Genomic DNA, 110,207 nt, shown 5'->3' with positions numbered 1-110,207 from the left:
AGTCACCGAGGGTGGGTGGTCCAAGCTAAGGCAATCCGCAGAGAAAGAGGCGAATCCAGAGGTGGGGCGGCCTGAATGCAGGCTTTTAAGCTAGCTCCTCAGATCGAGAGCAGCAAAAGGGAAGGACTGCATAAGCTATGCATTTCTCGGAGCTCTCTGAATTAAGATTTTTGCATTTCGCACCATGTAAATTTCACCCCATTTAAAAAGCTACAACTGTGAACAAACACGGAACTTGTTGAAGGGCTGGGTGAAATGCGCTGATTTTTGCAATTCACTTTTAAATGAATCAAGAGATTAGGGGCGCGTGGGTGGCTCAGTCGGTTAAGCATCTGCTTTCGGCTCAGGTCATGATCTCAGGGTCCTGGGATCGAGCCGGAAGTGGGGCTCCCTGCTCAGCAGAGAGTCCGTCTCCCTCTGCTTCTCCCTCTCCCTCTGTGCGTGCTTTCTCTCTCTCTCTCAAATAAAATAAATGAAATCTTAAAAAAAAAATAAAATCAACCAATCGAAAGATTAGATGCATGCGGTGAGTTGTGGTTTATCACAAGAAATACATATGGGGCTCCTGGCTGGCTCAGTCGGAAGAGCATGCGATTCTTGATCTCGGGGTTGTGAGTTCGAGCCCCACATCGGGTGCAGAGATCACTTAAAATAAATATTAAACTTAAAAAAAAAGAAATATGTATTTGGTCACTGTTCCTGGTACGAAGCTCCTAAAACCCTTGGAATTTCCTGAGCGATAGCACCCTGAAGGTGTTTTGATCCCCAAAATAAAACCGCTTTCAACCACATCTGAGCGTGTGATAATGAAGTGACTATTGGAAGGGACCTAGGGATGCGGATGGTTGCCTGGAGGTGAGAGGAACTTTCATCCCACTCCGTCACCTCTGGGGAGGCGAGAGGGGCTGGAGGTGGAATCAATTGATGGTGGCCAATGAGTTAATCGCACCTATATAATAAAGCCTCCACGAAGCCCCAGAAGTTGGTGACCCCATGGAGACTGGGGAGAGAGTGTAGCCTGGAGAGAGCATGGAATCCGGCTCTGCGCCCTGTCCCTCTGCCCGGCCCTACGCATCTCTTCCGTCTGCTGTTCCTGAGTTACAGACTTTTATACTAAACTGGTAATGTAGTAAGTAACACGTTTCTCTGTGTTCTGCGAGCTGCTCTAGCGAATGAATCCCAACTAAGGAGGAGTCATTAGAACCTCTGGTCAGGGGCGCCTGGGTGGCACAGCGGTTAAGCGTCTGCCTTTGGCTTAGGGCGTGATCCCGGCGTTATGGGATTTAGCCCCACATCAGGCTCCTCTGCTAGGAGCCTGCTTCTTCCTCTCCCACTCCCCCTGCTTGTGTTCCCTCTCTCACTGGCTGTCTCTATCTCTGTCAAATAAATAAATAAAATCTTAAAAAAAATGAAATTGGAATTGGTGTCCGAATATTATATACCCACTAGAACAGCTACAATTTAAAAGACCAAGTGCTGGGGCGCTGGGGCGCCTGGCTGGCTCCGTTGGTGGAGCGTGCGACTCTTGATCTCAGGGTTGTGAGTTTGAGCCCCACGTGAGGTGTGGAGATAACTCAAAAATAAAAAAAATAAAAAAATAAAAAAGGGGCGCCTGGATGGCACAGCGGTTGAGCGTCTGCCTTTGGCTCAGGGCGTGATCCTGGCGTTATGGGATCGAGCCCCACATCAGGCTCCTCTGCTATGAGTCTGCTTCTTCCTCTCCCACTCCTCCTGCTTGTGTTCCCTCTCTCGCTGGCTGTCTCTATCTCTGTCGAATAAATAAATAAAATCTTAAAAAAAAAAAAAAAGACCAAGTGCTGGCAAGAATGTGGAGCCGATTGGAGCTCTCCTATACTGCGGAAGGGATACAAAATGATCCGGCCACGTGGGAAGACAGTTTGTTGATCTCTTAACGAGGCAAACATAGACCGATGTGACCCTACGTCACAGTCCTGGTATTTACCCAAGAGAAGTGAAAACACGTGTCCATCACAAGACTTGGACCCGAACGTTCACAGCCGCTTTGCTATAACCAAACTCTGGAAACAATGTAAACATCCGTGGACGGGCAGATGGGTCAGCAAACTGGCCCATCCAGGCCGGGGAACACGGCTCCACTGTGAGAAGGAATGAACTGAGACATGGGACAATGTTGGACAAATCTCAAAATAATCCTGTTGAGCAAAAGAAGCCAGAGAAAAAATAGAACGTTCCATATGATTCCATTTATATAAAAGTCTAGAAAATGCAGACTGATCTACAGTGACAGAAAGCAGGTGGGTGGGTGCCTGGGGACAGGGATTGGGCTGGAAAGGGGAGGAAGGAGGAATTACAAAGGGGCCTAGGACACTTTGGGGGGTTCACTATCTTGCTTGTGGCCGTGGCCTCACTGGGGTACACAGACGTCAAAACTCACCAAACTCTGCACTTTCGAACGTGGACCCTTTATTGCATATTCATGATCTCAGTAAAGGTGTAACTCAATCGATGAAAACCGACTTCAAAAATTGAGCCAGGTTCTTTAAGAGGATGAGTCTTACCGTATGGAATTGTGGGATGGTAGGGGAATTATACACCCATGAACTTGACTTATAAAAATAAGACGGATACGAACTTGCAACCGGTAGATAAGGGAGTCCTGGAGACCCAGCGCCCAGCACGGTGATTACAGACAGCAACGCAGCACCATAAACTTCAAAGTTGCTAAGAGACTACGTCTTTATTGCTCCTACCACAAAAAAGAAATGAAAATAATGGGACGTGACAGAGGTGTTAGCTAACGCTACGGTGGGGATCGTATTGCTTTAAGCTTACACAATGTTACAAGTCAATTGTATCTCCATTAAAAAAAAAAATGGATGTGCAGATAAGCCATAAAGCAAACAGCATGAGACATTCTACACTGAATCTAGGGGCGAGCGTGGGGTATTCAGTGTCTAATCCTTTTGATTGCTGTCCCCCCCCCCCCCCCCCCCGCCGGACCAACCAATTCCCCATCTCTCTGGACACAAGCCAGGTGTCCAACATTTCAATTCAATGCTGACGCTCGCTGCCCGGAGTCACTGTAGACACCACAGATTAAGGGCTCAGGCCCTCAAGACTGGCCCCCACTTCAGATGCCGGTCCTGGGTCCCATGCTTGTCACCTGTCCTTCTGACCCACCTGCTATAAATGGAAGGTTCCCTGCACTGTCTCCTTAGGTTCCGTCATTTGCTAGGGCAGCTCACAGAACTCAGGGAAGCCCTTTTCTTAGGTTTATCGGTTCACTCCGAAGGATTTTATGAAGGATCCAGATGAAAGGGGTCGGACGAAGAGGAGCATGGGGTGAGGTGCAGAGGGTCCAGAGTGTAGGAGTTTCTGTGCTGCAGAGTTGGGGTACGCCACCCTCCCGGGATGTGGATGCATCCCAACCCAGAAGCTCCCCAAATCCCTTAGCTCAGCCTTCCATGGAAGTTCCCGTACGGAGGCAGGATGGGTTAAATCCCTGCCCATGGGTGAGTAACTTCTTTCCAGTCCCTCTTCCGGAGGTCAGAAGTTCCAACCCTCTGATCACAGGGTGGCTCCTCTGGCCACCAGCCCTGCTCCTGAACTCTCGGAAGTCCCCTCATTAGCATAAAGTCAGGTAGGGTTGGAAGGGGCCTGTTAATAATACAAGAGATTCCTCTGACCCCCGACACTCAGGAAATCCTGTGGGTTTTAGGACCTCTTATGCCAGGAAACGAGATGAAGACCAAATATATATTTCTTTTCTTTTTTTTTTTTTTTGAAGATTTTATTTATTTATTTGACACACACAGGAAGACAGTGAGAGAGAGAGAGAGAGAGAGCACGCAAGCAGGGGGAATAGCAGTCAGGAGCAGAGGGAGAAGCAGACTCACGGCTGAGCTGGGACCCGGATGTGGGACTCGATCCCAGGACCCTGAGATCACAACCCAAGCTGAGGGCAGACACTCAACCGACTGAGCCACCCAGATGCCCCCAAATATATATTTCTTATAGCTTTGTCTCACAGCAGGACTGCCCAATGGAGAAGAAACTGAAGAGATCTAACCACCAGATAAAACACGTGACCCTTAGCTAGTTTCCTGGTTCATTTATTTATTTTCTTTCCCTCCCTCCCTCCCTCCCTCCCTCCCTTCCTTCCTTCCTTTTTTTTTTTTTTTTTTAGAAATCTCTATACCCAACATGGGGCTTGAACTCACAACCCTGAGATCAAGTGTTGGACGCTTCACCTACGGTATGGGCCAGGCACCCCTAAGGGTCCTAGTTCAAACAAACCAGCTCAAGAGACCATTGGGGACACTTGAATATGAAGGAGGGACTCAGTGTTAAGGAATTACTCTCCTGTATTGTGGGTGTGGGTGTGTGTGGGGGGCTGACCTTATGTTTTAGGGACACACACCAAATATTGTGGGGTGAGACGTCATGTTGTCTGGGGTTTGCTTCAAAACACTTCAGTGCTCAGGCAAGAACAATGTGGGATTTCCTAAATAATGCTGAGCGGAAGGAGCCAGGTGCAAAAGAGCACACACTGTGATTCCATGTATAGAAAGTTCTAGAAGGAGCAAAAAATGACTCAATGGTATTGGAAGTCAGGTTGGAGGTGTCGGACCTGAAAATACAGAGCCACGGTGAGAGGCGAATAGAGTGTTTCATTGGGATCAAAGAATTGTTTAGGGACGCCTAGGTGACTCAGTCGGTTAAGCGTCTGCCTTCAGCTCAGGTCATGATCCCAGGATCCTGGGATCGAGTCCTGTGTTGGGCTCCCTGCTCAGCGGGGAGCCTGCTTCTCCCTCTCCCTCTGCAGCCCCCCCTGCTTGTGCTCTCTTTCTCTGTCAAATAAATAAGTAAAATCTTAAAAAAAAAAAAAAAAAGAATTGTCATTGGGGGAGCACAGACTCTGACAGTAACCAGAAAAGCGTCTCACCCTCAACGTGGAAGCAAGGGGTTTTTATGAGAAAGATAGAGGCAGCGGGTGGGGGGTGGGGGTGGGGAATTACACAACTCAGGTTAAAAAAAAAGAAGAAGAAAAGAAAAGAAAAATTTCAATTGGTACTAACAGGCTGAGCCGCTTTTTCGTATCAACAAACCAAACTACTCCTAGTATTCACTCATTCACTATTCCGCCTTCAAAAAGTCCACAACCAACATTCTGATGGTCAAGATGCCTGCATCCAGTTTGTGTTACAAGCAATGGCTCCTAAGACAAGCTGTTGTGCCCAGTTCCAAGGTTTGGGCCCCCTTCAAACCAAGGCGGTTAGGTGGTTTCTCTGTGGTGGCCCCTCCCACTCTTCCTGGGGGAGGGGAGAGGGAGAGACAGACTCTTAAGCAGACTCTGCTCCCAGTGTGTGAGCCAGTCTCGGGGCTCGATCCCACCACCCTGAGATCATGACCTGAGCCCACACCAGGACGCTTAACTCACTGAGCCACCCAGGTGCCCCGGGCTCTATTTTTAAATGGCTCCAGTCATGGCCGTTTTTCACTGTGGTTAATTTGGGGGGGGGTTGGTAATGCCCAGGGAGGGAGTATGCACACATGTTACACTTCAGGATAGAGTTCTAAGCAAACACCTGGGGGAAGCTTAGGGTTTGATCGGGAGACAGAAGCAGGTGCAGCGGGAAGACTAAGCCAAAGCCTTTACTGGGGTTTATGCCAGAGGAGTTTAGGATTAGTGAGTTCCTATAATTCTGGTGGGCTTTGGGATATAGGGGTGGTCTCTGGTCACCTGGTACCTTGTCTTGGGTGATTTTAGGCAGGGGAAATAGCGGGCCAGTGTGAGGGTTAGCTAAAGAGAGTGTTTTGAGGGCTATGGGTTCGGGATGAGTTGGTTTGCATCCGGAGGGTATGCTAGTAGGCACATTGTTATCTTTAAGGGTCAGCGAGCCCAGGTGGGGGGCTGTTTTCCCCGGATCTGTAAGGCACCCTCAAATGTCAACATAAAATACAAAAAAATGCTTAAGTGATTAATACGCTTATAAATGCGTGATCTCACATGGCAAGAGGGACTCTGCAGGTGTGACTAAATTAAGGATCTTGAGATGGAGAGACGATCCTGGATGATCACAAGGGTCTCTGTAAGAGGGGGAGTCCCTAGATTTGCACACACAGAAGAGGACAAGGCGGTGTCATGAAAACAGAGGCAGAGATTACCCAAGAAGCCGCAAGAGGCAAGGGAATGGATTCTTCCCTGGATCCTTCGGTGGGAACCAGCCCACCTTGATTTAACACCGGAGGACTCATTTCAGACTTCCGGCCTCCAGGACGCTAAGAGAATAAACGTGTGTGGTTTGAAGTCCCTTGGTTCGCGGCAATGTGTTGCAGCCGCCGTAGGAAACTAACACAGTTGGTCTATTTCAGGGTTGAATGAGGAGTAGGGAACCAGTGATGGGAACATGTCTGGGTTGAAGTAGACCAAGGTTAACTGTGATGCTCCCAGCCTCTGGCATCACCAGCCCTGTGCCCTCACCTACAGCTCCTCTCCCTGCGCGAAGGTCAAGGGACTCTGGTCCTGGAAGCTAAAGAGACACAGCCCCAGTCTTGTCTCCGATTCCCGACACTCTGCGCGGAGTCTCTTACAGAACACAGTCTCTGGCAGGATGGGGGGACCTATATCCCCCTCCTCAGACCTGGGGATGGGAATCCTGAGACCAGACCGGGTCACCCTTAACAGCCAGGGGGCTCCCCAGAGGGGGATATAGGCACTTAGTCCATCAGACCAGGGGTGTCCCAACTTGATTTCCAGAAACTGGGGTGCCGGTGGCATTCTTAGAAATCACCCCTCATTGGGGCGCCTGGGTGGCTCAGCGGTTAAGCATCTGCCTTCGGCTCAGGGCGTGATCCCGGCGTTCTGGGATCGAGCCCCACATCAGGCTCCTCCGCTATGAGCCTGCTTCTTCCTCTCCCACTCCCCCTGCTTGTGTTCCCTCTCTCGCTGGCTGTCTCTATTTCTGTCGAATAAATAAATAAATAAATAATCTTAAAAAAAAAAAAAAAAGAAAAGAAATCACCCCTCATTGTCATGTTCATGAAAACACAGGCCCAGAATGGAACACGTGACAATTATGAAGGAGGAAGAGGGTGCCGGGTTTATGGAGGGCCACATGGGGGGGCGTCTATTAACATTGAAATGTGCGCCCTCTTCCTTCAGAGCGGCTGCTTCTCTGATCTCCCTAGAGAGGCGCGGGAACGTGAACCCACGGCCCGACTTGTGTTTTATATCTTACTGTTCTACACATTTTTTTTAAAACATAATAAGCATTTGCTGTGGTGCTTTAAGCTCTTCATAAACACGACTTTTAATGCCTGCTGCAGAGTCTAGGGTTAGATTATAATTTACTTCCCAATTCCCTGTTCTTGGCCATTTGGTTCATTCCCAGGTTGTTCACGGGGATAACTATGTCTGTGTCCAGCACTGTTTCTGCATTTTGGATTCCTTTCCACGCATCTCCGGACTGCATCCCTGACTGCCCAGAGGAAGTAAACACTCGTTCTGAAGATAATTTCCTTTCTTTGCTCTCACCAAAAACAAAACAAAGCAAAACAAACAAACAAATCAATTGCATCCGCGTTGGTGTAAAGAGTTTGGAAATTCACAAAAGCAAAACACAAACACAGAAACCGTTGGCGATTCTGCCACCATCATTTGCCATAGACTTTTCCAAAAACGTAGAAATTATGAATAATTTCCCTTCTGTTTCTTGCTGAGAGCACATTACACAACACTTCTGCGTCCTGCTTATTTTTGCTTAATATGCCGTAAAAAACATTCTCCCATTTCATTTACCATGATCGCGTGCTATTCCATAACACACTACAGAACCTAGAAACTTTATTATTATAAATCTGTGTTATATCCCAGCCTGTGTGTTTTTTAAACAACAAAACAAAAAACTCTTACGAATCATGCAATAGGGAAAATCGTGCATAAACTTTTGTGCGACTCTTACGTTATTTTCCTAGAACAGAGTCCCAGGAATGGAATACTGAGAAAGAGTGCCAAGTCAGTTTCTAGAAAGGTTAAAATAATCTCCACGCGTTCGCAATAAACGCAGTCTAGCAGGATTTGTGTCCCGCATTTTTGCTATCATTGAATGTTATCGTTTTATTCGCACTTCGCTAATGCGTAAGTGAACAGTTGAATCTCGTTTTCATTTATATAAATATATATATTACATATTCACTCAATGAATAAAAAATCAGTTACCGAGCACCTGCTACGTGGCCAGCAAGGCTCTAGGCTCAGGGGGACAAAATAGACTCATGTTCTAGGGGGTGTGGGGAGGGCGGTTGGACAGCCAACAAATTAAATGGACTAGGTCACCTCAGAGAGCGATACGTACCATTAAGAGAGCTCATAATGAAAATAAATGTGTTCTCACGCACTTGTAACCCATTTTAGCTCTGCCGTGTGACTTATCTGTTCCCGTCCTTTGCCCATTTCATCAGCGTAGCGGTTCTGCATCTTCTGTCCCTTTCTTTCCCTCCCTCCTGCCATGCTCAGCATTTTCTATTTCTTTACACTTTTTAAAAAAGGATTTTTATGTATTTATTTGAGAGAGAGAGCACGCGCACAAGCAGGGGGAGCGGCGAAGGGAGAGGGAGAAGCAGACTCCCCGCTGAGCGGGGAGCCCAACATGGGGCTTGATCCCAGGACCCTGGGATCATGACCTGAGCCGAAGGCAGATGCTTAACCGACTGAGCCACCTAGGCGCCCTTCTATTTCTTTATGCTTTATCCCATCTACGGCAAAAACAACGGAGTATCGTGTATTGAACATCTGCCCTGTGACAACGATTCTTCTCAATGTCTTACCCTCTTTATCTCAGGCAGTTTAGCCAGCTACCTAGGTGTTACCCTCACTTCACAGATACAATTTGAGGTTCAGAGAGGTCGAGCAACTCGCCCAAAGCCACACAGCTTTGGTGGCGCAGCTGGGATTCAAACACAGCCCGTACTCCTCCTCACCAGACAATTCTGTTTCCGAAAAAGCCTGAGACTCTAGTTATCTTATTTAATCCTTTGCTTCCCTGGCAACAATAACATTTTTTTTGAGTGTTTAATTAGGCTACAGTGTACGTATAAAAGAGAATGCAGTTCACTAGTGGACAGCGGGGTGAATTAATTCTAAGTGGACACACCAATTATCCAGCACCCTGATTTAAAAAATGAAAAAAAGGGGTGCCTGGGTAGCGCAGTCGTTAAGCCTCTGCCTTTGGCTCAGGGCGTGATCCCGGCATTCCGGGATCGAGTCCCACATCGGGCTCCTCCGCTGGGCGCCTGCTTCTTCCTCTCCCACTCCCCCTGCTTGTGTTCCCTCTCTCTCTGGCTGTCTCTCTGTCACATAAATAAACAAAATCTTAAAATAAATAAATAAATAAATAAATAAATAAATAAATAAATAATGAGAAAAAATCCTGGCTCTTATGCCCTGCGGTGCCCCCGCCAAGGTAATCGTGCCCATGACTCCTCATATCTGGTAATCATAGTTTAATCGCCAGCTCTGAATTACTAAAAGGCATACTTACAAGATGCTTTGTCCAACCAGGGGAGGACCGTCTGCACTGCTTCTCCTTTTCTCCCTTTACACTAAATGTACAATAAAACCCACACCTTTTTATTCTTGCGTTCAGACTGTAGACTCTTGGTCTCATTTAAATTAATAGCAGATGTGCAAACACGCACTAGCGCGAAGCCAGAAGGTGACCTGGGGATGCCTGGAGGGATGTATAAATGACAGCAAGATCACTGGGAGCAGAGCAGCGTGCCCCCCCCCCCCACTGTCAAGGACGTCATCGGCCAGTGGGGACGATTTCAGCCACAGCTTTGGAAGCTAAAGCGAGTGTCACAGACAAACGGGGCTGAATGATATTCCGTGATTTTAACCGCATGTGATGTGGGTTCCAGATCGCAGCAGGTGACCTCTGAGACACCCCCGATGGCCTCCACCACCCAGCGTTCACAGCTGCATTAAATTTAAATAACTAGGGGACTGGTGGCAGTTGGAGGGCACCAACAAGCCCACTAAGGGTCGCCTGACACTCTAGGTGTGGGCAGGCAGACTCTTACTGTAAAGGGCCGGACGAATATTTGAGGTTTTGCCGTCATAAGATCTCCATTACAACTACTCCACTCTGCTCTTGTAGTGCAGAAACAGCCGTAGACAATGCATGCACGAATGGGCACGGCTGTGTTCCAATAAATCTTTATTTATAATAGCAGGCCGAGGGCCGGGTGTGGCTAGCGGGCCATAATTTGCCAACTCTTACTCTACAACAATATACTTTTCTCCACTATTTGTTATTTTTTAAAAAGATTTATTTATTGGGTGCCTCGGTGGCTCAGTTGTTAAGCATCTGCCTTCAGCTCAGGTCATGATCCCAGGGTCCTGAGATCAAGCCCCGCATCAGGCTCCCTGTTCAGCGGGAAGCCTGCTTCTCCCTCTCCCACTCCCCCTGCTTCTGTTCCCTCTCTCGCTGTGTCTCTCTGTCAAATAAATAAAATCTTAAAAAAAAAGAGATTTATTTATTTATTTATTTATTATTTATTTATTTATTTATTTATTTGAGAAAGAGAGCGCACGTGGGCGCACAGAGGCAGTGGGAGAAGCAGGCTCCCCACCAAGCAGGGAGCCCAACACGGGGCTCCATCCCAGGACCCTGGGATCATGACCTGAGCTGAAGGCAGACACTTGAGCGACTGAGACGCCCCATGACTATTTATTATTGATGAAAAGTCCCCACTCTTTAAAGCTAGATGTCAACTTGTTTTAAATTGATACATTGAAATAATTCTGAGTAGAAGGTCGATCCCAAAAGTTATGGCCCTGAAGGTCGTTGACTGTTTCAGTCCCTAAAACTTCATCATCTCTTCTGGAACTCTCTCTTTCACTGACTGGATATACGTCACTCTCTCGTATCGTCCCTCGAACAACTCTGTCATTCTTCTGGTTCTCCCTTTAACATCGATCTTTGGCGTATGCGTACTACATATTTGTATGAATCGTGTGTTTAACTGTGTTTTGAAAATTACACTTGGACAATACTGTCTGAAATAATGTGAGGTTTTTTTGGTTGTTGTCCAATGTGGGGCTTGAACTCATGACCCGGAGATCAAGAGTCAGTCGCATGTTCTACCGACTGAGCCAGCCAGGTGCCCCTGAAATAATGTTTAAATGCATAAAAAGAAAATGTGTAGGGGGCGCCTGGGTGGCTCAGTCAGTGAAGCGACTGACTTTTGGTTTCAGCTCAGGTCCCGATCTCAGGGTCACGGGCTTGAACCCCATGTCAGTGTCCCTGCTTAGCTTGGAATCTGCTTGAGACTCTTTCTCCCTCTCCCTCTGCCCCTCCCTCTGCTCTCTCTCTCTAAAATAAATACATAAATCTTTTTTTAAAAAAAGATTTTATTTATTTATTTGACAGAGAGAGACAGCCAACGAGAGAGGGAACACAAGCAGGGGGAGTGGGAGAGGAAGAAGCAGGCTCCCAGCGGAGGAGCCTGATGTGGGGCTCGATTCCATAACGCCAGGATCACGCCCCGAGCCGAAGGCAGACGCTTAACGACTGCGCCACCCAGGCGCCCCATTATAAATACATAAATCTTAAAAAAAAATGCGTAGGGTTACAAAAGAAACCAACTAAAACATAGTTACCAAAATATTCAAAAGATGCATTTCTGATATAATGTACCTGCTTCTCTATTAACATAAGAAATAACAAGAACTCGCAGCAAGTGTAGTAACGACTATGATTTCGAAGCGGTGAGGACGGTAAAGAATATTCCAAATATCTGGGGCAGCTGTGCTGTGATTTAGAAATATCTGTGATTTCTCTTGTTAGAATAATGGATCCCAGAATAAACAGAGTTCAGGTATTGCTAGTGCTACTGTGCCTTGTGACCTACATTCGTAAGTGTGTGAGTTATCCGCTGCTGCGTAACAAGCCACTGCGAAACTCAATGGCTTGAAACAGTAGCGATCAAAGAACAAACAACAGCGATCATTTATTTTGCGCTCGAATTTGCAATTTGGGGAGGGCGTGGCTAAGGAGCTAGCTCATCCCTGAACCCCATGGCAACTCCTCCGGGAACTGGGGACCCACTTTCAAGATGGCTCCCTCACGGGGCTGGCAAGTTGGCGCTGGCTGGTGGCTAGCAGCTCAGCTGGGCGTGGGGGTTGGGGGTCCTCAGGTCGTCTCTGTGTGAGCTTCCCCATGGACCCCTGGGCTTCCTCACAGCACAGAGGCTGAACAAGAGAGCAAGGCAGAGTGCCCCACGCCTGTATCATCTGGCCTCAGAAATCGCATGGCATTGCTTCCTTCCAGCCCTGTCGCTGAGGTAGTCACCCATGTTCAAGGGTAGGACACAGAGCTCATCTCCCAGTGGGGAAGGGGAAGAAGAAAGGTCTGGAAAGGCATGTGAAGTGGGAGGTACCACTGAGGTCATCTTTGGGAAATACAATCTGCCACAAAAATGGGGCAAAATGCTAGATTTCAGTGGGAGGGTCCTGAGGGGAAGGATGTGATTCTTTTTTCTTGTTGAACTCATGGACTCTGTGAATTTGATCTATAAACCTTTTATGGGTCTCTGGACCCCACACTAAGAACCCTTGAGCCAGAGGTAGGTGAGTTCAAGCATGAAAACTTCTAGGAGGCATGGACGAGGCGTTTTCTTATGAACAACAGTTCTAGGATATGTCACTCATTTGTTCAACAAATAGTTATTGAGCTAGCTTCTGGGGATATGATAATAGTCAAAACCAGTGCAGCTCCTGCTTGCCTGGTGCATACAGTGGATGGAGGTGGGAGATATTTATACTTACACGACAAGATGCTTTGAAAGAAAGGAGCCAGCTTGTATGAGAGCATATAACAAAGGAAATAACCTAGATTGTGGGGTCCAGGATGGCTGACTTGGGGTTTGGATGTCATACCTTACTCCAAAGCCTCCCATGACTCCCTTTTTGCCCAGAGAATAGAGTCCAAGCAATTGCACCTGGCATTCAAGATCTCTCATTTTCGGCCTCACTTTAAATACAGAGGCTTTATATTGTTACCAATGTCAATTCTCTCCTTCCTTAGTCATAGAACCCCAATTTTATTTGAGGCAGAAATATGAATTACCCAGCCTTTCTTGCAACTGGTGGGCAATGAGAATTAAGGGAAAGTTGTAGGGTGGAATTTTAGGAAAGCTCCTTAAGAAGGACACTGACAGCTGGCATGTTCCCCTTTGCCCTGCTCTCTCCCAACACCACCACTTCCTTCCTACTGCCTGGAACATAGGCATGAAGGTTGGAGCTGCAGCAGCCATCTTGGACCATGAGGCAAACTTGGTGATGGCAGCCACATATATAAGATGGTAGAGCAGAAAGATAGAGGAAGTTGGTCCTGATGGCTCTGTGGACTCCCCATATCATCTCCAGACTGCTGACATCCAGACTTCTTTAATGGGAGTGCTAAATAAGCATCCTTCTTGCTTAAGCCACTGCTATTTCTGGGCTACCAGTAGCTACACAATTTCTAAATAATGCACCTGTGGCTCTGTCTCATTTCCTCCCTCACTCCATATCATGCACACACACGCACCTGCATCTTACACTCCAGGTGCTCCAAACTGCTCCCTGACCTCTCACACCTCCTTGCCTTCATACCTTTGAGCCCTTATTCTGGAAAGCCTTCCCATCCGTCTTCTTATCCATCGGGCAAATTCCTGGCCCCTCGAAGCCCAAGTGTCATCTCCTTTGTTTCCCTTAATGAGGCACAACTCCTGTCTAGTAGAAACATCTGCTCCCACCTCTGTTTGCCCACAACACTGGTGCAAACATTTATTTGCATCCTTAGCATTATCTAAGTTTTTAAATTGACAATCAAAAATATGGAGAAACACAGTGTGTATGAACACTTTCTTCTTTTTCTTTTTTTCAAAATTTTATTTATTTATTTGACAGAGAAAGAGAGAGCCAAGCACAAGCAGGGGGAGTGGCAGGGGGAGAGGGAGAAGCAGGCTCCCTGCTGAGCAGGAAGCCCAATGTAGGGCTCGATCCCAGAACCCTGGGATGGTGACCTGAGCTGAAGAGGCTTAACAGACTGAGCCACGCAGGCTCCCTTGAACACTTTCTTCTTTAAGATGTTCCAGAGATTTCTTGCACAATATGGTGCCTATAGTTAATAATACGGTGTTGTGTACTCAAAACTTTAATAAAAGTGTAGATCTTTTAAGTATCCTTACCACAAAAACAAAAACAAAAACAGAAACAAACAAACACAAACCACACACACAAAGGGACCCGAGGAAACTCTTGCAGGTGATGGTATTATTATCTGGATTGTGGTGATGGTAACACGAGTGTATATGTAGGTTCAAACTCACCAAATCATACACCTTATGTGAAGTTTTGGTATACCAGTTATACCTCAATAAAGCTGGAGAAAACTTAAGTGGGTTACATACACCAGAACAGAAGACAAAATTCAAATGATACAGACCCCACATTTCATGCCCACCCCCAAATGTTTTATAATTATGTTTTTTATACTTGAATACTTTTTCTGAGCATGTATATGTATGTGCCTCAAAAAGTAGCTTTGGATTATTGTTGCTTTCTACTCTTTTCTTTTGTACATAGTATCACACTGCACTAAATGTTCTGTAACTTGGGTTTTTCAGTTGACAATACATCTTAGAACTCTTTCTCCGTCAGTCCATGGCCCCTTCCATTTTTAATTGTTTTAAAGGTTTATTCATTTATTTGAGAGAGAGAGAGAGAGTAGGGGGAGGGGCAGAGGGAAAGAATCTTCAAGCAGACTCCCCACTGAGCACGGAGCCCGATGATGCAGGGCTCGATCCCATGACCCATGAGATCATGACCTGAGCTGAAACCAAGAGTTGGATGCCCAACCAACTGAGCCACCCAGGGGCTCTTTGTTCTCAGTGTTTAAAAGGTTGTATAATATTTCATAGGATGGATGCACCCCCTTTTATGAACCCACTCCCCACTGATGAGCATTGAGGTACCTTCCAATTTTTGTGGCTTTTACATTAATGATGATCAAAGACAAATACACGACAGACAGAGAGGGCCTGGGAGGTGAAGGTGTTGCCTCAGATTTTATGGACAAACCCACACAAATGTCTCTCTCCCTCACTAGATAAAATCCAGCTGGCTGATCTGGACTTGGTGGCGTAGCCTTTGGGCACCTCGCCTTCAAGTCTAAGGTCAAGCCCCAGCCCTGTCTCTTCCTAACAGTTTATGGCCATGGGCCAGGATCATGAGCTCTCTGAACCTCCGTTTTCTCTTCTGTAAAATGGGCTGATAACAATACCTGCCTCTGAGGACCTGTTAGGATGACATCGGAGGCCCGGTGAGTGTTCAGCGTGGTATAAACACTCGAGCCGCTACTTTTCTTTTCTTTTTTTTTAAGATTTTATTTATTTATTTGACAGAGACAGCCAGCAAGAGAGGGAACACAAGCAGGAGGAGTAGGAGAGGGAGAAGCAGGCTCATAGCGGAGGAGCTTGATGTGGGGTTCGATCCCAGGACTCCGGGATCACACCCTGAGCCGAAGGCAGACGCTTAACCGCTGTGCCACCCAGGCGCCCCTCGAGCCGCTACTTTTCTTATCAAGCTAAACATACCCCCCACCCTCTGACCCAGCCGTCCTGCCCCTAGGTATCTACCCAAGTCATGACAACACAGATCCTTGTCGAGACCCATACACAGCTTTGTTCATCATTGCCCCAAACTGAAAAAGACCCAACAGAAGACAGATGGACAGACTGTGGTCCGTCCATACAATGAAATACTCCTCAGCAATAAAAAAAGAACAAAGTCTTTTTTTTTTATTTTTTCTTTTCTAATTTATTTATTCGACAGAGATAGAGACAACCAGCGAGAGAGGGAACACAAGCAGGGGGAGTGGGAGAGGAAGAAGCAGGCTCACAGCAGAGGAGCCTGATGTGGGGCTCGATCCCATAACACCAGAATCACGCCCTGAGCCGAAGGCAGACGCCCAACCGCTGTGCCATCCAGGCACCCCAAAAAAGAACAAAGTCTTGACACATCTAACGACAGGGATGCACCTCCAAATCGTTGTTCTGGGCAAACGGAGGCCGACTCTAAAGATACGAACTGTAGGACTCCATCATGTGAGTGTCTGTGAAATTGACGTATAATGAAGACAGGCAGAGTGGTGGTCCCGGGGGGTGGGGGGCTGACTGGGAAGGGGTGCAAGGAGACTTTCTACGGAACGGGCATGTTCTATACCTTCTTCGGGGTGGTGCTTGCATACATGTTTGCATTTGTGAAGACTTATCCAACTGCTCTCATAAGATCTGTGGGTGTGACTGTATGTAAATTACACCTCGAGAAAAATCAAGTAAAGGGCGCGCCTGGGTGGCTCAGTCGGTTAAGTGGCTGCTTTTGGCTCAGGTCGTCGTGATCCCTGGGGGTCCTGGGATCGAGTCCTACATCGGGCTCCCTGCTCAGCGGGGAGCCTGCTTCTCCCTCTGCCTCTGGCCCTTCCCCTTGTTCTCACTCTCTATCGCTCTCTTAAAGAAATAAATAAAATCTTTTTTTAAAAAATGAAGAAAAATAGCGGCATTAACCTGCTTTCCTTGCTGCTTCTTTCCTTGCGACCCTGCCACCTGGCTTGCTGGGATGGAGGCCTGTAGTTACCGAATGAGTGAATGGATGAGGGAAGGAGGGAGTGAATTAGGTTTGAGGCAGCATAGTGACTCATGGCATATCCCTCGCTGAGCCCCTCACGCCCCTGTGGCCCTTTGATTCTAAAAAGGAGGAGGCAGCTGCGCGCCCCGATTCTGGTCATCCTGGGCAAGGGCCCCACCCCCCAGCCCCAGAGATGCTCAGCAACTTGGCTCAGCAGACAAGACGTTCTGGCAATCTCACCCCTGCCCCCCTGCCTGGGCTCTTCTCCCCTGGCACCCCAGGCTAACCCCTCTAATCACTAGACACACAATTCCTGAGCGCCTCCTTTGCACAGGCACCAGGGAGAGAGCTGGAAACAAGATAAGCAACGATCCTGCCTTAATGGGCTCCACAAACAAGTGTGCAGCCTGACCTCAGGCAGAGCTAAACACAGTGAAAAACCGGGCTAAGGGCCCAGAGAAGGCCAAAATTGGGGCTGCAGCTTTGGTGGCTGGGGAGGGCCCCTGTGGGAAGGTCACATGTGGGCAGAGAGCTCTGACTGAAACAAGGAGGTCAGCCAGGTGGAGATCTAGGGAAAGGGCATTCCCTTGAGAAAAAGAGCCAGTGCAAAGGCCCTGGGGACAGTTTCCTATTTACACTGTGTGATTCAAGGAACAGGAATGAGGCCTGTGTGGCTGGAGGCGGGTGAGGGAGGGGGGTCAGGGCAAGAGAACCAGACATGAGGAAAGAGAAATATTGAGGGGCAGACCATTTAGGGCCTCATGGGCCATGGGTAAAGAGCCAAAGGGCTTTTACTCTGAGTGGGATGGGAGCTGCAGGAGAGTTGGGAGCAGAGGAGGATGTGAGCTGACTTGGGTGCTAGCAGGCTTTCCTGGCTGCCATGGCAAGAAGAGACTGTGTGTGTATGTGTGCGGGGCCAAGGGAGGGAGGTCCCTGGAGAGGGTACTGCGATAGTCCGAGCAAACTGTGACGGTAGGAGCAGAGGTGGTGAGAGGTGGTCAGGTTCTGGGAATATTTTGAAAGCAGAGCCAGCTGACGGATTGGGTGTGGGGGTGTGAGAAAAGGCAGGATTTGACAATGACTGTGAGGTTTTGGGTGCGAGCCACTGAGCTGGGGGAGGCAGTGGGTGGGGCGGGTGGAAGTCTCCTAAATGTTTCAAGCTGTCTCACACCCCCAGACCTTTGTGCACTCCATCCCCCCGGCCTGGAATGTCCTCCCCTCTCCACGTCCCACCCCCGTCCTGAGCCTCGCCCCTGCTCCTGTTACAGCTGAGCCCAAATACCACCCTTTCCTGAAGCTTCTCTTTCATCGACCCTGGCTCGGTGCCGAGTGGGTGACTCTGGAGTGGCTGGGCAGGGGCCACGGTTTTAATTCAGCAGCAAATGCGTCAACAGGAAATGACCTCGAATTCTTTTCTTCATTCAGCAGATATTTACTGTGTCAGAAACTCTCCAGGAGCTGGGAAAACAGCAGGGAACAGGAGAGACAGGTCCCCTGCCCTCATGGGGCTCTACTGGGAGAGACGACAGCAACCAAAGCAAAGAAGTAAAAGATCTAGCGTGTCACATGGTGAGGGAGAAAAAAGAGGGATTCCATACGTGAGATGAGGGGGAGGATGCAGTTACTAATAAGGTGATCAGGGAGTGCTTCACTGAAGAGGTGACATTTGAGCATAAACCGAAACGAGGTGAAGAAGGAGACAAGTGGATATCAAGGAAGCGAAAACAGCAAGTGCAAAGGCCCTGGGGCAGGACTGAGCTTAGAATATGGGAGGAACCTGGAAGTTCATCTGGCCAGAGCACACGAGGAGGGGGGCAGAGAGAGTAGGAGCTGAGGTTCAGAGGGCATGGAGGGACTTGGGACAATCTTTAGGGCCTTGAGGGCCACTGTGAAGACTTTGCTTCTACTCTGAGTGAGTGGGAGCCATAGAAGGGTTCCGAGCAGAGGAGGGACGGGATCTGATTCAAGTTTCAACAGGATCACCATAGTTGCAGCAAGAATAACTGACATTTGTTGAGCACGTCCTGCTAACCAGGAAAGGTGTGAAGTGCTTTGTACAAATGATGTTGGCAGGAGGCCCTTCCGTCTATCCAGTTGTCTAAGCAACCTTGCTGAGCAATCTAGACACTTCCTTCTCCCTCGGTCCCGTGCCCAAACCACCACCGAGACTGGTCCAGCTTCCTGCCCAAATTCAACAGCTTAGAATTCACACGCCACGCGACTTGCCCCCTTAAATTGTACATTTCAGTGGTCTTTAGTGTATTCACCGAGTGGTGCAACTATCCCCACCATCCGTTTTAGCGCGCGCTCACCATCCCCAGGGAGAAATCCCTTAGCTCCCCCCATCCCAAGGCAACCACTAAGTTCCTTTCTATCTGATTACCCTATTCTAGACATTTCCTACAAATGGAACCCTACTAGACGCGGCCATTGGGGGCTGGCTTCTTTCACTCAGCACAGAGGGGTCGATGTTCATTCCTGCTGCCGCGCCCACCACGAATTCACTCCCTTTTGTGGCTGAATGATGCTCGTTTCTGCATCTACCCTGCTCCGTCTGCCCTCTGCCCAGCCCATGGGCACTGGGGCTGTTCTGATTCATGCTGCTGGGAACACGCATGTAGAGGTGTTCGTGTGGACACGTGCTGTCACTCCTCGTGGGTAGACACCTCGCAGCTCGGGTGCTGGACGGCGGAGGAATTCTGTGTTTAATGCCCGAGGCGCCGTCAGACCGTCTTCTAAAGCAACTGCACGGTTTCCACCAGCTCCGATATCTCCACATCCTCGAGGACGCCTGTGTTTGTCCTGAAGCCACCTGCTCCTCTCTGCTCCCACTGCCAGTAGTGTCCTGGGTCTGCCACTGGCTCTCACCTGCACCGGGCAGTGGCCCCAGCCCTCGGCTCCCCGTTTCCACCCTGTCTTTCCTCGCACCATCAGCAGAGGGAGCCCGTTAGCCCCGAGGTCAGATCCTGCCCCTCCTCCCCTCAGGACTCTTCCGTAACCTCATTGGCTGAGAATAAACCCGAGGTCCTCACCCTCTGACCCAGTGAACCGGCTCCTGCTCGCCTCTCTGACATTACTCCTGTCCCCACCCCCTACCCATTCAGACCCAGCCGCGCCAGCCTCCTATGCACTTTTTGATACCCCAAGCCTCATAGCCATCCCCCCGCCCCCGTGCTATTCCCTCTGCCCCAGTACTCTTTGCCCTGCTCTCTTCCCAACTCTTTCCTTCCCCTCTCAGATCTGGGCTTTACTGTCACCTTCCTAGAAAAGCCTCTCCTGACTCCTCCCCAGCCTAAGTCACCCCCCCCCCCCCGCCCCCGTCCTCTCCCTCAATGCATTTGGCACGGTTTAAAGTTGCATGTCTGAGTGACCTTTTGCCCAGTGGTTACCTCCACCCTAGGTGGGTTTCCATGAAGATGGGCGAGCATCAGTGCCTGGCCCACGAAGAAAGCAAATTAAACTTTTTGTTCTCACTTCACCCCACTCAACAACCTCCTCCTACCTTCCCCTTTGCATGTGCAGTTCCCTCTGCCCAAACACACTGTTCCCTGTCCTTTTCTCTGGCTGACTCCCACGGGGTCTCAGTTTCATGTCACTTTCTCTTGACGATATTTCAGGTTTTACTGTGACACAGTGAATGACTGACTGAATGAATTTCTTATGACTGGCACATACTAGACACAGAGCAGCGGCTCTCAAGCCTTTGCACTCTTAAAATTATGAAGGACTCCAAAGGGCTATTATTTATGGGGGTTCTGTCTATCGATATTTACCACGCTAGAAATTAAAACTGATATATGTTCGCAATGTTTATTATCGCGTTTAAAAAACATAATAAACCCTGATGCAGTTAACATATAAACCTGTCAATACAAATAATGAGTTTTACAAACAAACAAACAAACAAACAAACAAACAAACAAAATGAGTGATGGGGTGCCTGGCTCGCGCAGTCAAAAGAGCATGTGACTCTTGATCTCAGGGCCATGAGTTTGAGCCCCACGTGGGGGGTAGAGATTACTTAAATAAATAAAACTTTAAAAATTTTTTTTAAATAATAAAAAAAGAATTGGGGCGCCAGGATGGCTCAGTCGGTGAAGCGTCTGCCTTAGGTTCAGGTCATGATCTCAGGGTCCTGGAATCCAGCCCCACCTGCGGGGGGGGGGGGTTGATCTCTGCTCAGCGCGGGGGGGGGGGGGGGGTGTCTGCTTCTCCCTCTCACTCTCCTTCTGTGTTCTCCCCCAATCTCTCTCTCAAATACATAAAAAAAATCTTTTTAATAATAATAATAATAAAAATAGTAAGAGAGTGGCATTGTTTTTACCGTTTTGCAGCTGTATCTGTAACGTCTGGCTCAACGGAAGATTTGTTCCTTGTACCTGCTTGTGTTTCCTCACGATAGTGCACCCGTGCGGCTCCTAAAACAGTGTAAGCTCATGAGAGAATGAGTGAGAAACGCATGTAACGCGTCAGTGTTAGTATGAAAATAATTTTGCGGCTGCCTGGCTGGTTCAAGTCGATAGAGCGCATGACTCTCGATCCCGGAGTCATGAGTTTGAGCCCCATGCTGGGTGTAGAGATTACTAAAAAAAATAAACAAACTTAAAAAAAAAAAAAAAACAAAGGAAAAGAATTTTGACCTCTCGGATTCCCTGACAGGGTCTGGGGGACCCCCAGGGGACCCTGAACCACACTTTGAGACCGGTTGACCTGTCCATGGTTTTGAAATCAATAAAGGTCCCAAACCAGAAAGTTTGATCGTCACTTTGGAGGCAGAATTTGACCTAAACAGATAAAGAATCTTAATTTTATTTCTCCCCCTTAGCGGGGCTGTCCATAGATCTCACCACAGAGGTATGAAAACGACGGCAGCCCTGCCGCAGACCACACAGGGGCCGTTGAGAACGCACAGCGTGAATTCCTAGGGTCTCAAAATTCTCACATCCGGAGCACACCTGGCCGCCGGGTTTCGGATAAGGGACCTGTCAGAAATCCAAGTTCCATGCAGGGATATTTCCCCCACGCGATCAGGCACTCTGCTATGTTCTAGCTTATTCTATTTTATTTCCCAACAAAACTCTGGTCACGAGCCACAAGCTTGATGTCACACCTCAGTAATGGCCCACAGCTCACAGTCTGAAACACTCCGGCGGAGGACTCTCGGTAAACCCCTGGGACGACCCCGCCCCTGAAGGGCAGGGAACCGGTTTGACTCCTTCCTTGCTGCAAGCCCCGATTCTGGCATCGGGCCTGCCTCTGTACATAGCACGCATTGAATAAGAGTTTGTGGAGTGAATAAATGAAGAGTGAGCCAGGGACAGAGTTAGGACTGCAACCCCGTCTGCGCCGTTCTCTAGGACTCAAAAATTCTGTCCACACTGTTTTCCAAAGACCCAGGTTGCCGGCCGCCGGCTCCTGCTCCGGCTTCCCTCCGGTAGGCGATGAACCCGAGCCTCCCTTCGGGCTGAACCAGAACTACATTTCCCACAAGTCTCAGGGCTGGGACTACACTTCCCATGAGCCTCTGCTCTCGCCAGGTTCTGTGCCCTTCAGCCACCGGGGCAGTTGATTGCATCTTCAGAGCTTCCCCCACTCCCAGCTCTCAATTTCGTTCCCTCTACCCGCCTCCTAGTCAGTTCACCTGCCAGCCATGGTCTCGGCGCCCTCTAACCCCCACCCCTCCTCGCGCGATGAACCTGCCTCAGTTTCCCCAAGTGAGACCCCGAGAGGCGGCCCCTCCCTCTCCCCGGGGCCCCCGATGGGGAGGGCTGTGAGCCGCGGGGTGCTTGAGCCGCGCGTCCCTGCTGCGCCCGCGGCGGGGGGGGGGGTGTCTTGGACTCCCCCCGCTGGGGGCGGGGCGGGAGCGCAGGGAAGGGGGGGCCTGGGTCGCCGCCGCGGTGCGTCGTGAGGCTGCGTCCGGGCTGCGCAGCTCCAGCCCGGCCTCACGCGGGAGGGACGCATCGCAGGTGCTCACGGATGGCGGGGACGTCCCGCGCAGGGTGCGAGTCCGTGCTTCCGGTGTGTCTGCAGCTTGGGGTGCTGTGGGGTGGGGTGTGAACCCCCCGACGGCGGCGGCCTGGCACGTGACGTGGGCGTCCTTGTCTGTTTTGTCTGTGTCCCTGTCGCACCGACTTCCAGTCCCCAACTCTGCCACTTCCCGGCTGACTCAGTTTCCTCATCTGTACGATGGGGCTGATGAAAGTACCTGTCTCAAAGGGCTGTTGGGTAACGTGCTGAGAACACTGCCTGGCGCAGAGTAAATGCTCAGAAGAATAAATAAATAAAATAAACCATGATTGTGTATCTTTTGTATGAAGCAAGGGTCTCTGGCTATGTCATGGCTGCGTAACCTCGTAGGAAGTGTGGGTATTTGCGGTGTGTGCGTTTTTGTAAGCGTAGTGCGTGTCTGCGTCTTGGTATGTGGTATGTGTCCTTGTGTGTATTTGCGTATGTGAGGTGTGGAGACGATGGGTAATGTGTCTTTGTGACTTTGTCTGAAATGTGTGCATATCTGTAATGTGTCTGTCCCTGTGTTTAGGCCTGTGATGTGTCTTTGTGTCTATGTATCTGATGTGTGTGTCTGTGTGTTTATGTAGAATGCGTATGGCTGAGTGTATTTAGAAATGATGTGTGTCTGTACGTGTGGGTGTGTGGTGTATTTATGTGTGTTTTCGCATGTGATTTGTGTAGCTGTGTACGCATGTGTAATTCTTTGTGTTGTGTCTCTATCCATGTATGTGTTGTGAGTGTCGATGTGTATCTGGGTATGTGACATGTGTCTGTGTGTTCGGGGGAGTCAAGGGTGGGTTTGTGTGAGGGATGCGTATCTTTTATGTACCTGTGAATATGTGTGTTGTGTGTGTGTTCGGGTTTGTGACATACGTGTCTCTCATGCATCTGCTGTGTGTCTGTGTATATTCGTGCATGTGACACGTGCATCTATGGGAGAGTATGTCGTGTGTCTGTGTGTCTGTGTGTGATGCGAGTGTCTGTGTGTCCGTGTATGTGATGCTGGTACCGAGGAGTGTTCTCTGTCGCCCGTTTGTGGAATGTCTGTGTGTTGTGACTGTGTGTGCCTCGGCATGTCGCCGGGGTGTCCGCGTGGATCTTTGTGTGTGGTGTGGCTGTCTGTGTATTCGGGGCTTTACTTTGTGGCATGTGTGGGTCTTTGTGATGCTTTGCTGTTCCTGTGTGACGGGGTGCATCTGTGCCGGGGGCCGGCCTGCCTGTGCGTACCCAGTGCAGCCCGTCGTCCCTGCGTCTTTGTGTGTGACGTGTACGTGTCCCCGTCTGCCGATGGCTGTCCACCTTTGTATGTGATGTGCTTGTCTGTGAGGGTCTCTGCGACGTGTGTCAGGCATGTGCGGGCTGCGTGTGCCTGCCTGACATCTGCATCTCGGCGTGGAGCACACGTGTCCATGCTGGTGGCGTGTCACAGCAGTGTCCGGGCCAGGCACTGTGGGCCCTGCGCCCCCCACAAGGGTCTGCTGGTCCCTGTCTGTCCCTCCTCCTCCCCTCCCTCCTGGCAGCCAATGCTACTGGGGAGCCAGTTGCCATGACGACGCTCCATCCTCCCTCCATCCTCCCTCCTCCCACCCTTCCTCTGACAGGCTCTCTGCTCCCCCAATCCTGGCTGCCCTCGGGGGCGGGGCCCTCATTCTCCCCCCCCATTCTACCCTCTCCCCCCCACCCCAGCAACCCCGGCTCCCCAGCTCCTCTCCTCTGTCCGCCTCTCCATCCCTTCATCTGTCTGTCCCTTCAAAGAGGGGGAGGGGGGTACCTGAGCCAGTAAGCAGCCCCTCCCTCCCCCTGTCCTGCGTCTCCTGCCCCTCTCCTGGGCCGGGGGGAGGCCAGGGTCGCGCGGGTCCCCATGGCTGGGGGCTGAGGGCCCGCCCCCCCCTCCTCCCCAGCCGCCACCACCTCCACCTCCCTTCCATCCTCGACAAGATGCCTGCCCCCGGCGCCCTCATCCTCCTCGCGGCCGTCTCCGCCTCCGGCTGCCTGGCGTCCCCGGCCCACCCCGGTGAGTGTGTCCGGCCATCCGGCTGTCCGGCGGCCCCCACCCCCACCCCGGGCCTGCCCTGGGGTCGGTCCGCGGCGCTCCGGCTCCGTCACCTGCGTGCGCGTCTCCCCGCAGCCGAGCCGGGGCCTGGGGAGCCGCGGGGACGGTGCCTCTGTCAGCAGGGCCTGTGGGAGGAAGGCTGGGGGCTGGGTGGGGAGGGGGTCCGTTTGGGCAACATGTGTGTGTGCACACGCATGTGTGTGTGCAGGTGTGTGCAGGGAGCTGGGAAGGACGGGGCCTCTGGGAGAATTGGGGGCAGAGGGAGGAATACTATTTCTAAGGGGGACACAGCATAGGAGGCTGCCTTTAGCTTTGGGGGAGACCCAGGGCTTGCGGAGTTCCCTTCTCAGGGGCTTGCGCTGGGGACAGAGGACATGTGTGTGCTCTACGAGTCCCTAAAAGAGACAGGCCTCAACCCCCGTAACTAGGGGGTTCCAGCGTGGGGCAAGAATCTTCTCCCCGCCTGCAGTTGGGGGGCTCATCCTCTTGCCCAAATAGGGGGAAATGAGACTGTCCGTTGGAGCGTATTTTAAATTCTGAGAGCTCCAGGCTCCACTATTACACTTCCTTCCCTCAATCCTCACTGGAATTCATCCAAGCCTGCGGTGATGTGATGGGGGGGGGGGGGTCCCAGATTGGGGCGAGAGGAGGGACCCCACCCCCAACCCAACCACCTGAGAAGGCCTCAAACTACAACTCCCACAATGCCCTAGGCCATCCGGCTCCTCTGCCAAGGAGCCCCTGGTTGCAGAGCATTATGGGAGTTGTAGTCAATCTTGGCCAGGATGGGAGGGGCATGGAGTCTGGGGAGTTGAGGGCTTGCAGCCAGGACCCCAGCCCAGTCTTGTGCCCACAGATGGATTCGCCCTGGGCCGGGCCCCTCTGGCTCCTCCCTACGCCGTGGTCCTCATTTCCTGCTCCGGCCTGCTGGCCTTCATCTTTCTCCTCCTCACCTGTCTGTGTTGCAAACGGGGTGATGTCGGCTTCAAGGTGAGGTGCATGCGGGGAGTCAAGTGGGGAGGAAGACTCCAGCGAGGCCTTTAGCCCCCCAACCCAGGTAGTTGGTGGGGGAGAGGGGCAGTAAGTCTGAGAGCACCTTCTGGCCTGAAGTTCTGGCAAGAGGCGGAGTCTTGGGCTGAATATCGGGGGACAGCTATAAGAAAGACGGGGACACACACCGTCGAGAAGGGTGATGGCGTGCTCAGCCCTGTGTTCTCCCACCCCTCACCTCTCCCGGCCCCAGGAGTTTGAGAACCCTGAAGGGGAGGATTGCTCCGGGGAGTATACTCCCCCCGCGGAGGAGACTTCCTCCTCACAGTCGCTGCCTGATGTCTACATTCTCCCGCTGGCTGAGGTCTCCCTGCCGATGCCTGCCCCGCAGCCTTCACACTCAGGTACTCTCCACACCTTGACTAGGATCCCACGGTCCCACGGGACAGGGTGGAAAGCCCTGAGAGTCCTCCCTCAGGGGCCAGGGAGCTGAGGTCCCCCGCAGCCAAGGGGAAACACGGGGGAGGTGGGAGCCACAGAATCCTGGAAGCGGCCTATAGGGAGTCAGAGATCATCGTGGTGGAAGCCGTCGGTTAATCCAAAACCAGATTTGGTGATTCTTGTGGGGCAATCAGTGGTGAGGTCAGCTTCGAGCTCAATCTCAGTGGCAGCCAATGGCAGGCTGAAGTCAAGTCACAGGCTCTTGAAACGCCAAAGGGAAGGATGGATTGGATGCTGGGAACTTACGGGCAGCCAATGAGGAGTCTGAGATCCATCAGGGAATGCTGGGATGGCCAATGAAAAGAGATTGGTATCTGCTTTGACCCCAGTCCGCACTGAGTTGGGGGTAGCGTGGTCAGTGGCATTTGGAAGGGGAGAGAGGCTAAGGGGCCTCCCCCTTTTTGCCCCCCCCCCAGACATGACCACCCCCCTGGGCCTTAGCCGCCAGCACCTCAGCTACTTACAAGAGATTGGGAGTGGCTGGTTTGGGAAGGTGAGTGGGTCTGGGGGTGGGGAGGGAGGGGGGTCCATACAATCCAGGGCTGTGCTCCTGTTCTGTGTCCTTCCCCCCTCCCCCGCTCCCACCACTTCTCATCTGTCCCCTGCCCCTCAGCCCACCCAGCGCCCTCACCTCTGTCCACCTCTCACCTGCTCCCGCCTACCCCATCCCCCCACATCTGTCAGTTAGCGCCTCCCTCCTCACTCCATTGACCACTCTGCCTCGCCACCTGGCTCTCCACGCGTCCGTCTGTCCATCCTTCCATCCGTCCCTGCATCCATCGGACTCTGGGCCCGTGAGTCTCTCACTCTGCATCTGTTGGGGGGGACAAGGGTGATGGGATCTGAAGGGAGAGGCTGGAAAGAAGGGGGAAGCTGGAGCCATGCAGTGGGGTGGAGGTGGCCCTGGGGCTGGGGCTGGGGAGACTGCAGGCACTGACTCCCCGGTCCCCCTTGACCAGGTGATCCTGGGAGAGATTTTCTCCGACTACACCCCAGCCCAGGTGGTGGTGAAGGAGCTGCGAGCCAGCGCGGGGCCCCTGGAGCAGCGAAAGTTCATCTCGGAAGCACAGCCCTACAGGTACCGGGCACGTCTCAGCGGACGTGGGCCCTGGAGGCCCCAAGATACGGGTTCCCAGCTCAGGGAGGTGACCTTAGGGAGCGGGAGGAGTCAAGCGTCAGGTCAAACGTGGTTTGAATCCTGGATCTACTTCTTCCTGGCTGTGCGACTTGATGGACAGAATTTGCCTCTCTGAACCTCAGAATCTTCATCTAGGAAGTGAGTCTGGGAAGCCCATGGAGAGGGCGGCTGAGAGGATGTGAGATTTTGCGTGAAGCCCTGGGTTCATAGTGGTTGTTCCCTTCCTCAGGCCCCTGCTTGCGGGTGAGGAAGGCATCACGGACCGGGGCCCAGAGCTGGCATGCAAAGCGGCCCTGAGTTCGTCACCTCACTTCCCACCCCTACTGGGAAGGCAGGACCCTGTCCCTCCTCTGCTTGGTCTCCCCTCCACTCTAAGGGCTTCTGGTCAAGCACTAGACAAACATTTGCTACGTAAATGCCTATCGAGATAGTAATTGGCCTGTCATGGAAAGGATATTATACAGAGAACCTTTTTCAAAAATTGTAAAAATGGGGTCTACCCTGAGAGATACAGACACTGGACTTTATCACCATCATGCTCCATAGCCTCCCATGGCTCCCTATTGCCTGCAGGACAAAGTCCCACGCCTCTGTACAGCCCACACACCCTGCGAGACCTGCCTCTGTTCCCTTCCTGCCACTGGGCCTCTTGGCCCAGGCATTCCGGCCTCTTCATGGATCCTTTCCCATAACAGTCTCTTTCCTGCCTCAGGACCTTTGTCCTTGCTGTTCCCTCTGTCTAGAATATCATTCCTGGCTCACTCACCCCCAGCTCCAGATAGTGGGCTGCCTTCCCCTCCTCCGGTGTCTGGCCAGAAAGGCCTGCCCTTACACACACACACACACACACACACACACACACACACGCACTCCCACGCAAGGAGGGCCCTGGGATGCTTCATCACACCAATTCGTGTGCTTTCTTCCTAACATGTACTTCATCGGCTTACTTGCTTATTTGCCTGCCTCTCCCGAGGCCCGTGCTGGCAACCGCTAGCCACATATGGCTATTTAAATTTATGTTAACTAAGACGAAATCAAATGAAAAATTCATTTCTTCAGCTACACGCAGCACATTTCAAGTGTTCAGTAGCCACATATGGCCAGTGGCTCCCATGTGAGACAGCTCAGCTCCAGAACATTTCCACCTTCACAGAAGGTTCTGTTGGAGAGCGCGGGACGACACTGGCAGCTCAGGGCGGCGGGGGTGGGCTGCAGGGGGGGGGGGGTCCGTCTGCCCTTTGTAGACGTTTGCTGAGCGAGCCAGCAACCTGGGATCAAGTCCGCACGTTGCCACTGTTACCAGCTGTGTGACCTTGGACCAATCGCTTTACCTCTCTGAGCCTCTATTTCCTCTGGATTTAGGGGGAAACGTCATCTTGCCCAGCGGGGTGGCTGGGAGGGTTGGAGAGCAGAAGTGGCCGGCCTTGGCTCAGAATAGTAGGTGTGCAATACAGCCAAGCATGTTTCCACATCTGCCAACCTAAATCCCACCTTCAGAGCTCCAGCCGTTTGTCAATCCCCAGGACACACTGGGTGCTTTATGACTACTTGGTCTTGTGATTCTTGGGCCAGGCAGGGGTTCGAGGCACAGTTCTCCCAGGTGGAGAAGTGAGCCTGGGCACTGGCCCCACGGCACACCAGTAGCCCCTGCCCCCGGCCAGACGCCAGTGGGACAGTTACTGGCTGGGCTGCAAGCCTGGCGTGTTTTCACCTTCCTACAGACCCCCAGGCTGAGTATCCGGGTAAAATCCTTCATTATGCCCATTTTTATTGAGCCCCTGTCTAGGCACTGGGGACATGACCACCTGAACAGAAAGCCCCAAATTCTTGTCCTAGTGGGGCTCCCCCCCTAGTGGAGGAGATATGTCATAAACAAACGAAGAAGGAAATTGTAAGAAGCAAATGTCAGAGACTGACCCGTGCCAGGAGGCAACAAGGCAGCACGTGACAGAGAGGGGAGCTGTGGAATCCTGGGGGAGGTGGGGCTGGCTGGGAGGGATCGGCCACACAGGTGTGGTGGGAAGCCTGTTCCAGGCAGAGGGGACAGCAGCTGCAAAGGTGGGACGGCAGGAGAGTGTGGGGCAATATGAAAATCAAGCAATATGTTGGCCTGGGAACATAAAAGCAGTAATAATAGCGAGGATCTTCCACTGTGTGGAGGCTCCTCTCTGGTCTCAGTCACTTCCTCTCCACAACCGTCTGAGGGAGTTACTATGACTGTGCCCATTTTACAGCTGGGGAAAATCGAGGCGGGAAGAGGTGAAGTGATTTCTCTGGGGTTACACACCTGCCGAAGGGGGACTTGGGCGGCATGCGGCTGGCTCAGTGGGTGGAGCATGAGACTCTTTTTTTTTTTTTCCTTAAGATTTATTTATTAGAGAGAGAGAGCGAGAGAGAGCATATGAGCGAGGAGGGACAGAGGGAGAGGGAGAGAGAGAGAGAGAATCCCAAGCAGGCTCCATGCACAGCACAGAGCCTTGATGCGAGGCTCCAGCCCGTGACCCTGAGATCTCCACCTGAGCTGAAATCAAGAGTCGGTCGGCTTAACCCACCGAGCCACCCAGGCGCCCCAGAGCATGCGACGCTTGATCTCGGGGTCCTGAGTTCGAGCCCCACTTTGGAGGTAGAGATGATTTAAAAAAAAAAAAGGTGGACTCAGGATTCAACCCTCTGGCCCACCCCCCAGCCTGACTCTTACCCACAGTGTGAGGATAAAGGAGGGGGCTTGAGGGCAGTGAGGTTTCTTGGGGAAATGATGTTGAAGCTGAGGCCTGAGGGATGGGGAGGACTCCGCTGAGTGGAGGGCTCGTTACAGAGTGAAGTGTAAGTGCAAAGGCCTGGCACCTATTCGGGCCCCTGTGAGTCTGGGGAGACACACAGGGCGGGGTGGGGAGAAGCGATGTTGAGAAAGGGCAGGAAAGACCCAGGAGTGAGACTTGCTTTGTCCCCGGGTGCGGGGGAGCCACGGAGGGCTGTGAGCAGGCGCGTGGCATGTCAGAGACAGACTGCAAGGGAGAGACCGGAGGCAGGGAGGCCGGGTGGAGGCTGAGAAGAGAGTCCAGGAGGTGAGGAAGAGGCTCCAGCCAGGCTGTGGGGAGGGAAGGGGCTGAGCTGGGGTGAGGTGAAGAGGAAGGAGGGCAAGGAGGCACCTTCCCCTTGCCAGGGGTCTGACCTGGGAACTGGCAGATAGTCCTGAGATGGGGACCTGGGGAAGGAGGGTGTGTATGGAAGGGGCATGAATGTGGGGGTGTGGCCGGGAGTCAGGAGGTGGAAAAGACCTAGACCAAACGGGTGGAAGCGACATTCTGGTGTGGCGGGGAGGCTGGGGTGGGACAGAGGTCTGCGGCGGTGGGATGGAAGCTCGAGGTTCCTAACCCTGCCGCCTCCCCACCCCCACCCCAGGAGCCTGCAGCACCCCAACGTCCTCCAGTGCCTGGGCGTCTGTGTGGAGACACTTCCCTTCCTGCTGATTATGGAGTTCTGTCAACTGGTGAGGCTCTGCGGAGGGAGGGCAGGGTGGCGGGCTGGACAGGCGGGGGGCTGGGAAGCCTAGGGTCCTGGGAATCTTGGGCAATAGCACGTGCGACGTGCGCTGAAGTTCCTCGAGCGCTTTACTGTAGATGGGCGCTCGCTCAGATGCGCTCAGTGAACTAGCCTGCGAGGTGGGTTCTGTGGTTATGCCCTTCCAAGCGGCAGAGGAAACTGAGGCTCGGAGGGACTGCCCGCCGAGTGCAGAGGCCGCCCGCATCCTCGTCTCGGACAGGCTGGATGGTGGGTCCCTGGAAGAGGGTGGTACTGACCCACCCACCCCTCCCTCCCAGGGGGACCTTAAACGTTACCTCCGGGCCCAGAGGCCCCCTGAGGGCCTGTCCCCTGAGCTGCCCCCTCGAGACCTGCGGACGCTGCAGAGGATGGGCCTGGAGATCGCCCGCGGGCTGGCTCACCTCCACTCCCACAACTACGTGCACAGGTGGCTGCCGGGGGCCGCGGGGAAGAGTGTGTAGGGGGTACTACCTAGGGGAGGGAGGCGAGGCTATGGGGGTGGGAGGTAGGGCCACAGGGAGGGGGCTCAACCAGGGGAGAAAGCCCGAAAGTGGCAGAGTCCGGAGGGGAGGAGTCAGAAGACAGGGAGGAGTCAGGAGAGGGGGAGGAATCGGGAGGGGAGGGGTCACAGAGGAAAGGGGGAGGAGCCGTGGGCTGGGAGGGGTCAGAAGGAGAGGGGGCGGAGTCAGGAGTGGAGGCGGGCGAATCAGGGCAGGGGAAGAGGAGTAACGCAAAGAGAGAAGGGGCGGAGCCTGCACGGTGGGCGGAGTGTAGGCAAGGCGGGCCGTCTGTCCCAGACTGTCCCCTTCTCACCTCACGTCCTTGCCCCGCCCCCAGTGACCTGGCTCTGCGCAACTGCCTGCTGACCTCCGACCTCACCGTGCGCATCGGAGACTATGGGCTAGCCCACAGCAACTATAAGGTGGGGGCTGCCCTCCATCAGGGCGGGGGGCGGGGGAGGACCCCGACCCGCCTGACCGCGCTCGGGCCCGCCCCCCAGGAGGACTACTACCTGACCCCCGAGCGCCTCTGGATCCCGCTGCGCTGGGCGGCGCCCGAGCTCCTTGGGGAGCTGCATGGGACCTTCATGGTGGTGGACCAGAGCCGCGAGAGCAACATCTGGTGAGTCCCCCCCGGGGCCGCGCGGAGCCGAGGGCTGCAAGGAAGCTCCAAGGGTCCCGGGTTCTATGGCCGTGGCAACGGAGGCTGGAGGGGAGGCCCCCAGGCGAAGCAGGGCAGGGCTCTGACCTCTCTCCGCCCTCTGCTCCCCGCAGGTCCCTGGGGGTGACCCTGTGGGAGCTCTTTGAGTTTGGGGCACAGCCCTACCGCCACCTCTCAGACGAGGAGGTCCTCGCCTTCGTGGTCCGCCAGCAGCACGTCAAGCTGGCCCGGCCGAGGCTCAAGCTGCCCTATGCGGACTACTGGTGAGGGCAGGGCCTGACCCCCCCGCTCCGACCCCTGACCTTCCCATCCCACCCCAGGATGTCCCAGAGCCCCTCACCTCTCCGCACAGTACCCGCAATCTCACTCAGCACTCGCCACAACCCCTGGAGTGGAGCGCGGACGGCCCCACACCTTTTGCTGCTTGAAAGCGTCTGCTGCTTGGAAGGGGTGACGCTGAGGCGGGGAGTGGCAGACCTGGTACTTGAACCCTAGTTTCTCCGCTCCTATAAGACCCCCGCTGCTTGCTTGTTTCTGATTCCGGAGCTCACAGCCCAAACAGGAAGGCCACCTAACCATCATTTCCTCACATCTGCCTTGCTGTCTCCCCTCTTCTAGGTCTGCCCCCCCCCCCCCGCCTGCCACCCCATCTCTGTCACACACACACCCCGGGGCTCTGTCCCCTCTCTCTAGATCTCCATCCTCTTCTCTCTCTGAGTCTCTCCCCGCCCTGCCCCCTCCACACACACACTGGGACTCACCTGCCCCTCCTCCCTCTCCCCCAGGTACGATATCCTGCAGTCCTGCTGGCGGCCACCTGCCCAGCGCCCTTCGGCTTCTGATCTCCAACTGCAGCTCACCTACCTGCTCTCTGAGCGTCCCCCTCGGCCCCCGCCCCCGCCCCCCCCCACCCCGAGACGGTCCCTTCCCTTGGCCCTGGCCCCCGCAGCACAGCGCGCCCCGCCCAGGGACCCTGTCCTCACCATTCCCCCTTCTGGATGGCTTCCCTGGGGCTGACCCCGACGATGTGCTCACGGTCACTGAGAGCAGCCGTGGCCTCAACCTTGAGTGCCTGTGGGAGAAGGCGCGGCGGGGGGCTGGCCGCGGTGGGGGGGCGCCCCCTTGGCAGCCGGCGTCCGCGCCCCCAGCCCCCCATGCCAACCCCTCCAACCCTTTCTATGAGGCGCTGTCCACGCCCAGCGTGCTGCCGGTCATCAGCGCCCGCAGCCCCTCAGTGAGCAGCGAGTACTACATCCGTCTCGAGGAGCATGGCTCCCCACCTGAGCCCCTCTTCCCCAATGACTGGGACCCCCTGGACCCAGGAGTGCCTGCCCCCCAGGCCTCCCAGGCGCCATCCGAGGTCCCCCAGCTGGTGTCCGAGACCTGGGCCTCCCCCCTCTTCCCTGCCGCTCGGCCCTTCCCAGCCCAGTCCTCGGCATCAGGCAGCTTCCTCCTGAGCGGCTGGGACCCCGAGGGCCGAGGTGCCGGGGAGACCCTGGCGGGAGACCCTGCCGAGGTGCTGGGGGAGCGGGGGTACCGCCCCGTGGGCAGAAGAGGAGGAGGAGGAGGAGGAGGGCAGCTCCCCGGGGGAGGACAGCAGCAGCCTTGGGGGTGGCCCCAGCCGCCGGGGCCCCCTGCCCTGTCCCCTGTGCAGCCGAGAGGGGGCCTGCTCCTGCCTGCCCCTGGAGCGGGGGGAAGCTGTTGCTGGCTGGGGGGGCCACCCTGCTCTTGGCTGCCCCCATCCCCCAGAGGACGACTCGTCCCTGCGGGCAGAGCGGGGCTCTCTAGCCGACTTGCCCCTGGCCCCCCCCGCCTCGGCCCCCCCCGAGTTTCTGGACCCCCTTATGGGGGCGGCGGCGCCCCAGTACCCCGGGCGGGGGCCACCTCCCGCTCCCCCCCCCCCCGCCGCCACCTCCCCGGGCCCCCGCGGACCCAGCCGTTTCCCCCGACCCTCCCTCGGCCGTGGCCAGTCCCGGTTCAGGCCTGTCGTCTCCGGGCCCCAAGCCGGGGGACAGCGGCTACGAGACCGAGACCCCTTTTTCCCCCGAGGGAGCCTTCCCAGGCGGGGGGGCAGCCGAGGAGGAAGGGGTCCCTCGACCACGGGCTCCCCCCGAGCCCCCCGACCCGGGAGCGCCCCGGCCACCCCCAGACCCGGGTCCCCACCCACTGCCGGGGACTCGGGAGAAGCCAACCTTCGTAGTTCAAGTGAGCACAGAGCAGCTGCTGATGTCCCTGCGGGAGGACGTGACAAGGAACCTCCTGGGGGAGAAGGGGGCAAACCCCCGAGAGACGGGACCCAGGAAGGTGGGGAGAGGCCCCGGGAGCAGAGAGAAAGCCCAGGGCCCGAGCAGGGACCCCACAGTCCTGGGCAGCGGGAAGAAAGCCCCAAGCCCGAACGAGGACCCGAGCCTCCCCATGAACGGGGTGACAGTGTTGGAGAACGGGGGACAGAGAGCCCTGGGCATCGAGGAGAAGGTGGCGGAGAATGGGGGCCCAGGGACCCCAGAGAGAGAAGAGAAAGTGCTGGAGAAAGTGCTGGAGAATGGGGAGGTGACACCCCCAAGGAGGGAGGAGAAAGTGTTGGAGAATGGGGAGCTGAGGTCCCCCGAGAGAGAAGAGAAAGTGCTGGCGAATGGGGGACTGACACCCTCAAAGATCGAGGAGAAGGTGTCAGAGAATGGGGGCCTGAGACTCCCCAGGAACACGGAGAGGCTGCCAGAGACTGGGCCTTGGAAAGCCCCAGGGCCCTGGGAGAAGGCGCCCGAGAGTGGGGTGCCAGCCCCAGAGACCTCGCTGGAGAGAGCCCCCGAGCCCGGCGCAGTGGCCTTGTCCCGGAACGGCGGGGAGACAGCCCCTGGCCCCACTGGCCCAGCCCCCAGGAGCGGGGTGCTGGAACCCGGGACCGAGAGGAGAGCCCCCGAGACTGGGGGGGCACCGAGAGCCCCCGGGGTTGGGAGGCTGGACCTCGGGAGTGGGGGCCGAGCCCCAGTGGGCATGGGGATGGCCCCCGGCGGCGGCCTCGGAAGCGGCGTGGACGCAAAGGCCGGATGGGTAGACAGCACGAGGCCACAGCCGCCCCCACCGCCGCCGTCGGAAGCACAGCCGAGGAGGCCGGAGCCAGCGCCGCAGAGAGCCAGACCGGAGGCGGCCTCCTCCGAGGGAGAGCCCGGGGCCCCAGACAGCAGGGCCGGCGGAGACACAGCACCCAGCACAGACGGGGACCCCCCCAAGCCCGAGAGGAAGGGCCCCGAGATGCCACGACTGTTCCTGGACTTGGGGCCTCCTCAGGGGAACAGCGAGCAGATCAAAGGTGAGCAGATTGCTGGGAGCGGGGCCGCGAGGGTGGGGGCCGAGGCCTGGCTCCTTCCAGGATGTACAGGTGAGCTGAGGATCTCAGGCTCCCAGGGAGCAGACAGGTCAGGCTGGCCGTAATGAGGGCAGACCCCGGGGCCGCACCGCCTGGGCTCAGATCCTGGCTCTGCCCCCTCTCTAGCTCTGTGGCCCCTGACAAATGACCTTACTTCTCTGTGCCTCAGTTTCCCACCAAAAATGGATGATGAGGATAGCACCTATAGGGCCAAGAGGCTTCAGAATGTTAGGACCTCTGAAGATTCTAGCCCAGCCTGGTACGCTGAGCGCCTGCTTTCATTGCAATTCCCTTAGGCCCAGGGTCTCCAACTCAGATGCCCCCGGGGGGCCAGACAGTATTGGGAAATGAAGGAAGCCCTCTGGGAGAGGAGTGGGGTGGGGGGAGCTGGGGAAGGAAATGCGGCCACTTTTCAGCTCCCGTCGGGAATGCCCACCTGGCGTTGCCAGGTGTGCTGCTTTTCCCTTTTAAGCCAGAGTTCTGCGTGTTTTAATATTTGGAGCCGATTCACACGAACCTTCTGTGTGTGCCGGGCCCCGAGGTGCCCAAAGCCGGGACCCAGGGAGCTCCAGACTCTGCCCTGCACCCCCCCCCCATGGTATTGGTGATTGATTTAAAAGAAGGATGAATGGCCCTGTTTAGAGCTGGGCATAGGGACTGTGGCTCCACCCGAATCACCCAGAGGCCTGATTTCCTTAAATAGTGCTATGAAAGTTCTAAATGGGCCCTGGTTTATATTAGCAATCTCACAGCCACCCTGGGGGAAAGGTATCATCTGTTTACTAGAGGAGCCTGCGGCTCAGGAGGGAAAGGTCAGGAAGAGGGCTGGGCACAGAACAGTATCACTTCCTTGCGATTGTTGTGGGGAATTCACAACCAGCTGTGTCAGGAAAGGCCCCAGACAGCATGAATATGTCAGGGGTGGAGCCTCTAAGATGCCTCAGAGGATTGGCGGTGAGGGGGTAGCAGGGAGGGTGTTGCTGGGTGGGAAGATGCTGGGAATAGCCTGCTTTAAAAAAAAAAAGTGCACGAACTCCTACTCATCCTTCAAGACCCCACTCAAATTTCCCCTTCCCTGGGAAGCCTTCCTGATTTCCAAAGGCTCTCACCCTGTCCTCCCTGAGAGCTCCCCCACAGCCCCCAACCCCATTGCCCTGAGATGGATGGCTAAGGAAGGCCTCAAGGAGGTGACTTTTGAGCAGATGTGAAGGAAGTAAGCTGGGTGGACATCTGGGGGAAGGATGTTTCGGGTGGAGGGCACTGAGATGGGCACTAACTTGGCATGCTCGGGGAAAAGCAGGCCAGTGAAGCTGGAATGGAGTGAACGAAGGGAGGAGAGTGACCCAGTCTACATCCAATCTTTCTCCCTGCTCTGCACTGACTCTCCTGTTCTCCCCACGATTGCCCCCCACAGGGCCCGTCACACCATTTACTTATGTACTAATGGAGGGATGAGTGGCTTCTGTTCATTTCCTAGAGGGGAGACAGAGGCTCAGAGAAGTGGCTCTGCTTGCCCCAGGGCACACAGCAAGCCCACAGGGTAGGCTTGGGATTTGAAGCCAGGTTTCCTCCTCCAGGGACCTGGAGTCCTTACGTTCCAGCAGGCTGAGATCAGGGAGTCTTAGGGCAGGGGAAAGAACCTGGAGATGGTTAGACACCCCAATTGTGTCTGGCAATTGAGGGCCAGGGAGGGAAAGTATCTTGGACAACATCAGATAGCAGGGAACGTTCATTCAATAATCCCACCAATATTGCCTGAGCACTTCTGTGAGATGGGGATGCAGCCAAAATGAGCCCAAGTCAAGTCTGTTCTGTGGCAAGGCAAACATGAATCACATGACCACAGAAATACAGTTACATGCTGAGCTCATCTGCTTGGAGGGAGCGGTGCTTGGTGCTATGGGGTGTAGAGCGGGTGGCCTTGCCTGACCTTATGGGAGAACTCTGAAGGCTTGAAAGCCCAGATCAGAGGTAAGGGATGAATAGGACTTGAATTAGAAAAGGAACTTCCAGGCAGAAGGAACAGCCTATGCAAAGGCTCAGAGGTGGGAGGAATAGGGAGGTGGCCCAAGTGGCTGGCTGGAGGTCAAGTTGGAGTGAGGTGAGGAACAGAGCCCTGGGAGGTCAGCAGGGCCAGGGCACTTGGATGGCGGAGAGAAGTTGGGGCTTTGTGATGTGGACACTGGGGAGTCGTGGAGAGGGTTAACCTCTGGAGTAGGGGGAAGATCTCTCCTACTCTGCGTGGAGAAAGGCCCCAGAGCAGCCCTTTGGTTCACAAGAGGGGAAACTGAGGAGGCCCACATTGTGGCCTGAGATTACCTGAGGACACACAGCGGGGCAGGAGGGTTTGCCTCAGTTTCCCCGGAAGCAGGGGCTCACCGGGTCTCTCCCCTCGCAGCCAAGCTCTCGCGGCTCTCTCTGGCGCTGCCGCCGCTCACGCTCACGCCATTCCCGGGGCCGGGCCCGCGGCGACCCCCGTGGGAGGGCGCGGACGCCGGGGCGGCTGGCGGGGAGGCCGGCGGGGCGGGGGCGCCGGGGCCGGCGGAGGAGGACGGGGAGGACGAGGACGAGGACGAGGAGGAGGACGAGGAGGCGGCGGCGGCGGGCGCGGCGGCGGGGCCGCGGGGCCCCGGGAGGGCGCGGGCAGCCCCGGTGCCCGTCGTGGTGAGCAGCGCCGACGCGGACGCGGCCCGCCCATTGCGGGGGCTGCTCAAGTCTCCGCGCGGGGCCGACGAGCCCGAGGACAGCGAGCTGGAGAGGAAGCGCAAGATGGTCTCCTTCCACGGGGACGTGACCGTCTACCTCTTCGACCAGGTGCGCGGCCCGGGGTGGGGCGGGGCCCGGGGAGGGAGGGGCCAGCCGGTGGGGGCGGGGCTGGGGAGAGCGTGGTCGGGGGAACAGGGCAGGGCCTGGAGGCCTTGTGTGGGGGCGGTGTCTGGGAATGGGGCGGGGCCTGGAGTGAGGGGTAGGGTGAGGCCTGTGGAAGGGCTCTGGAGGGCCAGGGTTGTGGGGCTGGAGGGTGGGAATGGATCTGGAAGGACGGCGGGGAAGATACCTGGTAGTCAGGGAGGAGCTCGGAGAGGCTAGGGGGAGAGTGCTGAGAAGATTGGGGCGTGGCCTAGATGGCGGGGGCGGGGCCGGGGCCAAGTGAAGTTTGGGGCGGGGTCTGTCGACCAGCGCTGTGGTGGTAGAGGCTAAGGGGCCGGCTCAGGATGAAGCGGATTTTACCCACTAGGGGCGGGCCCTGGCGAGGCTGCAGGTACGGTTTAAGAGATGCGGCTTGTAGTGTTAAGATACTAAGTGCAGGAGCGGGTTCAGAGACAGACAGAGCTAATGGACTGCGGCGGGGTTTAGACAGATGAGTCGAGGATTGTGTGAAGAGTAACTAGGGCTGAGAGGATAGTGTTGAAAAGGAAAAGGAAGGGCGGGATGATGCTTGTGGACTGGGGCCTAGATGGGTGTGGATGGGTCTAGATGAAGCTGGAACGGGGCACACCGGGCTGAGGTCCTGAGATGAGAGTCGTGAACAGGGGGGCCTGGGCCACTGAAGCAAAGGCGGGGTTTGGAGGGCTGGGGCGGGTCCACTTCAGAGGGCGGAGTTTAGGGGCTGGAGGAGGGTCGGGATGCGCAGGATGGGGTAGGGGTTTGGAGGACCAGACAGGAGTAGGTAGTTCTGCGCCCCGAACTTGGACGCCTGCGGCCGAGATATCGGAAGGAATTAGGGGTTATGGAGACAAGGCGGGATTTATGGAGATGGTATTGGGTTAAGGGGCTCCCAAAGAAGCGTCGCGTTAAGCAGCAAGGAGAGAATTCCTGCTGTGGGGGTCTTAGCTGTGGGCGGGACTCCGCGGTCGGGGGAGGAGCCTCGGGCGGGGTGGGGTTAAGGCTGACCTGAGGTTTCGAAGGGAGATCAGGGGCTCCAGCCACCTTTCAGAGACTGCGATTGTAAATTGGGATACCTGAAACCCCAGAAGTGTTAGCGGGCTTTGTTGCTCGTTGGGAATACAGTGGGTGGGATGTGACGGTTCGCCCCCTAATCCACCTCCACAGGAGACGCCAACCAACGAGCTGAGCGTCCAGGGCCCCCCCGAGGGGGACACGGACCCGTCAACGCCCCCAGCGCCCCCGACGCCTCCCCACCCCGCCACCCCCGGAGATGGGTTTCCCAGCAACGACAGCGGCTTTGGTGAGGGGCTGGACGGGGCCTGGAGCGGGACAGAGCTGAGGCGGGGTCTGGAGGGGGACAGAGCTGACGCGGGACCTGGAAGCTGGACGGAGCTGGAGCTGGGGTCTGGAGGCGGGACAGAGCTAGGGCGGGACCTGGAAGTGGGGCGGAGCTGGGGCGGGGTCTGGAGGCGGGGTCTGGAGGCGGGGTCTGGAGGCGGGGCAGAGTTGAGGCGGGGCCCACGGTGTAGACAGCTGGAGACAGGCGCCTGCGAAGGGGCGGGGTTGGACCGCTGGAGCTGAAGGTAAGCGGCTCCAGAAGTGTCTGGAGGGTCTGACCGCGACCTCTCCTTCCTCACTGCCCCCTCCCCTCCACTAGGAGGCAGTTTCGAATGGGCGGAGGATTTCCCCCTCCTCCCCCCGCCAGGCCCCCCCCTGTGCTTCTCCCGCTTCTCCGTCTCGCCTGCGCTGGAGACCCCGGGGCCCCCCGCCCGGGCCCCCGACGCCCGACCCGCAGGTACAGTGCTTCAGACCCTCGGGCCTGCCCCCACTTCTGCCTGTTTCTCTGTCCCCATCTGTGTCCCCACTTTCTTGTCCCCATCCTTGAATTTCCCTGCCTCTCCTCAGTCTCTCCCCCTTCCCTTCTCAGTCGACCCTGGCTGCTTGGCATTGAAACCCCACCCAACTCTGGAACCAGCTCAGACCAGACAGTGTCCGACAGATAGACCAGGGCAGTCACGCCCCTTCCCTGGGCCTCAGTTTCCCCTTCTGTAAGGATTCTCTCAGAGTCTTGCCCATTTTTGCCCCGTCTCTGGCCTGGCACTTGTCAGGTCCTTATCCCACATCCGTTTGGGGGCACAGGCTGATCAGAGGCCGACAAGGGTTGAGAAAACCAGTGAGCTCAGAGCTGTTTAGTTGAACCAGAGCAGAGAGAACATGGTCAGGGAGTCCACAGCAAAAACAACAACGGCATGACTAGTAATAGTAACAGTCACTTACAGAGGGCCCTACATTGTGCTTGCCCATCTGAACCCCGAGAATCCTGCTGCGACTCGGGCTCTCTGCTGCCTCCTGCTGCCGCTCCAGAGAATACCCCTGGATGCGGAGCTTGAGCGGGGCTGGGCGGGCACAGGTGTTCCCAGAGGATAGAGCTGAGAAGGTGGAAGGTTCCATGCGCCCCTTTCAGGGAGGGTTGCATTCCTGCCCCCCCCAAATCGTGTCCGAGTCCAGTTGTTGGCCCTGCCCCTCCTCGGCTCTGTGACCTAGAGCAAGACACTTTCCCTCTCTGTGCCCCAGTGTCCTCATCTGTAGAATGGGGATGATCACAGGATCTAACTTATAAATGATTCTTGAGGGGATTGAATAGTTTCACCCTGCGCACGCGCACACGCGCACACACACACACGCAGCCTGGTCAGGCGCAGTGGACTCTAACTGGTAGCTCTTACGGCGCTTGATGAAATAGGTATTCAGTGAGCACTGGCTAAGTGCAGGTGCTGTGCTGGGCACGGGCGATTCTGTGCTAAGCAAGATCCATGAGCCCCAGCCCACCCTGTCCCCCCCACAGACACTGACCCACAGTCTCGCAGTAAGTAGGTGCAAACCCAGGGCTGCTGGAGAAGCAGATGCCGAGGGGAAAGGGCTTCGTCTGTTTGGCAGTGCCACTTCATCAGGTACTTGAAGGGCTGGTCGTGAACTAGGTGAAGGGGACGGGGACGGGGACGGCGTGCTAGCAGACGGGAACAGCTTGCACAAGCCCTGAGGCAGGAGAGAACTTGGCCTGTTCAGGGAACAGAAGGGAGGCGGGTGCGTCTGGGGGTTACTTGAGGAGTGGGGGGGATGGAGGGGGGAAGGGGGTGGACCATGTAGGGCTTGAGGGTGAAGAGAGGGACTTTGTCCTGGGGACACTAGGGAGCCGTGGGCCAGCTGTGACCAGGGGAAGGGCAGCAGCCACTGCTGGTGTAGGAGTCCGACTGGAGGCTGGGAGGCTGGACGGGAGGCTGGCGCCAGCATCCAGGACGGAGAGGAGAGTACAGACGGGGTTCGGGGCAGGAAGGACAGGGCCGAGGGCAGACTCTTCACTTGGCTCTGTCCTCAGATTCCACTTCAAATGTCATTTCCTCCCAGAGGTCTTCTCTGAGGCCCGCGTGAGGACAGGGAGGGGTGGGTTCCAGGGCATGGGGATGCTGCCAAGTGGTGAGTCAGGGCCGAGGCCAGCAGGGCCAGCTTGCCAAGATGACTTCACCTGCAATCACTAGGAGAGGAGAGGGAGGGCCCCATCGTGCAAAACCCCAAATCCCTTCACTCCGCGGCAGACTCCTGCTACAGCCGGGCAGGGAAGCTGGTGAGCCTTTCTGTCTCCCACGACCCTGGCGCCCACTGTGTGGCCCACGGTGAGATCCTCCAGCCCACAGACCTTGGTTTTCTGGATCTGTGGAATGGGTGGGGGCTTCTCTTCCACTGGGATAGGAGGGGTCATGGGGCAGTTTGGTGGGAGGGCGCTTTGTGCCAGGCCCTGTGCTGGACGCTGGGGATGCAGCAGTGACCAAACACAGTCCTGTCCTCCCTGAGCTTACGTTCTAGAGAGGCAAGTGGACAGGAAGCTGGCAGACGGTGACTGGGATTGTCCCAGGGAAGAAGCATGAAGAAGAGCCATAGTGCAATGAGACAGAATGACTGGGACTGGGAGTGGGAGCGTGAGGGGGTGACTCCTTGACTGAGAAGGGCCGGGGAAGGCCTCTGACGAGGGGGGCTGCCTTACACGGGAAGGACTAAGGAAAGGGCTTTCCAGGTGGTTGGAATCGCCATGCAAAGGCCCTGGGGTAGGACTGTGCTAGGAACCAAGGAGGAATAGCAAGGAGGCCAGTGTGGCCAGAGGGGAAGGAGTGAGGGGGATGGGGGCAGGTGAGCACAGAAATGGGACAGAGCAGATCATGTGGGCCCCTGTGGGCCCCGGTGAGGGCTTTGCTTTCACTCCGAGAGAGACAGAAGCCATGAGCCTGTCTGCCCAGTAATTCACTTCCTCTGTCCTCAGGCCCCGTGGAGAACTGACTCCCAGACGACCCCACCCCCCTGCACCCCTAGAAGAGGGGTTGAGAGTAGAATCCTCTGTGGACGACGGAGCCACTGCCACCACCACAGACACCGCCTCTGGGGAGGCTCCTGAGGCTGGGCCCTCCCCCTCCCCCACCATGTGCCAAACGGGAGGCCCTGGCCCCCCACCCCCTAGCCCCCCGGAAGGCTCCCCTGAGCCCCCCGACCCCCTCGGTGCCAAATGAGGCAGGAAGCCCCTCATCCCTCCCTGGAGAGCCGCCTTTCTTGGAACTGAACTGAACTCTTTCGGGCCTGGAGCCCCTCGGCACAGCGGAGGCCCCTCCTCACCCACTCCTGGCCCCAGAGAGGGGCTGCAGGCTTCGGGGACCTGGACCCCCCATCTCGCGTCTCCCCTCCCCGCCCCAGCCCGGCCCCTGGAGGGGCCTCTGGTTCAAACCTTCGCGTGGCATTTTCACATTATTTAAATAAGACAAAAACAACTTTTTGGAGGAATGCGGGGCTTGTGTATGTTTCGGGGCAAAGAGGGGAGGGTCCGGAAGAAGTCGCCGTCCCCCGCCCACTTCACAGATGGGAACATCGAGGCTCAGGAAGGCGGAAGCGCCGCGCAGTGGTGAGGCCACAGCGTTGCTTCTCTGGCTGCCCGCTCCGTCGGCGCTGGCAGCACTGACTTGGGCTGAGGCCGCAGGGCATGGCCAGGGGAGTCGGAAGAGCCGTGTTTCCCCAAGGCGGCTGCGGGGGTGGCCAGAGGCCGTTGGAGGGCCAGGGCTGGGGACCGGGTGCTCAGGAATGACCTCCCAGCACCCTCGTGGCTTCTGGCCACATCCCACACTCCTCAGAACAGCGCTGTCCTGAGCCTCCACGGCCGGCCGCCACCTCCCTGCCCACCTGGCTGAACCTCAGTTTCCCTGTGTCTGCATGTGAGTGCCCACCTCCCAGGAGATTCTCATCCCTCCACCCCTCCACCTGGCCTGAATTCTGGGACCCTCTTCCTAATTCTATTTCTTTGAGTTTCTCCATCTGTACGTTTCTCCTCTGTGCCTGACACCTGCCTGGGTGTGTCTTTCTGCCTTTGTTTGTCCTGATTTCTTTTTCTCCATTTCTCCGGGGCTCCTGACTGATTCGGCCTCCCTTTTTCCTCTGTGTCATGTGTCTGATCTCCTGGCTTCAACCTGTCCCCCCATCCCCTTGGTACCACATTCCTTTGCATATTTGCAGGACTCACTTTGGATGAGAGCGGAGGGAAGGGGCTGGGAGTGGGGCCCCAACTGGGATGCTGTGGACTCCTGGCTTAAGAATTAAGGGGATGAAGGCATTAGGGTCACTTGTTAAGTCCGGGGGATGGAGAAAGGGAGAGTGAGGATTAGATTGTGCCTCTTCTCAGAGGCACTGTGGGTAGGCAGGGTGGTGCCTGAGCTGATCTTAGGACACACCTGCCCAGGCTGGGTGCTGATGGAACCAAGACTGGCAGGGTAGTGAGAGCCAGGACTTCAGGGTGTAACTGAGGAGGGGCTGGGGGCAGGACTCCTGGGTCTGAGGGAGGAGGGGCTGGGGGCAGGACTCCCGGTCTGAGGGAGGAGGGTTGTATTATTAGTTCACTAGGGCTGCTGTGAACAAAGTACGACAAATCGGTGGCTTGAACCACAGACAGCCCCTCAGCGCTGGAGCCTAGTATCCAAGATCAAGGTGTCCACGGGACGGGTTCCTTCTAGGCTGCGTGGGAGAATCCGCTAGATGACTCGCCTAGCTTCCGGTGGTCGGCTGGCCATCTTTGCTGCTCCTTGGTGTGTAGAAGCATCGCCCCAATCTCCACCTTCGCCTTCACAAGATTTCTCCCCGTGTGTGTGTGTCTGTGGGTCCAAAATTTCTCTTTGTATAAGGACACCAGTCATATTGGATTAGCACCCACATTAATGACCTCATCTTACCTGATTGTAGCTGCAATGATCCGATTTCTAAATAAGACCACATTCTGAGGAACCGGGGCTTAGGACTTCAACGTCCTGATTTCAGGCCCGTACAATTCAACGTGTAACAAGGAGGCTGGGGATTTGGGGTCCTGGGAAAGGTGGGTGCTGGCAGCTAAAATCCTCAGTCTTTGGGGAGGAGATAGACTTGGCTCCTCTTCCCCGGGCCCACTTCTCTCCACCGCCTCAGCCCCAGGGTAAAACTGCACAGCGTCCTAAGTCACCTCCCCGCTGCTGCCCCCACTCATTTCCAAATTATTCTCTTGCATCAGCCAGAGGCCCCTCCTACAGCTTCAATCCAAATACGTCATTCGCCTTCTCCACACCCTTGGATGGCTTCCATTAACTAAAAATACATCCAAAGTCCCTACCATGGCAGATTAGGCTCCAAATGATTAGGCCTATGAGTCCCCTCCGACTCCCACCTCTTACCAACTTCCCTCCTCAATCCCACTGTACAGGGGCACAAGCCTGCTGTCCGATACTCAACACACCATGCCTTTTCCTGCCTCTGCTTATGCTGTTCCCTGTGCCTGCAATGCCCTTCCAGGGCATCTCTTCCAAGCCAACTACTCCCCCCACTAGTGGGCACTCAGTACCTATGGGTTCACTCCCTGGAGGAGAGCAGAATAGGGTGAGGTAGTGGTGGGACCCTCTATTGACCCAGAGACCTTATTTCTCCTTGGGCGGATGACTCCCATTTCCCCGGAACCTTTGGAATTGGGAAGCCCATCTCCTCATTTGGGAACTCCATTTCCCATCATTCCCTGGGGGATGAAGTGGCCAGGGCCTCTTTTTTCAACCTGCACACAAGGGTAGGAGACCAGGCTAAGGTTAACCCCACATTGGAGGCTTTGGGAAACTACAACTCCCCGGAGGCCTTGAGACCAGTTCTCCTGCTGGCGGGTTAGCCAGTGCTGCATAGCTCACTGGGAATTGTAGTCCAAGGGTCTTAGCGGGAGGGCGGGTGGGGAGAAGGTCTCCACCTTGGAGGATGACAGTTGCCATAGCGCTGTGGGAGATGGGGCAGTGGGCTTGGAGCAGGCCAATGCCTGTGGCCGAGGGCAGAGCCAGGCCCAAGGCCCAAGATTCCCACACCACCAGGAGCACTCAATGAGGGGTTTGACCCTTTGCAGACACAGCATGTAGGAGGAAGAAATGCAACGGGGCACCCCTGCGGGGGCAGGCTTCCAGTTCAAACTGATCTGGTCTGGTCCTGGGGCCGGGCCAAAGTTGTGGTTTCTCGCACTCAAGTCTCCACTGCAGATTTGGGCACAGGAGAGTGACACGGGGTCTCCCGCCCTGCCAATCCACCCCCAAGACCTCTGTGCTTTGTGCTTTGGGGACGCCAAGCATATGCCAGGCTGGAGGGCCAAGGGGAACAGGCCTGCACCTGGGGCTCAGGGATACCCCACCCCTCTCCACCACTCCCACCCAACCCACGTCTGACACCAGCAACCTCTTGCTGAGCCCTGGGGACAGCCCATCAGCAGGGCCTTCCTCCTCTTTTCCCGCTCGTCCGCCCCACGTGCTCCCAGAGTAGGTCCCCCCACAGCTCGACCAGCTCTCTAGTTTTCCCTCTCAAAGCACCGGCCCTCCCCACAGCCCCATCAGATACTACCTGCCGCCCCTCCCAGACCACAGGCCGGGTGACAGCGACAGAGAGGACCAGCACCTGCCCCGCTCCTGCTTGTTGAGTCTGGAATAAACGCTAGGCCAGAACCCCTGCCCGCCTGCACCCTCGACACCATGCAATTCTCCACGCCAAGTGCTGCCACCTCAAACTTCTCCCTTATTCCAGCCCCGCAGGCTCGGGGTGAAACCAGAAAGGACGGACACGGGAGGCCCCCACTCGGCCTGTGCCAGCATCCGTCCCTCACGCACCGGCGTTCCTGGCCCTGCTCATGCATGGGCTGCCCGGCTGGCTACACCAAGCACCTTAGCCCTGCCAACCCCGAGAAAGGAGGGGTCCCAGGCCGCGAGTGGTTAAATAATTAATACGATTACCAACAGTGTGTTAATTACAAATAATGAGAGAGGAGCTAGAGGTGGTGAATTTTCCAAACAGAGAACCAGGATTGGAGAACCAGGATCCGCAGCCCCGGGGCCCAGGGGTCCGGCCACCCGGGTGGGGCAGCTCCGTAATAAATAATGGGGGTGGGGGTCAGGGGGTCAGGGCTGCTCCTGCTTCTTCTTGACAGAAATCCGCTTCTTCCTTGCGGCCAGCATCTCATAGAAGGGGTCCACACTCACAGCTGCCCTGCAGAAGGGGAGGGTCCCAGGGTGAGGGCCAAGGAGCCCAGCCCAACCTATCCCCCGCCCGAGGACCCCAGAGCCCGGGCTCACTGGATGGACTTGATCCACTCCTCCTTCTCCTCCTGGGTCGGGGCCGAGATCCGGTACACCATGTGGTTCCCCTCAACCACCCGGCCGTCCGCCTCCGTTTTACACGCTTTGATGAGCTGCCCCTTGTTGTTGGGGATGTAAAGCTCAAAGCAGTTCTGGGGAGACACGAGAGAACAGAGGGTAGGAGCGGCCCTGGGACCGGAGCAGGCCCCCACTGCGGCAGGCAAGGGTAAGAGGGGGTCTTACTGGTTTTCGGGGGTCATCTACTTCTCGGATGCTCAGATTCTCCAGGGGGATAATTCCACGGGGTTCCTTGTCCTGAAGAAGCAAGTGGGACAGAACTCAGACGTCCCAGTCCTTGTCCAGCCCCTCCTCCAGAACCCCAGCAATGTCTGTGGTTTGAGCCACAGCAGCTCTAGTGCACTGATACAGCCCTCTTCCCTCAGACCCGGGAGTCCGAGCCCCCAGCCCCCTCCTCCCTCAGACCCGGGAGTCCGAGCCCCCAGCCCCCTCCTCCCTCAGACCCGGGAGTCCGAGCCCCCAGCCCCCTCCTCCCTCAGACCCGGGAGTCCTGCCCCCAGCCCCCTCCTCCCTCAGACTCGGGAGTCCGAGCCCCCAGCGCCTCCTCCCACACCCCAGAGCGAAGCCCAGCTCTGCCCTCACCGTGGTGTACTCAAAATAGTAGAGGCAGTTGTCTGTGAGGATAAACCAGCGCCGCTTCCACGTCTTCACCCGGCCCCCTGAAAGGGAAGGGGTGGGAGGGGGCCTGGGCTCAACAGGGGGACAGGGCCTCTGGGAGGGCAGGGAGGGGACTGAAAGGCAGAGTGAGCGCAGGGAAGGCGGGGCTGGCGGGGCCTGGGACAAAGCGATGCGTGGGAAGAGAGACAAGCAGGGACAGGCGGTTTTTTGGGCCCCAGGATCCCGCCCACCCCCAGCGTGGGGCTGCACACTTTCTAAGCCTGTCTGTCTGTCAGCCTGGGGCCCCCGGAGTCCAAGTCCCCAGCCCCCTCCCCTGATGTCAGGTCGGGGAGCAAGGACGGGCAGCGTACCTACCTCCTGGGGCAGACAGCGAGAAAGCAGGCAGGACCAGGCGAGGAGAAGGGAAGGCAGAAGAATGGGGTGCCCCCAAGAGCCGCAGGCAACAGAAACAGGGTGGGCAAGGGCAGGAAAGCACAGGGGGTGGGACAGACACGGAAAGAGCAGAGAGGAACACGCAGAGATGGAGGGAGGGAGGGAGGGGGAAAGAGAGGGAAGAAAACCAGTTACATCGACATGACCCTCCCTCCCGGGGAGGCCGAAGATCAGTGCCCGGCTCCAGCCCGCCCCCCAGGACAGGTCCTCGGCCAGGAGGGCCCTCCACAGCCACAGTGAAGAGCTCTCTCCCCTGCACGTCACCCCAAAGGGAGAAGACCAAACCTCCCGTTGCTTGGCCTGAGGTGGCTGTGTGACCTTAGGACCACCTCTTGCCCTCCCTGGACTCCAGTCCCCAGACCCACTTGCGCCCACACCTTCCTGCGTCAAGACGACCTGCTTTGGGGTTCCTTGTGGTCCCCGAGGGATTAGACCGTAAGGGCAAGAACGGCTTTCATTAAGCATTTTTGCGGACGCGGCCACCAACCACCCTCTGCTACCCTTCCGCTGTCTCCCTGACCGCGCCGACTGGGAAGCTACACTCCGGTCGCAGATCTGGGAGCAGGGCCACGCCTGCCCTGTGCCTACAGCACAGTGACTGAGCCTCAGTGATCTCCTCCGGGAAATGGGAAGCAGCCCTGCGGATGGAAAGGTCTGCCCGGGGACTAGTTTCTGGGCCCGCCTGCCTCTTTCCTGTCTTCGCCCGGCTCGGGGCACCAGAGGCCTCTAAAGAATCTAAGTGTCCCCCAACCCGTCTGCCTCCCCTGGAACTGATGCCGGACTCCGTCCCCCCCACTGTCGGCTAGAAAGGAGCAGTTAGCTCTTTTTATGTCTATCAGGACACCTCCGCACCCAGTCAGGGCCCTGCTTGCTGCTGGAGAAGCGAGGTCTTGGCCAAAGAGCACAATTCCATGGTGGGGGGAGCAGAACCCTGCCTGGGCCCCCGGTGCTGGGCCCTCCCGCTGCCCCAGCAGCCTCCACGGCCCGCGCGGGGCTATGGTTCCCCCTAGGCCGCCCAGCACCTACCATTCCTGCGCATGGCTCCCAGCCAGCAGCTCGAAGCCTGGCCTCTGCCTTGGAAGGCGGCTGGGGAGCTTTCAACATGACCGACAGCCCATCCTGCCCCAGAAATCCTGGCTTCATGAGTCTGTGGCTTGGCCGTCCGGGTTTTAAGAGCTCCCAGGTGAATTTCCCGTGAGGCCGCAGATGGGAACCCCTCCAATCCTCAGATCACCCCCACGAAGGGGGCACGTGCTTGACCCCTGCTAACTTCTCCAGAATTTGCTGGCGCCCCGTGTTTCCGGGTGGACTGGCCTCACCCCACCCATTCCATCCCAGCCGGGGATGCTGTATTCGTAAGCACAGAGCCTAGCATTTCTTCAGTGCTCCCTAACACCTACCCTATACCCACAAATATTTATGGGGCCCCTCCTCTGTGCCCGTGCTCGGGCCCAGCACACAGGCCCAATCTTGTTTTCAGCCTCATTTTGCTGATGTGACAACTTGAGGTTCAGAGAGGTCAAATCATTTGCCCAAGATCGCACAGCAGGTGCACATGGCAGCCAAGTCCAGAGCCCGGGCCCCCTAACACCCCCTGCAGAGGCGGCCAGCGGGGTCAGGAGGGGACGTACCCAGCTTAAGGAGCCAGCCCTCCCGATCCGGGTTGAAGAAGGTGTGGGTCAGGTCATTCCCATCATCCTCAGGAATCTTGAAGGGCTCGTTTCGGATGCTGTCGTAAAGGTTCTGAGGGGCGAAGGTGCAGTCAGCAACTCCGGGCCCCGGGGTCCCTCCCGGGGTTACCTGGCCACGGTCGGGGGGCTCTGACAGCCAGGGAGGTGATGGGACCATGGGAGGAGTGGCCCGGGGAGGAAGCAGAAGGATGGAGGGAGCCCCGGGGAGCAGAGGGAGGAGGAGAGGAAGGAAAGACGCAGAGTTGCAGCGGCTTGCAAAGTTCTCGAGAGAGAGACAGACGGACAATCAGACAGACCAAGAGCCCAAAAGAGCCAGAGGACCAGAGAGAGAGACAGAAAAGAGAAACAGAGAGACCAAAACTGAGGCAGGCCCGGGAGACGGGAAGAGAAAAGAAACAGACAGGTTGGCACGATCACGCTGGCCAGCTCGGCCACCGGGAGACCCACGGGGAGGAGCAGGGACAGGGACGGCACTGGGGGGCTGAGGGGAGGGGAAGAGGGGGCCTGACCCTGAGCAGCTCCTCGGGCAGGTCCCCACCCTCGTTGATGCCCCGGTTCATGGCCACGAAGCGCTCCAGGCCCGGCTTGTCGCGGACGTTGGGGTTGTGAAGGCTGGTGTTCAGCATGATCACGGCGAAGGACAGCACGTAGCACGTGTCTGCACCAGACAGGCAGGGAGTGACGACACAGGTAGGTGGGCCCCCGGCCCCTCCTTCCCAGGCCCCCGGAGTCCGGGCCCCCACCTGTGGACTGGAAGACCCCGGGATTGCACAGGCAGTATCGCTGGGCAAAGGCTTCCATCATCCGGTCGATCTTCTGGGCCTCTCCGGGGAGGCGGAAGCTCCAGAGAAATTGCCTGGGTTAGAGAGGAACCGGTGTGGACGCGAGCGGCCAGGGTGGATGCCAGGAGTGGCAGAACCCCCTCCCCGCCCTCGGTCCTTGCGTCAGGAGCCAGCCAGTAACAGCCTTGTGGCCTCCGCAGCTGTCTCGGGTATGGCTCCAAGCTGACCCAGCAGCACTGGCCCTGGGACTTTTGGTGGATTTACATGAGAAAAAAATCCCTCTTTCTTTCTGCTAAGTCTGCTAAGCAAGTCCGCCAGGGGCTTCTGTCGCCACGTGAGAGGAGAGTCCACAGACAGCAATGCCAACACAGAGGCAGGCACAACCCAAAGAGAGAGAAAAACGACCTTCTGACACCAACTGAGCACCTGGATACGGCTATGCCTGAAGGAGGCCCTACCATGGACTTCTGTGTTCCCTGAGACAAACTGAGTCCCTAATTTTTGTTCCTGTTTTTCTTCTGAGCAGGGTTCATCCGTTGTAAAGAGAGCCCGCACAGGTAACACTCCTGCCCTTCCAACCCCATCCCTCTCACCTGAGGGCCTGCACCAGATTGAGGTCCGTGAACTCGTGCAGATCCACAAAGGCGTGCAGCACTGCCAGGTTCAGCTCTTCCCTGGGGGGGGCGGACAGAGGCAGAGTCATGCACAGGAAGGGGTCTGGGGAGGCTGGCGGGGGGAGCGGACAGGAAGCCAACGCCGGGGAGTCTGTGCCACCTCTTCTGTGGAGTGGCTGCCTCTGGAGCGGGTGGAAATTTGAGCCTGGCCCCATCACAGGCCTGGCCCCAGGACAGGAACACTCAGAACACGCTCTTGGGAAGACCATCTGCTGCAAGACATCCCTGGCCTGGCTGAGCCTCCACAGTCAAGAGCAGCGCAGCGAACCTGTGCTCCACCTGCTATCACCTCTCTGCTGACCCCCAGGTTCTGCACGTGTCCCGAAATGGTCCCCATGCGCCCCAGCTGTCCGCAAAACAAGCCCCACAACACCAGCTGTCCCCAGATGGCCCCTGGACATCTCCAGAGGGCTACCACCTCCCCCCAATGCCCAGACAGTCCCCACCCCCCCCAGAGGCTCCTGAAACAATCCCCCTGCACCCCAGATGTCCACAGAGGGTCCCCAGACATCTCCAGATGTCCATACGATCCCCATAATCCCCAGACAACCAGACAGTCCTGATACAAGCCAAATGTCCAGAAAGTTCCACACATCCCAGATGGCCACATAATCCCTAAGCAACCCAGACATCCTGATGGTCCTGTGCACCTCGGATGTTCAGATCACCCCCGATATCCACGCATCCCTAGGTACCTCAAACGTCCACAGACGCTCCTCATGCCCCACATGTCCATGGGTCCCCATGCTTGCTGACGGTCCCCATACTCCCTAGCTGTCCGTGTAGTTCCCATGCATGTCAGTTGTCTACACGATTCCCACACCCCCCCAACGCTCACAGCTGTTCCGCACTTTCCCCAGACCTAAACGGACGGTCCTTGCCTTTCTAGGTGTCCACAGGAGATCCCATGCCCCCCCAGATGCTCACAGACAGCCCCAGGTTCCCCCAGACAGTCCCAGGAGTCCACCGACCCCTCCATTGGTCCATTCTTTCACAATCCAGTCAGAAGGCTGGTCTATCAGGTTCTCTCCTCAGGAGAGGAAGTCAGCAGTAAGGGAAGGAGCTGGGCGCAGGGGACTATGGGAGCTGGGCGGGGTCTCACCTCTCCCCCAAGTAGTCCCCGATGGCCGTCTTGTTCAGGCCCTCGCCCTTGTACAGGAAGCGGGCGATCTCCTCGGGTGTGTTCTGCAGAAGTTCATTCTCCACCAAGAACTGGATCCCCTGGTGGGTGGGGGCCGGGTCTCAGCCCTGACAGCCAGAAAGCCCCGCCTCCCCCCACCTCCCCAGGGACCTCAGCCCCCACCCCCACCCCTGCCCTCAACAGATCTGGGCCAGGCTCTGTTTTCAGACTTCACCCAGGTCCTTAAATACCAGGTCCTTAAATACCATCCCTCCCACCTCAGAGCCTTTGCACCTACTGTTCCCTCTGCCCTTGCCTGGTTAGTCAAGCACCAAGAGCAGGGTCCTGCAAGGAGCCCAATGAGTTTGTTGAATGTCTGACAAACTACAGCTGCTTTGAGCCAGGAGAATAACATCAGAAACTGACAGCAGACAGCAGCACGTCGAAGGCTGTGAGGGCCAAGCCGCAGGCTGGTTAGGGCCTTCTCCGGCTCACCGTGTGTCATGGAAGCTACGTGACTCTGGAGTGTGGTATCCATGTCTAGGGGCTCGCAGAGGGCAAGGTAAGGTCAACTCCTCTCTGGGGCTCCAGCATTGCCTAGCACAGGGGCAAGCCTAAGGGGGCCTCAGAGAAGGGGAATGACCGAATGAACAAACAACTTTCTCCACCTGGGGAACACGGACTCGTCCTTCAAACTGGACCTGACTGTCCTCTCTTCAAGGAAGCCCTCCCTAACTTTACGAGGCTTCCCCCCCCCCCCCCGTGACGGTCCACAGCCCTGGTCCCTCTCTGAAGTGGCCCTGGTCAACTCTCCTTTGTGTGTGTCACGGTCCGTATTTCCCACCAGACTCCAGCTCCTCCTGAGACTCTAGGTGGCACCACAAGAGGGTCCAGAAATATGAACAGAAAGGGGAAGAGAGCTTCCCAGGCAGAGGACACAGCACGTGCAAAGGTCAGCAGGCTGGAATGCCTGGTTAGTGTTCCGAGAACAAATGGACAGCCAATATCTGAATCTGGGGATTAGGACCACATCTGTCCATCTTAAGTAGATCTTTAAACCAGCACACTTCTGGAACCTAAAAGTGCCAGAATCCCCTGCCTGGATGTTTGCCTGGAGGATCCCAGCCCTGTGGCCCAAGCACCTTCTTGGGATCCATGTTGAACTTCTTCCTGCCCATTGCCATCTTCCGGTTCCGTTGCAAGGTCTTACTGCAGGAGAGAGCAGGGGATGGAGGCTCAATGCCTGGGCTTCCCTGACCTGGCCCCATGACCCCCAAGTTCCCCACTCCAGCCCTCACCTGCCCTCATTGGCCTCCAGACCCTCCACCTCGCTCATGGCTTCACTGAGCTCCTCCCGAAGGCGCTGGATCTCCACCAGCAGCTCCTGCTTCCGCCGCCGGATGTTCTCCAGCTCCATCCGCTCCTCCGGAGTCAGGTCTGGGGGCTCTGAGGGTAGGGTCAGGGGTTGGAGGTCAGTTCTGGGACTGGGAGCCTGGATTCCTGCAATCTGGGGGAGGACAGGGCTGGGGCGGGCAGGGCTAGCTTGCCGGGGAAAATGAGGATGAGGGTAGGACCTCCACTATCTGCTGGAAGGAGAGGCTGCGGGGTTTAGATTCCTCAGCCCAGGGGAGGAAGGGTTGCGGATCTAGACTCTGAAGTCCTGGGGGAGGATGGGGGAGGCTAGAGGTCAGGACTCCTGAGTCTGAGGGAGAAGGCTGGGAGCCCGAACTGCTGGGTCCATTACTTGGAAGGAGGCTGAGGCCTTGGTTTTCTGCCTCCATTCCTGGCGAGGTAACTGGGAGCTTGGGTGTCCGTACTCCTGGGTGCATGAAAAGTAACTACGGCTGGGAAAGCTGTTGACAGCTTGTAAGAGTTGGGGTAGGGGGCGGGGCATCGAAGGCCCCCGCCCCCGCCTTAGCGGGATCTCTGCAGCCCCCAAGATTTCTCCCCACCCAAGCGCCCCAGAAGCCCCCCTCCCGGCTCCCAGCAAGCACTGGGCTCGCCCGGCCCTTCCAGCGGGAATGGTTCCGCCCCGGCCTCGCCTCCGCCGCTCCATCCCGCCCCCTCCCGCCGCCACCGGAAACAGGCTCGGCCCAAACAATGGCCTGGAACGCCCTGCTCTCGGGCCCCGCCGGAAGCCCGTCCCGCGCCCCACAAAAGCTGGGCGACGACGGGACCCAAAGGCTCCGCGCGGCGCGCGCCGGGGAATGTTCGCAGCGGAACATTCGGGTGGAAACGCTCCATCCGCTCCCAGCCGGCCCCGCCCCTCCCTGACCTACCATAGACACCGTCCTCCATGGCGGCTAGGAAGGCCCGCGGGGAGTCCGGAGCGGTCCCGCCGGTCGGGCCTGGATCCGCGTTGGCCCGCGGGCTCGGATGAGCCCGCTCAAACGCCCCGGGAGCCACCGCCGCCTCCTCAGCGCCAGTGCTCAGCGCTGAAAAGACTCTCCCTTCGCCTCCCAACCGCCCCGCCAATAGGGACCGCCCCTCGTTTCGACACCGTCCAATCCGCGGAGGGCCCTCTCGTCTGCTCCGCCTTCGACCCCGTAGGATCGTCCTCCAGGGCCAATAGGCACACAATGAGCAGACGTAGCACTGTCCGGCCGGAGGAAGACGGTCTGTGGGGCCAATCGGAGTGCGGCCAGGGAGCCGGGCCCCGCCTCCGAAACAAAAGAAGGCATTAGGCTGGTGTGCCCGCCAATGAGAAGGCTCGGACAGCAGTTGCATGGAGGTGGGACTATGAGCGAGCAGAGAGGACTGCGCCTGCGCAAGGGCTCTGGGAGGATGCTAGTCCAATCGAGGCCCGCCTCTAGTAATAGGTTGCTGGGGAGAGGTACTTCGTTAGTCTCGTTGCCAGGGGGCGGCGCCACAACTGTCTGCTGTTTCCGGGAGCCACACCTCCTTGGCGGGCCAGGCAGGCTTTTGACCGCAGCTGTTGCCAGGCAACTGGGAGCAGCTTTGGCCGGTCTTTTGGCCTCTGTCTTCCCGGTACTGGCGCCTCTGATCTCCAGATCCTTTCCCTAAGCCCTCTCAGGACTTTCCCATCCAGTTCAGCCTCTTGAAAGTCAAGGAGCGGTGAAACAAAAGACTTATTCTTTCTGCGCTATTGGGTGTTTGTCTTGGAGAATGGGACATTAGGGGAAGACCAAATATAGTGAAGTCTCCGCCTCCGGGGCGCCTTCCGCCTCTCAGGCTCCTCCCCCTCTCCCTCAAACTCCTCCCCTGGTTTGTTGTCCTCTCCCCAAAACAACTCCCTTTTCCTCAACATTCTCCCACCTCTCTGGTTCCTTCCTCGCTCTCAAAGTCCTTTCCCTCCTTTGTGACTCCCCTCACTTCAGGTCCCCCCTCTTCTTCTTTTTTTTTTTTTTTAAGATTTTATTTATTTATTTGACAGAGAGATAGCCATCGAGAGCGGGAACACAAGCAGGGGAAGTGGGAGAGGAAGAAGCAGGCTCCCAGCAGAGGAGCCTGATGCGGGGCTTGATCCCAGAACTCTGGGATCACGGCCTGAGCCGAAGGCAGATGCTTAACGACTGAGCCACCCAGGCGCCCCAAGGTCCCCCTCTTCTTAAACTCCTCCCTCCTCTGGAAGTCCCCCCACATGATGCCCTTCTCTCCCCTCCCCGCTCCTCCCCAGCCTCTCATTTCCATTCACAAGTGCAGGCAACTGGCTGGGATGGAGTACCTGGGCGTCCCTATCATGGGTGGGTCCCTAACTGGGTCTCAGGTGGTGTCTGGGCCTTGTCCTCATTTGCCGTCCCTGGGCTAGGCAGGTGGGGACAGATTCGAGGCCAGGACCTGGTTAAGCTGACAGATTAGACACGGAGCCTCTTAATCCCCTCCCTGACCTTTATGAGTGGCCCAGGCCTTGTCCTTCCCAGTGGAAAGCTAGGCTGTGCCCAGCTTTGCCCCACTCTCTTTCCTTCCAAACAGAACCCTCTTCCTGTCCCTTCAACCCCAATTTAACATCCTTCTCCATGCCTGTGTTTCCATTACCCCTGTCCCTACCCCAGACACCTGCACTAGGAGAACAGCTAGCTAATTAATCCCATCCGGTTATCAAGTGGGGATTTTGAAGGATAAAGGGAGGTGGGGAAGCCAGATGCGGGGACCTGGGTTGCTGCAGCACTCAGGCAAGCTAATGGGCAATGACATGGCTGCCCACAGTCCTGGGACACAGGTGGGAATGTGTCCTCCTCCCTGGCACTGGCTCTTTCTGCAGTTGGCTTCCAGCCTGCGGGGCACTTAGTTAGATAGCAGTATGGTGGGGGTTGGAGGATAGGCGTGATGAACCATGCCCCAGAAGCACATTCATAGACACACCACCCAGGGCTCCCAGTGATCTAATCTGGGGCACAATTCTCCCCCTGAACTCATACTTTCTCCTGGCATTCAGAGCTACCTTCTCCCTTCCCTGCCCCCTAAGCTGGACAGAGGGGAGGAGATTCTGGCCCTTAGCCACAGTCCACACTACCGTTTGCCTGCCGTGTTGTTCCCACATCCAAGTTCAGAGCTGGCCTCCCAAGAGCATCTCCCGTCCCGGTTGCCCCTGGAAGGCCATGCGTTCCAGCACCAGGGAGAGCTGGGAAATCTATAGGACCTTCACCCCCACCAACCCCCAGCTGTCCCCTTCAGTGAAGCGAGGAATCATTCTGGTGGAAAGGTCCTTGGAGAACTTCAAGTTCCAGGGCCCCATTTTTACAGATGGGGAAATTGAGGCATAAAGGAGGGGAATGATTTGCCCAAAACCACGCCGTAAGTTGAGGCAGAGTTGGGATTTAGAGCAAAGCTTCCTGGATCCTTGTAAAGGACTCCATTCCAATTAGCTCAAGCTCAGTTTCTAACCCTTTTGTATGAACCACAGGAAAATATAGATATCTGTATTTATATTATATATATATAATACACATATATATAACGTCTTTAAGAAATAGACACACATCGCTAGGTGTAGGATTCCAGAGTATCGTAGACTCATCAGCCTTGGGCCTCTCCTTCCCTTGCCCGACGACCAGCCCTGTTATCCACAGGGTCTTGCTTGGGCCCGCCCTTTCTAGGTCAGCCCAGAAATGCTGCCGATCAAGTCCCGGGTCCACCTCCCAGAACTGCCGAGTTCTAGGAGCCGATTAGACCTTCCGGGTTTTAATAATGGACAACCCTGGATCCCTGGAGCCTTGATTCCTTTTGGCATTACAGACCCACAAAGAATCATCAAGATTCCCAACTCCATTGGGCAAACTGGAACCGGCAAATCTCAGCCATCTAGCATCATCATCGTTCCTTGACTCTGTGATCAATCTAGAGCCACAGAATCTGGATTCCTTTGGACAATCTAGAATGGCACTTAAAAAAAAACGCACAACAATCCCCTTGGTTTGCTGTTCTACGGCCAGTGGTCTGGAGTTACCTAATATCGAGACCTCCCAAGCTGTCACTGTAGCCCTTCCAGACCCACAGACACTCTGTTGTTTTGTGCATTCTAGAAACATGACTCTTTAGTTTCCTCAGTAGCTCAACATTCTCGCTTCAACGTGTTCTAGAACCACCAGTGCTCGTCTCTGTGGTCAATCTAGATTCACAGAATCTTAACTCTTGGGCCCTCTGGAACCACAAGGTCTTTTCTTGACCTGCAGTCAATAATCTTTGTCATCGGTTAAAAAAGATAGTCTTGAATTCTTGGGGTATTTTCCGTAACCCTCCCTCCTTGCATGGTCTAGAAAAAAATGATTTGCTACTTGGTTAGCTGAGTGGAGAAGCAACAGTCCCTTGAATCTTAGGTCAACCCAGACCTACAAACTCTTACTCTCTGTTGCTGTCCCCGGAGGCAGTATATATCACTGGTTCCTGACCCTGCTCAACAACCCAACCCAGCCATATAGAGGAATCTAGAACCACCAGTCCTTGCCTCTTGGGTGGTCCAGAATCCTGGGTCCCTCAGCTCTGGGAAGACTCAGGAATCAGGCTGATAAAGGGGTCTCGGGAGGGAGCATGGACCGCAGAGGAATTAAGATCCAGTATGTCTGTGGTGGGTCCACTAGGCATGGCAGAACTTCACCAGCTAATAATTTACCCAGTAGGCCTGTCAGTCTTGGGAAACACTTGCCCCCATCCCAGGAGAGGGCCCTAACTCTCCATCTTGCTATCTCTGGGAAGGGGGTACAAATAGGGAGCCACCAGCTGGCATCACGGGGGCAGGGTCAGTGCCAGTGTTGGTGTGAGTACTTGGGGGCTGGCAGTCCCATCTTCTGCCTCCACCCCATCCCCCTCGTTGGCCTCCTCGTCCTCCTCTTCCTCCTGGCAGCAGCTCAGTGCGAGTTCATTCTCATAACAAAATGCAGCCAGAGAGCCAGGGAAACTAGACTTGGGGCTGTGGGAAGCCCGCTCTGCCTGTTCATCCAGCTCCTTGGCGCTGCAGACTGGTGTCCCTGGGACCTCATAAGTGCGGTGGAAGTGACGATAGTCAACCTCGTACTGGGAGCCACGCTGGAAGAGGACCGGCTCAAAACGATGGCCCCAGAGCAGCTCACCAGGGAGGTAGGAGGAGCGACACTGTGTGGTCATGGCCGTGGCCTCAACCATGCCCTCAAGAATGACCACCAGCTCAAAGTCAGCCCGGGCCAGCTCGGCACGTCCTAGTTCATACAGAGGGCTGGCAGAGTCGATCTCGTGCACGATGGTGATGGGAGACACAAGGAAGATTCGATCGGTGCCACCATCAAAGCCCACATCCACATCTTGGTGATCCAGTGGTATGTACTCACCCTCCGGGGTCACACGAGGCTGCAGCAAGAGGGGAGGGGACAAAGACAGCCGGCAGGGAGCACAGAGATGAATGGAGACAGAGGCGATGAGATAAAGGAATGGAGATGCCAAGGAAGAGGAGAGCAGAAACAGGCAGGGGTGGTGGGGTGAGAACATGGACCCAGAGAGAGGGGAATGGAGGCCCAGAGAGGGGAGGATGGAGGCCCAGAGAAAGGGAGGGACAGAACCAGAGATAAAGAGCGAGGGACAGACACTCAAAGGGTTTGGGGATAGAAACGCAAGAGAGAAAAAGAGGGGACAGAGGGGCAGAATGATATTGGCATTGAGTCACAGAAATCAGCAAGGCAGAGACGAAGTTAAAGAGACAACAGAAGGGCAGAGTCATGTCCAAGCAGCATTGGAGAAGGAGGAGAGGGATAGAAAAATGGTTTTTAATATATGCATAGAGGGATAAATAAGGATGACAACCTAGGTCCCACACTTCGTATTCTACCACTGCCTCAGGCTAGCCTCTGGGTTATCTACAAGCCCCTCTGTCCCATTGTGTGTGTGTGTGTGTGTGTGTGTGTGTGTGTGTGTGTGTGTGTATGTAGGGGACAATGCAGTCCTCAGGCCATGTATTGGTAGTTTCCCCTCACCTCTCCCCATTGGTTCCATACCCAACCTCCCAAGCCATGTCAGCGCCCCACAGACTTCTGGGGGAGAGAGGCTCTCTCCTACTCATGAATCCTAGTCATGAATCAAGACCCCCCCCCCCAGATGCTGCTGGGAGTTGTAGTTCCCACCACCATTCTGTCCTCCTCTCACCAAAGTCCAGCCTCACCCCAGGGTTCGTAAGTGACAAAGCCTTTACTTTGTCAAGGACAACAACTGCTCTAGAATTTGGGCAGTTTGACCACAATTCTAAAGAAACACTAAGGCGCCTTCTTCAGGTCACTGGAGGGAGCCGCTACCCCAGGAGCCAAAGGAGGTCATAGTTGCTTTGTTTGTTTTGGTGATAAGGTACAGTTCAGGGCTCTTTTCCAGCACTGTTCTCCTCTGAGCAGGAGGCTGGTGGGGCCGACTGGGCCACTGAGTTGGGGAATGAAGTCTCCCACAAACGCTATAGGACCCCATGCCCAGAGGCCACGGAGAATTGCGTTCCACAGCTCTTCTGCAGGTATGAACTGCACGGCGTTCTTGGGCCTACATCTCCCACAATCCCACAGGGGCCTAGCCTCAAGTCACGGGCCGCTCTCGGTACCACTGTGTGGGCTGGTAATTGTAAACCTCAGCCATGGTTTACACCACCCACAAAACTACGACCTCTGCTCAGACCATCCCTTCGGGGCACGGTCCCCGCCCACAGAGGCTTCTGGGAATTGTAGTTCAGCGCCTTCACAGGCCAGATGCGGCCTTCTCAGGTCTAGATATCCCACACCCCATTGGGGGCCCATCCTCAAGCCACGGGAAGCTCTTTATGTCTCAAGATCTGTTTCAAGCCTAGGGCTCCAGTTAGCACTGGTCACAGACCTCCCTCTTGGGTTTCCATCTCCTGCAAGTGATCCGGGAAGGAGCCTCAGTCCACAAGGCGGGGGACGGGGCGGAGGTGGGGACGGGGGACGGGGGGGGGGGGGGGGGGGGGGGGGAGGGGGGACGGGGGGTGGTGGTGCGGCGGCAGGGTTCCTGCCCGCGAGACTGCTGGGAATTGTAGTCCACGCGCCCTCCAGGCCCGCCACTCACCTCACCCTCAGGCCTACATCTCTCACAGTTCCCCAGGACGGGTCCCTCCCTCTTGCCCCGCCTGTCCCTTCCACCCCCGCGGGGCGGCGCGCACCTGCAGCAGCTGGGCCCGCACGTGGGCCTCGACCAGGTGGCTGCGGCGGAGGTTGCCGACGCGCCACATGAGGCAGAGGCGGCGGTCGCGCAGCGCCACGACGGCGTTCTCGCTGAACACTAGCGTCTCGTTGCGCTTCTTGGGCTTGGCCATCTTGGCCATGACGGCGCCCACGACGAAGGCGTCGAGTACGCAGCCGGCGATGCACTGCAGCACCACGGCGGCCACGGCGGCCGGGCACTCCTCGGTGACGCTGCGCACGCCGTAGCCGATGGACGTCTGCGTCTCCAGCGCGAAGAGGAAGGCGGCCAGGAAGCTGGCCACCTGGGAGAAGCAGGGCGCCGGCGGCGGCGGGGCGGCCAGGTCGCCGTGCAGCGAGGCGATGAGCCAGAAGGCCAGGCCGAAGAGCAGCCAGGAGGCGAGGAAGGAGCAGGAGAAGAGCAGGCACATCCAGCGCCAGCGCACGTCCACGCACGTGGTGAACAGGTCGCTCAGGTAGCGCGCGCCCTGGCCACCCAGGTTCACGAAGCGCACGTTGCAATGCCCGTCCTTCTTGACAAAGCGCCCGCGGCGCCGCCCCGCCGGCGACGGCGCCCACCCATTGCGGCACAGCCCCGGCCCGGCCTCCTCCTCATCGCCGGCGCGGCCCTCCCCTGGCTCCAGGGCGCCGCTAAGGCGGCGCAGGGCCCTGGCCAGGCCCATTGGGCGGGGGCACCCCCTCCACTTGTCCTAGTGGGGGGCGGGCGCCCCGAACCTGCGGAGACAAGAAACGGGCAGCAGTGTCAGGGGTGCCAGGAAGGGGGGGGGTCTCTGCGGCCAGGCATGCTCCCTGGGCCCTGGTGGCCTCATCTGGCAGACGGGTGGCACGTTACTCACCCTGAAAGTCGGAACAGTACAGCATCGAGGACAATATTATAGGGGACGCTTGTATAGTAACAACAGCAACAAAGTCATAGCAAAGTCAATAGTACAACAAAGACAATAGTACAGCAAGCAAGTACACACAGTAATTAGAGCAAACATCTCTCCGTACAGCGCCGGACACTGTTGTGAGCACTTTACATGAATTTACATATTTGAGCCTAACACCAACGTAGACGTTATTATCCCCATCTTATAGATGAGAAAACGGAGGCACAAATCGTTTAACTTGCCCACGGTCAGAGCTGAGTAAACTAGGACTTGAGGGTCACCAATCAGGAGGCCACAGAGTGGTGACCGTTCCCAACATGGAATCTGCATGGAGAGATAAGCCAAGGCTCTAGGTCACCTATGGCTCAAAAACAGGCTTAGAAAGCAGAAGCAACAAAAGCAAAAATGGTGGATGGATTGAACTTCATCGAAATTAAGAACTTTCAAGGGGCTCCTGGCTGGCTCAGTCTGTGGATCGTGCCATTCTTGATCTTGGGGTTGTGAATTCAAGCCCCACATAAGGTACAGAGATTGCTTAAAAATAAAATCGTTAAAAGAAAAACACAAACTTTTGTGCTTCAAAGGACATTATCAAGAAAGTGAAGACAACCCACCAACAGGAAAAAATAGTTGATATGTAAAAAGTTTTTATCTAAAATATCTAAACAGGGGCGCCTGGGTGGCTCAGTTGGTTAAGCATCTGCCTTCAGCTCTGGTCATGATCTGGGGGTCCTGGGATCGAGGCCCAATTCAGGCTCCCTGCTCAGTGGGGTGTCTCCTCCCTCTCCCTCTGCTCCCACTCGTGCTCGCTTCCTCTCTCAAATAAACTGTTTAAAATCTTAAAATAAATATCTAAACACCCCTTACAAATCAATAATAAAAAGACACAATTTAAAAATAGGCAAACGAGGGACGCTTGGGTGGCTCAGTTGGTTAAGCACCAACTCTTGGTTTCTGCTCAGGTTGTGATCTCAGGGGTCTTGAGATCGAGCCCTGTGTCGGGCTCCACGCTCAGCGTGGAGCCTGCTTAAGACTCCCTCTCCCTCCGTCCCTCCCCCCTGTGCTCTGTGTCTCTCTCTCAAATTAAAAAATAAATACATAAAATGAATCTTTAAAAAAATAGGCAAAGTATCCAAAGGGACATTTCTCTAAGAAAAAAAAATCGAATAGTCCATAAGATAAGCTCATACAGCACCTAAAAAGATGCTTAACGTCATTAGCCATCAGGGAAATGCAAATCAAAACCATGAGACGCCATTTTCCGTCCACTGGGTAAGATAACCCGTGTTGACGAGGATGTGCAGAAATTGGCATCCTTGTACACTACTGGTGGAATGGTGCAGCTGCTGAGAGAAACAGTCTGGCAGTTCCCTAAATGGTTCAACACGGCTCCCCTAGGACCCAACAATTCCACTTCTGGGTGTCCACTCAGGACAAAACCAACATCCGCACAAACCACTTGCACACAGACATTCCTGACCGTGTTGAGATAGCCCACAGATGGAAACAACCCACATAGCCATCAACTGACGAACGGATAACTGGATGTGATGGGTCCACACAACGACGTGCTTCTCAGCAGGAAAACAAAGCACCGACATGCGACAACATGGCTGAACCTTGAAAACATCGTGCCAAGTGAAGGAAGCCAGATACCGAAGACCACATATTGGGGCACCTGGGTGAGTCAGCCGGTTAAGCGTCTGACTCTTGGTTTTGGCTCAGGTCTGATCTCAAGGGTCGTGAGAGTGAGTCCCACATCGGGCTCCGCTCTGAGCACGGCGTCTGCTTCAGACTCTCTCTCCCTCTCCCCCATGTCTCTCAAATAAATAAATCTTAAAAAAAAAAAAAAAAAGACCACATATTGTATACTTTCATCTGTATGTCCAGATGGGCAAATCTGTACATTGAGAAAGGAGACTAGTGGTACCTAGGGCTGGGGAGATGGGGGGTGGGGAGTGACAGCCAGAGGAAACAGGTTTTCCTGTTGGGGTGATGAAAATATTCGAAAATTGATTGTGGTGATGGTGGCACAACTACGTGAAAATACTAAAAAACACTGAACTGTACACTTTAGTGTGGGGGTTGTATTTTACTGAATTATGTATTTTTTTTTCAAATTTTAAGTTATCTCTACACCCAATGTGGGGCTCGAACTCATGACCTCAGGATCAAGAGTCACATGTTCCACGCACTGAGCTAGCCAGGTGCCTCTTTTTCTAACTTCTATTTTAATGAAATGTTACCAAAAACAACAAAAACAAAAAACACAAACCCAAGCCCAGTCCTGACCGTCTGATCTTGGGTAAATCTAAGCATTTCTTTAACTGCAAAATGGGGAAACTGGACTCCTTCAAGGTCAGGAAGGGTCTCCCAGTCATCTAAATCAAGGGCGCAGTCCTGGCTCGGTTGCTGACCCACTACATGCCTTGGGACCACTGATTTCCTCTTCTGGAGCCTCGTCTGTGGAAAGAGCCTGCGTTTTTGAGTCAGGCGGTTCTAGGCTGAATCCGAGCTCTGTCCCTTACTCGCTATAGGGCTGGAGGCAAGTCACATCCCAGCCTGGGCTCAGCTCCCTCATCTGGGAAGTGGGATCTCAGCTGCTCAACAGGGTGGAGGGGAGAGGAGGGAAAGCGCGGGGCATGGACCTGGGGACTTCACACCCGCCACCCCAGCAGCTGTGGAGGAGGCTAGAGGTTAGATACTTGGCAGGCAGTCCCATCAATGCCTACTAAACACCTATGTACCGTGTGGCCCCTGCACCAAGCTCTGCGAACCTCATGGGCTTCTTGGCAGGGCCAGGGGTGCTCAAACCGAGAGGGCTGTTAGTCGATGGCAAGTTCAACCCCTGTGGGTCCCTGCACTACCCTCCACCCCCCTCACTGAGCTCTGCCATTGTTGCATTCTAAGGACGCAGAGTTGCAGCTCAGGTCAGAGTGGACTGGGCCTGGCTGTGTCGACGACATACCCCAACCTTGACTCTTTTCTCACCCTCAACAACTTTGGGAGTTGGGAGATCGTTCTTCCAAAACGGGGTTAACTGAGGCTAATGGCTGAAGGCGCCAGGTTTGAATCCAGGCTCTGACCTCTGCATTTGCAGCCCTTTCCTGCCCAGAAGTCCCCACTATGTGCTGGTCCCATCGGGAGCTGCTGACAGGGTAGGGGAGGTGGGCCCCAGGCCGGGCCCTCCCACACCGGCTGACCCATCTCTAACTACAACCCTCGGATCGGGGCGGGGGGGCCTTCGTTTTTTCACAGTAAAGCACACTGAGGCACCGAGGTCTGTCGTCTCAGGCTCCCATCCAGGCTTCTCAGCCTCAAAGCCTGAGCGACGAACCATGGATATCAGGGGCGCTCTTGTTTTCTGAGTCCTGGGCCTTGTATGAGCTCAGGGGATGCCCGCGGCCCGCCCGCTGGACTCCGCCAGACCCCACTGCTCACCTCACCTCCACTGTCCAGGATGCCAGGAGGTCAAGATCACTGCCCCACTTCCCGGGTTGGGGAGTAGGCTCGGGGACCCGGCCAGACCCACGCAGTGCTGAGGGTGGGGTGCTGGTTTGGGTCCTGAGCCTTTCCAAGGCAGGCGTCTGCCTCGTAAATCCCCCCTCAGCCCTGTGAGGTGAAAGTGACCGTGTCCGTTTCACAAAGTCGATGGGGACCTTCGCCTCCAGAGGGCCCTGTTGGCATCCAACATGGCCCGCTCACAGAGGGTGGATGGGACACAGGTTCAAGCCCCCCCCCCCCCCCCCCCCCCCCGTGAAGGCAGGACAGGAGGGAAAGGGATCCGGAGCCTCAAGTCCTCCCCCATCCTCCCCCTGACCTGCCAGAGCAGCTTAATGTTTCCATATAAAGGAGACATGGGGCTTAAGGTGTGTCAACTTGGTGTCAAAGTCACTGTCTAATCTGAGGCCAAGAAGCTCCGCCCCCCAGGCCCCAACCTCCCTCCCCCTCAAAAAGCAGCACTTTCACACTTCCGGAGACCCTGGGTGTCACCCCCACCCCCTGCTTTTCCCCCACCTACCAACAGGGTCTGAACAGCAGGTTGGAGGGCAGAGATTGACGGGGTGGGGGCTGGGGTGTGAGGGGACACAGACTGAGCAAAGACAGAGGCTCAGAGTGGACAGGAAGGGTGCTGAGAGACGGAGCCTAGAAAGAGGGAAAGACAGACCCTGCATGGGGTACAGGGACCCAGAGGGAGGGGGACAGAGACCAGGCGGTGGTGGGGTACACAGAGACCTCGGGGGGTTGTCAGAGACCTAGAGAATGGAGACAGAGACATGGTGGGAGGGGACAGGAGAGACAGGCAGACCAGGAGCAGTTGGGAAGGGGAGAGGATGTGTCCAGAAATGGAAAGCCGGGGAGCTGGAGTTGTGGACAGAGAAGGGCGACAGAAGCTCGTGATGACAGGGATGAGGGGGCAGTAAGCAGATGGAGATGGGGTCAGAGACGGAGGCAACCGACCAGGGGGGGAGAGGTTGTTCTGGGGCTGGAACTGGTCACCAAGGGTGAGGAAGGACCTTCCTGGGGGAACAGCGAGGACAAGGAATGTGGGGCAGAAGGGCCGAAGCAAGGAGGGTGCAGGGGGGTCGTGGGGGAAGGTGGGATAGTTTCAGCCCAGGACTGCCCCCCGCCCCGGGATCTCTGTATGGAGGCACATACCTGGTGGGGCAGCCCACCCCCATGCCCTCCGCTGGGGGATCCTCTGCTAGGGCCGCGGGGAGGTCTCTGTGGGCGCTGAGGGGGCAGCGATGTGTCCGGGGCCCCGGGGGCCTTGTGCCGGGTGCCCGACCCGTGTGTCCACAGGCGGATCAGAGGCCCGGCCGAGGGGGGGCAGGGGGTGGGGCCAGCTCAGAGCCGCAGAGGGGGAGCCAGGGAGGACGGCCAGGCAGGGCGGCTGGGCCGCAGCCCAAGCAGGCTGGAGAGGAGACGTGGTGGCAGACACAGAAGGGGGAGGGGGCAGGGAGGCACAGGGAGGTGGGGACACAGATGAGGGAACAAAGAGAGATAAAGGGGACAGTGGTGGAAGGACAGAGAAATGGGGGGCTGCCTGGTTCTGAGATGAAGCCTTAAGGAGTCAGGGGACACAGGTGAGGTACCCTTCCAGAGACCTGGACTGAGCTCCACATGGATACAATTTAGGGCAGGTGGATCTGAACAGCACCCGATGGGGGGCTGAGCGATCACACGAAGCAGGGATTCCCAGTGGCCTCTCCCAGCTCGGTGGCCTCTGGACAGCTGGGGGCCCGGTTCCCGCGGCCTCCTCCCGTTTCTTCACAGGGAAGCAGCCTGCAGATGAGTCCCACACACATCAGACCCCGTTCTCGTCCTTTACTGCCTCAGGAACCCCTGACCTTCCTCCCTGCACAGCGCCTGGCTTGGATGCGGGCGGGAGGGGAAGAAGACCCACACAACCCCCCACTGGGAAGTCCGGGCCAAACCCTGTTTGGCAGGAAGACAAAGGGCAACACCGGATTCTGCTGGAGGAACCCACGCCCCAACTTCGGTCCACCCACTGTAAAGTCCTCGAGTTCCCTGGGGGAGACCAGTGGCCACAACCGGGTCCCGGGACAGGGAGGTCAAAGGGTCAAGCCAGGTGCCAGAGCTCACAAAATATCCACAGCGACACCGGCCACACCAGGCCCACCTGGGAAACGGGCCAGCAGGTCCTCGCACAGGTGGGGGACGGGGCGGGGGGGGCAGCCTGGGCCAAACCAAGTCTTTCCACGGGAGGGGTCCCCGGCGTCAAACAGAGCCCTGTGGTTGGAAGGCTCCCTGGACCAAACCAAACAGTTGTACAGTCATGGGTCAAACCAGATCCTTTGGCAAGAGGGGTTCGTGACACCAAACAAAACATCAAACAGAATCCGTCGTGGCAGCTACGGGCCAAGCTAAGTCCTTCTATGGGAGGAGGGCTGGTCAGCAGAGCCGAAGGAGTCCCTAGCGGCGGAAGCAGCGTCGAGCTCGGTGGCTGAGGGAACGGCCAGGCCAGACCGGGGGGCGGCGGGCCTCCTCAGACGCTGATGGTGCGGAAGACGGTGAAGCCCGACAGCGCGGTGCTGACCAGGAGCCCGGGGCACTGCGGGTGCCAGTGCAGCTCCTTCAGGTCCGTCTCGCCCTGGTGCACAAACAGCAGCTGCTGGGGCAGGTCCGCCAGCCCGGGGTCGGCGGTCTCCGCGTCGCCCGCCTCGGGGTCGCGCTCCACGGCCAGGTCCCACTGTGTGATCTGGTTGTCTGCACCCGAGGCCGCGAAGACCCCGCTGTCCTGGGGGTGCCACTCGACCGAGGTCACGGGGGCCACGTGCTGCTTGAAGGTGGCCACTGGGGAGCCAGACTGCGGGAAGAAGGGAGGCCGGGGCTCTGAGCACCTCAGCCCGACTCCCCGGGGTGACCCAGGCCGAGCCCTCACCGCTCTCCGGCTGCAGGGTTCCACCAGGGCGCCACCTCTGGGGCCCCCACAGGCCCACGTTCTCAGAAAGGGACGGAGGGCCAAGTACAACTGGTGACAGGGGCCTAATATCCTAGGAGCTGCTGGGAACTGTGGTTTCACCTGCAAAGAAGCCCCTTCCAGCTCTAGATCATAAAATCCCCGCCGCTAGTCCCGCCTGGGCATGCCTCACTTTCCCTTCCTATAAGAAGGGGTGGTTCTCAGGGCCCCAGGGTGGCTCAGTTGGTTGAGTGCTGACTCTTGGTTTCAGCTCAGGTCATGATCTCAGGGTTATGGGATTGAGCCCTGCATGGGCGGGGCGGGGGGGGGGGTCCACGCTCAGCAGGGAGTCGGCTCGAGATTCTCTCCCCCCCTCCCTCTGCCCCTCCTCTCGCCCACGCGTGCACTCTCTCTCTCTCTCTAAATAAATAAATCTTAAAAAAAGGAGGGGATGGTTCTCAAACCTGCTGATTCTATGAACGCCTTAAAGAGGGCAGAAGCACAGCTCCCAGGCTCCAGAGGCAGCCGAGGAAAAGAAAAACAGCACTTTTACTACAGCGAAGGTGCTGCTGGGGACCGGAGTGTCTCTAAATTGGACAAGTGGTTCCAAAGTTCCAATCAACTTGGCCACGGAACCTAGCCATATACCTGTCTTGGGGGCTGGAACCCGTTTCTAGAAGCTTCCTCAGAGCTGACGCTAGAGAACTCATCATATCGGAGGGGAGAAAAGATTACATCATGGGGGTCCCGGGAAGGCACAGAGCCGTATTTAGTGATGGCTTTGGCCGGAGGGACGCCAGAGTTGCAATCCTCCTGCCCAGAGCCCTGCTCGGCTCTATGAAGTCAATTCTTAGCTGGGTGGTGACGTCACAGCTGCTCCTGTCCTTTCTGTACCTGTTTCCTCTCCTGTAATGAACGACGTGGGTTCCCACTCTCAGCTGATTCCACAAAGTTCGCTAACAAGAAGTCTACAACTCCAAGGTGCCTGAAGCACCGGCTGCAAAGCCAGCTGCCCGGCTCGCCAGCAGGCAGATGGGAGTTGGGAGTCTCAGCTGTCACTCGGCCTCTTGTCTGTCTCCTGCCACCTCTCCAGCTGGGGGAGCAAGCGACCCCACACCAGTCACAGCCTTCCTCCCGCTCGGCCCGCTTCCTCACCTGCACCCCGGCAGGGCTGGACCCCAACTCGCCGGGCCTTCCCAGCTCTGGCACAGACAAGCACCGGAGGAGGGAACCCGGTAAACCCCGGCGGCTGCTGGGGCAACGTCCGGCTGGGAAGATACCTTGAACTGCCGCAGGTCCCAAATCTTGAGGGCGCCGTCGTCCCCGCCGCTGAGCAGGAAGGGTTCCCGGCGGCTCCAGCTGATGACGTTGACATCGCCGTCGTGGGCGGCGGCGGTGGTGAGCATGCAGGCCTTGCTGGGGGCGGCCCGGATGTCCCAGATGCGAACGGAGGCATCCGCTGAGCAGGAGGCGAACACCTGGACGAGGCGGCGTCTGAGTGACCCCGGGGTGCCTGCCACCCCAACCCGGAGACCAGGGACGAGTGGTGGGCTGCCCTCTTCTTTAGTGTCCCCCTCTCTGGGACCCAGCCCCAGTCCCCGTCCCCCCCAAGACCCAGGAGCCCGGCGCCCCAGCCCGCCCTCACTGTGTCCTCCGTCGGGGACCACTGCAGGTCCTCCACAGAGCGCGTGTGGCCCACAAAGGGCCGCTGGTCCACGTGCCAGGAGCCGCCGTCCGTGGGCGTCCACAGGTGGATGTTCTTCTGACAGTCACCGGTCAGCAGGCGCCCTGGGAACGGGAGTCACGAAACCACCGGGCCCAGCTGGCCACAGCTCCCTCCTCTCCCTGCACTCTTAGCCCCCGCTCTTCCTACAGACCCTGCTCCCTCTCGCCCCCCACGACCTAGCGTGCACCCCCGGGACTCACCAGACACACGGGGGGACCAGTCAAGTGCAAAGCCCTCGCCCATGTGGCCAGCGAAGGCGAAGATGGGCTTCACACGGGCCTGCTCGTCCCGGAGGAAGGTCGCCAATGCCTGGGGGTCATCCACCGCCTGCAGAAGCCGCCGCAGCGCGAACACCTCCACCTGGCCCTTCTCTGACCATACGCCAGCCACCGGCTCCTCGCCCAGCCACGACACCTGCAGGGGGACGGAGAACGGAGAGGGACGTGGGAGGGACAGGAGGCTCAGGGTGGTGACCACCGCTCCCAGCATCGCTGAGAACCAGAACTGCAGTTTCTCAGGACTCCTACCGCCCCAGGGCTGGGACTCCGGCTCCCAGAAGCCTTTGTAGGGACGGAATCACAGCCTGTAAGACCAGCATGGTACCTGGGACAACCTTCCACACTGTGTAGGGGAAGCGATGTGAGACGGAAAACGCCTTCCAGACCCCCAGGAACGGAGGCTGTAACTCCACTAACCCTTGGGAGGGGGTTCAGACTACCAGTGTCTGCGACCCTCTAAATGTTGGTGGGTCACAGGCCTCCGTCCTTTGGTCCCTCTGCCCTTAACGACTGTTCGCCAGGAGATCCCATTCGGCCTCAAGGTTTCCAGTAGCCCCTAGCCCTGACCTCTCTCCTCAACTCGACTCCTATGACACCGAGTGTTCAAACACGACCAAAGCCAGGCTCCTACTTGCCATCAGCAACTTCCTCCTCCCTGGGGCTCCCCGCCTCAGGCCCCAAACTGTGGGACACATGGACTTGTCTTTTCCTCCTCACACCCACCCTGAGCTGGCTACACTCAAAACACACCACTTCCAACTCTTCTCAACCTCTACCGTCAGCATTCCCGCTACCCCTGTCATCCTCGCCCTTGAATTATGGCCTCCCTGCAGTCTGTTCTCAATACAGCGGACAGAGGAATCTCTTTAAAACACAAGTCAGATTCTGGGGCGCCTGAGTGGCTCAGTCGCTTGAGCGTCTGACTGTTGATTTCGGCGCAGGTCATGATCTCAGGGTCCTGGGATCAAGCCCTATGTTGGACTCCATGCTGGGCGTGGAGCCTGCTTAAGAGTCTCTCTCTCCCTCTCTCAAAAACAAAAAAAAACAACAAAAAAACAAACCCCACAAGTCAGATCCCATTTGCCCTCTGCTCTAAACCCTCCAATGGAAACCCTCCAATTTCTCCCCAGGTAAAAGCCAAGTCAGCCTACAAGCCCCACATAATCCATCACCTCCCACCCCCTAAATGCTGTCACTCTCTCCTTCGTCCATCTCCTCTAGTAAATGCATTGGTCTCTCTGCCTTCCCCTGAACCTCCTCAGACATGCCACGTTTGTCCCAGGGCCTTTGCACTTGCCTTTCCTCTGCCTATCAACCCTTTCCCAACAGAGATCTTTGGCTCATTCCCTGTGGCTGTCTGTTCAAATGGCACCTCATCATAATACTTCCCCGACGGTACTATTTAAAATAGCAAATCCACTCTAGGAACATCCTAATTCCCTTCCCTTACTTTGACTCTTCTCCACAACACCCGGCCCCTCTGGATCCACGCACATTTACCCAGTTCTTGCTTGTTCCCTTCCCCGCTAGCACGTAAGTTTCACAAAACCAGAAACCTGTTGCTCTCTGTTAAATCTCCAAGGCACAGAACAGTGCCTGAAACATGGCAACCCCTGCATGGGAACACACAGCAAGGGCTGTGGGCCAAGCACTGCCCTGAATGCTGTTCACACATCATCTCATTTTAATCCACACATCAGCCTGCTCTGAAGGCGCTATAAACTCAGCAGCGCAAAAGTGACCCCACAGCCCAGGACGGTTCTTGAGCAGTAACAGAAAACACACATCGCTACACTACAACCAAGTGCTGTCTCTAGACACCCAAAATAACTGCACGTTATTCCACTTCACTCTCCTGTCAGCTCCTCTGGCAAGCTTTGCAATTTTCACCAAGAGGAAAGAACGCAAAAAACAGCCCCCTATTGCTTCTAGCACACTGTGACAATGATGACAATAGCTAAGACATGTGTAAACGAATATATAAAAATCATGTGCCAGGTAGTTTTCTAAAAGCTGAAAGGCACTGACAAGGGGGTTGTGGGGGGAGGTCAGAGAATGTAGAGAAGGCTCCTGGGACTGTATCTACCCGGACTCGGTTGATGCCACCATAGTGGGGCACCATAGCCAGCTCCAGCTGAGGCTTCCGCTCTTCTTCATCCTCTTCATCTTCCTCCTCTTCCTCCTCCTCACTGCCCTCCGATGGCGGGGGCTTTGTCCCATGCAGATTATGCATCCGAAGCATCATCAGTCTGGGGGAAAGTGTGGGGTGAGTGAGGCACTGGATGCCAGGATCCTTAGGAAGGAGGGAGGAGAGAAGCTGGAAACCCTGACTTCTAGGTCCTGGTGCGGGTGGGGGGGGGGGGCTGGGGGCTCAGATTCCTGGTCTTGGATAAAACCTCAGGTCTCACTCACCTGTTGCTCTGGGCGCTCTCGGCTTGGGTCCCAGCACACAGGTAAAGTGTAAGAGGAAGCTCTGTCCGGTTGTCTCCCAGGTGATCCCGGACTATGTCGAAGCTAAGACAGGGGGCTCCTGAGGATAGAAGAAGGGGTTGGAAAATTAGGATGGGACAGAGATCTCAGCCCCCTCGCGTGTGATGTTTTCACCCATCTTAGACACCAGTCTTCTCTCTCAGAGTGCCTCGTAAGTTAAAGACTCAGGACTAGCCCCTATCAGGACTCAGGATTCCTGTCCCCTCCTAACTCAGGACCCAGGAGTCCTGGTGCCCAGCCCTACCAGTCTGCGCTCGGTGGTACAGCACGTAGGCCTCCTCGTCCATGACCAGCTCCTCTCCTTCGCGCAGCGGCGGTCCGCGGCCGGGCAGGTAGACCTGGGCCCGGCCTTCGGTCCCTGCGTCGCTGGACTCGGCCTCCATGGGTTCCCCGGTTTCACACGTGCGCCGCCTTCCCTTGCGCGCCGCCATCTTCGAACCCTCTCACCGCGGGCGCGATGTAAGGACGTCACTTCCGGGTTGCGTTTTCCTCCTTCGGAGATCCGCCCGGCTGGACGGTTGCCTTGGAAACCTCCCAGCTCACCAATTTGAGAGGGCGGTGGGGAGAGGGTGAAGGAGAGCTCAGGTAACGGCGTCCCAGCCTAGCGACCGAGGCCTGCGGGTACGGAGAAACTACACCCTTCGCGTGACTTTGCGGCGCTTTTCCGCAGAGCAGCGGCAAGGCCTCCTGGGAGTTGTAGTTCTGTACAAGGCCAGTTTTCTCCTTCTACTGGAGGAGTCCCGACTCCATCTTCCACCTTTGACTCTTATTGCTTCCTTTCCGCTACATTATTCATTTATGCAAATAAGAGTTCTTACTGCAAGTAGACTGGGTTTTTGCTCCCTGAGGACCCATAAAGCCCGTTTCCTTTTTCCTCCTTGTTATGATGGCTATAATTCACTTCAAAATGCTTTAGTGTAGACAGGATGATATGTGTAAGTTAGTCGGTCGAATCAACCCTCTTGGGGCAGTCAATTGCCTAACCAGGCGTTCACATTGCAGCTATGGTCAGCGAGCACTTAATCAGAAAGTCAGCCCCCTGGAGACCACTATTACAAGTGCTTCGGCTCTCTTTATCGCTCATCAGCACCAGAGGTTTGGCTAATTGGTATAATGAAATGCTGGAAATAGATTCTCACTGGTGAGATTAACGGCATTCAAGATAGGTGCATTGGCTAGGATATACTAGACTCTTCCCTCGCTTGCAAGAACAGGATATGAAGAATCTAGCAAACCGCTTGCTTGCAGCCATAGGAATGGGACTCTAGACTTAATCCTAAAATGTTTTGATCCTGGATCTTTGTTGAGTTCGCTGTTCCTCCTTCTTTCTAGGTCTCTGTCCGCCCTCACTCCTTCTCATTCCTTCTCTTCTTAGGATCTTTTCTCACAGCTTCCTTCTGGGTCTTTGTCTCCCACCTCCCTCCAGGGTCAGTGTTCTCAATATCATTTTTCTTTCTGCCCTCTCTTCCTCTGTGGGACTTTTCTGTTTCTGTTTCCTCCAGAGAAGTTTGAGGGTGGCTGAGACAAGCACGGATCTCACACTTGGACTGAGGAGGCATAAAAACATGGTTTATTCCAAACACTGCAATGTGTAACAGGAGAGTGGGAGGGGAGGTTGGTGGTGGGTGTGGAGTCCCAGACTGTCCCCTCCACAACCCAGCTCCAGACCCGGCTGGAGATCTAGGAAGAAGAGGCTTTGGGGGGGGGGGTCTGCAGGTCATCATGGGAGGGTCACAAATAAGGGCTGGATTTGGTGAGGCTGTGGTTGGTGGGACATGGGGCTGGTAGTGAGGTGCGACAGGGTGGGAAGTTGTGGCCCAACGTTGGTTGGGATCAACGCTGGGGCAGCGGGAGGCCGGGCTTCCGTTGGGAGTGTCCTAGGTCAAAATAAGGAAAAGCGACAGAGGGTGGAAAAGGAGGAGGGCGTGTCAAGGTTTGACGTCAAGGGTCACAGTCTGGTCGGGGTACAGTCTGGGATTCGGGTCACAGTTTGGGGTCGGGGGTCACAGTCTGGGGTCGGATGACCATTTTTAGGGGTCGGAAGTCACAGTCTGGGGTCAGGGGTTTCTGTGTGGCGGGGCCAAGGTCTGGGGTCACAGTTTGGCGAACGCGTCTCACAGTTTTGAGTCCCAATGGATGAAAGGTTAAAAACGGGCTTCCCCGGAGGCGTGGCTGGGGCCGGGGAGCTGCACAGTGATGAGGGGGCCACGGCCCCGGGCGTGGGGGTGGGATGCGGGCGTGGCGTGACTCCCCACCTCCCGCCCCATCTGGTGACGTTAAAAAGCCCTTGTCGGGTTAAAAAAAAAACAAAACAAAACTCCAGTGGGCTCCGAGACCCCCACCTTTCAGGCTGGGTGAGATTTGGGGGGACCGAATCCCTTTCGGCTCGCGGTGCCCCCAAAGCGAGGGGGCGCAGGACGCTGCTCCAGGCGGGGTCCGGCCAGGTCCATTTTTTTCCTTCCCAACCCACGCGGGTCCTGTTCATTGCGCGTGCCCCCTCGGGCCGTGGCCTGCGCTGACCGAGGGGGCGCTGGGGCCCCCGGGGCCGCGTCATACCTCCGACTCGAGGCTGGAAAAGTGCGCCGAGCCCCTGCGGGTACCCAGGTCCCCGCCCCGGTGTCTCCGGTGGGGCGCGGCGGGCAGCGGCGGCCCCCAGTGCGCGGCGTGCGGGCACCGGCGCGCGTGGCGGGAGGGCCCGGTGAGCCTGCGCGTGGGGGCGGCGCGGGGGCACGAGCTGAGGTCCTCGAGCGAGCGCGAGGTGGGCGCCGGCGGCGGGAGGTCCCAGCCCCCCGCAGCGCGCCGGTGCCGGTGGTGGTGCGGTGCGGCGGCGGCGGGCGCGCGGTGCGAGGCCCGCGGGCGGTGAGGATGCGGCCGCGGACACCCGCAGCGGGCTCGGCGCCGGGGCGGGGGTCCCGCGGCCCAGGGCGGGGGCGGCGGCGCCCACCAGCCGCCGTCCAGGCCGTCGTGCGAGCAGCTGAGATGGCGCGGCGGCGGCAGCAGCTCCAGGCTGGCGCAGTGACGGCAGTGCCAGGCGGCCGGACCGCTGCGCGGGGGCAGGTAGTCCCAGCTGCCGGCGCGCCAGCCCCCGAGCTTGTCGACCGACCAGTAGCGGCCGGGCGGCGGCCCGAGGCGCTCAGCGTACGGGTAGGGGAAGTCGGCGAACCACCAGGGCTCCAGGCCGCCCAGCGACGCGCCGCCCAGGCTCTCCGAGTCCTCCGAGTCAGACGGCGACGGCTCGAGGTCCAGGTAGGGGCATGGTGGCGGCGCGGCGCGGCACGGGGGAGGCGGGGCCTGTGCCCCGCCGCCTGCGCCCCCGGGGCCCCCCGCGCCGCCGGCGCCGGGCCCCAGCAGGGGCTGGCTCTCGGGGTCGGAGCGCGGCCAGCGCGCGGGCGCCGGCGGGCTCTCGTCCTCGAAGGCCAGGCGGCAGAGCGGCGGCCCGACGGCTGTGGCAGCGGCGGCGGGGGGTGCGGGCGGCGACGGGAAGCCGGGGAAGGCGCCAGAAGGGGGCTCGGCCGGCTCCTTGTCGCGCACGATGGCGAAGTAAGAGGGCGGCGGCTTCTGCGGCGGCTGCGCGGCCGGCGGGGACAGCGGACGCCCGGCTGCGCCTCGGGGCGCTGCGCGCGCTTCGCCCACGCCCAGGCCCTGCGGCTCGATGGGGCCGTAGTAGCGGTGGAAGCCGTCGGCCAGGCCCGCGGCCCCCGGGGGCCCCGCACCTTTGGCGCGACGCCAGCGGTCCACCGCTGCGCGCTCGCGGGGCACGAAAGGCGCGGGGCCGGGCGCGGGCCGCGCCGCCGGGTACGCGGGGCTGGGCAGTGGCTGCGGCGGCGGCGGGGGCTTGGCCGGCGGCGGGGCGGCCTCCGCGCTGCAGCAGCTGTACATGCCCTGCAGGGGCCGCGAGAGAAGCAGGGTCAGCGCGCGGTGCCCGGGACCGCCGGCCTTGCCTCCGTCCCTCCCACCTCTTGCGCACCTCGACCCAAGTCTCTTGCACTTGTAGGCATCCCCGCCGGCCTTCCCCCATTTCCGCCCTTCTGCCTCCCTGTCTCCCCCCTACCCTGGAGAAGGCCAGGAGGAAGTCCATGCGGTGGGTGGGCCCCAGGCAGTGCCGCAGGCGCCAGTACACCAGGTGCTCCCAGGCGAAGACGAGCAGGGAGAGGCCCATGGCCACCAGGAGCATGTAGAAGACCCCCGCCATGTTGTCGATGTCCAGCTTACTGCTCATCACCTCGATTTTGTCATTGTGGCAGATCCCAGAGAGCCACAGCCGCTCCAGCATCTCGATCTCATCTGGAGAAAGGGGGCGCGGGGCTGTCATAGGTTACCTTCCACAGCACGGTCGGAGGATCATTTTCAATGATTTAGGAGTCTAGCCTCCAGCCCCCTCTTTCCTCAGACCCTAGTGTCCCGATCCTCAGCCCATCCCTCGCCCAGGACCCAGGGCTCTGGTCCCTCACGCCCCACCCCCGAGGCATCCCGATGTGCAGCGCACCATCCCCCAGGAACTGCAGCAGCGCCAGGTCGATGGGCCGCTTCCAGCGGGAGCCCTTGTGCAGGGCGATGCCATAGCCCGTTGTGGCAAAGACCTTGCCTGAGCCGATGGTGACGAGCTTGCAGCCCTCATCCTTGCGGGCCATGTAGTTGAGCACAGCTGCATCATAGATGAAGGCATCCAGCTTCCTGGGGGCAGGGGGGCATGAAAGACAGCGTCAGTCCCACCCAGATGCGCTCATGGCCCAACCCGGAACCCCCCTCACCCCTAACCTCCAGTTGCTCCAAATCCTGACCGGTGGTGAACTCTTGAGCAAGTCACTGAACCTCTTGGTGCCTCGGTTTCGATCTGTAAAGTGGGGATAACAGCAATACCTCCCTTCCGGGTCGTGGCAAAGGTAAGACGGTGCTTGGTGCCAAGAAAGTGCTGGAGACATGTTAGCTGTGATTGGTTAAGTTCACTCTTCGCGGAAGCCCTCCCCAGAAGGTTCTGCATACTCTTCTATTTTACAGGGGAGGACTGAGGCTCAGAAAGGGGACTCATACGCAGGGTAATAATGCTAACGATCACTTATATCGTGCGAGGCGCTGTTCCAGCTACTGTAATAACTCATTCAACCCTCTCAACGTTCCTGTGAGGTAGAAACCGTTATCTCCATCATTCAGATGGGAAATGCAGGCCCAGACATGCATCTTACTGTGCTTGGGTTCTCCCACTAGACCCTAATTTCTAAACCTTGATGGAAAGACAAGCAGGGAGATAGAATGAGTGCTCACAGACGGATACATTGTGGCTCACGCCACGGGTCACTTCCTTCACACCTAGTTCTGTGATTATATGATTAATCTCAGCCTCTCCCATTAGACTGTGAGCTCCACTCGAGCAGGATCCAGCTAGGACACATTCCACACTGTGACCCAGCACACTTCCTGGCGCATGCAAGGTGGTTGTAAATATTTGTGGAATAAGTGAATCAATGAATAAATAAATCCGCGGTGGGGAACACTGGATAACTATTCTATGAGACAAGATACATGCCTATGATCCGACATGATGTCCAGGGTGTATTCATGAGGAAAAAAAAAAAAAAAAGAGTCCCAGAATCCCATATAGAGCATAACTCCACATTAATTTTTTTTAAATGATGCATTTTTGTGGGGTACAATTTTGGTCATCTCAACTGCAGATACCAGACCAGTTCTTAGAGGGAGGTACCCGTCTTGCCCAGCATTGTCCAAAAGAACGCTCTGCAGTGATGGGAGCCCAACATGGCGGCCTCCAATGAGCCCCAGGGATGGAACTTTCAATCTGATTTAATTTTAATTAATTTAAATTTAAATAGCATTGAACAGAGCAGGTCTGAGGAAAACAAGACGGATCAAGCCGTGTGGCTGGACACTGGGTCGTGGAGAAGGCAAAGGAGTTTTGGAGCTGTTTGCCTATCTGTGCATGTAAATGCCTCTGGGACCCCAAATCTTCAGTAAAGCCCTGTCCACGCTCTCACACATGAGGACATAAATGCCTTGTTGCATTTATGCAACATGACTGGTTGCAGAGAAATGAAGGAAAAGGACAGAATTAGTCCATGGTCCCCAAATGGGGAGACAGTCCACACTGAGTGGACTGCAGCCGAAGCAAAAACCTGGGGGGTGGGGCAGAGAATTTGAGGATCTGGAGAAGGAGCAGGACTTGGGGAGGCCAGTCAGCATCCCACAGTTGGAGAATGGGGTTTGAATTAATTTTATGGGGCTCCTACCAGGCCGGGAGATCCCAGCTGACATCTGGAGATTATATCTCTATATCTATCTATCTATCTATCTATCTATCTATCTATGTAGATGAAGAAAAATACCACAACTGCCTTCGGGCACCGCTGCCTTGTAGGCAAACTGTAATTTCTCTCTGGGTTTCTCTTTGTTTGGGAAAATGCCCCTGGGAGAGAAAGGTGACTCTCTTCCCTGGTTTAAGTGGAAAGAGCGGGGGGTTTCCAGAGTCAGGCTGAAGAGGAGGGATGGAGGGGCTGAGGACTAGGATAAAACGGAAGGAGGGTGTCCAAGAGGTCCTTGAGGGGCACGAGGGAGAGGTGTGCGGGGTAGGGGGAGACACCTGGGGGCACTGCAGACAGAGCCAAAAACCAAGGCTTTCCAGTGGTGGGAGGTTTGAGGGGCTTTCAGGAAGAGGGGATCTAAAGAGCCTTCACTTCTAATCCTTTGCTCAGTCCTTATGCAATGTAATGCCTACCTCCCTTCCCCCACCCCTACTCCCTATCTCCTGCCATTGCCCCCAAACCTCTGCTGAGACTCAGCCACGTTCCACAGCCTTTGTTTAGGCTTCGGTTTGGGAAAAATTAAAAACCCCAGCATCTTTGTTGGGAGTCTTTGCTTTCCTGTTTCCTCCTGCCCTGTCGCCACAGGGATCTTAACATTTGAGTCAGCTTCCGGTCCCTCTGCTGCTCATTATCCTCCCCTAGCTCCCAACTTCACTTGGTCACTGGAGTTACCTTGATGACAAGGCCCTACAGCACCAAACACCCCTGGATCCCTCCTACTCCTCTGCCGTCATCTTCCGCCCATACCTTCCTTGCTCACCCTGCTCCGGCCACCCTGGCCCTCATGCGCAGTTCCCGGATGGCTCCAACACCCTCCTGCCTCAGGGCCTTTGCACTGACTGTTCCCTCTGCTGGACCATTCTTCCAGATAGCCACCTGGCTCTGTCCTTCACTTCCTTCAAGTGTTTGCTTAAAAGACAGCTTCCTGAGCACCTTATTTAATACTGCAACCCGTAGCCTCCTCCCCAGGTCTCCCAAATTCACTCACCCGGCCGTATTTTTGTCCATAGCACGTATCCCCTTGTAACTATTATACGTTCTTGATTATTAGGTTTATTGTCCATCTCCTCCCACTGGGATTTAAATTCCGCAAGGGGAACAGGTCTTGTCTGTCTGGTTCACTGCTGTATCCACAGGGTCTAGAACCGCACCTGGCATACAACAAGTGTTTCATAAAGTAGAGCTTGATGAATGAATTCAGGCTTGTGCGAGATGGGCATTCCGCGGGCCAGGCATGGAGCTGGGAGGCAAGACTTCATTCATATGGAAGAGATGCCAAGAGGTTTTTCTCCAGGGAAAAAGCAAGGCGAGAACAACGTGTGCCCTCAGTCAGGAATGCATAAAAAGGTGTGTATGCACACATAGTGTAAGTGATGGGAGAGAAATTTAAAAAAATAATAATAGGGGGCGCCTGGGTGGCGCAGTCGTTAAGCGTCTGCCTTCGGCTCAGGGCGTGATCCTGGCATTCTGGGATCGAGCCCCACATCGGGCTCCTCCACTTGGAGCCTGCTTCTTCCTCTCCCACTCCCCTGCTGTGTTCCCTCTCTTGCTGGCTGTCTCTCTGTCACATAAATAAATAAAATCTTTAAAAAAATAATAATAATAATCCTTACTTTACGGAAAGGGGACTTGAGGTTTCCTCTTTTGCCCTTCCTGTGTGAGTGACAAATTAAACATCTCTCACCAGATGGGCTTCCACAAATGGCTGGGAGGAGAAGCAATGTTTCTGTATTTCTTCTTAAGAGATGTATTTCCTTTCTCTTCTTGTGAGCCTGTTTGCCCTCTGTGGTAGGGTGAGACCACATTTGGGATGTGAGCCAGCCAAAAGCATGCGAGGCTGCCAATTCTCTCGTACCCCTCTGTAAGGATGGAATTTTCTAGTGCTGTCCATGGTGGTAACCACTAGCCACACAGAGCTATTTGAACTTGAATTTTTAATTAAAATTTAGAAATTCAAAAAAATTTAAAAATTCAGTTCGTTAGTCACACCAACCGCATTTCAGACCATCAGGAACTTGTGGCTACCACATTGGACTGCACAGATCTAGAACATTCTCTCATTGCAGAGAGGGCTACTGGAGACCGATGTTCTAGGAACACACATGTGTCTGTCTCCCAGACTGGAATGGACGGTCCAAGAGAGCAAGACTTGGGTTTGTTCACTGCTGTATCCTCAGTGCCTAGCCCAGTGCCTGGTGCAAGAAAATCGTAATAAATACTTATTGGATGAATGAAAGAATGTCTTTTTTTTTTTTTAGGTTTATTTACTTATTTAAGTAATCTACACCTAACATGGGACTCAAACTCATGACCCTGAGATCAAGAGTCAGATGCTCTCTCAACTGAGCCAGCCAGGCGCCCCTGAACGAATGTCTTTTAACTTTCATATCACTAAGGGTTACTTTGTCAGGGGGATCATGATTCAGTATTTGTTTTCCTTGTTCCTCTGTATATTAAAAACATTACATATATAATATATGATACATGTACACATACATGTATAATACATATGTATTATAGACCTATATATGACTAAGATAAAAGACGAAAGATAAGACAAAGATAAAATACAAAAAAATACTGACATTGGGAATTCCACAACAAAAATGGTCCAGACAGATCACCTATGGTGAAGTTCAGTCAACAAGCCTGCACATGTAATCACAGCCCCCCCCCCCCCCACTTCCAGAGTTTTGGACTTCCACTCCCAAACATGAAGAGACTACTGAGGATTTCTAGACCTCAGTAAAGTCTCAGTAAGAAAGATAGAAACGAAACCAACAAATGGGAAGAGGGGGCTTGGAGGAAACAGATTATGCAGAGAGGAAAAAGTGCAAAAAACCCTACAACTACCAATATCATCAGAGAAACAAGACAAGGTATTCAACTTTGAACTCTGAATAGCATATCAGGATATATATAGGATATAGGATACTATCAAATAATACCATAACATTTACAAAATACTATGAAAATTCAGAGATCAGAAAAAGAGTTCTTAGCAGGGTGCCTGGCCGGCTCAGTCGGAAGAACATGTGACTCTTGATCTCAGGGTCGTGAGTTCAAGTCCTGTGTTGGGTGTAAAGATTACTTAAAAAAAAAAACCTTAAAAAAAAAAAGAGTTCTTAGAAATTGAAAATATACTAGCAGAAATGAAAAGCTTAAGAAAAGAGTGGAAGATAAGGTTAAGAAAAACTCTCAGGGGCGCCTGGGTGGCACAGCGCCTGCCTTCGGCTCAGGGCGTGATCCCGGCGTTCTGGGATCGGGCCCCACATCAGGCTCCTCTGCTGGGAGCCTGCTTCTTCCTCTCCCACTCCCCCTGCTTGTGTTCCCTCTCGCTGAGTGTCTCTATCTCTGTCAAATAAATAAATAAAATCTTTAAAAAAAGAAAAAAAAAGAAAAAAGAAAAGCTCTCAGGAAGTAGGGAAGACAGATAAAGAGATGGAAAAATAAGAGAGGATAAAAGAAAGAGCCAGTTCAGGAAGCCCAATATCAAATTAATAAGAGTTCTAAAAAGAAAGGATGAGAGTTACAGAGAGAAATGGAGAGAAGGGGGAAATCATAATTGAAAGAAATCAAGGAAGTTCCCCAGAATGAATGCCGTGAGGGTACAACTGAAAGATCCAGTAATGAAAATAAATGAAGATGTTGCTGAGAAATGTCAGCACACTAAGCACAGGGAAAAGAAAAACAGGTGACACACAGGCTTATGGATCAGAATGACTCTGGAATTTTAAGACTAATACTGGAAATTAGAAGACAACAGAATGAAGCCTTCAAAATTCTAAAGAAAATGATCTCCAGCCCAGAATTTTATACCCATCCAGAAGGCCTATCAAGACTAAAGATGTTTTCAGATACGCAGTGTCTCTAAAATTTTACACTCCCCCCCACCATGTGCTTTTTGTCAGGAGGCTCAAAGGAACACAAGAGAAAAACCCAGGAAGAGTGAGAATTAGGATATGACAGGAACCAAACCAGGGGCAGGTGAAGGGATTGAGATGGTAGCTATTCAGCAGACTGGAGCAGGCCAGAGGCCCAAGAGAAAAACTTCTTCAATATGATGAAAGTAATAGAGTACCTGAGGCGAATGAATATGTGAAGAAACGATTCATATAGTTAACAGCGAATTTTGAATTAACAAAGAAAACTCAGCCGCTAGGCAACTGAAAAAAAAAAAAAAGACAATTATTAACTCCAGGAAAAACAAAGAATCGTGTGGGAGAGGAAAGTAATCACGGTTTACTACTTGTGGCAGCTGTGGGAGCATTTACACAGTCATAACATGTAAACACTGCATATTCATCTAGCCAGAACCACAGTGTGGGAGGCTGGAGTAATTTAAATAAGAGTATGAGTATGTGTCTTCCATAGTAAGCAGTGAATGGAAAATACCTAAAATTGGAAGATCAAGAGGTAGCCACACAAACACGGTATTTAGACACAGGGACACAAATAGCAAGATGATACAATAAATAAGGTAAAAGCAGATTCCTCTGGGGTGGGGGAAATGGAGGGGTAAGCAGATGGAAGACCGTGGGTTTTCATTTAAAAAAAAAAAAAACTTGTATTTGACTTTCCCAACTATGTGGCTGTATAACTCTGATAAAAATAGAACTAAAAGTTAGGGGAAAAAATGTAAAAAGGAATACTGGGGAGAAAAAGAATTCAGCAGAAGCAGAAAATCAGAGCAAGAGGTGACAGTGAGAAAGCATGGTATCCTTTGTGAATCCAAGAGGATGCTGGGGAGGGGCGCAAAGAGGATAATTCTGGAATTTTCACCACCCACCTGAGGCAATATAGTGTAGTGGTTTAGGGGCCCGGCTCAGAATCCGATAGCCAGAGTTCAAATCCCAGCTCTGCCACTCAGTAGCTGTGGGATCTGGCTGTGCCTCAATTTCCTCATCTATAAAATGGGAATGAGAATATTCACCTCTGAAGTATTATGGTTTGAACTGCCTCTCCCAACAATTGTATACTGAGGTCCTACCTTCGTTGGAGATAGGGTCTTTACAGAGGTAATCAAGTTAAAATAAGGTAATTAGGGTGCGCCCTCATCCACTAAGACAGGTGTCCTTACAAAAAGGGGGAATTTGGACACAGAGACGCATAAATGGGAGACAGTGGGGAAGATGCCCATCGCAAGCCAACGAGAGTTCCTTCCCTTGCCCTGAGAAGGAACCCGGAGGACTTCTAGCCTCCAGGTCCATGAGGCAACAAATTTACAGTAGCCCCAGAAAACAAATAATGAACTAATTAAATGAGTTAGAGCAGAACTTGCTATATAATAAACACTAGAGTAAATTAAAAAGATACGGGAATGATCCAAGCCTTGGCAAGGATAGGAGACGCGTGGAACTTTGTACTGCTGGCGTGTAAGTTGGCACGACCGCTTTGGAAGGTGTCTGGCAGCATCTTTTGAAGCCAAGCCTCTATCTCCCTATGATCCTGCCGTTCTGCCCATGGGGATTTACCCAAGAAAAATGAATGTGGACGTCCCCCAAGACTTGTACAAGAATGTTCACAGTAGAGCATTCATAATGGCCAAACACTGGTAACAGTCCACATGTTCACCGACAGGAGAACGGACAGAATTCTGGTATATTCGTAGAGCAGTGTGCTAATGGGGTACAGCGAAGAACGAACCCGGTAAAAGCAGCCAGACACAAAAGCTGCTACCTACACTGTTTGATTCTGTCCACGTGATACTCAGAACCAGGCAACACTGATTTGCGGTGATCATCTGCGGTGACTGGTGGGACAGACGGGAACTGGAGATGGTCCACGCCCGTCCACGTGATACTCAGAACCAGGCAACACTGATTTGCGGCAATCATCTGCGGTGACTGGTGGGACAGAGGGGAACTGGAAATGGTCCACGCCCTAATCTGGTCATACGAACATATCTGCATGTTATATAGACAATCGATGAGCTTCACACTTAAATGTGCATTTACAACAAACAAGACACAGATGAAGCCTCAAGCAATTTTTACTTCCTAAGGGCGGGGGTTGTGGCTGACCTTTGGATGGAAAAAAAAAAAAAACTATCTATCTATCTATCTATCTATCTATCTATCTCCAACGTTCTCTGAAGTCAGGGGCGGGAGAGATTTGAATTCATTATTTGCGATGGGGCTGCTCTCTAAAACTCAGGAACCAAGTGGATTCGGGACATGGGGTCCCCCCGAGTGTCTGAATTTTTGCTCTCTGAAGGTGAGAAAATAGACCGAGAAGGTGACGCACACCTTTGGAAGTACAGAGGAAGACAATTCCCTGCCTCCCAAGGAAGAGCGTGTCCTGCTCGTGTAGTAGGGGTGGGTGGGCAGAGCCTGGGGAAGCTGCCCTGCTTTGCAGAACAGAGGGAGAAGTTCTGGAATTCCCAGGGGCCTTCTTGGAGGGAGGGGCTGAGGACAAACCGGAAGAAGAGGGAAGGGGGAGAGATGAGTCAGCTGGTTGCCTGGGGAGGGTACTCTGGGGGTGAGCAAGCAAGTGAAAAAGTCCCAGGGGGCTGGGGGTGGGGGCCAGGGCTGTTCCTAATGTTCATTAGGAAAATTTGCATATACCTGATGTAGACCCAGCTGCCCAATAGGGTAGCTACACACCACGTGGCTATGCCGAGCACTTGAATGCGGTGAGTCTGAAGAGATGTGCTGAGTGTACAATGCACACCCGACTTCGTACTGGGGGGGGGGTATGTAAAAGGTCTCAACCATTTTTATACTGATTACATGTTGCAATAATATTCTGGATACACTGGGTTAAGTAAAATGCACTGTTAAAATTAATTTCACCCGCTTCTTTTCACGTCTTTTAACGTGGCCACTAAAAAACTTGGGAATCGCGCTGCAGCGTGCGCTGCGTTCCGGCGGACAGCGGCTCCCCAGGCTCACTCCCAGTCCCAGCACTGGGCACTCAGGTCTGAGCCCAGCGGAGAGGCTTTTATGGGGATTAAGGGAGGGGTGGGCTTCGATTCTGGTTAATAGCTGTGGGGCTGGGAAGACACACTGGGGGCCAGTGAGATGCTCCAGAAAGCGAATTAGATGCGGCAAAGAGGAGCCTGAAGCCAGAGTGAGCCTGAGAAGCACAGGGATTTGCAGACTTCTTGGGAGGGGAGTTTGGAGGCAATGTTATAGCGAGCCTCAGGGGCAGGGAGACCCTGTATGACATCTGGGGGTGGGGCAAGCAAAGAAGATCAGGAAGGGGAAGAAGTCCAAGTAAGAGAAGAAGAGGAGGAGGAAGATGATACGAAGGAGGAAACGAAGGGAAAAGAAGGAAGGGAAGAAAAAGGAACAACAAAAGAGCTAAAAAGAGGGGCGCCTGGGTAGCGCAGTCGTTAAGCGTCTGCCTTGGGCTCAGGGCGTGATCCTGGCATTCTGGGATCGAGCCCCACATCAGGCTCCTCTGCTAGGAGCCTGCTTCTTCCTCTCCCACTCCCCCTGCTTGTGTTCCCTCTCTCGCTGGCTGTGTCTATCTCTGTCAAATAAATAAATAAAATCTTAAAAAAAAAAAAAAAAAGAGCTAAAAAGAGGCTCTGGCTGGCTCAGTCGGAAGAGCCGACGACTCTTGATCTGGGGGTTGTGAGTTCCAGCCCCAAGCTGGATGTAAAGATTAAAAATAAATAAATAAACTTTTTTAAAAAAGGAAGTAAAAAGACAGAGTTCTGGATTGACGCTGTCCACAATGGCAGCCACTAGTCAGGTGTGGCTCTTGGGCCCTTGGAGCGGGAGAGTCCAAACTGAGATGTGCTGTGAGTATAACATACTACAAACACAAACAAAAAAACCCCCAAAACCAAAACCAAAACCCCAACTCATTAATTTTTCTATTACATATCGAAATCATATATTGCAGATATTGGGGTAAACACAATATGTCAATAAGATTAATATCACCTGTTTCTTTGAGTGTGGCCAATAGAAAATTTTAAATTACATATATGGCTCCCCAGCTTGCTCTAGGAAAAAAAAAAAAAAAGGCTGGAGGAAACTCCTGGAATCATGAACAACGGATAAGGAGGGTAGGGGTTGAGAGCTTCTCTTTTTACCTTATTATTTTTAACAACAAGGAAGTGTTATGCAAGTAAAACCGCTACAGACAGGTTAAAAGACATTTGCGGGAAGGGAAACTTTGCTCCAGAGGTTTGGGAATGTGAAGGTGAAGGGCGCCAGGCACAGAGAAAGGGGGTGTCCTCCAGGAGGGGTAGCCCTGGGGAGGGGGCAAAGGGGTCCAGGCTGGCAGCTGAAGAAGGCCAGTGGAAGAGGGGTGTTCTGGAAAGGAGCACAAGACTTTGTTTGCCCATCAGTCCCAACAGGTTCATCTTTGAGAACCTGCGTGGTGTAGGGGCGTGGCAGCCCAGAATCCATGTGACCAGGCCCCGCCCCGCCCGCCGCTGATTGGCCCCAGCATGGACACCTCACTCCTGGGGGACCAACTGGATTCTCTCTAGCGGGGATGTGAAATTGAACCCAGGCGTGCCCGAGCTCGAGCTCACACTGGACCCCGGAGCTGAAAGGCTGCAAGGAAGCTGGGGGCCATAGGACATCCCTGGCTATAGCTGAAGCCAAGATAATGTGCACAGAGACAGAGATGACAGCCAGTGGCCCCTGAGAGGAAGAGACAGCGAAGCAAGAAAGGAACGTTGGCTCCTGATGTTTCATTTCCCAGAGCCGCTTTGTAACCCGGTGGGATTGTTGACGCCCTATTGTGCAGGCAAAAATTTAAGTCTCAGAAGCTCAATTCGCTGGCCCAGGGCCCTCAGCAAGAAGTAGCTCCCATCCCAACCCCGGACCATCCAGTTTAAAAATCTGTTGTTAAACACCCCCAGGATTCTGCTGGGAACGCCCGGGCCACGGGGGACACCAGCACCCCCACATTCTATGGGAAGATCTGGACAAGTGGTCTTTAGAGAAAAGAATAGATGGATGGATGGATGGATGGATGGACAATTTAAAAACTGGTTTTTCCTGTTCTGTGCTGTGTCCTAGCACCCCTGCCCAGGATTCTCCAAACTCAGTACCCACCTTGGACCTCTGGCAAGGGAGTGCTGCTCTGGACCCCGTGTTCTTGAGGACTCTCCCCACTCTCCCCCCCATTCCCAGAGGAGTCCCTGGGGCCACGAAGTTGTGCCCACCCAGATTCCAAGCCTGGGTTGGAGATCATGCTCTGGGAACCTGGGGTAGGTAGAATAATGGTTCCCCAAAGATATCCACACCCTAATACCTGGAACCCATGAATATTGTTATCTTACACTGGAAAAGAGACTTTGCAGATGTGAATAAATGAAGGATCTCGAGACGGGGAGATTAGCCTGGATTCTATGGGTGGACCCAATGTCATCACAAGGTCCTTTCAAGAGCAAGGGGGGAGGGTCAGTCAGAGAAGAAGCTTTGACAATACCAGCAGAGTTTCAAGGATCCAGGGCCATGAGCCAAGGAATGCGGGCAGCCTTGAGAAGCTGCGAGAAGCAAGGAGACAGATTCAGGTGGGAGGTCAAGGAATCAGGTGCTCTCATGGAAGGCAGAATTCTGAACTTGAACTCGTTTAGCCTTTCTGTTTGTTAAGGTCTATTCACCGAGGCAGGAGGACCCAATGTAGTGAATGGTCGGCTAGCATGATCAATAACGTTTCAATAGTTCGACATAAGGTATGCGAGCCTCCTTGAGTGCTCTTCTGCAAGCGTTCGCGATCGGGCTGCTCCAAGTCTTGGTTGAAAAAGAAAAGCCTGTGACTCAAAATGCCTCGAGTTCATGGTGCTTTAAGGGGGAGGGTAGAATAGAAAGGGGCAGTTCTCTGCAGGAGGTGAAGTGGGCCAGAGAGAAAAAAAGAGGTGACTAACGAGAAGGGGCCGACGTCCTCAGTATCTGAAATGAGATGTCTGCAGGGAAAGAAGGCACAGAGAGGACACAGGGAGAGACGGAGACGAGAGACCCTGTGACCCCCAGAAGTCGAGAGAGAGGAAGTAGGGCCCTGGGGAAGGGAAAGAGGCAAGAGAGAGGCTGCCTGGTGGAAGTAGAGCCCCGGAGAAGGAAAAGAGGCAAGAGAGAGGCTGCCTGGAAGCTGCCATTGTCTACAACGGAGTCTGGAAGGCTAACACACTCAATTTCCCAGCTTCCTCTGCAACTGGGAGTGACCATCCAACACGCACTGAAATGCCACAAGTTCCTCAGAAAGGCATACTTTCCCCCAATAAAAAGGCAAGGCCTTGCCAGGAGGAAATCCTCCACTGTTTCACTCTTCCTCCTCCTTCTTGCCTGGAACCAAGATATGCCCCACGGCGGGGCAGCAGCCATCTTGTGACCATGAGGCAATCACAATGAGCAAGAAGGTCTATGCGCCAAGGTTAGCAGAACGAATACATGGAAAGAGCTTTGATCATTGATGGTATCTTTGAGCTATCATGCCGGCCTTGGACTTGTTACTGAAAGAGAAAAAGAAACTTCTGTCTAAGTACTCCTTAGGATCCAGGCAACTTACCTCTTTTATTGACTATTGGTATCCAGTGCAGGAACTGTGCCTGGCACAGAGTTGGTGCTCTTTAAAACATTTAAAGAGGAATGAAGGACATTCATGTTCCCACAAAGCCTAGGTTTCTTTTCTGCTACTGGTTCTGAGAGCCTCCCGGGCATCGCGATGCTTACCCAACCATCTTCCTTCCTTACAGGTCGATTGGGTTTCTTTTCTTGCAGCTCAATAATTCCAATCAAGACAGAGGGGTAAAAAGGAGTGGCTACTTGGGGAAGGCGATCCAGAGGACATGAGAGCCTCCACACCGGTCCCACTGATACCTGTCCATCCATTCTCCACTTGGCAGCCAGAGGGGGCATTTGAAAACAGAAATCAGATCACACCCCTCCCCTACTTAAAATCTCCCCTCCTTGTGGCTTCTTACTGCCCTTTGAAGAAAACCCAGCCCTGACCTCAGCCTCAGGGCGCACACCCATGTCCTATTCTCATCTCCCCTCTAACGTCAGCTCTGTGCCCTTCGGCCACATTGGCCTTCTTGCCGTTCCTCCAGTCATCCAGGACCACTCCTACCTCAGGCCGTTTGCACACCCTCTTTCCTCTGCCTGCCAGGCTCTGCCTCCACAAGCCCACGTGGCTAGCTGGCCCTCACCTCCCTCAGGGCTCTGCTCCAGTCACCTCCGAAAGGCCCACCCTGAACACCTTGGTGAATATAGCCCAGCTCAGTCAGGCCCTGGCTCACCGCCACTTTCTGGATCACGGTGATTCTTCCATTTGCACGTTTCTTATTCACGTCCCACCTCTGGACCCTAAGCTCCCTTGAAAGCAGGGACTCTGGTCTGTTTGTTCACTGCCTGGCATAGACTAGGCGCTAAGAAAATAAATGCGTGTTGAGTGATGAAATCAAGGAGGGACAGGGAGAGAGTTCCTGTGCTCAGCTTTGTCCCCCGGTCTGTACTTTGGAGCCGGAACTTCACTTTACCCCCACGATTTGGGAAACTGACGTTAAAAAAAAAAAAAAACAAAACAAAACAAAACACCCCAAACCAAAAAACAACCTCATCCAAGTATCCATTCCAGTGAGTTCAGATCTAATGATCTAATGAAAATAATAGTAGAGCTACAAACACCCACAGCGAGCCAGCACCGCTACACCGAATAATATATATACGAACCAATAATAACAGTTACACTAATTCTTACAACAACCTTATGAGGTGGGTCCTTTTGCTATCTGCATTTTACAGAGGGCGAAACGAAGGCTCAGAGTGGTGGAGTAACTTGCCCAAGGTCACACAGCCACGAAGAGCCAGAGCCAGGATTTGAACCCTGGCAGTCCGGCTCCGGAATCTATAACTCCTGGCTCTCTGAAGACACATCACGAGGACCCTGGGTCTGGAAGGGGGGGGGGGGTTTCCCTCCCACCCGCAATGACCTATGTCTGCCTTCCAAGCCGACCTCCGAGGCTGAGGAGTGGCCCCTGGCTCTCTCCTCCGAGCGTCCGCAGGGCCCCCAGCGGCCCCCCCCCCCCCCCCCAGCCCGAGTCTGCGCTGACCCTGCCTTGAGCTGAGTGAGCGCTTCCTCTACGCGGGGCTGGTTGTAGCGCACCATATAGCTGTGCATGTCGGGGTAGTTGCTGCGGATGTTCTTCTCCGTGGACCCGTTGGGCACCGTCCCAAACTTCAGGGGCGGGTACTGCTCCTGGGGCCGCTGGAACTGGGGCAGAATGGGAAGTTATTAGGGCGCCCCCCTGGGGCCGTCTGGGTCAAGAATAGCCTTGACCCAGATGCTCTGTTCTGGGGGACACCTGCCACCTGGCAGGTGCCCCAGCCCAGAAGCGTTTCTCCGACGTGCTCACCGCGACCCTTTTCTACTCCCCCCTCCCCAGCAGATCCACGTGCAGACAGCCACACCTGTGCGTGCAGACAAGTACACCAGACATACGGACATGCGGTTGGGAGCAACACTGAAATATTTAACACCCGGCAATCAGAAAAGTCACTGGCTATAGCGTTCCAGAAGGGTTGCAGTGGCCGCTGAGGGACCAGGCGTTAACCCTTAACTTGCTGGATCATGGGAGGTCCCAGGTGGGGGCTGGAGGCAATTGCTATTTACCAATCCATTCAGAAATAGTTCACTCTTATTTATTTATTTTTTTTTAAGAGAGAGAGAGAGAGAACTCGTGCACATGCAAGACTGGGGGGTGGGTGTGTGTAGGGGGCAGAGGGAAAGAGAGAATCCTAAACAGCCTCCAGGCTCAGCGTGAGCCCAACGCGGGGCTCGATCTCACAACTCTGAGAACATGACCTGAGCCAAAAACCAAGAGTCAGACGCCCAGGCGCCCCAAAAGTTGACTCTTTTAACAACAGACAGAGCTATACCGGCGTGTGCTGGCTCAATGTCAAGTGTGTATATGATTGAAACAAAGATGCAGACATATTTTCTATTCTATTCCATTTAAAAAAATGCTCATTGGGGCGCCTGGGTGGCACAGCGGTTAAGCGTCTGCCTTCGGCTCAGGGCGTGATCCTGGCGTTCTGGGATCGAGCCCCACATCAGGCTCCTCTGCTATGAGCCTGCTTCTTCCTCTCCCACTCCCCCTGCTTGTGTTCCCTCTCTCGCTGGCTGTCTCTATCTCTGTCGAATAAATGAATAAAATCTTAAAAAAAAAATGCTTGTTGCAGTCCACTGAACTGATTTCTCAACCTTCTAATAGGTCATGATACCCAGTTAACCACTTTAGTCTCGAAGTGTGCTGTGCAAACCACCCGTCCCCAAACAGTGATCTGTGATGAGGTAAGTACAGAAATCGAGAGAATGAGCACTTAGAGCAATTTTTTAAAAAAGATTTTAAAAATTTGTTTATTTTTAAAGTAAACTTTACACCCAATGTGGGACTCGAACTTATGACCCCGAGATCAAGAGTCACATGTTCTACCAACTGAGCCAGCCAGGCGCCGCACATTTGGAGCAATTTGACAGAATAATTTTGTCTGTCGAAACTACATAAAAATCTGGGTTTGAATTGTGCATGTCTTGGTTTTCAATTTTAAGTTTCTTTTCTCGTAATTCATTTCTATTGTATTTTACAAAAGCATTGATCGCCACTGGACAAAATTCAGAGATGAGCCCTTCATCACACTTGAGAGAAGCACTCGTCTAAAATATCCCATTTGGCACTACTGCCCCCCAGGACATTTGGGGTCACTCTCTTTTCCCGGAATATTTAAACAGTTCATTGTGAAACAGAACCTTTCTCTTCCAGAACATTCTATTCTACCATTTTGGAACTCTACCACAGTTCTTTCCCTGGGAAAAGACCCCTGGGAATCCTTTTCTGACCTCCCATGTGCCAATTTCTGGCCTGACCTCCAACCCCAGCCAGCTCCCCACCTCCCCGAACACACACACACACACCTTTCGATCGCTGAGTCCAGACACGGTGTCCACGTACTCCTCCTGGATCATGAAGGCGGCCAGGTTGGCTGTGTAGCTGGCGAGGAAGATGACGGCGAAGAAGGCCCACACCAGCACCATGATTTTGCTGGTGGTCCCCCGGGGGTTCTCCACGGGCACGGAGTTATTGAACACCAGGGCCCAGAGCAGCCAGATGGATTTCCCAATGGTGAAGGTTGAGCCGCCAGGCCCTGCAGGGGGCCAGGAGGGGGACATGGACCCCAAATCCCTTCTACTCCATGAGGGAGCAGAAAGAACTACGATTCCCAGCAGCCCCCAAGGCCTCTGGTGTCTCCAGAGGCCACTGCTCTACCCCAGGGTCTGTTGGGAAATGTAGTTCTATCTGTGGTCCGGGTGCTCTGAGGTGATGGAGGAAGGGGACTCACGCTTGCCCGTGGCCAAGCTGCGGTTGTAGCCGACGGGACTGAGGTACTCGAAGATGAAAACGGTGACGGCGACCACAGTGAGGCACATGACGAACATCATCACCCACACGGCAGGGCTGTAGGGCTCTGGGGGCAAGGGGGTGCGGGGTCACGGCTTGGCCAAGCAAAGGACTGGGGGGGGGGTCACAGGCATGTGAACATGGTGCATCGCGGACTGGACCTTGTCCTACTCTGTCCCCGTCCCAGGCTCCACATCTCAGGAACAGACCCCTGGGAGACAGTCTCTCTCAAAGACAGCCAACTCAACCATTTCTGTGGGTTCAGTCACCAGATATATCCTAAATGTTTCCTGAGCCCCAGACCCGAGTCTCCACCTGGCCACTCACCATGTTCCACACTGAGGCCAGCACCGACGCCCAGGCTCCCCATCCTGAGAGCCCCACCTTCCATCTAATCACAGTTCAACCCCCCCATTTGCCAGCCTCACCCCCTCCTTCCTTCCCTCTCCCTCACCAGCCACAGCCTGTCCCCCCACCCCTGCCCCCCACCTCGGCCTTTCTCCCATTCTCTCAGCCAATGGGCTCAGGCCTCATCCTCTCCCCTGGACCATCGCCACCCCCGCGCTTCTGCACCCAGAGGTGACCTGGCCTCTCCCCTGCTCACAGCCTCCTGTGGCTCCCCAGCGCCTCCATGACAAAGTCACTGCCCTCCGCCTTGCTTCCGCCCTCCTCCCTGGCCTGATCACTCTCTCAACAACCCACTGCTTTAACCAGCCAGAACTCACAGCTCCAGAATGAGCCTCACCCTCTCTGCCTTGTTTCCACCGCTCCCCTACCAGGGGCACCACCCTAACCCATCTACCAGACACACTCGCACCCACGTGTCTCCTCCTCACACTGCCGCCGGGAGTTCACCGACAATACACCCAAGTCACCACTTCCTTGAGATTCGTACCAGGTGATCTGCCCTCCCCGGGCCAAGCGCAAGCGGCCAGGACTGCCCCTGTCACAGCAGGGTCACCAGCCCGGACTGTCACTGCGGCATCTGGGGACACTCCTGTTGCCTCTGCTGGGCAACGTGGTGGGGCATAAGTATGACCTTGTCACTTCCCTGCTGAAGGCAGGGGCCCCATGTGGTGCATCTCAGGGTGCCCTGCAGAGACCTGGGTGCCAAGAGACAGCCACAGAGAAGCGCTCGGTGAAATACACAGAAACCAAATGCAAAGGAAGAGATGCACCTTGTCCCAGCCTTCCCGCTCCCAGGAGCTTTGCCCGGACTTCAGAGAGCAAGAGGGAACTGACATGAACGACTGCCCTTGGCCTGATATGCACTGCTCCTTCTCTTGTCTCCAAGTTCAGTGAGATCCCTACCCAATCCACCTCATGGCCACCAACCCATCGGGGGCCAGCTTCCTAACCATACCCCAAGTCTGGTTACTCGCCTCGTCCTCACTGCCGTCTTCCTATCCCACCCCCACCTCCTCTCTGCACGGACCTCTGCCTTCTCACGGGCCTCCTGCCTCCACTGCCTCCAGTGGGGTATTTTAAAAGCCTGGATCTGATCCTATACCCCCCCCCCCCACCAGCTACAGTTAAAACCTTGGCCATTGCCATAGAGTAAAACCCAGCTTTCCTACCAGACCCACCAAGGCCCTGCACCTTCCCCCCACCCCCCGATTTCCTCTCAGCCCTTGTCTCCCACCCCCTCACGATCACTCACTGCCCCCTCCAGCCATACAGACTTCGGCCATTTCCCAAATACCCCACACACATTCCTGCCTTGGGGTCTTTGCCCTTGCTGTTTCCTCTGCCTAGAACGGTTCTCCGGCCCAATCTCCAAAGGGGCCTTCCTGCCCTCTCCTGGCAGCACCAACCCCATTCCTCTCCACCTCCCACCCCGGCTTAATTTCTCATACTATTGATCACCACCTCAAGTGATCTTGTCCACATATCGCCTTAAGAGATTATTTTCTGTCTTCCCCATGAAGCCAAGAGCTCTTAGAGGAGAGGGGCTTGTGTGCACAGCGCAGAGCGTGGCACATGACAGGCGCTCAGTAAACACTGAGCAGTGAGTGGAGCCCTTACCATGGGCCCCTATCATGCTAATCTCTTTTCCTCAACTCATATACAGGGGAAGACTTGGGGTTTCTGGGGCCTGAAGCTTATACCATGTGGAGGGTTGTCTTTAAGAAAAAAAGACAAAATGATGAATACGAGGACACAAGGTACAGGGCCTTGAAGAGAATGTGCAAGAGAAGGTTCCTGAAGCTTCAGTTTCCTTGGCCTCATGGTAAAATGGCTTCTCCCATTTTACAGACCGGGAAACCTAAGGTCAGGAGTGATGCCACCTCACCAGTCACACCGCGGGGACAGGCAATACCAGGATGGGAACTGGGCACACAGCTGGCCCAGTGTTGCCGTCCCAGGGGCCCGGGCTCACCGAGGAAGGCCGAGGGGGACACGGTGCCGTTGCTGCGCGCCACCATGACGCTGATGCCCGTCTCCACGAAGGGCACAGAAAAGTCCACGATCTCGGACCGCTCCTCGTTGATGGTGAGGGAGCCGATGGCCATGTCCGCGCGCTGGTAGAACACCTAGGGGGAGGGCGAGGAGGGGGTGAAGGAACCTGGCTGGCTCAAGCGCATAGAAGCGGACGGTGGCCAAAGTCCCGAGACCAATGACAGGGTGAGAGGGAAGGCTAGGAGGGTGACGGGGTGGCGGAGGGGCACTCAAGAGTGGGGCAGGAAAGGAGGAGGTGAGAGTCGGGGAGCCAGGGCGGGAAGAGGTATCCCCAGGACCCGTCAAGCTCCCAGAATAAGCTCTCTGGATGTGTGGGCTCCATCCTCTCGGCCCCGCCCCCTTCGTGTAAGAGGGCCACTCTCCTGGCCCCGCCCCCGCCCCAGGTCCCTCCTTGAGCCCCCCCCCCCAGCAAAGGCGGGTCTGGGGGTGGCCCCACCCCTCCAAAGCCCGGGCTTCACTCCTCTTGGCCACGCCCCTCCACCCAGAGAGCTCCAGCGGCGTGGCCCTGCCCCAGCCCCCCTCCATCCCCCCCATCTGGTGGCGGCGCGCCCCACCTCGCCGATCATGCCGTTCCAGACGCCATCGATCTTCTTCCCGTGCTTGCCGTTGGTGACCAGGTAGAGGTCGTAGCTGAAGCCGATGGTCTGCGCCAGCCGCTTCAGAATGTCGATGCAGAAGCCCTTGCAGCACCGCTTTTCCGGGCGGGGGGCGTCCGGAGGAGGGCTGCGGGGAGCGAGCAGGCTTGGGGATGCTGGGGACCCCCCACTTCAGACTCTCCCGTGAGATGAGGGTATGGAGGGAGAGACAAGCAGCAGCTAAAACTATGGCGAGCGCTTTCTGGGGAAACTGAGGCTCAAAGGAGTTCCGTGACTTATCCAAGGTGACTAAGCTGGAAGGCTCTGCGGGTTCTGAGTTCCAAGGGAGAAGGGGGCGGGGGCCAGGACTGCTGGGCTTCAAGGGATTTTGAAGCCGGAACTCCTGGAGCCGGGGCTGTCACCTGTGGGTGCGGTTGAGCTGGCTCCGGCAAGGCACGGAGTCTCGGATGCAAGTGCCGCTGATGGGGTCGGCGGGCTCCACAATGACAAAGGGCCTCTCCTCCAGCGTGGCCACGGTGAGGTGCTGCGTGTCATCCACTGGCTGCAGGAAGCGGCCGTAGCGGGACCACAGCGGGTACTTCAGGCGGAGAGTCTGCTGCTCCCAGCTGCCCACCTTGGCCAAGACAAGGGGCTTCAGGCTCCGGGGCGGGGACTTTGGCCATCGTGGCCCTCCTTCCTCAAAACCCCGGGCTCTCAGCAGCTTCTCCCTTAGATCCAGGAGTCTAGGCCCCATTTCCCTCCTACCCCTAGGAACCCACGGGTCTGGGCCCCCAATTACTTCCCCCAGGACCTAGAAGTCTGGGCTCCTTCCTCCCTCAGAGGCCAGAGTCCAGGGCCTCAACCCTCATCTCTGTCAGGACCCAGGGGTCTGGTCCCCACACCCTCTCCCTCAGCACCCAGGAGTCCAGGCCCTCTCTCGTGCCCAAGGTTGGGGCTGGGACTCACCACCTCCCAAGTCCTGTCTCTGGTGAGGGAGATGACCACCAGAGAGGGGTTCACCAAGAACCCGTCCTCATTGAAGGAATAATCCCGGTTGTCCCAGGTAATATTCATGAAGTACCTGGCCGGGAGGAAGGGAGGGGACATGTGGGTTCCTGGACTGGACCTAAGTGGCTGAAGGCCTTTCTACTGACCAGTCCTGCCCCCTAGCTGGAATCTCTCCCCCAAGATCCTGGACACCCAAATATTCCTCTTCTTTGTTCAGCACTCTCTGCTCACGACCCAGCCCCCCTGAACAAGGTTGCAGACCGTCAGCCTGAGTTTGAGGCCCTCCTGGAGACCCTGTGTGTCCTGGCCCCGCCTGCCTGTGCAGCCCCATCTCTGATCTCTGCCTCCCCTCAAACTCCTTCCACCCCAAGCCCTTTCTGTACCCCACCAACATTGAATGCAAAGTGTCCCCAAAACATATCTAGCGGTTTCCTATCTCTTGACCATTGTACGTGCCTGTACTCTGTGCCTGAAAAATGCTTTTCTGTCCCTTCTCACCCGGATTGATTCTTATGTCTTCAAGATTCAGCTCAAGTGTCCCTTCCTCTGGGAGAAGCCCCAGAAGGTCTCTGGACTCCCAGACAATCTTCCTGATGCAACGGTACCTGTACCGTGAATGCCTGTCCCCAGGCCCTGGTCACTGCACCAGACCCTCAACTGCCATCCTCCCTCCTCACCCCCCCCACCCTCAGTCCCCAAGTGCCACCTTCCTGCCCCCAGGATCTCTCCATGTCATCCCTCCTCCCCATCACCACAGACCCCCTGGACCTTTGCCCCAGCCCCCTGCCTGGCCCCCAACTTCCATTCTCTCTCCTCCAGTCTGTTCTACACTCCACCCCAGAGGGGTCTTTCTGTACGCAAAACTGACTCCACTTCTTTCCTGCTCATAAACCACCCATGGCTCCCCAGTGCTCTACAACAAAATCCAGCCTCTCAGCCTGGCATTCCAGGCCTTTGTGGCCTGGCCCTGTCTACCGCCACCTGCAGCCTCATCACCCCCGATCCCAATTCTCCCACCTTCATCCACCCTGAGCTGTTGTGGTCCCACCAACCTGCCTGAGTTTTCTCCCCTCTGGGCCTTTGTGCGACACTGTTCCCCCTGCCTGGAATACTATTTTTGGAGAACTCCTAACCACTCTTAGAATCAAATCCAAATCCCTTAGCCTGGCCAGAATGCCATACATGAGCTCGGGCCTACATGGGCCTCACTTGTTTCTCCATAATGCCCTGTCCCCAGCCTTGCTCACTAAGCTCCTGCCACAATGGCTTTGTTTCAGGCTCCCAAAAAGGCAATTCCAGCCCGAGCGAGCGCCTCTGCACCTGCTTTCCCCCCTCCCTTCTCTTCATTCACATCTTCCAACACTTGGCTCTTTTTCTTTGTCCTTTTTTTTTTTTTTTTTCTTACCTCCAGATCTCACCTGCTCAGAAAGACCTTTCCAGACGACCTCACCTAACCTAGCACCCTGGGCATTTCTTATCACATTCTACCTGTTTTATCACCTGCTGGTATTTCTGCTTCATCATCTTGTTTGTTCACTGTTTGTCTCCCCTATGAGATTGTCGGCTCTATGAGAGCAGGGACCCTGTTCAACACCATGTACCCCTGGGCCCAAAGCGGTGCTTGGCACATAGCAGACTCTCATAAAGTCTCATTCAATAAATGAATGAATGAGCCATTCATCCGTCAGGTCTCAGCTTAGATGTCTCCTCCTCTTGGAGACCTCCCTGACCCCACAGGCTGATCCGTGACTGAGTAGCCTAGTTTGGAAGGCTGATTGGGGCCAATGAAATTCATCTTTTGGGAAGATGTTGGCTGTGAGAATTGGGTGGTGGTGGTGGTGGTAGACAGGATGCGATGAAATTATGAGTATCAGCAGACAGCAGAAATTCCGGGTAAACAGTGAGTGCTAAGAGAAGAATTGGACAGCCTCTGGGAGGGGCAGGTCAGACAGAGAGAGAGAGAGGGAGAGGCCAGGGCGGAGAGAGTAAGACAGAGACAATCAGAAAGCGATGAAAGAGTAGCTGGTCCCCAGGCTTGGCCTGAATTCCTGGCATCTGGGTTTCTGTGCGTGTTTATCTTCCCAATAAACCCCCTTCTCCCTTAGGAAACTTGAATGAGCCTCTGCTTCTGGCAACCAGAAATGTCCTGGCGCCGACAGTACTCCTGCTGGTGCTCCCACAATGCCCGGGCCACCTCCATGATTGCAAGCATCACACTGTGTTGTCATTATCCCGTCCCTGTCTGCCACCCCTACAGGACCCTGTGTTCTTTGAAGAGAAGTCCTCGGTCTTATTCATCTCCGTGTTCCCAGCGCCCAGCATGAGCCCTAGTTCCTAGCGGGCGCTCAGTAAGTATTTATGAACGAGGGATGCTTTTCTCACCCTCTTGTCCCCAGATCCTGTCCCCCAAGTCCCCGATTCTTTAATTTTCCTCCCCTTGGTTTTCTTCTCCACCCGTCACCTCTTCCCAGGCTCAGCTCGGCCTCATTTCGGACTCAAACGCCTCTCCTTCCACGGTGCCGTCCCCAAATTCATCAATTTCTCACTGCCAACGCTTCCCATGGTGGTGATGCTGTTTCCCACCAAACCCTGTTCTCTTCTAAAACAACAGTGTGTAAGCCGGGCACACACCTGTCCAGCTAGAGTCCTCTCTTCCCAGTCCTCGCTGCAGCTATCCCAGGCCCCACGCAGGTGAAACCTTCACTCTTAACAATTGGCATTGCGCAGGCGCTAGCCAATCAGAATCGACGTCTAACCAATTTGCATCGACGCGCCCGTAAACAACCAATAAGGCAGCCCTGGCCGCCCCGCGTGCGCCTGTAAACGACCAATAAGGCAGCCCTGGCCGCCCCGCGACATCCCCGCTGTCTCACTTGCCCGGAAGGAAACTGCTTGCTCCCCACTTTCTCTCTTTCCCACTTTCCCACGAGCTAGAATTCAGACGTGCGGCCGACCCCGCTTCCACTGCGCAAGAAAGTGGTGGAGCAACAAGGTGGGAGGGTCCTGGGTCCCTGACTGATCACGTGGAGCCACAGAGCCAGCAGATAACCTGGAACACTCATTTCTGGAATTTTTTTTTTTTTTTTTTTAAGATTTTATTTGTAAGTGATCTAGGGGCTCCCTGGGTGGCTCAGTCGGTTAAGCCTCTGCCTTCGGCTCAGGTCATGATCCCGGGGTCGTGGGATTGAGCCCCGCATCGGGCTCCCTGCTCAGCGGGGAGCCTGCTTCTCCCTCTGCCTGCCAGTCCCTCTGCTTGTGCTCTCTCTCCCTCTAATAAATAAAATCTTAAAAAAAAAAAAAAAAAAAAGTGATCTATACACCCCTACGTGGGACACAAACTCACAGTCCCGAGTTGGAGAGTGGTACACTGCACCGACTAAGCCAGCCAGGGGCCCCTATTTCTGGATTGCAAAATGAGGAAGAACAACTTCAATCTCGTTTAGGCCACTCAATTGTTGGGTCGTTTTGTTACTGAAATTCAGCTTATACTCTAGGGAATCTCATCATACCTGAGGTGCCATCAAGTATAGGGTGTATCTCTGGTTTTATGTACCACAAAGAAAGAAAAAAGTGCTGCCAATTAAGCCATGATAAGCCATCAATCGTAAGGTATAGCTTGATTTCAAAGACATTAAACTGTGGGGGAAAAATTCATATTAAAACCAGGAAATATCATAATACACTCACTCTGTCTTGGGTGCTTTTTCCAAATTACCCGATTTAACCCCAGGCAGGAGACCCAGCTATCTCCATTTTACAGAAAAGTAAACTGAGGCTCTGAGAGGGGACGTGACCCATTTGAAGCTGCTCAGTCAGTGAGAATCCCAGGTAGTCAGGCTCTGGAGCCTTCCCACAGCCCTTCTACACCGACCCCACTCACCTGTGTAGACTCTCCCCTCGGTGGGTGCGGTTCTGGGCACGACAGTCATGGCCGAGCTCGGGCAGGAAGCCATAGTCACGCAGCAGAGCCTGGGCACCTCTGGCCACGACGGCCACACCAGCGGCCACACGCCGGGCCAGGTCATCCCGCCAGCCAGCCGAGCGCACTGCAAACAGGCCGGCAGGCAGTGGGGCGCCTCCTGGCAGAAGTGGGGGCTCTCCAGGAGCTCCTGAGCCTCCGCCTCCAGCCAGCTGGGGCCCCACCATGAACCAGACGTAGCCAGGCCCAGTGAGGCCGGCCTCCTCAGCTGCCCGGAACACGGGCTCGGCTTCTTCGCGGGCACAGAAGAGCAGGCGGATCTGTGCGCTGACGCTGCGGAGCTGGGCGCCCAGCACAGCCTCGCCTGCTCCAGGGTCCAGTGTCAGTGCCCCGCGGTGCTCCCAGCCCACCATGCTGCCATCAGTCAGCACCTCGATGTAGGACAGGAAGGCCCGGTGGCCGGGGGCACGCGTGGTCACCGCTACAAAGGATGTCCAGTCGTACTCCTCCAGCACCTCAAAGATGACCTGGAGCTGCTGCTCTGTGGAGGAGCCCAGCTGCAGGAAGGTGGAGCCCTTCTCCTGTGGGGGAGGAGGAGGATGTCAAGCCTCCTGATGTGGAGACCACAGCTCCCAGCAACCAGTAGGAGCCTTCAGTTTCCAGTGGTCAAGCCAGACTTCATCTCCCAGCAACTGATGAGGGCCTCCCAGCTCCCAGTGGCCACCAGTATGTTACGGCTCTCAATATGGCAACTGACCAGCTGTTCACCAAACCCCTCTCCTTTCCCTGCTTGTGCACAGAGCTAGGCCTGGGTTAGGGTTAGCCATGTGACTGAGTTCTAGACTCATCCAGAAAAGCTCTCCCCCATGCACCTTACTCTCTTCCCTGTCTGAGAACAGATGCAGAGGCCCCAGAAGAAAACTCTGAAGTCCTAGGGGATTGCAGAGCCACAAGAGGGAGAAGCCTGAGTCCCTGAGTCAACACGTGGAGGAGAGCCACCTCTAGTCAGGAAGACCTGTTTGGATTTTATAGGAGTGAGAAACAGCCTCCTATTGGGTTGAGCCACTGAGACTTGGGGGTTTATCTGTTACAGCAGCTAACATTGCCCTAGAAACACACAGCATCCAGGGAGGGAACTACAGTCCCCAGCAACCACTGAGAGGGACTACATCTCCCAGAATGCAATGAGGGTGCTGAAGGTACCGCCTCTCCCAGCAGGAAGCGGCTTTGCTGAGTGGATTTGCCCTTCTCTGGTTTTCCTCCTACCTCCCTGACTTCTTCTGTTTCCTTTGTTGGACTCAGTCAGAATTCTAAATGCGGAATCTAGTCTTCTCTTTTCTTCTCTGTCCTCCCTCCTTGGTGATCTCATCTACACCCCTGTGTTTAAATACTGCCTTCTATGCTATCCAATATGGTAGCCAGTAGCCACCCATTTAAATGAATTAAAATTAAATAACATTTAGTTCCCTGGCTGCACTAACCATATGTCAAGTGCTCAAGAGCCACATGTGGCTAGTGGCCATTGTAGTGGACAGAGCAGATATAGACCATCTTCTTCATTGCAGAAAGTTCTATTACCTGGCATTGAGTATGTCGATGGCTCCTCTCCAGTCACGGTACCTCTCTCCTGAACTCCGGACAGACCTATCCCCCTTTCTACTCAACATCTCCTCTTGGAATTCCAAGAGGCATCACAAAATTAGCATGTCAAAAACAGAACTCTTGTCTCCCCCGCCCCCACTCTTCCAGTCGCAAACCTCTTCCTGGTCTTCCTTTCTTTATTCACCCAGCTGCTCAGCTCCCAAAGCTAAATCATCCTTTCCCTCTCTTTCCCTCATGCCCAATCCAGGCCATCTTCTAGTCTTCTCGGCATTCTGTTCAAAACAGAGCCCCATTCTTCACTACAGCACCATCACAACCGACGTTGACCACTATCTTACTTAGACAGCTGTAACAGCTTCCTGACCCCTCTCTGCTAACATTTTTGCATCTTCCAGTCCATTCTCCATGAGCAGCCAGAGTCATCTTTTCAAAATATTAATTGGATCACATCCCTTCTTGGTTGAAAATTTTCCAACACTTCTACCTTAGAGTCAAAGCCAAAGGCCTCACTTTGGCCCACAGGCCCTGCATGAACTGGCCCTTGTTGCCTCTGTGACCTCATCTCCCGCCACCCCCACCTCTCTGTTCTTCCTCAAACACATCAAGTTCCTTCCAGCTTCAGCCCTTAGCTGTTGCCTCTCCCGGGGACACTCTCCCCCAGCTCCTCCATGCGGGACCTACCACTTCTCATTCCTCAGGTCTAGCTCGGTTGTCACCTCCTCAGGGGGGCCTCTCCTGACTGTCCTCCTGCCTTTCCTCCAGGACAGATTTCGTGATCTGTTATTTGCTTTCTGTCTCTCCATTAGAATGCAAGCACCATTAAGAGCAGGGATCTTGTCTTGTCTTTTTTTTTTTTTTTCCTTTTCACAACTGTATTCCCCGGAACCTACAACAGCCCCGGCACGGAGTCAGCCCTCAGTGAGAAGAGAAAGTGGATTTTCTTCCTAGGCGTGTGCCTGTGGTTCTATGTGTAGGAGATAGGGCAGTTGTCCTGAGCGGATGAGGTCTCCCAGCATGCAATGAGAATCCTGGGAGGACCTCATCCTTGGCGAGAGGAGATATGGTGAGGGCATCACTTTCCCAGTATTCAATGGAGGCACGACGGCCCTGTGAGGACACGTCTTTCTTCCATCCAGAGATACTGAAGGGACTACATTTCCCAAAAGGCAACGAGAATACACTGCGGGCCACAGTTCCCAGGTCACAATAAACAGTGATCCACATTTCTCAGCAGCAACGAAGGCAGCAGGAACCACATCTCTGGGTAGGTCATAAAGGTGGCAGCCAGGGAGTGGTAAGTTCACCTCGAAGGTGACCCGCTTGCAAATCTCTGGACAACTCCCGTCCAGAAGAAGAAAGTTGGCCAGAGGCCCTTCCCAGAGTGCTCTGGACAGGAGAGAACTACGAGTCCCAGGATGTAATTATGACCTAGTCACGAAGCCACAGGTCTTCACAGCAGGGAACTGGTGGAGACTTAGGCTCCACCCACTCAGATGGCCCCATTCGCCCCAGTACCGCCTCTGTTACACTGGCTCCACCCCTAAACAGGCCCCGCCCCTTCTCAGACACCTCCTGCTAGCGGATCTCTTCTCAATGCGTACACCAGGCTTGGTCCAGTTCTGTCCTTTCCTACCAGAAGTCCACTCCGGCTGGTCCCCCTGTGCCCTCGGGCGGAAGGCCTCTTTCCAGGCCACAGCCGGCTCCAGCCTCTGCGCCCTCTCTCCTGCAGGCTCCTGGGTTTGACTTCTCATTGGCTGGGTCTGCTTTTCTGGTGGGCCTTCATCCTCCCAGGCCCACCCTCCGGATTCTCACTTCCCACGCCTTACACCTGGGGCATGCCTCTGCCCAAATCCCACTCCCGGGACTATTTCCCACTCTAGATCCCGCCTCTTTAGTCCAGAGCGTAGGCTCTGCCACCCTCCTGGCCTGCCTCCGCGCCACCTCACCGGTTAGCTCTCCCCTTCCCTGACTGCCCTCACCCCCACTTCCTGGGTGCATGGTTCCTACTCTTCCCCAACCCACCCACGACCCCTCCCCTTCTTCCACACCTCCTATCACCGGATGGCTCTGTCCTCCTACCTAGACCTCTAGAGACCTTGCTCAGCTGGCTGAACACCTCCCTGTCCTTCAGTACCCGGACCTCCGCGTACCCTCTTTCTTGGCCCTCTCCCTGCCTTCCTGGCTCCTGCCTTCTCACCAGACCTCACCCCTTCCTGAACCCCATTCCGTCCTCCCTTGCTGACCCCCAGATCCCACTCCACCCTCAGAGCTGGCCCCCTCTGGTGGGTCCCTTTTTGTTCCCAGTCCCCGCCCCTTGCCCAGAGTCCATTCCCTCCCCTGACTCCCTCCTCCCGGAGACCCTCAAGCCTCCGCATATTCTGACCATAACTGGCTTGCACCTCTCTCACCCTGCTCCTAGGTCAGTCCCCCGGCAGGCGCCACTCGTCCTATAGGCCACGCCCCTTCAAGTCAGCCCCACCCCTCACCCAGACCCGACTCTACCCTCGGACCCCACTCCGTCCGCGAGGCCGACCCTCAGGCTTGGCCCCGCCCCCCGCGGCTGGCCCCGCCCCCCGCAGGTCGCGCGCACCTTGGGCGTGAGCACGAGCGCGGCGCCGCCGTGCACGGCCACGATGGGCAGCGAGGTCTGCGCCGACAGGAAGTCGAGGATGGGCGCGACGGCGGGCGCGCGCGAGTCGTCCTCGAACACGACGCCGTGCACGCGCAGCCCCGACAGCAGGTCGCAGAGCTGCAGCACGAGGCTGCGCGGGTCCGAGCCGTTGAGCACCAGCGCCACCGGTCGCACGTCCAGGCCCGGGCTGCGCACGGCCGCCGCCACGGCCGGGCCCAGGCGTGCCGCCTCGGTCGCGTACGCGGGCCCCGAGAACACGAGCGCCACGTTGAGCGGCCGCGCCCCGCCGGGGCCCCCGCCGGGCCCGGCCGCCCCGCCCGGTCCCGGCGCCTCCTCCGGGAACGGGCTGGCGCAGGCGAGCGCCAGCAGCAGCAGCATCTTAGCGGGGCCCCGAGGGCCGCGGGGGCCACCGGCGCCGCGCATCGCCTGCGGGCCCCTCCGGGCGGCCTCTGGCACAGGAGAGCGGGCGCACAGAGCCGGGGCGACCCCGGGAGCGGAGAGGGACACAAATGAGAGGAAGACACGGAGATGGGGAGACAGAGACAGGGGACAAGATTACCGAGAGACACGGAGAGGAGGAGACACACAGAGGAAGAGACCCAGAGATAGGAAGGAGAGGGAAAGGTTCGGGTAATAGAGACAGGGAGCGACAGAGAGAGAGACACACACAGGCAAAGGGAGAGCCAGAGACAGAGAGAGCGAGGCAAAGGGAGAGACACAGAGACAGGGCAAGTGGAGGTGGGTAATGGGGACAGAGAAGATACAGAGATAGGGAGGCAGGAATGGGGAGGACAATGAGACAGGATAGATGGGTCACAGACCCGCAGAGATGGGATCAGAATAGGAGCGGAGAGAGACCGAGGGAGATGAGAAGAGAGATGAACACAGTCACAGAGAGATGGTCGGAGAGACACATGGCCAGGAATAAGGAGAGAGATGGAAGGAGAAACAGAGACCAGGATAGAGATGCTCAGAGTGACAGAGACAGGGAGAGAGGAAGGAGGCAGAGAGAGATAAGACAGAGTGACAGAAATAGGGAGAGAATGATAGGGAGGCAGGGAGAGATGCAGAGATAGACGAGGAACGTGGGAGAGATAAGAGAGACGAGAAAGTTGGACAGAGAGAGGAAGATGGAAAGAAGCCCAGAAAGACGGAGACGGACCCCACGGCCACCAAGAGACATGGACACACAAGAGATGGAGAAACAGGCAGAACAGATTGAGGGAGGAGGCAGGCAGAGCAGACAGAAAACATAGGAAGACAGAAATAGCGAACCAAGGCAAAGATCAAGACCCCCACCAGGGAGGTGCCCGGCACAGACATGAAAGGAAGGCCGGGAAGGCGGGTGGCAGGAGGGATCAAAAATAAAAGGAAGAAACAGTGAGGGGAAAAAATGAGAAAGGGAAAAGGGGTCAGGTGTGTGGGGGGAGAGACAGAAGAGAGAAAAAGAAATGAGCAGGGCATCCCAAGGAGAGAAAACACCCCCAGGACCTTACCCCCGACCTCGACCACAACCCCCAACCTGTTTTTGTCCCCTTACTCTGTCCCTATCCCCCCATTCTCAATGAGAGCTAGAAAGAGAGTCGTGGCCCAGGCTGGGTTGCAGGGTTGGGGGGCACAGCTGTGGAAAGCTGGGGGGCGGGGGTCCCTGGCTCCCAGCCCAGAGCAATTTAGTAAATTAGAGGAAATACAGCATCTCTTCCTGTGTCCCCTGTTGAATACTAGCTGCCTGGGGTGGTCGGGCTGGGAGCCCAGACTCCTGGCTCCCGGGTCTGAAGGAGGAGGGCACTGGGGGCCTGGACTCCTGGTTCCCAGAGAGAGATTAGAGCCTGCACTAGGGGCTTCCTAAAGGGGTGAGGGTCCAGATGGGGAAGAGTTCTTTCTTGGCTGTCAATCAGGCTCCTGTCCGGTTGCCATGGTAGCGCAGGCCTCCTCTACCCCACAGATAGCCAGGGTGGGGGAAAGGCCCACACCCCTTCCCCTGCCTAGAGGCCTTGCTCCCCCCCACCCTACACACACACACACACACACACACACACACACACACACACACACCTGCCTTCCCAGGGATCCTGGGCCACTGTCTCCCCAGGGATGGGGGTGGGGACTCCTAGCTTGCCGGCCCTCCCAAATCCTGGCTCCCCTGGCCCCTCCTCTCCTCTGCCCTTCCCCAAGCAGCTGGCTCAATCAGCGCTTAGAATAGCCCCCCCCCCCGCCCCAAAATAACCCACAGCTGTGGCCTGGCCCCCGCGGGGTTAACACTCACTCTCTCCTCCCTTCCCGTGGCTTCACGTCCCTCAGACCCTCCTCTGCCTCTCTCAGACCCACCCCTGCTTGGCCTCTGTCCTTGGGGACCCCAGGGTCCTGCTCCCTGCTGAGGCCCAGGAGGGCAACTCCAGCCCCACCCTTCTTAGGAAGCTGGATGCCCAGTCCTCTCGTGGGGAGGGCAGTCTCCCACCCCTCCAGAGTCTGAGTAGTGGCACCCCCAGCCGCGGGGGGACTCCAGAGGCCCAATTCCCAGAACCTATGCCCTCAGGGATCGCGTTGCCCAGGCCCCAAATCTCCACCTCATAAGTCTCAGTCGCCAGATCCATTCCCACCTGCCCAAGAGCGGGACCGTCCTCGCCCCCTGCCCTGTCAGAGACTCAGGAGACTGGGCCTCCAGTCCCCTCTTCCCACAAACACAGAAGCTCTAACTTCTCCCATAAAGACTCAAGAATCTTGGCTCTCAGCACCCTTCTCCCCGGGGACCCAGGAGTCCAGGTGCTCAGTTCTGCCTTTTCCCAGGACCCAGGAGTCTTGGCCCCCTCCGGCCCCTAAACTGGGTGCCCAGCTTCCCCTATGCCCAGAAACCAGGAATCCAGGCCCATAGCCCTCTCCTCCCTTAAGAACCCCTTTTTTGCCTCAAACCCCACCAGTCCCAACATCCTGGGAGCCCCCCCATTCCCCGCCAGCTCCAGCCTCCTGTCACCCCACTCAGGTCCTATACACAGCACAGGCTGTCCCCCAGCTAAGAAGGAGGAGGGTGCCAGAGATTCCTGGGGTGTCCCTGTCTCCATCACTCCCCCCCAATCCATCACAGAAGAGAGGAGAGGCCACTTTGATCAACAGCCCGCCCCCCCCTCGCGTCGTGCTGCAGACGGCATCCCGTCCCCCCCCCCCCACTTCCAACACCGTTCTCTCCCCACCCTAATCCTGGTGCTCAGAACAGGCTGGAAGGGTATTCCAGAACCTTGAGGAAGGGGTGGTAGCTTGGGACGAGGGGTGCTTGGGGCCTGGATGCCCTCAAGGTCCTTGGCGGGGGTATTAATAGCAGACTCATAGCTCTGAGAAGGGAGGGGAGAGCGAGAGGAGAGAGGGAGAGGGACGGCCAGCGAAGGGGGGAGACCGATGCGGGCAGGGGGATGCAGAGGAAAGATGGGATGGAGAGATGGGCGATAGAGAGATGGGGTGTCAGGTATGCAGGGCTGGGGAGAGGGTGCAAAGTGACAGAAATGGGGGGTTAGGAGGTCTGAGGAGTAGAGACCCAGGAAAAAGGGGCTCAGAGAGGGAGAAAGAGAGGGGGCGGAGGAGAGTCTCCAGGAGACAGACAAGGGAGCTGGCGAGGGGCGAAGACCCCTGCTCTCCATGCAACCCCCCTCCTTCCCCGAGGCCCCTGGCCAACTTTCCCTGTCCTAGATCTGGGGTCCATGTTCCCACCCCCACCCCTGCATCCCGTACCCCAGCCTTACCTTTTCATGACCCTGTTCTGTGGGGGGTATTGCGGGGGGGCAGGACCGGAACCCAGAGTCCAGCGACCCGAAGATTCCGTGGAGGGCTCAGGGAACCGCTGGGGGGCCAGGCCCTGGGGCGGCGGCGGTGGCGGCGGTGGCGGTGGGGACCTCCTGCCTGGCCCCGGCTCCGGCTCTCCCTCCTCCTCTTCGGTCCTGTCCTGCCCTGTCTGTCCCCCAAGGTTGCGGCCACCCCAACTAGGCGAGGACGCTGCTACACATGTTGCGCTGGAAGTTGGGCCCCGGACATTGCGGAGGCTGTCGGGGTGTCCTCTCGCCGCCCCGACCCCATGGGGATCCCCCCTCCGCCCACCTGGGGTGCCCCCCTCTGCCGCTTCAGCCCCGGCTCCTCCCCCCCGTCCATGTGTCCGGTCCCGCCTCTCCCTGGCTCATTCGCACCCCCACCCTTTGTGCCCTCAGCGCCCCCCCTCCAGCGTCTGTGTCTGTCTGTCTGTCTGGGTCACCTCTGAAGCCAGTGGCTGGTGTGTGTGTTTGTGTGAGGGGCCGGAGGCTGCCTGTCTGGGGAACTGCTCGCCCCTTGCTCGCTTGGCCACCTCCAGACCCCCCCTCAGCACCCCCACACTCAAACCCAGGCAGAAACACACACATACACACACGCACACACGCACGACCTCACTTCCCTGGGATTCCCCCTCAACACCCCCGGAGCTTGAGGAGGGAGACACACACACACACACACACACACACACACACACACAGGGGGTCCAGTGGGGGCCGGGCTGCCACTGCCGTCCGGGGCTGTTCGGACAGACAGGAGGACACAGGCAGCTGGGGACGCCAGACAC

General features: G+C 55.8%; 5 protein-coding genes across 5 annotated transcripts; 1 reads left to right on the top strand and 4 right to left on the bottom strand.

Annotated features, from left to right (window-relative positions):
- Positions 1-24,604: 24,604 nt before the first annotated feature.
- Positions 24,605-43,123, top strand: LMTK3 (lemur tyrosine kinase 3). Its single transcript, XM_026481916.4, is given in 18 exon segments — positions 24,605-24,680; positions 25,576-25,709; positions 25,963-26,113; positions 26,627-26,703; positions 27,170-27,288; positions 30,754-30,841; positions 31,173-31,321; positions 31,732-31,816; positions 31,895-32,016; positions 32,169-32,318; positions 32,841-32,955; positions 32,957-33,586; positions 33,588-33,947; positions 33,949-35,365; positions 37,821-38,236; positions 39,473-39,608; positions 39,966-40,103; positions 42,621-43,123. Coding segments are annotated over 18 exon segments (4,380 nt in total). The 3' UTR covers positions 42,638-43,123.
- A 3,487-nt stretch (positions 43,124-46,610) lies between these two features.
- CYTH2 (cytohesin 2) lies at positions 46,611-54,838 on the bottom strand. The gene is made up of 12 exons (XM_026481918.4): positions 54,628-54,838; positions 53,647-53,794; positions 53,491-53,557; positions 52,331-52,449; positions 51,148-51,228; positions 50,516-50,628; positions 50,282-50,430; positions 49,713-49,824; positions 47,614-47,690; positions 47,197-47,268; positions 46,951-47,105; positions 46,611-46,864 (listed from the first exon to the last, which is right to left on the bottom strand). The coding sequence occupies exons 1-12, from the start codon at positions 54,644-54,646 to the stop codon at positions 46,777-46,779; spliced, it is 1,200 nt and encodes a 399-aa protein (XP_026337703.1). The 5' UTR covers positions 54,647-54,838; the 3' UTR covers positions 46,611-46,776.
- Positions 54,839-57,236: 2,398 nt separating this feature from the next.
- KCNJ14 (potassium inwardly rectifying channel subfamily J member 14) lies at positions 57,237-67,069 on the bottom strand. Its single transcript, XM_026481919.4, has 3 exons — positions 66,498-67,069; positions 60,927-61,680; positions 57,237-59,128 (listed from the first exon to the last, which is right to left on the bottom strand). The coding sequence occupies exons 2-3, from the start codon at positions 61,626-61,628 to the stop codon at positions 58,532-58,534; spliced, it is 1,299 nt and encodes a 432-aa protein (XP_026337704.2). The 5' UTR covers positions 61,629-61,680; positions 66,498-67,069; the 3' UTR covers positions 57,237-58,531.
- Positions 67,070-67,151: 82 nt separating this feature from the next.
- On the bottom strand, positions 67,152-73,361 carry GRWD1 (glutamate rich WD repeat containing 1). Its single transcript, XM_026481920.4, has 7 exons — positions 73,001-73,361; positions 72,679-72,796; positions 72,353-72,515; positions 70,189-70,402; positions 69,908-70,050; positions 69,543-69,740; positions 67,152-68,169 (listed from the first exon to the last, which is right to left on the bottom strand). Exons 1-7 carry the CDS (start codon positions 73,185-73,187, stop codon positions 67,849-67,851), a joined length of 1,344 nt encoding a protein of 447 aa, XP_026337705.2. The 5' UTR covers positions 73,188-73,361; the 3' UTR covers positions 67,152-67,848.
- A 1,945-nt stretch (positions 73,362-75,306) lies between these two features.
- GRIN2D (glutamate ionotropic receptor NMDA type subunit 2D) lies at positions 75,307-106,054 on the bottom strand. Its single transcript, XM_026481921.3, has 12 exons — positions 105,590-106,054; positions 101,359-101,978; positions 97,437-97,551; positions 96,893-97,104; positions 96,450-96,618; positions 95,816-95,969; positions 93,377-93,502; positions 92,952-93,181; positions 91,090-91,250; positions 77,243-77,430; positions 76,808-77,040; positions 75,307-76,638 (listed from the first exon to the last, which is right to left on the bottom strand). The coding sequence occupies exons 1-12, from the start codon at positions 106,052-106,054 to the stop codon at positions 75,307-75,309; spliced, it is 4,005 nt and encodes a 1,334-aa protein (XP_026337706.1).
- Between the last annotated feature and the right edge of the window lie 4,153 nt (positions 106,055-110,207).

This window comes from Ursus arctos, unplaced genomic scaffold, assembly GCF_023065955.2.
Source record: "Ursus arctos isolate Adak ecotype North America unplaced genomic scaffold, UrsArc2.0 scaffold_19, whole genome shotgun sequence".
Lineage (NCBI taxonomy): Eukaryota > Metazoa > Chordata > Mammalia > Carnivora > Ursidae > Ursus > Ursus arctos.
This window is presented reverse-complemented; position numbering and strand designations above follow the sequence as displayed.

What these genes read in the sequence shown, in the direction of transcription:
- CYTH2 (XM_026481918.4), bottom strand. An exon ending in TAGATGACCCCCGAAAACCA is followed by an intron (nt 47,106 to 47,196) that starts GTAAGACCCCCT and finishes GTGTCTCCCCAG; the next exon opens with AACTGCTTTGAGCTTTACAT. An exon ending in GAGTGGATCAAGTCCATCCA is followed by an intron (nt 46,865 to 46,950) that starts GTGAGCCCGGGC and finishes CCCCTTCTGCAG; the next exon opens with GGCAGCTGTGAGTGTGGACC.
- KCNJ14 (XM_026481919.4), bottom strand. Translation starts at nt 61,628, where the DNA reads ATGGGCCTGGCCAGGGCCCTGCGCCGCCTTAGCGGCGCCCTGGAGCCA. An exon ending in TGCGGGCCCAGCTGCTGCAG is followed by an intron (nt 59,129 to 60,926) that starts GTGCGCGCCGCC and finishes CTCTTGCTGCAG; the next exon opens with CCTCGTGTGACCCCGGAGGG.
- GRWD1 (XM_026481920.4), bottom strand. Translation starts at nt 73,187, where the DNA reads ATGGCGGCGCGCAAGGGAAGGCGGCGCACGTGTGAAACCGGGGAACCC. An exon ending in GAGAGCGCCCAGAGCAACAG is followed by an intron (nt 72,516 to 72,678) that starts GTGAGTGAGACC and finishes ACTTTCCCCCAG; the next exon opens with ACTGATGATGCTTCGGATGC. An exon ending in GTGGCATCAACCGAGTCCGG is followed by an intron (nt 70,403 to 72,352) that starts GTAGATACAGTC and finishes GTCCCCCTGCAG; the next exon opens with GTGTCGTGGCTGGGCGAGGA.
- GRIN2D (XM_026481921.3), bottom strand. Translation starts at nt 106,054, where the DNA reads ATGCGCGGCGCCGGTGGCCCCCGCGGCCCTCGGGGCCCCGCTAAGATG. An exon ending in CGAGGGGAGAGTCTACACAG is followed by an intron (nt 97,552 to 101,358) that starts GTGAGTGGGGTC and finishes CCTCCCGGCCAG; the next exon opens with GTACTTCATGAATATTACCT. An exon ending in TCCTCCTGGCCTTCTCCAGG is followed by an intron (nt 76,639 to 76,807) that starts GTAGGGGGGAGA and finishes CGGCCCCTGCAG; the next exon opens with GGCATGTACAGCTGCTGCAG.